This window comes from Pseudorasbora parva, chromosome 3 (assembly GCF_024679245.1).
Source record: "Pseudorasbora parva isolate DD20220531a chromosome 3, ASM2467924v1, whole genome shotgun sequence".
In the NCBI taxonomy this organism is placed as follows: Eukaryota; Metazoa; Chordata; class Actinopteri; order Cypriniformes; family Gobionidae; genus Pseudorasbora; species Pseudorasbora parva.
Genome location: NC_090174.1, coordinates 4,274,321 through 4,413,770, shown reverse-complemented (window position 1 = coordinate 4,413,770; position 139,450 = coordinate 4,274,321). Strand labels below are relative to the sequence as shown.

The 139,450-nt window shown below is 42.3% G+C and overlaps 7 protein-coding genes and 1 pseudogene across 15 annotated transcripts; 2 read left to right on the top strand and 6 right to left on the bottom strand.

Moving 5' to 3' along the window:
- Positions 1-3,394: 3,394 nt before the first annotated feature.
- LOC137070440 (UDP-glucuronosyltransferase 2A1-like) lies at positions 3,395-10,491 on the bottom strand. Its single transcript, XM_067437577.1, has 6 exons — positions 9,670-10,491; positions 8,212-8,360; positions 4,873-5,004; positions 4,621-4,708; positions 4,321-4,540; positions 3,395-3,972 (listed from the first exon to the last, which is right to left on the bottom strand). Exons 1-6 carry the CDS (start codon positions 10,370-10,372, stop codon positions 3,675-3,677), a joined length of 1,590 nt encoding a protein of 529 aa, XP_067293678.1. The 5' UTR covers positions 10,373-10,491; the 3' UTR covers positions 3,395-3,674.
- Positions 10,492-11,923: 1,432 nt separating this feature from the next.
- On the top strand, positions 11,924-19,911 carry LOC137070439 (E3 ubiquitin-protein ligase TRIM39-like). Its single transcript, XM_067437576.1, has 8 exons — positions 11,924-12,157; positions 12,541-12,630; positions 12,790-13,325; positions 14,247-14,336; positions 14,449-14,682; positions 15,867-16,005; positions 18,371-18,406; positions 19,361-19,911. The coding sequence occupies exons 2-8, from the start codon at positions 12,615-12,617 to the stop codon at positions 19,906-19,908; spliced, it is 1,599 nt and encodes a 532-aa protein (XP_067293677.1). The 5' UTR covers positions 11,924-12,157; positions 12,541-12,614; the 3' UTR covers positions 19,909-19,911.
- Positions 19,912-22,382: 2,471 nt separating this feature from the next.
- On the bottom strand, positions 22,383-40,384 carry LOC137070441 (UDP-glucuronosyltransferase 2A1-like). Of its 3 annotated transcripts, XM_067437578.1 has the most exons (7): positions 40,364-40,384; positions 38,742-40,278; positions 38,463-38,611; positions 32,474-32,605; positions 31,591-31,678; positions 23,969-24,188; positions 22,383-22,680 (listed from the first exon to the last, which is right to left on the bottom strand). In XM_067437578.1, exons 2-7 carry the CDS (start codon positions 39,427-39,429, stop codon positions 22,383-22,385), a joined length of 1,575 nt encoding a protein of 524 aa, XP_067293679.1. In that variant the 5' UTR covers positions 39,430-40,278; positions 40,364-40,384. The 3 variants fall into 3 exon arrangements, with proteins under 3 accessions (XP_067293679.1, XP_067293680.1, XP_067293681.1); XM_067437579.1 differs by lacking the exon at positions 40,364-40,384 and having other exon boundaries at positions 40,206-40,277; XM_067437580.1 differs by lacking the exon at positions 40,364-40,384 and having other exon boundaries at positions 39,113-39,224.
- Positions 40,385-56,566: 16,182 nt separating this feature from the next.
- On the bottom strand, positions 56,567-59,868 carry LOC137070437 (uncharacterized; annotated as a pseudogene).
- Positions 59,869-60,203: 335 nt separating this feature from the next.
- LOC137072172 (uncharacterized) lies at positions 60,204-62,188 on the bottom strand. Its single transcript, XM_067440388.1, has 2 exons — positions 62,182-62,188; positions 60,204-62,122 (listed from the first exon to the last, which is right to left on the bottom strand). Exons 1-2 carry the CDS (start codon positions 62,186-62,188, stop codon positions 60,285-60,287), a joined length of 1,845 nt encoding a protein of 614 aa, XP_067296489.1. The 3' UTR covers positions 60,204-60,284.
- Positions 62,189-62,476: 288 nt separating this feature from the next.
- LOC137070438 (UDP-glucuronosyltransferase 2A1-like) lies at positions 62,477-73,498 on the top strand. 3 transcript variants are annotated; one of them, XR_010904275.1, is made up of 6 exons: positions 62,477-63,203; positions 63,339-63,487; positions 71,199-71,330; positions 71,684-71,771; positions 71,852-72,189; positions 72,866-73,003. XR_010904275.1 is itself a non-coding variant. In XM_067437574.1 (6 exons), exons 1-6 carry the CDS (start codon positions 62,510-62,512, stop codon positions 73,158-73,160), a joined length of 1,578 nt encoding a protein of 525 aa, XP_067293675.1. In that variant the 5' UTR covers positions 62,477-62,509; the 3' UTR covers positions 73,161-73,498. The 3 variants fall into 3 exon arrangements, 1 of the variants encoding a protein (XP_067293675.1); XR_010904274.1 differs by having other exon boundaries at positions 71,852-72,224; positions 72,866-73,002; XM_067437574.1 differs by having other exon boundaries at positions 71,852-72,071; positions 72,866-73,498.
- A 3,951-nt stretch (positions 73,499-77,449) lies between these two features.
- LOC137070442 (UDP-glucuronosyltransferase 2A3-like) lies at positions 77,450-108,176 on the bottom strand. Of its 3 annotated transcripts, XM_067437581.1 has the most exons (6): positions 107,470-108,176; positions 107,190-107,338; positions 106,530-106,661; positions 99,633-99,720; positions 99,333-99,552; positions 77,450-78,110 (listed from the first exon to the last, which is right to left on the bottom strand). In XM_067437581.1, exons 1-6 carry the CDS (start codon positions 108,161-108,163, stop codon positions 77,858-77,860), a joined length of 1,536 nt encoding a protein of 511 aa, XP_067293682.1. In that variant the 5' UTR covers positions 108,164-108,176; the 3' UTR covers positions 77,450-77,857. The 3 variants fall into 3 exon arrangements, with proteins under 3 accessions (XP_067293682.1, XP_067293683.1, XP_067293685.1); XM_067437582.1 differs by lacking the exon at positions 106,530-106,661; XM_067437584.1 differs by lacking the exon at positions 99,333-99,552 and having other exon boundaries at positions 77,948-78,110.
- Positions 108,177-117,972: 9,796 nt separating this feature from the next.
- Positions 117,973-135,424, bottom strand: LOC137070435 (UDP-glucuronosyltransferase 2A1-like). 3 transcript variants are annotated; one of them, XM_067437572.1, is made up of 6 exons: positions 134,637-135,424; positions 123,211-123,359; positions 121,134-121,265; positions 120,588-120,675; positions 120,280-120,499; positions 117,973-118,406 (listed from the first exon to the last, which is right to left on the bottom strand). In XM_067437572.1, the coding sequence occupies exons 1-6, from the start codon at positions 135,397-135,399 to the stop codon at positions 118,109-118,111; spliced, it is 1,650 nt and encodes a 549-aa protein (XP_067293673.1). In that variant the 5' UTR covers positions 135,400-135,424; the 3' UTR covers positions 117,973-118,108. The 3 variants fall into 3 exon arrangements, with proteins under 3 accessions (XP_067293673.1, XP_067293672.1, XP_067293674.1); XM_067437571.1 differs by lacking the exon at positions 134,637-135,424 and adding an exon at positions 128,531-129,350; XM_067437573.1 differs by lacking the exon at positions 134,637-135,424 and adding an exon at positions 123,888-124,201 and having other exon boundaries at positions 117,974-118,406.
- Positions 135,425-139,450: the final 4,026 nt, after the last annotated feature.

The following is a 139,450-nucleotide window of genomic DNA, read 5'->3' as shown; positions in this document are numbered from 1 at the left end:
AATATGGATCAATGATTTTGATGACAGCACTCTGCAGCTTTCATTCGATTTTCTGTCCAATCAAAAGCGCGCTAGAATATGAAGCTCCGCCCCCTACATTATAAATAGATCCTGAAGCTGCATGCTTTTGAAATCTGTCACTTGTTCATACATTTACTATTTTCTACATGGTAAACGGCAGGAATGATCAGTGTAAATATGCTTTCCTTTGGGGTGAATGAAATCTGGTTTAACGTTAGTGTCACAAGAACCACCGCAGCTCCGGTCCAGACACAATAGCACAGAGCTGATCATGTGATCGAGGCAGTCCAGAGACACATTAGGCTTGTTTGACAGCGATGTGGAGACCTATCGGCGGCTGACTTAAAGGGGGGGTGAAATGCTGTTTCATGCATACTGATCTTTTTACACTGTTAAAGACTTGGAATCCCATACTAAACATAGACAAAGTTTCAAAAGTTAAGGTGGACGTTTGATGGAGTATTTCTTTGTTAAAAATACTACTTCCGGTTAGTCATAAGTTTCGGCAAGTTTTTTGAGATCATGCGTCCCCTTTGCCGTTAATGGGGGCGGAATTTCCTTGTATGGGCCTTACGGACAATTCTACCGGAAGCGCGTGAGAGAGAGAGAGGGAGAGAGAGAGAGCGAAAGTAACAGGCTACGCCCATCAAAGCGCTGGCTTGTAGGATGCTGGACAGGTGATGTGCACATAACAATGTCACCAAAAAAGTGCGTTTTTGGTTGCCAGACCAAGACAGTCCTGCACAGATTCCCCAAAAACCCCGCGTTAAGGCAACAGTGGATGTAATTTGCTTTTCCGGATCAGCAACTGAGTTGCGCGAATGTTTATATCTGTTCGCTGCATTTCGGTGCCGACTGTTTCATAAACAAGGCCCAGCTCGACGCCGGATTTTCCCGATCGCCTAATGCTGAAGGATGGAGCAGTCCCAACGATAAAGGTCCCAGCGTTAGAACCGCAGGCGGTGAGTAAGACTGCTTCAAATGTCTGTGTTATTGCCTATGCTCATCAAGTAGCCCAAACATGATCACGTATAGTTAATTGATCAATGGAGCATGCGATGTGTAGTGCGTGTACATTTGTTTAGCTGGCCACTATATGTGTAACTTTATGTTTGTGTATTGTAAAAGCACTCCAAACAACAATACACAAAGAGGGGGGAAATATGTTGAACTAAATAAGCGCGCTTCTTCATTCAAATGCGCTACTATTCCGTGTCTTTCTATGTAAACACTAACCTAACCTGCCGTGCAAAACCAGTCTGCTTACTGTCTACACAAACCACGCGTAAACACACAAACACACGTGCACAACTGCACTTCCCACATGTACACCTTCAAAGACAAAAATACGACGATATAATTCAAGTATAAATTTGTAAATAACACAAGCCGCTAAGCATATTATATAGTTAGTGTATAACTTGTACCACATAGAGACGTCCTGCTCTAGTCGTTTTTGCTGCTGCTCCTGTTCAACTGCAGCCTCTGGGTCTGATTCCGGATCATAGATGTATGGCTGTATCTGATTAAAAGCCATATTTTTATTTTGAATAAAGTTTTTTTCCCGCTGTTAGGGATGACACAGCTTTACGACGCACTCGACTCAACACAATAGCAGCAGCGAGCACACGTCATTATTTAGCTCCGCTCACACGACACGCCCCCACCCGCTCGGCTTTTTTCGGAAAGACTCGGAACAGCGCATCTTTCTTATATAATTATAAAAAACAGACTTTTCGGAGATATGCAGGATGCAATGCTACTCTATAGGTACTCAAGATTGACATGACACTGACTGAAACTGAGTGTTTCACCCCCCCTTTAAAGCGGTGCATGGCGGTTAGACATTTTGTCCAACTCAAGGAAGCGCCGACGCCACGTGACTGTGACGTATGTCAACAAAGTACCACGAGAGCGATTCAAGTCAAGCCGGCTGATGCATTTTGTGCAGCTTCTCCAGAGCGACTGCACAAGCGTTGATGACTGCTGTTCCAGGATTGGCCGGATTCACCACATGACAGCGATCACGTGCGTTTAATGTTTATTCTAAACCATCTCTTCCACCAATACTTACAATTTAAAAAAATAAATATAATTAAAACCTCTCTTCACGTAGTTGCATTGTTATATTGTGATGTTTATCAAAATAAAACTGATTAAAACCGTAGACCCCACTTCATTGATAGTGTGTAGGCATATGTTGAACTTTACTTTTTGTACAAACAGAAGATGTATTAAACAGTACATAAATGAAAATCTATAAATGAAAAAATCTCTGAAACATCTGTGTATTTGAAAAATATAGCATTTATTTCACTTCAGCTGTGATAAAGAATGCAAACCCAGCGCGAGGGTCACTGCGGGAAGCAGAAAGTGTCCGACTTCACGTCTCCATTTGCAGCTCCTCCCCGCCTGCACAAGGCTTATCATGCTGATCGGATTTGAAAACGTATCGGACCTGTTTGAATTCTGCATAAAATGCTGTATTTTAATAGCCTAGAAATCTAGACGCACCCTAGCGGCAGCAAATTTAATTTGCCCGCAAGTGTGGTCTAGCAACTCTCAATTCCTATCTGAGCTGTATTCCTCAGAATCTGGACGGCCCAATCACATCGTGTATAGAGTCAGCGGGCGGGGCCATAATGACGACGGCCGAGTTGCGTTTGAGTGCTTCTAGTAAACACAGAAACTGGCGAACGGCGGCGGTCTTTCGAATCAGCTCTGCCCGCGCCTCCGGAAGACTTGGAGTTAAGTTTTCCTCTGAGAAAAGAACAAAGAGCGGCACTGAAGTCTTTCTTAAAAAGGGAAGATGTGTTCGGAGTTTAGCCGACCGGATACAGCGAATGTTTAATCAGTCAGCGAGCTCCCCTTCACCGTCGTTGCTCTGGTTGGTGTAGCGCTATCCTATCGCGTGCAGAGGGAGTTTGAAAGACAACCGTTTATCCAGCCCCTCGGATTGAGCTGTCAATGGTGAGTTTCCAGACCAAACATCTTGATGTGGGTCTGGCTTGTCAGGCTAGTATTTTAAAGCAATATGGAGATTAAGTGGAGAAATGGTTAGAGAATAGGAGGAGACTGTGGCTTTACTAAGCTCAACAGCGGAGCAGCATATATTTAAAAAAAGGGGAGGAGCTGCTCAATATGTCACACGTCTTTCTGTTTCAGTGGAAATTACGTCAACACACAGAATAATGCTGTGCTTTTTAAGGCACTTCAGTGGGACTTTAATATTTATTGTATGAAATAATCTTTGTTTTATTGTAATCTGCTTTTGTTTTTAGTCTGTGATCCCGCCCACTGTTGATTGACCCAATATTTGACACACGGGTTGCCAGTTGGTGGAAAACACTATTTATATATATATATATATATATATATATATATATAGGGTCAGAAATGAACTGGGTCACAGATCAGTTTCGTACTAAATCTGGCAACCCGTGTGTGGGTGGAGTCTGAAGAGGAGGGGCGGGGGAAACAACTCTCTCCAATATTTTGACTTTAGACTGCAAAATCCAATTCAACCGCTAGCTGTCAATATTACATATCATGCACCTTTAAGAACATTTGCAATTTACACAAAATGCACACTGGCCGTCACACACACGTGAAGACACATACCGCATCTCTGTAGAGAAGTATTGAGTATGCATTCACTCTTTTTTATTCTTTTGTGCTTTGCCATCAGAACGAGTCTTTCTGAAACATTTACGGAAAAAGAAACTGCATGTTTTAATGAAGAGGAATGTGATCAGTGCAACAATTGAGAGTAAAAAGGCCAGTACGTCCAGGCAGTGGTACTGATACCAGCTCAGGTCATGTGCCTGAACTCGTAGATGTTTAGCTCCTTTATTCCGCATCACAAACTCAATCCAGAAAACTGCCTGGTCCAGAGGCTTCATCGGCTGATCATGGTGGATTCTGGACAGTCTCATGATGCTTTCTTTGTACCTGATTAGAGAAGAAAAAGAAACGCTGCTTAACATAAGACTAGCTCTAGAAAAACATGAAAGTTTCTAAATATATTGACAAGCTTTTCTTTGTACTAGTGATTTAAAGTTAATAGTGTATGCAGCCGTTGTAATCCAGTGACCAAAAGGAAAACTCATGTACGTTTATATATGTATATATTATTTTGCTCTAGTTTCTATATTTGTTCAAAACCAATATATGTGTAGTAAATACACAACCAAGCTGACTGAAGAACAGGTTGTAGCGTTAAATTGAGGGTTGTTTCTAAATTAAGGAAAATAATCGTTGGTAATGGATTATTTCAAATTTATAAAAGACTTAACTCACGAGGGATTATTTAAGACAGTCTTTAGAGCATCCACCAGGTCTTTTGACTCCATTGTGTTGATATCAAGAACAACAGCAGCTCCTTTGGTCTTCATGTGCATCATGTTATCAGGCTGGTCACCAAACAATGGCAAACCCACCATCGGGACTCCATGATAAATAGCCTCATACAGTCCATTTGTCCCGCCATGGGTAATGAAGGCCTTTGCTTTTGGATGTCCTATCAGATAAAATGAAGTCAGTATCTATCTGACACTAATTATTGTGTATCATGAGCACACATGACAACACTTTCCTTACCAAGCAAATCATTCTGTGGGATCCAGTCGTAGAGTTTTGTATTGGGGGCGAGAGTTTCTGGCGTTTTTCCACTGTAACGCCAAACAACCTGTGCAAATACACATATGAGACAGTACTGAGCATATGAACACCCAACCTTTGGATAGAGGGTCAGAAATGTCTCAGGTTTCATACAAATTTTTGTCAAAGATGAAAGAAAGACTTATGGACTCAAAACTACATGAGGGTGAGTAACTGATGACAGAATTACACCTTTTGTGGGATCTGACCAAGAGCAGAAGCAATAGTGTTCGCTCTTTCCATTGTCAGGTTGTTGATCATGGACCCCAATGAGAAAACAACAACGCCATGATCTCCTGAGCTCTGAACAAACGTCTCCAGTTCCTAAAAGACACACAAATGACCACATACTTTAACAAAAAAAAAAGAAAAGAGGACTTGAAGCACCATTTATACCATTTACATTTCATAAATATATTTATACAGGAAATAGCAATCGTGGGGGAAATAAATGTTCATTCTGGTTCTCAACCCACAAAAAACATTCTAACTGCCCTATATTTCTACGAAGAGATCAAGTTTCGGATGGCATAATTGCAGCAGCTGGTTAAAAAAAATCCCCCCAGCTGTCGTTCTAAAGAACTGTGTATTTAAATGAGATGACATTTACTGCATGCAAAATTAAAATAGCAAATGTTTCATTATATCGTTCATTATAACAATGACATGGTAAAAGTCAAGTTGTGTTCTTTGTGTTTTGTGCGCAAAAGCAATGTTGATTATTGCCTAGTCTTGCATAGCCAGAGCTTTTAAGTGACAGCAGAAGGTCTTGATTTCACCGGAGCTTTCATTGGTGAAGGACCGTTTTGTTTTGTTCTGCATTTATGTTTAGGGGCGCAAAAAATAAGTCGATGTCCATTCAATAACAATGTTAGTACAATACAGAACATTGTGCAGGTTTACTGCAACAATGGCACCGCAAAATCTACCTACTTTTTAAAATCCAACGTGTAGTTGATCCTGATAAGCACTTATTTTCACAGTTGTAAACACAAAGGCTTTTTTTCTCCATGAGGGGGTTTGGCTTCACAAAAGCTTCGTTTCTAGATGGACTGTTAAAATTCACTTTTACATGGTGTTTAAACATAAATGTGTTTCAGCAGTGTATTTACACAATTACCCTATTATGATAAAAAGTGTCTCAGAATAAGCAGCTTGCCGATTTGAGCAATGTGGCGTCCCATGACGGCTGGCAGACTCCGCCCTATAAGCATAGACCCCGCCCTCAGTGAGCTGTGCAGTCCGCTATGTTGATCACCTCGCCAGAGCATTTAACAGCAGCATTAAAGAGAGAAATATGTTCTCAATAAAGCTACTAAAGGAAGTGACACACGTCTCTCAGAAATCATGTAGAATTCAACCATAGATAACGACTTTGAAACTCCTCAAGTGTTTCCTCATAGTGCGTGCATACTGGCGCAGAGCTAGCATTTTCAGATAATTCCCATGAAAGTCGAGGTCATGAGTGAGCTGCCGCTGATCTTAAGAGAGCAGCTGCTATGTAAATGTACAGTATAAAGCAGCTTCTTTTCAATCATACATTATCGTTATTTATGTGCTAGTGTAACAAACAGGATTTGGAAGATAAGGAATACATTTTAAAGAAGATGATTTTCAAATCTTATATGTCACACATTGCTAAAATCTGTCTGAGACACTTCTTATGAAAAAAGTTCACTGCCCACTGTTAAAAAAGAGGAATGAGTGAATTTTTGACAAGCTGAGGCTGACAAAGGTTATGGCACTGACATGTATTTTTTTCCCTTTATCCAGCTTTTCATAAGACTTAAAGGGTACATAATAGTTTCTGCCAGTCTCATGTTAATCTTGAATCCCTATAGAGTAGTATTACATCCTTCATATCTCTTTAGTTTTATCATATTTATAAAAGACATACACTGTACCGATTCTTTCAGGCGTGCAGCGGGCGGGGCAAAAGTGTCACAAACACACACACACACACACACACACACACACACACACACACACACACACACACACACACACACACACACACACACACACACACACACACACAGTACATCATAGCATTATCCCTAGATAACTTTCGATTCACTATCAGCTGGTGGTTTCACTTTATCAGAGCTGCCAACTTTTCAAAAAAACTTAGAGTGAGATTTGGTGGTGCCAACCAAAATGTTGCCGTACAAAGCAGAAATTGCAAAAATAAATTGCAAAAATAAATAATATTAATAATAGCGCTCTCTATATATGCATCAGCATTTGAATGGGGTACTATTGTTTGTTTGTTTTTTGCATCTATATGACGGTTTGTATATACATCCTATAGACACACACATTTTAAAGCACTAGAGACAGTGGCGTAACTTAGTAATGACGGGCCCAGTGAGGCCAGTGAGGGTATTACAAAAATGGTAACACTTTAGTTTAGCGTCCAATTCTACATTGCGATATTGGCTGTTTATTGCTACTTATAAATCAAATATTAAGGCCTTATTCTGTATAGGACCTACATCCCTCCCACTGAGATTCCAAATGTGAGTTAGTTAGGGGGGTTCGGGGGCATGCACCCCCGAGAAAATTTTGATTTCTATGATCTACATATGTGCATTTTAATGTGTTCTGAAGACCAAAAAAAAATTGATAAAAATAGCTTAAAAACCATGTCAGGGACAATTTTCGTCAGTGAAGAAAGTAAATCTGGTTAAATGATATTTATGTTTTATGAATCATTTTCGCAGACACGTTAATTTATTGAAGGTTACTGGGAAAGGTAATTATGTTTATTAAATTAATTCACAATATGCACACATTCATTAGGCTACTAATCTTATGCCCAATACAGGTAGAAAAAAATACTGAGCTATTTAATTTAAGGCTACAAATGGAATTGATTTAGACCATTTTAGTTGGCCGCCCATGATTTAGACCAACTAAAATCAGTAGCTTAGTTTGGTATAGTTATTTTTTCGTGCATCTCTCTCCAACACACACGCTCGTATTCTTGATCATACTTTGCTTTGGGGTTAAAAAAACTGGCTAACTTCACAGCGTTATACGGTTAATGAACATCCCGACACCGTTTAGATGAATCGCCTATATGTGAATATGTGCTGTGCAATTATTATTAAAAAAAAAAAACAATAAAAAAACAACAACAAATTCGACATTTTAAAGAGAATGCGTCTGATCTGATCATATCAATATGGATACGTTTGCACCAGCTCTGCAATATAGCACTGCAGACAAGTTACATCTATTACACTTTATAAAATATAGCATAGCTGAAGCTCGTTGATGGGCGTGCTCTTGGTTGATGTGCATATGCAGGAGAGGTGCCCATACAAGGAATTCTGCCCTTTAAGACATCATGCAGAGCCATACTCGAAGAAAAAAAAACTTTCTGAAAAAGTGTATTTGGCACAGAAATACTCAGTCATAAATCTATTTTTATTTTGGCCCTGTTGATTATCCAACTCTGTAGACCCCCCAAAAACAAATCAGAAGAGCAGATATTTCAAAATAATATGACAGAGCAAAGTCATTCACCTTTGACAGAGGCTTGGCAGGTTTGCAGTGCAGTCCTCCAACAAATTTAAAATTAGGCAGGAGTGGACGTGGATACTCAAAATCCCAGTAAGTTCTAATGAACAAGATGTCAGCTTTTCCCATAGTCTCACACATTGTTGTAGGTTTGCCTGTGACATACAGAGAATTCTATTAATTTGATGCAAGGTAAAAAAGAATCTACTACACTCTAAAAAATGCTGGGTTAAAAACAACCCAAGTTGGGTTGTAAATGGACAAACCCAGAAATTGGGTTGTTTGAACCCAGTGAATGGACCCATTTAAACAACCCAATTTCTGGGTTTGACCATTTTCAACCTAACTTGGGTTGTTTTTAACCCAGCATTTTTTAGAGTGTAGGGGAGAGCGGGGTTGGTTGGCGCACTTTTCACTCTCTGTAATATTTCTCAGTCATGCTATATGTTAAAAATGTCTAACCGGTAACAACTGAAAGGTTAAGATCTCATCAACAGATACATTTGATGTTCACAAATGATTCCTTTTTTACATTATTCATCATTAAAGTCATGTTGTGCACTTGTGCCAACCAGCCCCAGTAGGGGCTAGGTTGGCACATGCAACGGGGTTGGTTGGCACAGATGCTAGTTACAAAGAATGAGGTGACGAATATAAAGAACTTGAGCATTTAATTCACACATTCAAGCAAAATATCTGCTTAGTGTGCTGAATGGTATTTTGATGTCCTTTGCTGTGCTCCTAATTCTTTTTTTTTTGACTCTTCACCTATTTGGCATAATCTGTGCTTGTGTCTTTCCTCCGTCTAATGTTCTTAAATATTTTCTGACCGTTTTGAGTTCTAAAAGAAAATTATTTAATACATAAGTTTACGTTCATGATGATTTAACATACATTCCAGATAAAAAAAAATTAAAGTATAATTATATTTGTAAACATACACCATATAATATATGGTTGGCACATGTGTCAAACATAGTGCCAACCAACCCCCAAATCAGTGTGTCAACCAACCCCACCCATGGACACACCTCTTTACTCAAATGATGTTAGCTACATAGCATAGCTCATCAGAGACTTTTAAATGTCATATTAAAATATAGATGATCCCTATCTCTATAAGCTGAACACCTTACATTTTATATCTCTCTAAATATCATAATTATATAATGTATTTAGTGGGGGGGGGGGGGGGGGCGGTTTTTTTGTTTTGACACTATAAAATAGAAAAGTTGTCCTCACCTCAATAGTTAGTGACAGTTGGATAATTTTAGTAAATGGATGTGTTCAGATCAAGATGGCAGTCATTTTAATGTTATATTTTTGTGGCAGCACCCTTTAGTTTAATGGAATTTAACTGCGTGCCAACCAACCCCCTGACCCAACCAGCCCCGCTCTTCCCTACTGTACAAGTAAAGTATGCGTAAAAGTTGCCACAGATCAAACAACAACAATTAAGTTTACCCAATATTTCAGTGTAAATCGGATCAATAAACCACGGCATAAGTAGCAATACAGTCGAACACACGATGTAGTAGAGCATGTTTTCAACTCTCTCTGTGAAGCTCATGTGGTCGGTGAGGTGACTTTGCGTCGCGACTGCAGGAACATAGGATGGCGGTGTGGGGAGCTGACCGCAAAACCTCTCTAAAACATACGCGAAAGTCGCTCGCACCGAGAGGACGTGTGGGATCTTCAGCGTCTCTGCCATCAAGTCAGGGAATGGCATCATCGGATCAGACAAAAGCACATCAAAGTGAGATTCCTGAAGCGTGTGCAAGAGATCCTTATTGTGGAACAGGCCCTTGTAAAATTCCTCAAAGTGCCACTTAAACTTGGACATCAGTCGCCAGATTTTGAGGACTCTCTCGTATGTGGTGCCTGGGTCATTCATCCAGGGATGAATCGCCTCTTGCAATATAGCATTGGCCTCTTCTTTCTTCATGTTGACTTCAAACACTTTATATTTGAACCGCTCCTTCCGTGTGTACTGTACAGTAGGCGATGAAGAACTGACCAGAACCGTCACGCTGTGGTTCTTCTCAACTAACGCGTCTACGATTGAACGCATGTTGTGCCAGTGGCTGTACTCGCCTGGCAACACCAAAACCCTTCCAGCCTCTACTCCACACAGCAGCACGAGCACAAATATAGTCCCACAAATCATGCTGTGTTTCAAGCCTTTGCATAAGTGCGATCTGAACGGCGATCAAAACAGTATACAGGCAAAGTCCGGATGCGAAGTTCAGATTGAACGCTTGATCGTCACGTGATTAATGTAAACTTCAGTTTCAGGGAGTTAGGCAGAACTGCGATTGTTTTGCTAGGTAGATGTCTGACCTCTGACGGCGATTTGATTTCAATGTTCAATCTTAAATTGAGCTTCATGATCTGGTGATAGCAAGGTCAATGGACTAGTATTTTATTCTTGTCATCTGAATAACCCTCCCTTTCTTATCTGATTATTGGTTTATGCCTTAGCCTATAGTCTCTTTTTCACTCCTTGTTTTCTCCCTATTTATTCTCCTTCTGTTTTCAGTCATGTGCCATTTTAACGTTCCCATTAGGCTATGTGTATTTTTAATAGGGGCTCATTGTAACGCAACATGCCCAGCCTACACAACTGGGATTAAACCGCAGTTTCCCAGCTAACAGGGAACGTTCTCAGAACGTTGGCTAACGTTACCTGAAAGTTCTCTCAAAGTTATCAAAAAACGTTCTTCCAGTAACGTTATTAGAATGTTGTGCCAACGTTATTTGCTATTGAGAAACGTTCTAAAAACGTTAGCTATAAAACGTTATTCTTACATTGTTAGTGGAACGTTTTAAAAACGTTACTACATTAAAAAAAGTATTAGTCATTACAAATTAGTCATACAGCTTTTTTCTCAAACTTCAGATACATAATTTGTATATCCAGAGACAACTTAATGACACTTAAATGCTATTTTCGTGTATATATTTATTTTTTTACAATCAGAAGAAAAATCTAGTAAACTAATTATGTATTAAATATAAATGTAATATAAATATAAAAGTCAATTATAAAAGTGGTTTTAGCTTTTTTTAAGAAAGAATAAGATGTCAATAAACAAAAGCAAGTACAGTAAAGGAGAAAACAGGAATATTTTATTTGATCATACTCCACACCCTTATTAGAACGTTATTTAACGTTCTTAGAACCTAATGAGAACGTTAATACAACGTTCCACAAACTGGACATTTCAACGTTCCCAGAACGTTCAAAAACGTTTTTAGAACTTAATGGGAACGTTAGGGAAACGTTCTTATAACCTAAAATTGTTAGCTGGGTTACTTCTTCTGTTAGATCAGCATTAAAGAACGATAACATCAGATATGTCTAATTTTAAATAAAAATAAAATACATTTTTAGATAAAATAAATAAATAAGTGTAATGTATAATGTAATAATAATGTATAGCCCAGTTAAACAAATGTTCAGAGATATCCAAAGACTGTTTAATTTTGGCACAATTTTTCTTTCACTAAATAATGTTGATATGGCAACTAGTAACAGGCCTATGTTTCGTCATGCTGGCATGTGTGGAAAGTTTACACCCCTGGTTGTGCCCCACTCACTCCTTCACACACACTCACACTTTCACAAATCTTTTTTTTTTTTTTTTTTTTTTGTTGAAGAAAAAAGAAGTGTATGCGATTTTTTATGGCATAATTTTACCTTCAAACATGTCTTGCTCACATCAGCGTGTCATGTTGGTAGTTGTCCAACAGTCCAGGATACTATTGGTACAGACAGACATGAACACAACACACTGCAAATGTAAATGAGCTGTGACATCACTAGTCCAGAGAGAGATTCGGAGAAAGCGAAACTAACTCAACAACATAGACGCCTGAAACGATCCACCTCCAAACAACAGAATATTTATTGAGCTGTTCAAAGAGCATTGTGGACATCTGATCCTCACAGGTAAGAATAGACATAAAGATTGTGCTGAACATGGAAGTGCTCTGCTTTAGTGGTTTAAGTTTGGATAAGTTGAACAGAACCGAGTTTAAGCGTCAAATACTCAACTACTTTATAGTTTACTGCACTGAAATGGTATCAGAATTGTACTAAAAGTGTAATTTAATTGGTTGCAAAGCAGTTTGGTGTTTTGCCATTTGTCACACAACATAACGACTAAAAAAACAGGAAGTAGCTGACTGGACACAAACCTGCAGCTAAAAATCACATTAAACAAGATTAAAACTAGACTTGGTCATACAATCTGTTAATTTTAATGGTAAAAGTTATCTCTTTCCTTTAAAATAAACAGTAGTTAGTTCAGATTGTTTTTTCTCCTTAAAAAGACATCAAGATTGGAAGAGCAGAGGTAGCATATTCCTCAACTTCGAAGAAGAGACAAAAAACCAGGAGACAGAACATGGATAATCCTCTATGTGAGTAATAAAAAATACCAATCAAATATTGTTTTCTCTTATTGACACCCATTGTCTAGGTTAACTGTAAGCTCTGCACTGTTTGTACACTGGACATTCTCTCAACAAGAGAATTATACAGCAGTGCAGGTGATTTATCTTCATAATTTCTCTTTGCAGTGATGTCTTCCTCCAGCGGTCCGCTAACTGAGGAGCTTCAGTGCTCTATATGTCTAGACGTGTTCACTGATCCAGTCAGCACTCCATGTGGACACAATTTCTGCAAGACCTGTCTGAATAAGTGCTGGGACAACAGCCAGACCTGCAACTGTCCATACTGTAAAGAAACATTCAAGCAAAGACCCGATCTCAAGATTAATACCACACTCCGAGAGCTCGTAGATCACTGTAAAAGGAAAAGCCCTGAGAAAACAACTGAAGTTCTGTGTGACATCTGTGAGGAAAGAAAGCAGAAAGCCCTGAAGTCATGTCTGGTGTGTCAGAGCTCTTACTGTGAAACTCACCTAGAGCGTCATTTGAGAGTGGCAGGTTTAAAGAAACACAAACTGATCAATCCTGTGAGTAATCTGGAGGACTATATTTGTCAGAAACATGAGAGACCTCTGGAGCTGTTCTGCAGAGATGATCAGACGACCGTGTGTCTGTTCTGCACCGAAGGAGATCACAAGAACCACAACACTGTTTCTTTAGAAGACGTGAGTACTAAGTTCAACATTAAAAAACTTTACATACACTGTAAAAAAAAAACTACATAAAATTTACAGTAAAAAAACAAGCAGCAGATGTGGTTGGCAGAACTTTAATGTAAAAAATATATAGCAACATTTTAGGTTTTATAGATTAAAGTTAAATTTACAGTACATAACGTTAGTATGTTACGTTTTTCGTCAAGTGAAATAATGTTAAAAGACCATCCTATTGAAAATCTAATTTCTGTTATGTACTTTTGATATATAACCACCAATCACAGTGTAGATGAGTCACAGGATGAATCAAAGCTTTGAGGAAGAACTGTACTCATGTACATTTGCACACTGTCATTTACACTAAACAACATCATAACACATGACATTTATGAAATGCAATAAACATTATTGAACAACATTAAATGTAACATAAAACCCTGATGTACATAACTGATTATAAAAAACTAAGAAGAAACAGTTATTTCGACGAAAAGTGTCACACTGGAAATGTCAGCTTACATTTTTTAACGACTTACAAAAACTGTAATTTAACTGTATTTTACTGTAAAATTACATTAAATGTAAGGTTAGCTCTATTACAAGTTATTCATTGTGTATAGTACAGAAACTTTTTGTTAACTAGTTTTTAACCGTAGCATATTTAAAGTGTTTTACTGTTAAAATCACAATATATTTTTTTACAGTCTATGAATAAAATTTTGGTTATTATTTAATCACCCTAATGTTATTTCATCAATAAAATGTACGGGGTGTCTTTTCACACCAAGTGCTATCTCCGTCTAACAATGCTGGCTGTGCCAAACAAGATTAAAAAAAATGCATGAAGTAACGGATCGTTGTTTTGACACGAAAAACACGGGTTTGTGCAAATAGCCGCTGCCTAAACATTTCTATAAACTCTGTTTATAGACTCAGTGGATGATCCAAGATGTGCAGCTGATGATCCAGGACAGAGTCAAGAAGATTCAAGACATCAAACACTCAGCAGAAGTCAGAAAAGTCAGTGGTTGTTGTTGGTTGCTTACTGGAGATGTAGTATATTGACATCTATAACATGAGCTGTGCAGCAGACGACACTACTAATCATTTGTTGATTGTCCTGGTTGAGCAGAGAAACACAGAGAAGGAGAAAGCAGCCCATGTTGAGCTCTTCACTGATCTCATCCGCTCTATTGAGAGAGGTCAGACTGAACTGCTGGAGATGATGGACGGGCAGCAGAAAGCAGCAGAGAAACAGGAGGAAGAGCTCATTGAAGAGCTGGAGCAAGAGATCACTGAGCTAAAGATGAGAAACACTGAGCTGGAGCAACTCTCACACACTGAAGATCACCTCCACCTCCTACAGGTCAGTCAACATCTCTCTGATCAATGATAATGCTAGCCTGGTTAAAACAAGACAATTCTCAGTAGTAACTGAGTTATGGTCTGGCAAAGCTTCATAGACAAATCATTTCCAAAGGGGTGTCACCAACGGACGATGACGCGCGTATGTGTGTATGTGTCACCGACGAACGATGACGCGCGTATGTGTGTGTGTGTGTGTGTATGTGTCACCAACGGACGATGACGCGCGTATGTGTGTGTGTGTATGTGAATGTGTCACCAACGGACGATGACGCGCGTATGTGTGTGTGTGTATGTGTCACCAACGGACGATGACGTAGGCTGAGCGATGGAGAAACATCTGTGACAGCTACTCTCGGTTTGTGATTTCGAGGAAGATGTTGCAATGGCTTCTGACGACTTTTGCTGCTGTTGTAAAAGAAATATGATAATAGCTGGTGTCCAACGCCACTCCATCAACATTTGTGCTAAATTTGGAAACCCTAAAAGTATCTCAGACCGACTGAAACATCTCAGATTGACGGTCGTACAGGAAACATCAAGCTCTGATCGCATTTGCCCCATTGTAAGGAATTTGTACTGCGATTAGAACGCGATTTGCAATATTTAGACAATAAAATAATATTGACGAGTCTGGAAAATTGTGTCTCACAAACTTTATTAAAATGTAGTCATTTCAGATGTGTTAGAACATTTTCTGACTTGAGCATAGTTACGTTAGTTATTTATTTACAATTATTTAATATTTTTACATGATTACTAGATCTAGTGTGAGGAAATAAGCACAGAAAAGCCAGATACAGAGCTGTGTGTGTGTGGTGAATGATCACACTCCCCATCCTCCTCATCAAAGTAGCCGGTGTAATCCACATCTGGGAGCCGAGTGTTGATCTTTGCTCGGGGTTTTAACGAAAAGGAAAAGTTTAAATCGCCTTAAAACAGACCAGAACTGCTTCACTGTCGCTGCGCTGTCATCATCGTGTAAAGCCCACCCCAACATTTCTGATTGGTGCCGTGATTTCGACAGATTAGAAATGGGTTTGAATGGGCTCTTTGCCAGACTACTTGAAGACCAAATCTTAATTTGCCGGAAGTTGTCTGGGTTTTCCCAGGCTATGATAATGCAGGATATATTACACCATAACACTGCCCATGCTGAAGGATTTCTTCTCTCTCCTGCTGTAGATTTACTCATCCCTGTCCAGCTCTAAAAACACCAGGGACTGGCCTGAGATCAGTATGAAGACTGATAAGAGTCTGGAGACTCTGAGGAGAGCTCTGACTGAACTTCAGTATACTCTACAGGAGAAACTAAAGCAAACTGGTACTTCAATGTCAAATCCACCATACAGATACATATATTTTTCATCTTTTAATATTAGTAATGAAGAATGAGTCTGGTCCAAGCGGAAATAAGAGAAGTGTTGATCATCAACTCACAGCTCTAATTTCAGAAAGCATCAGTAAATTCATATTGTACTAAAAGCTTTATCCCTGTAAGGTAAGGGATGAAAATGTTGATGTTTTTTCGAAAGAAAAAAAATTCTAATTGATAGACATCATAGGTGAGGGATAGGCAAATATTTTGGAAGCAATTTACAATACGGGTGCACTAATATGCATTAATTAATGCTTAACTAATGCACAGATAATCATGAGTTAATGCATGACTCATGAAGAACTAAACCATTTAACTAATTGTTAAGTAAAATGTAATTGTGGTTATAGGTTTTGAATTAATTTTAAATCAGCTAATAGTCATGTGCCCCAACAAGTAAAGTCATAACATAATGAAACCTTTGTAAATCATTAATGATTAATTAAAGCAGATAACTGGAAGTTAATGCGCTAATTTACATTATTATTAAAATGTAATATGTTATTAGGTAATTAATACAATTTGACACATTTAACTAATAACAATTTAATTATTATTACTTAATCTAATCTTCTTTAGTTGTTGATGCAGTAATCATTAGTAAATGATTTAGTTCTTCATGAGTCATTCATCAATTATCTGTGCATTAGTTAAGCATTAATTAATGCATATTAGTGCACGCGTATTGTAAAAGTTTTACCAATTTGTTCATTCCGAGGAGAGAGATGTGGGAAATTTCAGGTCATTAGCGAAACAGTCTAATTTATTTATTATAATAGTTTTTTAAGTGGATCTTTTTAAAACTTTGCATGTGCTGCTGGGTAGCCACAGCATCAATCCACTCAAAAACGGAGATAAATAACATTAACCGCATAAAGGACTTCCATAAAACATTTGACCAAACATTTAATTTTATAGCTGTTTAAAAAAAAAAGTCGTCATGAAATAAAAATGTATGTAATATTGTAGTGTTTATTATGTTATTTAATATGAAATACTTAATAATAAAAAATAGAAAAAATCATATGCCCTTATAATCTTAAATCAAAAATGTTAACCTTCCCTCCCCGCTCGAAATGACTTCTCTTCTCTTCCTTTCATGTGCTATGGTGCAAGGATGGGGCTATCGCAGTCTTGCCTCGTTTTTTTAAAGCGGTTCTTCAGCGCTGGGAAGATGAATCTGTATTTCAACTGGGTCATCAATGCAGTAGAAATGTGAAATTATTTTTGAATTTGGTGTCTTCTAGACTGAGAAAAGACAGAAAATGTATTTTTGTCCCATGGGGAAGAAAGACTACAATTGCCAGAATGCTTCGCTGCCCTGTGAGGCCATTCCCAAAGCCACCAACTTGATTACAGTGACTGAGTTAGAGAAGACCCTACAATTAAAAACTGAACGTGTCTGCTCAATATAACTTAATGAGTGAGTCACCGCGCGAGTCTCACAGCACTGAGCACTAACTGCACGAGTGATGAGAGCTGAGGTAATCGCGACTACACTTGCAGCATACATTCACAACGCGAGCTCAGTCTGGCGCGTTTCAGTTCATGCCTTTGCAAGCTTAACTTTCACAGAAATTAATTTGAGAAGTTAAAAGTTACATTGCTCACCATATCTCCGTTTAAATGAGTGCCTGTAGCTGCGAGCTGAGCTCTCCCTGCGAGCTGAGTGTGATCTCCCATCCCCCATGCGCTGGTTCAAAACATGCGGAAATGGCTCCCTCTGCTGGCTGTAGTCTTTAGCCTTTGGCCAAGCATTCCTGAATGATTGTGCTTCCCCCCCCTTATATCCCCCTGAGACAAGAGATTTATGCATTTTATTTCTAGAAAAATTCCTCCTATGATGCAAATTGGCGATATTTGCATCATAGGAGGAATTTTTCCAGAAATAAAATGCATAAATCTCTTGTCTCAGGGGGATATGAGGGGGGGAAGCACAATCATTTGAATATACTCCAGGGTTTCTACTAATACAAAACCATATGCTAATCGCTGAAGTAACCCTTTAACCACAATTTTGTTAGCAACGCCCAACTTCCAACAATCCAATCAATTCCCGAAGGATAAAATCAAGCCCCGTCTTACTTTTCTCATTTCAGAAGCCTTTTCACGTGGATATACGTCACTATAAAGAAAAACAAACAAAAGCAACTTCCGTTTTATGCCGATTTTAAAGAAGGAATATAAAGAGCTCATCAGCAAACACAAAAATATTATGTTGTACACAATTCTTTCAATATACCTTAAAGCTTGTCTATAATTTCACACATGAAAACCTCTCAAAGATCTGATGATGTTTTATTGTCATCAGTCTCTACAGAGCTGAAGAGGATGGAGCAGTATGCAGGTACAGTGTGTGTGTCTGTACTACACTAGATTACATTTATATACTCACAGCCTCAGTATAATCTGATTAATAACTGGGTTAAAGGAACACACCACTTTTTTTGACAATGGGCTCATTTTCCAAGTCCCTTAGAGGTAAACAGTTGAGCTTTACCATTTTTGAATCCATTCAGCCAATCTCTGAATCTGGCAGTAGAACTTTTAGCATAGCTTAGCATACATCATTGAATCCGATTCGACCATTAGCATCAGTGCTCAGAAATTACCAAAGACTTTAGTTTTTCAAAGATAATATTTTTCCTATTTAAAACTTGACTCTTCTGTTGTTACATCATGTACTAAGACCAACGGAAAATTAAAAGTTGCAATTTTTAGACCAATATTGATAGGACCTATTTTCTTATTCCTGTGTAATAATCACAGAGCTTTGCTGCCGTGTCATCGGTGCAGCGGTGCAATAATATTACGCAGCTCCTAAAAGTAGTCCTCAGATAGGTAACTGCCAATGTGACCAGTACTAAGTTTGTGTAGTTGCAGAGAATGCACTTTTACGTCAGTAAAACTGTGATAATTATGCAGGGATGAGAAAATAGTTCATAGTCATATCGGCCTAAAACTTTTCGTTGGTCTTAGTACACGGTATAACTATAGAAGAATCAAGTTTTAAATAGGAAAAAATTGAAAGTCTTTGGTCATTTTTCTGAGCACGATGCTAATGGTCTAATCCGATTCAATGATGTATGCTAAGCTATGCTAAAAGTGCTACGGCCAGATACAGAGATCGCCTGAATGGATTCAAAAACGGTAAAACTCAACTGTTTACCTCTAAGGGACTTGGAAAATGAGCCCATTGTCAAAAAAAGTGGAGTATTCCTTTAAGTATTGAAAACAGTTACATCATCATCACAAAAGATCTGTATTGTGAACTTGTGATTCATATGGTCTGTGTTCTCAGTGGATGTGACTCTGGATCCTGACACGGCTCATCCAAGCCTCATCCTGTCTGGTGATGGAAAACAAGTGAGAGATGGAGACATTAATCACAAGGTCCCATACAGTCCCAAAAGATTTACCTACTGTCCAAATATCCTGGGAAAGGAGGGATTCTCCTCAGGGAGAATTTATTTTGAGGTGCAGGTAAAGAAAAAGACTGAATGGGAATTAGGAGTGGCCAGAGAATCCATTAAAAGGAAGGGACAGATAACACTGAGTCCTGAGGATGGATACTGGACTGTATGGCTGAGGAATGGGAATCAATACAGTGCCTGCGCTGGCCCTTCTGTCCCTCTGTGTGTGACGGTGAAGCCGCGGCGGGTCGGTGTGTTTGTGGATTATGAGGAGGGTCTGGTCTCCTTTTATGATGTGGAGTCCAGCTCTCACCTCTATTCTTACACTGGTCAGTCTTTCACTGAGAAACTCTATCCATACTTTAGTCCATCCATAAACTTTAATGGCAGAAACTCAGCACCTCTGATCATCACACCTGTCAATTACAATAAATGAACTTACACTCGTAATATTATTTAAACATTACAATATATGTGTATACTCATATAATTAATAATTGTCTTCATTATTTGTCAGTTCATATTTTAAATGTGGAAAAACATGCAATTGCAGTGTGACTTTTTTTTGTTGTTGAATGTTCCAAAATATATTTTGTAATATTTTAGAATGAAATGTCAAGTCGAAATTGAATGTAAAATGTGCATGTTTACATTAACATAATAACTGAATGAGACATTTATTATTTGTGGTGATTTGTTGAATTTATTTTTTGTTATTTTTGTATCACAAAACAATATAATTATTATTGGGCCATGTCAAATAAGCCACAATAGCCTGTTTTCATGGTACCATATAAAAACAACAAAAATATGGTACTGCTTAATGAATTAAGTTAAAGTGATAGTTCACCCAAAAATGAATATTAGCCCATGATTTACTCACCCTTAAGCCATCCTAGTTGTATATGACATTCTTCTTTCAGACAAATACAATCCGAGTTATATTAAAAATATCCTGGCTATATCCTGGTATGGGCAATACTGTCAGAGTGATTGGATTAGCATCTAAATGACACTACTGATTGGATTAGGACTGGTAATACTCTGAGGCGAGTCCCTTTACCTGGACATGACATTTGCATGCATTGTTTAGATTGTCTCCGCCTCTGTGTGTATATAAACTACAAAGTTTACTGTCTTAGTAGATTTGCTGTATGGATACAGCGACGCAAAGTCTCAATAAAGAGTAACTTCTGCTAAAGATATCCCAACATCTCCTGATCTCATTACTTGTTGAGGGAAAAGGTTCCTAAAATGATAAACTTAACCACAGCACTTGTCAACTTAAACTGTTATCAAGCAAAGCCCCCAGTTTCTGAACACACATACTGTACGGTAACGGCGCATGATCAAAATCATGAGTATTGCGATCATTTGAACAAAACAAGATCATTTCAGTCTTACTCTCATTAATTACAAGCGATCCAGAGTTTTAATTCATCCAAACAGTCCAATTTTAAAGCATGCTTCAATGGCAGGTAAAAAACACCTTTTACTTCAGCATTAAACCCCATTAATTTCAGTGTTTTTAACACATTAGTTGACCTCTCAGGAATCTAGCCAGTATCAGCACATTTTAGCTCATATTTATTATTAGGGAACGTAGGGAATTCATATAAAGGCCCCAGGAGGAACTTTTACCTGGAACACCCCCTCAAGTATGATATCTAACCAGAAAACCCAGAGAAGCGCAACAACCCTGACTTCAGAATCCAAATATCTGCTCGGCATATCAACCATCAAAAATGACAAGGTTAAGTCTTCACATTTGTATTATTTATTTCATGTCAAGGGGAAAATACATATGGAGAACAAGGCGGACATAATAATAATAATAATAATAATAATAATAATAATAATGCGTTCGATTTATATAGCGCTTTTCTAGGCACTCAAAGCGCTTTACATTGAAGGGGGGAATCTCCTCAACCACCACCAGTGTGCAGCATCCACCTGGATGATGCGACGGCAGCCATTTTTGCGCCAGAACGCTCACCACACACCAGCTGATTGGTGGAGAGGAGACCGAGTGATGAAGCCAATCAGGATATGGGGGATTATTAGGAGGCCATGATGGACAGAGGCCAGTGGGCAAATTTGGCCAGGATGCCGGGGTTACACCCCTACTCTTTTTCCGAAAGACATCCTGGGATTTTTAATGACCACAGAGAGTCAGGACCTCGGTTTAACATCTCATCCGAAGGATGGTGCTCTTTGTCAGTACAGTGTCCCCATCACTATACTGGGGTGTTAGGACCCACACAGACCACAGGGTGAGGACATGATTTTTAATGATAAAACAAAAGCTTCTATGTTCACTGTGCAAAGTCATGGTTATACAGATGTTTTGCATTTTCATATACATACATATGATACACAGTGGGACTTTTTAAAGGAACATTTAAAAAAGATTTAGATAGAATCAATCAATTACCAAATATGTACTGCCAGTGTGTGAATAATATGCAATCCATTAATAAGTAACTGTAATCTGAATATGAACATTTCAAAATGTAGTAAGGTACTTTTAAATCAGACTACATAATCCAGATTACATGTAATTTCCAAGAACTACCCGTAACCTTTTTACATAGAACAAGCGGAATTAAAAATATATACTGTTAATATATATGATTGTTTTTTTTAAAATACTACAATACAGATAACTTTATTTTCCATTCTGCTATTCTGATTTAAGAATGTTTTTATTTACATTGAACATTCACATGTATTTGCTTCATTAAGAACATTTATTAACACAAAATGCTCTCTGGTCATCACACACACACACACACACACACACACACACACACACACACACACACACACACACACACACACACACACACACACACACACACACACACACACACACACACACACACACACACACACACACACACACAGCATTCACTCTTTTTTATTCTTTTGTGCTTTGCCATCAGGACGAGTCTTTCTGAAACATTTACGGAAAAAGAAACTGCATGTTTTAATGAAGAGGAATGTGATCAGTGCAACAATCGAGAGTAAAAAGGCCAGTACGTCCAGGCAGTGGTACTGATACCAGCTCAGGTCATGTGCCTGAACTCGTAGATGTTTAGCTCCTTTATTCCGCATCACAAATTCAATCCAGAAAACTGCCTGGTCCAGAGGCTTCATCGGCTGATCATGGTGGATTCTGGACAGTCTCATGATGCTTTCTTTGTACCTGATTAGAGAAAAAAAGAAATGCTGCTTAACACAAGAATTTTTGAATTTGGTGCCTTCTAGACTGAGAAAAGACAGAAAATATATTTTTGTCTCATGGGGATGAAAGACAACAATTCCCAGAATGCTTCGCTGCCCAGTGAGGCCATTCCCAAAGCCACCAACTTGTTTACTGTGACTGAGTTGAAGAAGACACTACCATTAAAAACTGAACGTGTCTGTTCAATATAATGAGTGAGTCGCCGCGCGAGTATCACAGCACTAACTGCAGGTGTGAGCTGATGAGCTCTTGTGATGAGAGCTGAGGTAATCGCGACTACACTCGCGGCATACATTCACAACGCGAGTTCAGTCTGGTGCGTTTCAGTTCATGCCTTTGCAAGCTTAACTTTCATAGAAATGAATTTGAGAAGTTAAAAGACTTACATTGCTCAGCATAGCTCTGTTGCTCTGTAGTGACTAGCTGCGACCTGAGCTGTGAGTGTAATCTCCCATCCCCCATGCGCGGGTTCAAAACATGCGGAAACGGCTCCCTCTGCTGGCTGTAGTCTTTAGCCTTTGGGCAAACATTCCTCCTATGATGCAAATATCGTCAATTTGCATCATAGGAGGAATTTTTCCAGAAATAAAATGCATAAATCTTTTGTCTCAGGGGGATATGAGGGGGGAAAGCACAATAATTTGAATATACTCCAGGGTTTCTACTAATACAAAGCCATATGCTAATTGCTGAAGTAACCCTTTAATAACTGGAATTCGTTGTTAATAACTGGTGATATTCATTAAAATACGGACAAATGTTGTATTTTGTGGAGTTTGAAGCTTACAATATAAATAGTTATCTCTGATGTTCAAGAATTCAGACTAAATCCAGCGGTGCAGATTCATCATTAATTGACAACTCTTGAAAATGTGACGTTAAAGGGAGCGAGGATATATCATTTCACTTGATTCAATTCCTCCGTCCTCGCATCCCTCCCTCGCATCCTGAAGGGGTGGAGCTAAGGCACGAGGAAAAAAAGCTAGGAAAGGAAACGAGAATGCACCAATAAGAATTTGGAAGCACCCTATATTAAACCCAACGGATTAAGAATGGATGTCATTAAAGTTCATGTGCATGTAAAGGCAGGCATCCCAAAATGTTTGTGAATATAGTATATATTGACAAGCTTTTATGTTTTCTATCATATGATTGAAGGCTGTTTTAAAGTTGTTTCTAAACTACGGACAATAACTGGTAGGTCCCTTTGCTAATGGATTATTTCAAGTTTATGAAAGACTCAACTCACGTTGGATTATTTAAGACAGTCTTGAGAGCATCCACCAGGTCTTTAGACTCCATTGTGTTGATATCAAGAACAACAGCAGCTCCTTTGGTTTTCATGTGCATCATGTTATCAGGCTGGTCAGCAAACAATGGCAAACCCACCATTGGGACTCCATGATAAATAGCCTCATGCAGTCCATTTGTCCCGCCATGGGTAATGAAGGCCTTTGCTTTTGGATGTCCTATCAGATAAAATGAAGTCAAGTTACCTTTATTTATATAGCACTTTTTACAATGCCGATTCACGAAGGAGCTTCACAGTGTTAACAGGAATATAATGTAACAGAATTTAATTCAGCTGTACAGCCGCTCTGGTGAAAATGATGTTATCAGCTAATTTCAATTTTCATATAATGTCAACGTGTGCAGGTCAATAATAAAGTTCAAAACAAAGGCATATTTTGATGACGCCAAGTGTGAGCGCAGCATCTTGGGACATGTGGTCTTCACCTCACTGCCGGTGAAATAGGACTCGGGCAGAAATCATGTTCATGGATGCGGTTATTAACGTTACTGTAGTGTAAAGCAGAGCAGGACCGAGTGTTGTGGAGCTGAGCACGGCCGCTGGAGCGATTGTTATACAAACACATGGCTCGTGAACACCGGGACATTTATTATGCCGGTACGGGACGAGACACAGTCGCCGGGCTCGCGCTCTATTTTCACTTTTCATGAGTATAAGGTAAAGCAGCGCTTAATCATATTAGAGTGTGTTTTAAACACACATTTAAGTGTGTTTAAAATGATGTTCTGACGTTACTCTTTGTGTTCGAGTAAAGCAGGGTAACGCAGATATGACGCAATTGACAGGTGACTCCCTCAAACGCTATGCTGAAACGTCCCGGGTCCTTGGTTAAAATAGCAATTTTCTCACAATTTACAAATAGTTGGAAACATTTGGGATATTGTAAGTACTCAATTGAACAAAATATATAATACTGGCCTAGTGGTTTTTGGATATTTTACTGAAAAAATACTACATAGTGCACCTTTAAGTGTCCCCAAATGTGCAAGCCATAAGCCAAAGGTGATGGTGGCAAGGAACCAAAACTCCTTCAGGGCATGATGGAGAAAAAAACCTTGGGAGAAACCAGGCTCAGTAGGGGTGCCAGTTTTCCTCTGGTCGACGAACAAATAGTGTATGATTATAATTCTGGAAACATTACAGGTCAGAATATGGATACAGGTCCTTCTCAAAAAATTAGCATATTGTGATAAAGTTCATTATTTTCCATAATGTAATGATAAAATGTAAACTTTCATATATTTAGGATTCATTGCACTCCAACTGAAATATTTCAGGTCTTTTATTGTTTTAATACTGATGATTTTGGCATACAGCTCATGAAAACTAAAATTCCTATCTCAAAAAATTAGCATATCATGAAAAGGTTCTCTAAACGAGCTATTACCCTAATCATCTGAATCAACTAATGAACTCTAAACACCTGCAAAAGATTCCTGAGGCTTTTAAAAACTTCCAGCCTGGTTCATTACTCAAAACCGCAATCATGGGTAAGACTGCCGACCTGACTGCTGTCCAGAAGGCCATCATTGACACCCTCAAGCGAGAGGGTAAGACACAGAAAGAAATTTCTGAATGAATAGGCTGTTCCCAGAGTGCTGTATCAAGGCACCTCAGTGGGAAGTCTGTGGGAAGGAAAAAGTGTGGCAAAAAACGCTGCACAACGAGAAGAGGTGAGCGGACCCTGAGGAAGATTGTGGAGAAGGACCGATTCCAGACCTTGGGGGACCTGCGGAAGCAGTGGACTGAGTCTGGAGTAGAAACATCCAGAGCCACCGTGCACAGGCGTGTGCAGGAAATGGGCTACAGGTGCCGCATTCCCCAGGTCAAGACACTTTTGGGCTACAGAGAAGCAGCACTGGACTGTTGCTCGGTGGTCCAAAGTACTTTTTTCGAATGAAAGCAAATTTTGCATGTCATTCGGAAATCAAGGTGCCAGAGTCTGGAGGAAGACTGGGGAGAAGGAAATGCCAAAATGCCTGAAGTCCAGTGTCAAGTACCCACAGTCAGTGATGGTCTGGGGTGCCATGTCAGCTGCTGGTGTTGGTCCACTGTGTTTTATCAAGGGCAGGGTCAATGCAGCTAGCTATCAGGAGATTTTGGAGCACTTTATGCTTCCATCTGCTGAAAAGCTTTATGGAGATGAAGATTTGGTTTTTCAGCACGACCTGGCACCTGCTCTCAGTGCCAAAACCACTGGTAAATGGTTTACTGACCATGGTATTACTGTGCTCAATTGGCCTGCCAACTCTCCTGACCTGAGCCCCATAGAGAATCTGTGGGATATTGTGAAGAGAAAGTTGAGAGACGCAAGACCCAACACTCTGGATGAGCTTAAAGGGGGGGTGAAACACTCAGTTTCAGTCAGTGTCATGTCAATCTTGAGTACCTATAGAGTAGCATTGCATCCTGCATATCTCCGAAAAGTTTTTATTTTTTTAATAATTATATAAGAAAGATGCGCTGTTCCGAGTCTTTCCGAAAAAAGCCGAGCGGGTGGGGGCGTGTCGTGTGAGCGGAGCTAAATAATGACGTGTGCAGCAGCGCGCTGTGTGTTGAGTCGAGCGTCATCCCTAACAGCGGAAAAAAACTTTATTCAAAATAAAAATATGGCTTTTAATCAGATACAGCCATACATCTATGATCCGGAATCAGACCCAGAGGCTGCATTTGAACAGGAGCAGCAGCAAAAACGACTAGAGCAGGACGTCTGTATGTGGTAAGTTACAAGTTATACACTAACTATATAATATGCTTAGCGGCTTGTGTTATTTACATATTTATACTTGAATTATATCGTCGTATTTTTGTCTTTGAAGGTGTACATGTGGGAAGTGCAGTTGTGCACGTGTGTTTGTGTGTTTACGCGTGGTTTGTGTAGACAGTAAGCGGACTAAAAGCAGTCTCACTCACCCTTCTAACGTTGGGACTGCTCCATCCTTCAGCATTAGGCGATTGGGAAAATTCGGCGTCGAGCTGGGCCTTGTTTATGAAACAGTCGGCACCGAAATGCAGCGAACAGATATAAACATTCGCGCAACTCAGTTGCTGATCCGGAAAAGCAAATTACATCCACTGTTTGGTCTGGCAACCAAAAACCCACTTTTTTGGTGACATTGTTATGTGCTATGTGTAATTGTCACCTGTCCAGCATCCTACAAGCCCCGCTTTGATGGGCAGGCTGTTGCTTTCGCTCTCTCCCTCGCTCTCTCTCACGCGCTTCCGGTAGAATTGTCCGTAAGGCCCATACAAGGAAATTCCGCCCCCACTAACGTCAATGGGGACGCATGATCTCAAAAAACTTGCCGAAACTTATGACTAACCGGAAGTAGTATTTTTGACAAAGAAATACTCCCATCAAACGTCCACCTTAACTTTTGAAACTTTGTCTATGTTTAGTATGGGATTCCAAGTCTTTAACAGTGTAAAAAGATCAGTATGCATGAAACAGCATTTCACCCCCCCTTTAAGGCCGCTATCGAAGCATCCTGGGCCTCCAGAACACCTCAGCAGCGCCACAGGCTGATCGCCTCCATGCCACGCCGCAGTGAAGCAGTCATTTCTGCAAAAGTATTCCCGACCAAGTATTGAGTGCATAACTAAACATAATGATTTGAAGGTTGACTTTTTTTGTATTAAAAACACCTTTCTTTTATTGGTCGGATGAAATATGCTAATTTTTTGACATAGGATTTTTGGGTTTTCATGAGCTCTATGCCAAAATCATCAGTATTAAAAAAAAAAAGACCTGAAATATTTCAGTTGGTGTGCAATGAATCTAAAATATATGAAAGTTTAATTTTTATCATTACATTATGGAAAATAATGAACTTTATCACAATATGCTAAGGACCTGTATTTATAAGATTATTCGAAAGATTGTAGAGTCGTAATGCCGGAGACGGGTTAAATGAGAGTGTTGTGTCGATGCAGCATTTACAGGGGGAAAATAAATTGACACGGTCTCTGCAGAATATTTTAGGGATGGATTGGTCATGTCCTGGCACTGGTCCACCATCTGATCTGGATACAGCCCGGATCCGGCTGACTGCAGTAAACCTCGGGATAAACAGTGAGACTAACATTAGCGAAGATGCCATTCTTCCTATGATGTAATGAGTACATCAGGTGTTAGGGGAAGTGTTCTCGGTTCCGGCTGATCTAGTTAATGCAGCCTTACAATCATTTAACTGATTTGAATAATAGAAATTGATAACGTTCTATGTGTATGCTATAGTAAGGAGATGTGTTTTTAGTCTAGATTTAAACTAACAGAGTGTGTCTGCTTCCCGAACAATGCTTGGAAGACTGTTTCAGAGTTTAGGTGCTAAATAGGAAAAGGGTCGACAGCCTGCAGTTGATCATTGCATTATCACTGCAATATCAACTGGCCAGAGTTTTGAAACCACAATAGACGTGATGGAGTATAATGTGTTAAGAGCTTGCTCAAGTACTGGGAGCCAAACCATTTAGTGCTTTGTAAGTAATAAGCAAGATTTTAACATTTATACAATATTTAGTAGGGAGCCAGTGCAGTGTTGACAGAACTGAGCTAATATGGTCATACTTCCTGGTTCTAGTAAGAACTCGAGCGGCTGCGTTTTGGACCAGCTGGAGTTTGTTTATTTAGCGAGCAGGGCAACCACCCAGTAGAGCATTACAATAATCTAGCCTTAAGTTCATGAATGCATTCACTAATTGCTTAGCATTTGCACTGAAAGCATGTGGGGTAATTTAGATATATTTTTAAGATGGAAGAATGCAGTTCTACAGATGCTAGAAACGTGGCTTTGTACTTTGTAGCATGTGCAGGGTAGATAGCATTGGTCATAGCACTGAGCCTTGCAGTAATCCATACTGAACTTGTGATTGGTGTGACATCTAATCATCTACTGCTACAAACTGATAACAGTCAGATAAGTATGATTTAAAGGGATCCCCTGGTGTTGAGACTTGTATGGCTTAATATAACATAAATTGTGTCTCTTACTGAATTATGTAGTAGAAAACCCATGAAAGATTTACGTTATTAAAAAAATCGATTTTATATTTGGACCATGGGCAGCGCCATTTTGTTTGCGTTCTAGGTTGATGACGTAAAATGGTTGCACTCCTCAATCAGCTGGCGTTACCCGTAGCTATTTTTAGCCCAGCCCCAACGCAACTCGAAAATTGTTACAGAGTTAAACAAAACCAATGAATTGCTTTGTAATTGTACTTAAAACACACTCAAACCAGCAGTGACGGTAGCGCCAGCTGATTGAGGAGTGCAACCATTCTACGTCATCAACCTAGAACGCAAATAAAATGGCGCCGCCCATGGTCCAAATATAAAATCGATTTTTTAAATAACGTAGATCTTTCATGGGTTTTCTACTACATATTTCAGTAAGAGACATAGTTTATGTTATATTAAAGGGGTACTTTAGCGCTGGGAAGATGAATCTGTATTTAAACTGGGTCAAAAATGCAGTAGAAATGAATTGAATTTGGTGTCTTCTAGACTGAGAAAAGACAGAAAATGTATTTTTGTCCCATGGGGATGAAAGACTACAATTCCCAGAATGCTTCGCTGCCCTGTGCCATTCCCAACGCCACCAACTTGATTACAGTGACTGAGTTAGAGGAGACACTACAATTAAAAACTGAACGTGTCTGTTCAATATAATGAGTGAGTCACCGCGCGAGTATCACAGCACTGAGCACGAACTGCACGAGTGATGAGAGCTGAGGTAATCGCGACAACACTCGCGGCATACATTCACAACGCGAGTTCAGTCTGGCGCGTTTCAGTTCATGCCTTTACAAGCTTCACTTTCATAGAAATTAATTTGAGAAGTTAAAAGACTTACATTGCGCACCATAGCTCCGTTTAAATGAGTGCCTGCAGCTGCCAGCTGAGCTCTCCCTGCAAGCTGAATGTTATCTCCCATCCCCCATGCGCGGGTTCAAAACATGTGGAAATGGCTCCCTCTGCTGGCTGTAGTCTTTAGCCTTTGGGCAAACATTCCTCCTATGATGCAAAAATCGTCAATTTGCATCATAGGAGGAATTTTTCCAGAAGTAAAATGCATAAATCGCTTGTCTCAGGGAGATATGAGGGGGAAAAGCACAATAATTTGAATATACTCCAGGGTTTCTACTGATACAAACCAATAGGCTAATCACTGAAGTAACCCTTTAAGCCATACAAGCCTCAACACCAGGGGATCCCTTTAAACCATGCCAATGCAATTCAACAAATGCCAACATAATTTTCGAGTCTATTCAAAAGAATGATGTGGTTGATAGAATTTAATACTAGCCTAGAAATCTAGACGCACCCTAGCGGCAGCAAATTTAATTTGCCCGCAAGTGTCGTCTAGGCAACTCTCAATACCTATCTGAGCTGTATTCCTCAGAATCTGGACGGCCCAATCACATCGTGTAGGCTATAGAGTCGGCGGGCGGGGCCATAATGAGGACGGCCGAGTTGCGTTTGCGTGCTTCTAGTAACACAGAAACTGGCGAACTGCGGCGGTCTTTCGAATCAGCTCTGCCCGCGCCTCCGGAAGACTTGGAGTTAAGCTTTCCTCTGAGAAAAGAACAAAGAGCGGCACAGAAGTCAGTCTTAAAAAGGGAATATGTGTTCGGAGTTTAGCCGACCGGATACGGCGAATGTTTAATCAGTCAGCGAGCTCCCCTTCACCATCGTTGCTCTGGTTGGTGTACCGCTATCCTATCGCGTGCAGAGGGAGTTTGAAAGACAACCGTTTATCCGCCCCTCGGACTGAGCCCTGTCTATGGTGAGTTTCCAGACCAAACATCTTGATGTGGGTCTGGGCTTGTCAGGCTAATTTAATACAGCACTAAGACGGAATAATACTAATAGAGAGATAAAACCACGATCAAATGATAAGAGAAAATAATTTGTAACTGATGACTAATTGACTAATTCTGTAGGATCCAGTTTAATAGCTAACTTAAAAGTTTTCGGTACATATCCTAGGGACAAGGAGGAATAAATTATATTTAAGAAGAGGATCTATGACCTTTGGAAGCATCTCTTTTATTAGATTAAGTTGGCGCATACATGTTGTTGATTTAATGAGTTTAGCCAATTCTTCCTCTACTATAGCAATGAATAAGTGGAATTTTTCCTCAGTGACACTACACTGCTTTGTCTGATATGATACTGTAGTAGACGGCTGCATAGTTTTTCTATGCTAAATTTCTTCCTAATATTATTAATCATACATGTAAAGAAGTTCATGAAGTCATTACAGCTGTGCTGTTTGCAAACCCCAGAAGCTGAAACTTTGTTTCTTGTTAATTTAGCCACTGTTTCAAATCAATTCTAGGGTTGTGTTTGTTTTCTTGAAAGAGGAGTCGAGAAATAAGCAAATCTAGCAGTTTTTACTGCCTTTCTGTACTCAATCATGATCTCTTTCCATGAAATCCGGAAAAAAAAAACCATCCAGTTTTGTTTTCTTCCAGCTGGGCTCCATTTTTCTAAAGTCAGTATCTATCTGACACCAATTATTGTGTATAATGAGCACACATGACAACACTTTCCTTACCAAGCAAATCATTCTGTGGGATCCAGTCATAGAGTTTTGTATTGGAGGCGAGAGTTTCTGGTGTTTTTCCACTGTAACGCCAAACAACCTGTGCAAATACACATATGAGACAGTACTGAGCATATAAACATCTAAGCAACAGAAAAGTTGGGTTCTGTAAAAACGATTTATTTTTCCTATAGAGAATTATATTTGTAATAATAAAAACAACAACATATTCTGGCTAACCTTTTAAGACACAACTACAGATATCTGAGGTTGTCTAGAGAGCACTCAAATGCATTCTGTGATGAACACATTTAGTGTGGGTTTATTCATTGATCAACACACATACATGGAGCACATCAAATTGTCATGATTTCAGCCTGTTTTTCCCTGTCTTGTGAGGACTCTTGTTATTTCCTGTCTTGTGCCATGTTTTGTAGTTCTTTGTAGTTTTCTTCTTGATTAGCCTTTCCCAGGTGTGTCTTTTTATCTTGTTTGCTTCTTGTGTATTTATACAACTGTGATTCCCCTTTTCAGTGTCAGTCGATATTTCACTGTAGATGCTCTTGTTCCTGGTGTGTTAATCTTTGTCTTTACCCATATTTGTTAATACACCGTATCTGCATGGGGATTTGCCTTATCTTGTTTTTGTTTTACCCAGCATTAAACAAATATGGTAAACAGAGAAGACTAAATGTAGGCCTACTTGCCTGATGTGCAAGGACCATTGAGGTTTGTTCTTGCGTGTTGCAAAATGATGGCTGAGCTTCAGTTTACCATATTTTATGTGCTCTATGCATGCGTCGATCAAAGTTTATATGTGAATAAAAGCCTAAAGTAAATCTGTTCATAAAATATTTTTTTCTATTTTCTATAAAGAGCCAAAAAAGTTGCATACCTTTTGTGGGATCTGGCCAAGAGCGGAAGCAATAGTGTTCGCTCTTTCCATTTTCAGGTTGTTAATAATGGAACCCAATGAGAAAACAACAACGCCATGATCTCCTGAGCTCTGAACAAACGTCTCCAGTTCCTAAAAAGACACACAAATGGCCACATACTTTAACACAAAAACAGAAAACAGGACTTGAATGACCATTTATACCATGCAAACCACTTAATGTGACATATAGTAAACATTTACATAGTAAATTGCAATCTCTTGAAAGTGTTTTGTTTGAGGTCAAGGTTCGGATAGTTTGCGTGACCCAGTTTGCCCCCGATGGTAGATGACATAATTGCACAACTTGTTCCTTGACTGTCATTCAAGTGTAAAATGTCATCACAGTATATTCTTTTTCATGCTGCAAAATATATTTGAGAAGCTTGGAACCATGGGTATTATTTGGGAACCGCAGGTCCAAAATAAGGAATCATACACAGTTGACAAATCAGGTGTTTAGCACAATAATGTTTTTGAGCAGTCATGTCAAGGTGTGCCATGTGCAGTTTACAAAATGGAATGACACTGCATATCCATAGTTTATTTTGAGGTCAAAAAAGCCAAATCCCCAATCCATACACATATCCACTGGCACTGTCATGATTGACAGCAGCTGGAGTGCCCTCTATATCCACCAGAGGCAACTTGCCATATCAACATGGACTACTTGGACATGGTCATGGGTGGCCTAGGCTCATTGATGCATGTGGGGATCGAAGGCTGGCCTGTGTGGTCAGATCAAACACACAAGCTACTGTAGCTTAAAGCTACACTGTGATATTTTTTCCCCATCTAGCAGTGTAAAGGTATATGTCCATCCAGTGAATAATAGTTTCTGTTCCTCTCAACTCTGATTTCGTTTTAACTCCTACGGTGGCCGATTTAGTCAACACGGTGCTATCATGGCGACCAGCATTTGAACCCCTCACCCGTATATGTATTTTGAATGGCATATTATAAACGTACGAGAATACTTTATTACTTGAAAGAAGTAAATATACATTAATAAGCACATATATTTTTGAAAAAACTAAGTGTTTTTAGCTAAGAATAAACAAAAAAAGTTACACAGTGTAGCTTTAAATTGCTCAAGAAGTTAATGCTAAAGTGCAGTGTGATCACGCTGTTTGTTGCGTATGGGGCTGCATAGCCGCTGACCAGTCAGGGTGCCCAAGCTGACCCCTGTCCACAGCCGAAAGCGCCAAAAGTGGGCACGTGAACATCAGTAAGCAACTGTGGCCTCTTTCAGCAAGATAATGCCCCTGCCACAAAGCAAAAAAGTATTAAGACCCTTTGCTCAGTATTTAGTAGAAGCACCCTTTTGATCTAATACAGCCTTGAGTCTTTTTGGGAAAGATGCAAGTTTTTTACACCTGTATTTGGGGATCCTCTGCCATTTCTCCTTGCAGATCCTCTCCAGTTCTGTCAGGTTGGATGGTAAACGTTGGTGGACACCCATTTTCAGGTCTCTCCAGAGACGCTCAATTGGGTTCAAGTAAGGGCTCTGGCTGGGCCATTCAAGAACAGTCACAGAGTTGTATTGGAGCCACTCCTTCATTATTTTAGCTGTGTGCTTAGGGTCATTGTCTTGTTGGAAGGTGAACCTTCGTCCCAGTCTGAGGTCTTGAGCACTCTGGAAAAGGTTTTTGTCCAGGTTATCCCTGTACTTGGCCGCATTCATCTTTCCCTCGATTGCAACCAGTCATCCCGTCCCTGCACCTGATAAACAACCCCACAGCATGATGCTGCCACCACCATGCTTCACTGTTGGGACTGTATTGGACAGGTGAGGAGCAGTGCCTTGTTTTCTCCACACATGCCGCTTATAATTAAATGACAACAACTGCTAATTTTTAAGTTTATATTGATCGTTATATCTTTATGAGTACAGACTATAGAAAAAAACTGAACTGGATTGGTGCTTGCAACACAGAGCTGTTACAGTTAATGCCCAGAGCCCCCACTCAGCTAAAACGGCAGTTATGGGGGCATAAAGTGAGTCATAAAGGAGTGTCTGTGTGCCTCTTAACAGACACAAAATGCAATTAAAATGTCTATCCAACAAGAAGAGGGCTCTTACATGACAACGAGATGCGTTTAGCCATTAAGCCATTGTTTAAATTCACCTGTTTTAGACGGCTAGCTGCAGTCTCGCGCTGAAGTCCCATGGGAACTCTGTTGTAGAGGTCTTCACGGGGCACCTGAGTGCCATGGACCCAGGATCCGACCCGTGACCCGTACGGGTCCGGGTCTATATTTGAAATGGTCAGCTTTTTCTGGGTCGGGTCCCAATCTATTACTTTGGGTCCCGGCCCGGGTCTTTTTAACGTTGCAGCCTATGTAATACGTCGATAGGACTCGGAGAACACCTGGCCGTGAGAGTCAGCACGGCTTGTGTGTTTTGTGTACCTTGCAAATTGCTAAATTAGGATAAGAAAAGTGTGAGTCGGGAAATGAGGTTTAGAAATATACAAAAAAAAACACAAGCTCTCTCTCTCTTGATCTCGCTCTCTCAACCGTTTAGAAAGTGGGCAGATTTAATGCATGCTTGCGGTAATAATGTACTCAAGAATATATTTCAAATCAGCAACAAGAGTCAAGACCTCAGGTGAACTGTCACATAAATGTTTTCTGTGATGCTCAAATTGCGTAGAAAAGCTAATATTTCAGGTGCTCCAGCTGACGCGCGAGTGCAGTCTCAAGCGCGTGTCATGTTTCTTTGGCAACCCGAGCTTCCGCAGAGACTGTAATGACTTTAAAAAATAATATGAATGAACTGTCTTGTTTAATCTTAAAGATCTGCTAGTCAGACTCGGCTCACAGAGATTATGGCAAATAAATAATGCTAACAAATGTTGTTAACAACTTGTTAAGAGCAGTTTATAATGGAATATGAGATTGTCGGGTCCAGTCGGTTCTGTGTCTTCCCGCGGGGTTCGGTCCCAGCTATCAAATAATAGACGGGTACATGTCGGTTCCGGGTACTATATTTTGGCATTTCTCGGATCTGCAAGGGTCCAGGTCCAGTTTTTGAAATAATAGACGGGTCCGGGTCGGTTCTGCGTAGAACATCACGGGTCTCTTCAGATTCGGGTATGAATTTTCGGACCCGTGAAGACCTCTACTCTGTTGTACCCGGAAAAAAGGCAAATAGTCCAGTTGGGAGGAGCGTTGTGTGTATGAAGAGGCTCTGCTCATCGGCTCGTCGGTTCTCAGTAACGCTTTTCGATTCTGTACTGCTGAGCCGAGGACCGCTGCACATTTAGTTACACGCGCATGCTCAGTATCAGCTGCTTGTGAGTTCATCAGTTCTCTCAGCAAAACATGTCTCAGTTCAGTGAACGGTTGGCGTTAAAACATATAATTAAAGACATTAGTTTATTTCTATTTGGAGGGACTGTCACTCATGTCAGAAAGTAAGCAACTAAAGTAACTTGTGTGTTTAGCGCTGATTTGAGACACGTATCGTTTAGAACGATTCGGTCTGATATGGTGAACTGGTTCGCCCGGTTCACTAAAAAGAACCGGCTAAAAAGAAAGATTCGGACATCCCTAGAGTGATGATGATTGGATCAGGCTCACAAGTGAAGAAGAAATGGTTCACGTTTGTGCCTTTCCGGATTGTGGCAACAGAATGTGAAAATTTGCAGTGAGCGCTTTGACAAGGATGACTAGCTTACACAGAAACAACACAGCGGGGCCGATTGAAGAAAAATGCCATTCTGGGGTTGAAGACGGGTGCAACTGTGGAGGTATGTAAACTTTATTTATCCTTCCATTTGGGCACACACAGCTTGAGGACTGGACTATTGGGAATGCGCTTCCCAACTGGACTTTTTGCCTTTGTTTCCGGCTACAACTGCGTTCCCACGGGACTTCAACGCAAGATACAGCTATCCGTCTAAAACATTATTTAGGTGAATTTAAACAACGGCTAAGTGGCAAAACGCATCTCGTTGTCATGTAAGGGACCTGTTCATGTTGGACAGACATTTTAATTGCATTTTCTGGGCATTAACTGTAATAGCTCTGTGTTGCAAGCAGCAATCCAGTTCGTTTCTTTCCCTATAAACTGTACTCACAAAGATATAATGATCAAGATAAACTTAAAAATTCCCCAGAGTTGCCCTTTAAGGCCAAACAGTTCTATCTTGGTCTCATCAGAACAGAGAATCTTATTTCTCACCATCTTGAGTCCTTCAGTGTTTTTGTTGTTGTTGTTTTAGCAAAAAAGTCCATGTGGGCTTTCATGTGTCTTGCACTGAGGAGAGGCTTCTGTCGGGCCACTCTGCCATAAAAGCCCCGACTTTTGGAAGGCTGCAGTGATGATTGACTTTCTACAACTTTCTCCCATCTCCCAACTGAATCTCTAGAGCTCAGCCACAGCGGTCTTTGTGTTCTTCTTTACCTCTCCCACCAACGTTCTTCTCCCCCGATAGCTCAGTTTGGCTGGACGGCCAGCTCTAGGAAGGGTTCCGGTCGCCCCAAATGTCTTCAATTTAAGGATTATGGGGGCTACTGTGCTCTTAAGTGCAGCAGAATTTTTTTGTAGCTTTGGCCAGATCTGTGCCGTGCCACAATTGCCACAATTCTGTCTCTGAGCTCTTCATGCAGTTCCTTTGACCTCTTGCCTCTCATTTGCTCCGACATGCACTGTGAGCTGTAAGGTCTTATATAGACAGGTGTGTGGCTTTCCTAATCAAGTCCAATCAGTATAATCCAGTGGTTCTCAAACCTCTCCTGAAGTACCTCTCCACCAATCAGCTGGTGTGTGGTGAGCGTTCTGGCGCAATATGGCTGCCGTCGCATCATCCAGGTAGATGCTGCACATTGGTAGTGGTTGAGGAGATTCCCCCCTTCAATGTAAAGCGCTTTGAGTGCCTTGAAAAGCGCTATATAAATCGAACACATTATTATTATTATTATTATTATTATTATTATTATTACCACCAGATTTTGTATGTCTCCCAATATCTGACACACCCATTTCAGGTCTTGCAGTCTCTACTAATGAGCTCATGAGTTGAATTAGGTGTTTTAGATGAGGGAGACATACAAACTGTGCAGGGCTGGTGGTCCTCCAGTACAGGTTTGAGAACCACTGGTATAATCAAATACAGCTGGACTCAAATAAAGGTGTCGAACCATCTCAAGGATGATCAGAAGAAATGGACAGCACCTGAGTTAAATATATGAGTGTCACAGCAAAAGGTCGGAATACTTAGGACCATGTGATTTTTCAGGTTGTCTTTTTAATAAATCTGCAAAAATGTCAACAATTCTGTGTTTTTCTGTCAATATGGGGTGCTATGTGTATATTAATGAGAAAAAAAAATGAACAAATGATTTTAGAAAATGGCTGCAATATAACAGAGTGAAAAATGTAAGGGGGTCTGAATACTTTCCGTACCCACTGTATATAATTTTACATCTAAATATACCACCATTGCCTAAAAGATCTTGAGGCATGCACCAAACTAAATGGCAGTGCATGAATGATTTTCATATGATCAATGCATCACAATAAGTCTCATTTTTAGCTGTCTGTTTTTACTATTATAGTATTTCAAAGGACAAAAACTTTAAATTGGCTTATTCATCAAGTCAACAGTCACATAATTTGGCGCGAGGCCCTGTGTGACCGCATACTTGGCACAACAGTCCTTGCAACAGTACTGGTTCAGAGTATTTGTGACGGTAAGTTAACCTTGCTTTATGGAATACCCTAGTATCTGTTTGGATTGTTTGCCTGTGTTTTGACTTTTTGCCTGTTTTGAATTACATTTTAGGATCTTTTCAGATTAAACTACTGCATTCCTCAGCTTTTGCATCTCTGAGCAGTTTTTAACAGGCACTAACAATGTTACTTGATCTATTAAAGTGAGAATTCCTGACTTTACAAGTGATGCATGCAAGAAATGGCAAAGCAAAGTCATCTTTAGCCTACCTTTGACAGAGTGTTTGCAGGTTTGCAGTGCAGTCCTCCAATAAATTTAAAGTTAGGGAAGAGTGGGCGTGGATACTCAAAATCCCTGTAAGTTCTAATCAACCAGATGTCAGCTTTTCCCATAGTCTCACACATTGTTGTAGGTTTGCCTGTGACATACAGAGAATTCCACTCAGCTGATGCACAGTAGATCACAAGATTAAACAATATCTAGAAGACTAGCCTACTGCACAATTAAAGCATAAAAGTTGGCCCAAATCAAACAAAAACCACAGTTACCCATTATTTCAGTGTAAAGCTGGTTAAAAGAAAAACGAAGTATGGTTGAATACATGATGTAGAGGAGCATGTTTTCAACTCTCTCTGTGAAGCTCATGTGGTCGTTGGGTTGACCCTGCACAGTGACCGCAGGAACATAAGATGACGGTGTGGGACCGCAAAACTGCTCAATATTATATGCGAATGTAAAACGTGTTGAGAGGATGTGCGGGATCTTCAGCATCTCTGCCATCAAGTCAGTGCATGGCATCATCGGATCAGACAAAAGCACATCATAATGAGATTCCCGAAGTGTGCGCAAAAGATCCTCATTGTGAAGCATTCCTTTGCATGTGTCAGCAGCAAGTTCCATGAAGTTTGACAGCACTTGCCTGATCATGGAGAATCTCTCGTATGTGGTGGCTGTGTCATTCATCCAGAGATGAATATAGTCACTCCATATAGCACTGGCCTCTTCTTTCTTCATGTTGGCTTTAAACAAATTATAGTTGAACCGCTCCTTCCGTGTGTACTGTACAGTAGGTGATGAAGAACTGACCAGCACCGTCACGCTGTGGTTCTTCTCAACTAATGCGTCTACAATTGAACGCATGTTGAGCCAGTGGCTGTACTCGCCTGGCAACACCAAAACCCTTCCAGCCTCTACTCCACACAGCAGCACGAGCACAAATATAGTCCCACAAATCATGCTGAAGTGTTTGTGCCTTGTGAACTGATAAACGATGACTTAAATACAACAGGCTATGTGCACATAGGACATTACAGATGGTTAATGTTTAAAACCAGGTTCAAATGAGTGTGCTAGTTCTGTGTGTACTCTGAGATAAAATCCTTCATGTACCTAGAGAAATAATATGAAACATGCCTAACCTAGCCTAGTCAAAGTTTAGAGGTAATATAAAATAGTCAATATAATAGAATAAAATTTAGCATGATGTGCTCTCTCAGTCCAGCAGCCAGATTCCGTCAAACACATAACACAACCAACATTGATTTCAATCGCAACATCTACAATTTTTGTGCTGTATCACAGCAACAGTATTCAACACCACAAACTCATTGACACATTTTGCTCAACATCAGCCGCCCCAGCGCCACCATGTCCACATACCCCCCCAAGCTACTCGGTCTATATACCCAGTCACACAACAGTACCCTAACGAACGGTTTTCACAACGCCAACACCAATTTCAACAGCACCAACACCAGCGAGCAAGACAATGTTTCCACTGCCAACAGAGGGGTGGCGCGGAGTTGTGCACCCATTGCTATTATTGCGGTAGCAGCTAAATTTTTGCAGCGGGTTGCAGAGTACGGGGTATGAGACCCCAGCGAGAGGTTCCGTTAAATGAGGAAGCTCCAAAGGGACAGGGAGTGACCCAAGAGACAAGCACGTCCCCACGACACACAAAACAACAGTGTACAGAAGTATTGCAACCCCCTATGCCCCATGAGCATAATAACCGCCCAATGCCGAGTTAATCAGCACTCTCCAGTAACTTCCATGGTTGGCAGGCCATGTCTGGTGCTCTGCTATCTGCAACGACATGAAACAGAGGCTTTATGGGACACAGGCTGCCAGGTGTGTATTATCGATGAGCATTGGAAAGACAGGTACATACCTGAAGTAAGACTGAAAGATAGCCACGGAAACACACAAACGTCTACACCTTGTGGCGGCCAATGATACTGACATGCCGTATGGAGGATGGGTTGAGGTGACATTCAAGCTGGTATCCCCTGCTGGAAGAGGGAAGGAATTAGTCATTTCTGTGCTTGTTCTGAAGGGTCAGCAATTTCCTAAACCTATCATTGGTTTTAATGTAATTGAGTAAGTGATGAAACAGAAAGATAGAGACAATTCTCTATCTGTGGGAGAAAGTCTGTGGGACCCAACAGTCGACTTGAGCCATTTAAATGCTCAGCAACAACAAGTGAAGCAGATGTTTAGGGGGGAGTGCCAGGCTTTCTCAAAATCCGAGGACGACATTGGTTGTGCAGAGAGGCACTGCAGATGAGTCCTTCCTTAAATGACAGTACACCTGTAGCTCGGACATACAATTCAGTTCTAAAGCCCTTGTACCATGAAATTAAAGACTATCTACATGCTCTTAATTGCTCAAGGGTGGGTAGAGAATTCCACCTCCTCCTATTCTTCACCAATTGTGTGCGTCTGTTACCGGTCTCAAACTGGGAAGGATGAGAGAAAGTAACTGTAGGAAAGCATGAGAAACACAGATTAGAGTCTGCAGCGTTCTAGCACTTTCTTTAATTACTTTTTCCCTTTCTTTTCAGGTAACAAGTAAGTATAAAAATTTTTAAATCATAACTAAAAACAATATTCTTTTATAGGTCGTGCTCACAACTAATCATGTGTCTTGTGTCTTACCATCACCATAATGTGTTCACTCAACACTTCAATTGGTCTTTAACATTTCACTTATGATATAATGAATTTCTATCCACGGAGAAATCAGAATCACTTAAATTCACCAAACATGCTAACTTTAATGAAATAACCAATTAATATTGATTAACACTCTCAATTGATGTATATGCAAGTTTAAATTACCTTATGGTTACAAATTTTTAGAGAAAATCACCATGTTACAATTTGACTTTTCTACATAAACAAAATTAAGTGAGTAAACATAATAGATTACACTATACAGCACAATCTGAGAACGCTATCAAGATTACAGAAGAAATATAGTTGATTGTTTCACATCTCTTACTTAAAAATAACGCTTTTTAAGAGCATCATGAATTTTGAACTGTTTACTCAACTGGAGATTGCATCGACTGAGTCGCAAATAATATCTTCATTTGAAAACTCGAAAATCACTTTTAAAAAGAACAAACATCCTCTTGAAACATTTATGAATCTATCAAGTCTCACTATTGATGGATATTGGTCCATATAAACTATTTTACATACCTGTCAGAAAGCATGAGAAACACAGATTAGAGTCTGCAGCGTTTTAGCGCTTTCTTTAATGACTTTGCCCTTTGCCCAGAAAGTAAACTCCTCAACACTCTAGTGCAATGCGCCACCTACAGGTATCTTACAGAAGACACTTAAATCCATGTAACATTAGAACACAATGTTTTTAGAGACTCTCTTAATTACTTAAAACTGAAGATAGAAAAAAATAACAATTTTTGGGGTACCTATTATTACCCAGCAGTTTTATCTTTATCACATTTCCTGTCCTTCACACTCACCGCTTATTTTTTTTATTGATGACTCCTGATATAAATTCTAGGTCAGTCTATCTTCTCTCAGTCAGTCATCTAACAAGTCCAAATAGGTATTTGTTGTCACCAAGGGACTGCATTAACTACCTGGTAAGTCATTGGACTTCTCGGAATCATGTAAGGCTGGACTGCACCTTGTCTGTAAGTCGGCTGACCTAATATGTCATAAGTCAGTATTTCTTTTGGCTTTGCTTGTCTGTTTGATCTTCTTAGAGTCTCTTGTTCCTCTTCATCAACACAATCACATTGTTCCTTTTGCCTTACAGATAACTCTTGACTTGATTGGAGTCATTTCTTCTGGACCAGAGATGATAACTTCCTCTTCTACCAGAACCTGTTCCCCGCCTTCTGTTCTGACTTCCTTTGTGATAATTAGTTCCAAAGGTGTTGCTTTATAAAACTCTCCCGCAATCGGTCTTAACCGAGATCGCTTTTCAGTCTGGGACTTTTGGGGTAATTCGACATGGTCATGATTCCCTGCAGTCATGGGTAAGTAAGGATAGTACCAATTTTCCTCATCCGAGCTTTCCTCCTCCTGATCCACTCCGCTCTGTGTCTTTTCTTTTATTAATTTGTCTTTTCTTTACAGGTACTTTTGGAGTGCTGTCAGGTAAATCATTCACTGGTAGTAAAAGGTTTCTGTGTAATACACGAATTGTCTTCTTACCAGTTTCAGGTTGAATCTTGTACACAGGCCCTTCTTTGATCCTTTCCACTACTTTGTGCACTGATTTCTCCTAATATGGACGAAGCTTCCCTGGACCTCCTCTCTCAGACAGATTCCTTACTAAAACCCGATCACCTGGCTGGAGAGGTACACCTTCACTTTCCTGTCATAGTACTTCTTTCCTTTCGCAGATGACTTTTGGCTATTTTCGGATGCAATCTTATAAGCTTCTTGCATTCTGGATGCCCACTTCTCAGTAAAGGTCTGGTGGCTTTGTGTCTCTTTTTCTGGTTTTAGGTTAAACATCAGGTCAATTGGCAACCTGGGGGATCTTCCATACAGTAAAAAGAACAGTGAGTATCCAGTGGCTTTGGGTCTGGTACAATTATACACATTAACCAGATGTGGAAGGTGTTCTTTCCAATCAGCCTTTTTCTCTTCTTCCAGAGTGCAAAGCATTTGCAACAAAGTACGGTTTAATCTCTCAACTGGATTACCCTGTGGGTGGTAAGGGGTAGTCCTTGACTGAGAAACCCTGCCAGTTGTTGCAGTGTCTGAAACAAATTATTTTCGAATTCCGATCCTTGATCATGGTGTAGTCTCTCTGGATAGCCAAAGCGTGGTATGAAATCCTGAAAGATCTTCCCTGCCGCAGTTTTCCCTGATTTGTTCTTTGTTGGGTATGCTTGTGCAAAGCTTGTGAAATGATCCACAAGGACAAGTATGTATTCGTGCAACGTATGTATAAGGGTGAACCGGTGGTAATCAAACCCATGGGTGCCCTTTTAGGAACATTTGGACGCTTCTGTTTGATACAGTTGCATTTTTTGATAACATATTCGTCAATTTCTTTCTGCATAAAAGGCCAATAAAATCTGTCACGTGCTAAATGGGTTACCTTGTCAGCACCAATATGACCCATGTTGTCATGGAGGTTCTTCAAGACCAATGGCTTCAGCTTTTGAGGTAGAACAAGCTGTTTCCGATTACCAGAGTGTCGGTACAGAATTCCTTCCTCCACTACTAGTTTGTTCCACTCCTGTACCAAATGCCTGGTTTCTCTGGTCATGACATTCTTTTCTTTGTTGTTTGGCATCCAGTTGCTTTCCTTAAGCTTGAGCACTTCCTTAATACTGATATCTTCCTGTTGTGAAGCTCTAATATCCTCCTGAGCTATTAGGGACACCATCTGCCCTTTCAACATTTCCACATCCCCCTCACTTGCTGAGTAAAGAGTCAGTGAAGCCACCCATGGTACCCCTTCTTCAACAACAGTTTTGCTTCCTTGCCACATGGCTGACACAACCTCAGATGGCACAGTCTCTGTGTAATCACTCAGGTGCTCTGGGAGGTGCACTGGATATCGTGAAAGTGTATCTGCATCAGAGTTCTGTTTACCTGGTCTGTACTTAATATCGAAGTGAAAATCGGACAACTCGCCGTCCCAGCGATGACCCACAGCATTTAATCTGGCAGTACTCAAGACATATGTCAAGGGATTGTTATTTGTGTATACTGTAAATGTTGGGGCATAGTACAAGTAATCTCTAAATTTGCCGCAGATCGCCCACTTAAGAGCTAGAAACTCAAGTTTATCAGAATGTAAATGGTAACTGCGCTCTGCGGGAGTCAACGTTCTTGAGCCAAATCCAATAACACAAAGTTTACCTGCTTGTCGCTGATAAAGTACAGCACCTAAGCCCTCATTTGATGCATTGGTGTGCAACACGAATTGCAAGTCAAAATCAGGGTATGCCAGGATCGGTGGATTGGTAAGCATGTCTATTAATTTTGACACAATGCCCTGCTGTTCAGATGTCCACTGAATAGGGGTTCTCGATGGCAGTTGTGCTTTAACGCCCTTCCTCACCTTCTGTTTACTCCTGGATGAAGGATCTGTAGTAATTTAAAAACCCTAACAGAGTTCTAACTTCCCCCACTGTTTTTGGTACTTTCTTTTTCAATTGCACTTTGGCCTCAAGGTCCTTTGGGTCAATCTCAATGCCTTCCCCTGACACTATCCGACCAAGGTATCTGATCTGCCTTTTGAAAAGTTTACATTTCTCTGGTCGGAGTTTGATACCATACTCACGCATTTAGCAGAGCACCTGCCTATGGTCGTCAACATGCCCATGAAAAGTTTTTGAGTAGCAAAGCACATCATCCAGGTATGGAGAACAACATTTGTCTCTGATGCCCTCTAGAACACTCTCCATACACCTCTGGAAGGCTGCTGGCGCATTAGTTAATCCAAAAGGGATATGCTTCCCCTCATAGAGTCCCCAGGGGGTGCTAAACGCAGTCATGTGCCTTGTCGACTCATCCATAAACCCTTGATGATATGCACTACCTTGGTCAAGAATTGAGAACCATGTGAATCCTCCTAGACTGTCCAGCAAATCTTGTATCCTCAGTTGTGGGTGTCTATCTTGAGTTGTCTTCCGATTCAACTCTCGAAAATCGACACATAGCCGTAAGGTACTTTCCTTCTTAAGGACACAAACAACCGGTGATGAGTACACAGAGGAAGATTTCTTTATCCAGTCACGGTCAAGGAGGTTTTGTGCGTACTCTTTAACTTCCTTGTATATGGGTTTTGTAATTGAATTGTAGCATTTCTGAACTGGAGTATCATCTTTCAGATTTATTTTCAATTTCAGATTTGGAATACACCCTATATCTCCATCGCAAGCAAAGACATCGGATTCGTCGTATAGCATTTGTCAAACAATCTCCTGCTCTTGTTTTGAAAGGTGTTCTAAATCGACAGGTGGATGCCACTTAACTGTTTTTTTAGACGGGCAACTGACTTCTGTTGTCCAGTTGGCTCAAATTATTTACACGGACCACACATTTCTTTGGGTTGTTTTCTTCTCTAGCACCACCACTTGGAGTTAGGGGTAGGACTTCAGATACCATAGTGATTGTACCCAACACTGTTGGGGCACGGAGGTAAATGTCATGTTGAGTGGAATTCAGGACAGAAATCTTCACAACTTTAGAGACACCATTAGGCACATACCACTACCACTGTATGAAATAGTTCAAGGCCATCTTGGACTGGACATTCCGGGGGTGGTTCAATGGCATAACTCCTCCTTCAGGCCAACCTCTAATTCTGCATTTAACTTCACAAAGGTCACCTCTTTTAATTGTAAGTCCTTTCTTCCCTAGTTTTACCACACAACTGTCCAACATTTCCTCTGAATCCGTTGTTTGAACGACTGCATTGACAATACTATTAGCTATACTCTGTCTTACATTCATAGCTTCACTCAGCAGAATAGTTAAATTTTCAGTGCTGTTTGGCCGGTCACTGCTTCCTCTGATCAATTCTTCAATGGCATTAAAACCAAGGAGTGGATTATCATTACAGCAGTCGCTTATTGGTACATGAATGGCAAGGGTTCCAGGTCCATTACTTTTGAGTTCAAGGAGTACTTCAATCCATCCAACAAATGGAATAACAGAACCATTGGCAGCAGTAATATGAAGCTGATTGTCAGAAAGTAAGTCTTCTATAGGCTTCATAGACACATTTGGCAGGAACCTTTCTATCCATGTCTTCCCTACAATGCTTACTTGAGCCCCTGTATCCAAAAGCATTTCAGTAAGAATTCGGGAGCGACTGCCGAGTCTCCGGCAGCTCCCAGACCGGTGCCTAGGGGAGGAGAAGTGACCAGTGACCCATTCCCCTCTACATTAGTATCGGCGCTCTCTCCATGTCAATTCTCCGACCCACTTCCAGCCACTAGGGCGGCAGGGAAGTCCGGGCTGGCTTGTTGGTATTGCGGGGACCCAGGGCATTTTATCGATTGGTGTCCGGTGATGGAGGTGGGGACACTGATCCGGGTCCCCAATGTGACATAAGCTGCTTCCTGTGTTACCTGTGAGTGATACCTGTGAGTATCAAGGGGGGCACTTATCAGGTTTTTGGTGGATTCAGGTTGTAACCAGACCTCCATCCATCAAAGCCTGATTCAGCCTAAGGCATTGGTTAACAGCCGTACGGTTAGGGTACGGTGTGTGCACGGTGAAGTGGTGAACTATCCGTTGGTGCCCGTGGACACTCACAGCGAGTTGGGGATCTCAACTATGAGGTGATCTGCTCTGATAGGGATGAGGCACATTAAATTTACCACCTCAACCTGCTTAAAAAATGGTCTGAGGTGGAGTCAGTGATGCTGGCGACGATGGTGAGTAGAGAGGAAGATCTCGAGCCAGAGGCGGTGGAAAAAGCTCAATCTCTTGCCCTGGCCTCTGGTCGAGACCACCTCTCACCCTCGCAGCTCACTGACGTGAAAGGTTAACAAGCAGAATTTGCTGATGTGTTCTCGCCCCTACCCGGTCGCACTGACTTCATTCAACACTATGTTGAGACCGAGCCAGGAGTTGTTGTATGCAGCCGGCCGTATCGCTTACCGGAGCACAAGAAAAAAAGTGGTTCAGAGGCAATGATGGATATGGGACTAATAGAAGAGCCCAGCAGTGACTGGGTGAGCCCAATACTTTTAGTTCCCAAAACTGACGGCTCTGTCCGGTTCTGCGTGGACTATCGTAAAGTAAATGCGGTGTCGAAATGTGATGCTTATCCGAGGGTGGACAAATTGCTTGATCGGCTCGGTACTGCTTATTTTTATTCAACACTGGACTTAACAAAGGGATATTGGCAGATCCCCTTGTCTCCCATGTCCAAAGAAAAAACAGCTTTCACCACGCTGTTTGGATTATACCAGTTTGTCACCCTTCCTTTTGGCTTGTTCGGGGTTCTGGCGACCTTCCAGCGATTGATGGACAGAATTCTCCGGCCGCATGCTGCATATGCCGCTGCCTACCTGATATCATCACCTACAGTGGGGTTTGGCAGCGTCATATGCAGCATTTGCGAGCTGTCCTTAAGTCGCTGAGAAGGGCGGGACTCACGGCCAACCCTAAGTAGTGTGCGATTGGGCAGGTGGAGGTAAGCATCTGGGCATCCACTTGGGTCACGGTCAGATGCGTCCACAAATTAATAAGACAGCAGCTGTTGTGACCTGTCTGAGACCCAAGACCAAAAAGGAGGTGGTTTTGCGAGGTCTATAGCGGGAGAGAGAGAGTGGAGCCGGCCGGTGAGTAAGTAGGTCAAGTGCAGATGGTTAACACCTGTGTCTGATTGCAGTAATTGGCATGGAGAGACCGAATATAAGCTGCCATGGAGCGAGAGAGAGGAGAGATACCCTGCGTCCCAATTCGCATACTATCCATCCTAAATAGTATTCGAAAATAGAATTAGTATGTAAGTATGTAAGTAGTATGTTGAAAAGAGTATTCCAAAGATTTCCGGATGGTTTACTATTTCCGGTCCGAATTCACAGTATGGATCGATGGGCACTCTAACGGCTGATATTGCCCACAACCCATTGCGAGTTGGACGAGGATTCGATTAGAACTACAAACGCGGATAAAAAGCGTTAAAAAACTACAAACATGACGGATGTGCGAGTTCGACGGTTAAGTAGAGAAGTTTAGATAAAGGGGTTTGAGTGACCAACTATCAATATTTAACCTGACAAAAATATATTTATTCAGTGTTGTCACATTATATTTCACCCGCAGCAGCATTGAGAACTTTTGAAATGACACGTTTGGCCATTAACTTTTAAATGCATCATTATATTTAAACTGTAAATACATGAGGAGAGTCTCTGCATTAAAGATCCACAAATGGCAGATCAACGAGCGGCTACATTTCTCTCCGATACGGTAGGAGATTAAACTGAATGTGAAGGATTTGAACTGTGACGAATCTGACGATGATTGACAGGGCAGATAAACGGTGACGGGATGCACGTAACTAAGCGACAGAGTCCGTTAAAGATGGCGAAGTAGTATGTCCCGAAGCTTGCATACTTTTCTGCTACACACTCAAAAGTATATACTTTTTCTTCACAAAAAGAGTTCATACTTTTAGGACGTAGTATAAGTAGGCGAATTGGGACGCAGCATTAGTTTTGGACTGGGACTGAGACTGTGTGCTGGCCGTGATTTTTTTATGTTTCCACAGTTTTCCCTGATGTTATGTTTGTTTTCAAATTCATTTTAGTTTTAATTAGTTTTTAAAGTGGGTTTAAAAAAAATCTTAGTTTTAGTTAAGTTTTTATTAGTTTTAGTGTTAGTTTTAGTCACACCTTCTATACAGAATTCACACCCTATACAAATGCCACAGCTGTACAATTTTCACACCCTATAATAAATTTACCCTATACAGTCAATAGCCTACTTGATATGGATTAAAGCAGTAAATATTCAGTGTAAAAGTAAAAAAAAAATGACATAACAGTGTTTTGACATCGACAAGGTGCATTTTACCTCAAACTTGCAACTAGTTAACTTTCTAAGGAAGGCCCAATCGCTTCTCGGGGCGACATTAACACACTCAATTTAAGTTTGTGCATGATTACATGATATAAAATTAATAAAAAATAAATAAATACATTTTAATACTGTATCCTAAATTGTGGATAATTAAGCTATATATCATATGCTGAAGTAAATTTCTGGAGTGTTAACGATTAAAAGAAAACAACAACAACTGTACAGAACCAAAAACCGTGACCCTAAAACCGTGATACGAAGCGAACAGTGGGTTTTGTGAACCGTGCCACCCCTAATATCCACCTAAAACACCATTTTAGGTTCATTCATCCATTTTATTTATTGTTTTTGGTTGTTTTGTTCATTTATTGTGGATATTTAAAATGTTTTACGTTTTCAGTATTAAAAAGATTTTCGAAATAAAAGTTTATTGATCTTTGAAAAGGTGTACCTGCATTATTATGCCATTATCATTATTTTAGATGAAAACTGTCTCAGAACAACATTATTGTTTATTGCAATAATTTCTTGGCCAACTTCTCATCCAGCAAAATTTGTTACTGTGACAGGCCTACTCCATACTGAACTTGTGATCGGTGTGACATCTCTTAATTTGCTGCTACAAACTGATAATGGTCAGATAAGTATGATTTAAACCATGCCAATGCAATTCCACAAATGCCAACATAATTTTCGAGCATATTCTAAAGAATTTTGTGGTTGATAGTATTGAATACAGCGCGAAGATCGAGTAACACTAATAGAGAGATATAACCATGATCAGATAATAAGAGTAAATCATTTGTAACTCTGATGAGAGCAGTCTAGATAAAGAGATAAAGAGACTGGCACACTGGGTTTCCACTTGTTCTGTAAACATTTGATAAAGTCACTGTTATCATAGTGGGGACCCAACACACATCACACATTTTGGTTCACCTACAGATGGAGGAGGGTGTGTGCCCTGGCACTGTGACCGAAGAAATCTCACAGGAGGAGGGGAAGGGCGAACTGGGCTCACAGGTTGTGGGGCTCGACCATTTTTGGTTGATATCTGGGAGCTTGCAGTAATTGAGTGTGATAGCCTGGTTCCAGACTATCACATGGGTAAAGGGAATAAAGATATATGTGACCCTGTCTGTGAAAACCCTCCTAAAGTCATTTTTTTTTGTGATTCACTGTTTTCTACATAAAATCATCCTACATAATGTAAAGAACATTCTGTTAAAATATAACCTTGATATCTCTAATATTAACTGAGTATGTCTATGTTAAAGATTTGCTGAATTTCAGGCTCAGAAAATCATGTTTTTGAGAAATTCCAATGTAAACAAAAGCTTATTTTAAAAATTGCAACAAATTTGATGCATAATTATCCTTAATATGAGCCATATACCACATTAAAGCTGAGATTCTCCCATTTTCAATGATATATGACACATTTATGGGAAAATTCTTAAAGTTTTGTAAAACAGGCCTATTTATTATGATGGGTATGTCTAAAAGGCACAAAAACATTCAAACGAATTGGGGGTACAAGAGCTTGATTGTAGCAACAATTATCAAGTCAATTAATTGAAATTATTTGTATAACTTTATCAATAAAATTAAATATCCATGGAAAAAGTCATTAATATATACATTAATTAATATATTACATTTCAGTAGAAAATCTCTAACTTAAATTATTTTACTGGGCTACATTAAGTACAGTACTGGAGTAAAATAAAGAGAGGGATAGTTCACCCAAAAATGAAAATTCTGTCATCATTTATTTACCCTCATGTACCCTCAACCTACACTTTCTTCAATAAACCCGGTTACATCATTATTCGGGGTAATTCCACCGAGATTAATATTGGAAAAGCTGTTTAAGCAATCAGCTATTTTCTGTTCCTGCTCGCATTTAAGTGCTGCCGTGTCAAATAGCCTAGATAACTTAATTCACTAATCCAGTGTTTCCCAACCTTTTTTCAGTCAGGTGCACTTTGAAAATGTTCTAAATTTTGAGGCACCCCCTCGCATACGTTACGGTAGGGGTGTAACAGTACAGACTGCTCACGATTCAGTTTTAGGTTTTAGGTTCACAGTTTCAGGTTCACGGTTTCTGTATGGTTCGGTATTTGCTATGTTCATGGAAAAAAGGACTACTGTCAAATAAAAATAAAGAAAAGAACAAATAACTTAAATACAAGCAGCAGCACAAATAATTACTATTGAGCAAAGATAATAAAATAATAATTCTTTTCAGGTAGGTCTAACATTAGTTTTAGGTAAATAAATTGAATAAAGTAATCAAATGAATAATTACTGCATATTTAACTGTTTAAATTAAATATTAATCCTTATTAAACTTACAAAAGCTATTCAATCAAGAGCAGTGAGTGATTCCTTATCTTCTTTGACATTAAACAGACTGCAGTAAAGGCTACTGCTCCTTTAAGATCCAGGGGTATCGCTTTCTGGACTGTATGTTAACTTAAGGCATATTCAGACTATGTCTGCTTGGATACTCATCAAGATGGACATGTTGACATCGGCTACTTCTTGTGTGAGTTTGTCCGTTCAAGTGCAAGACTTGAAAGAGAACTCAATAGTTGCATTCGGTTGACCAGAGACAAATCTTCTCACATCGCGATCGCACTTGAGTTCTCAATCGCGTCTTCTGCTCTACACCCGTATTCATATACGGCAGCACTCACATGCATTGAACAAAGTTTACTTAGAGAGACCGTTTGCCCACGTTTTTCTTTTATTATCTTCTTTTTGTCTACTTAAAGGTGGGGTAAGTGTTATTTCTAAAGCGGTTTAGAAAAAGGACTCGGGCCGAGTGGAATAACAAACTTATAGCCAATCAGCAGTAAGGGGCGTGTCTATGGTGAGAAGAGAGGCTCAGTGCGCGTCATTATTCAAAACACGAGTCACACAGGACGGACATTAGCCAAGAAAGAACTAATATATGCTGCTTTTGCTTCACTATGCTCGTGTGTCATGTTTGCTTGTTTGTCCATTTGCGATTGTATTGTGGCTCACTTCAGCGATGATAAAGACCCGTTCATTTCCACACCGTATGGAGCATCTAAATCCCCTCAGTGTTTCAAGGTTTCAAGCATCAGCTCACAAAATGTGTCCGACAGGTAAGATACTATACTCCAAATATTTGTTTGTTTCCTCTTTTCATCTATATTACCCATCCAGTCATAATTGTAATATGTCGTTAGCTGGACTATCGAGCTTGTATACTAACGTTATCGAGTTGTTCATGAGAACGGTTTGTGTTTTTGTGATGGAAGGGATGACTTTTTCATTGAATATTCAACCTTGATTAGTTACACACAGATTTTGCCATAGTCGTTGCCTGGGTTACGTATATGTGGGGTGGAGCTATCGCAATAGGACCCTTTTTGGGGGTAGGGGCGTGTTTGTTTTGGTTATTTGAAATATCAACAACAGTTACCAGATAGCCCTTACCCCACCTTTAAACCAATCAGATCACGGCCATATTGTACTGAACAATCATAGCACGTTCTCGCTCCAACCAATCACGTTTTGGCCAGTGTCGCTGAAAAACAGAGTTATGACCACTGATCTATAAAATCAGATAACGGCCGTATTGTGCTGACCAGAGCCATGTAGAGCTCTCAACAGTTCCAAACAACTCCACGCAGTCAATCTGTTTAAATAGGATTAAACAGGATAGACAGCATTTTCACTATATTTGCAGCTATTTCTGGCAAATATTAACACAATATGTGCACTTACTTCGTCAAGGCTTTACAGTAGCATTTTATTATGGAGAGAGATAAAGAAGAGACAATGTTAATTTTAATTTGGGTCATGAGAGTACAACATATGATTTTACAGCATCAGATATTTTGTTTTTCATTAAACTTTGTAATGTTTCCTACAATTAGCCTATATATTTAACATTCTAGTACAAAAAAGTAACACATTTTTTTTGTGGTATAAATTTGATTAACTATAAAAATTCATTCAAAATAGAAAAAAGGCTACTGAGCCAATAAGTGTTCCTCTACCGCCATCTACTGGCACAGTGTTTTATTTTAATTTTTAATGTTGTTAACATCCTAATGTTATTTTGATACTCGAAGAATACACAACAGGTGAATATAAAGGAATGATGCTAGAATAAATATAATTTACCCAAGAAAGGAGTTCCCTTTCGAAAGGGAAGCGTCAGCTGACGCTATGGGGAACGCCTCCAGCGTGACCGGTGTCTGAGCTACTATCAAATCACAGCAATCCTATTGACCGGCGACAGCCTATGATGTCATCAAGGTGCGACCAGGAAGTATATAAGGGCGCCTTGCAAACATGACACCAGCTTCTTCGTCTTCAGGGACTGTTTTTGTCTGAATGCTTCAAGTCAAAGGTAATCCAAATTCATTTATTTTCTGCCTGGGATTAAGAGCATGCACAATCAAGCTCTTGTGGAGTCTTTTGTTCGATTGTGTGTAATGTGAGCGAGGTTTTCAATCCGAGATGGCTCCGTTCTCGTCTAGCGCTCTTCCTGAGGGAACAGCGTTTTTGCATCTGAGAGTAGTGATGTGGTCCCCGCTCACGCCGAGGCTGAGCGTGGATGCACGTCACAGTCCCTCGGATGGGGTCGCCGATCGCCGCGAGAGGACGTTTCCCTCCGGCGATCTGGCGACTGACGAGATTAATCATGAATGCTCTTAGGGATGGCTGGTGAGAAAGGGAATAATTTCTCAGCCATCCTGACCGTGTATGCTGAGCCGATGGCTGTTATGAGCGTGCTACATGCAGGCTGCGGCTGTCATGTGGGCGCATTAAAGGAGAGATCGCTTGTTTAAACGGAACGGTCGATTTCTCCCCTGCCATAAAACCATCGGCTCAGTTGAGCTTTCCATTCCTTCCTGATCTCCTGACTGAGATCGTGAGGGTATGGAAGAACCATTTTCAGTGTATTCATCGACATCAGCGGGTGGTAAACGCTGATGTTTGGAGGATGGGTGGATATGGGATGTGTTTGCCCCGGATTGTCGTTAAGAATAATTTAGAAGATCCGGGTAGGCGGGGACACTAAGAGCTCTAACCCTGCCATCTGAGCTTTTTTCAACTATGTTTCATTTAGATGGTGGGGCATCATTTAGATGGTACTCCAGGGCCTCAGCGCTGGATGACAGGTAGTAGGCCTCATCAGGCCTCCCCGAGGGCCTGCTGAGGTACAGCAGGCCTCATCTGGCCTCCCCTGAGGGGGTGTCCCTGGGCTCCAGTCACTAGATGACAGTTAGTAGGCCTCACCAGGCCTCCCTGAGGGCCTGCTGGGTTACAGCATGCCTCATCTGGCTTCCCCTGAGGGGGCGATCCAGGGCCTCGGCCACTGGGTGACAGGAATTAGGCCTCTCTAGGCCTCCCGGAGGGTGAGCCCCTGGTTCCCAGATCCTATGACAGTGAGCATGGTTGCTAGCCAGGGCGGCTAGCATGGTCTGCTATCAGGTAGCAGGCCTAACCAGGCCTCCCTGAGGTCGTTCCCCGGCCCCAGTGCCAGCTACGAGTAGCTGGCAGGTAGTAGGCCCTGCGGGGCCTCCCTGGGGTTCTTCTGTTGGATAGCACCCTCTGTCACACTGAGCTGCCATTTGGCAATAGGCCTCTCCAGGCCACCCTAAGACTCGCTACTGTGCAGGAGGCCTCAATCAGGCCTCCCTGGAGGCAAGTTCCGGGACTGCAGTCACTTCTGATGGTTTGCACGTCCGACTAGCAGGTATCAGGCCTCTCCTGGCCTTCCTGTGGGTGAACCCCCGAGCTTGGACACTCGGTTAACCGGTATAACATGGTGTCAGGTGATAGCCGCCTTTTGGGCCTCCCTGAGAAGGGATTCCCAGATCCGGTCTCGGTGACAAGCTAGCCGCTAGCAGGTCTTGCTGCCAGGTAGTAGGCAGGCCTCATAGTGACGCCAGGTCAGACCTCCCTGGTGGCAATCGGTCAAGTTCTTCCCGAATAGTGACTGGCTGGGGCGCCCTCGGGTCCCCTAGCCACATTCCCTTAAAGGAACCCCTTCTGTCGAACGGGTTGGTTCCAGGCCTTTGAGCAGCCGGGGTAGGACTTCATGTGGTACACGAAGGTGCCCCAAGGCCATAGCCCGTCACTGACAGCCTAGTTTGACCAGAGGGGGAGTGGTTCAGGCATTTCAGTTGAATTTGCTTGTCCTGACAGTTGTCACTGCCAGTAGGCATGCACTCCCCTCGGCATGGCGGCGTGGGTATATCATTCCCTGTAGCGTCAAGCTGACGCAGCGCGAGTTCCCTTTCGAAAGGGAATGTCTCTGGTTACGACTGTAACCTTAGTTCCCTGAGAACAGGGAACGAGACGCTGCGTCACTTTGCCATGCCTCGGTGCCTGTCTGCGAACAGTCCCTTCAGACGAAGAAGCTGGTGTCATGTTTGCAAGGCGCCCTTATATACTTCCTGGTCGCAACATTGATGACATCATAGGCTGTCGCCGGTCAATAGGATTGTTGTGATTCGATAGTAGTGCAGACACCTGCCATGCTGCAGGCGTTCCCCGTAGCGTCAAGCTGACGCAGCATCTCGTTCCCTGTTCTCAGGGAACTAAGGTTACAGTCGTAACCAGAGACGTTTTTCAGCTGCACTGGCCAAAACATGATTGGTTGGAGCGAGAACGTACTACGATTGGTCAGCATGATATGGCTGTGATATGATTGATTTAAGTAGACGGTGGGTGGAGTCTACGTATTTGTGGATTTGTTTGAATCTAGACACTAGAAATGTTTCAAAAAATGTTTTAAAATCCACGTGCTGTTCTGCGATTTACAAATGTGCAAGAAGAGATCCATAAATGCAGAGGAAGCCATCAACAAATGCACAGGAAGCATTTGAAATATAACAATATATTTGTTTGGAATAAAGTTACAATAATACCCCCATGGTGAAGCCACAACACACACAACCTTGAGGCGGATGGGCTACAACAGGAATAGGAGATAAGGAGAAAAATAGGAAAAAGTGGTTACAATTTGCACAAGCTCACCAAAATTGGACAGTTGAAGACTGGAAAAAGTCAGAGTCAGAATTTGGCGTAAACAGAATGAGAACATGGATCTATCAATCCTTGTTACCACTGTGCAGGCTGGTGGTGGTGGTGTAATGTGTGGCACTCTGGATTGGTATATTAAGGGCACCAGAGTAATAAGACAACAAGTGTGCAGTGTTTCAAAAAATATAAAATAGAATTCTCTATTTTACCTTAATAACTACACAAATTGTAATATAATTAATATAAATATTAGAAGAAAAATATTTTAAGTGGTCATGGACCATAATTATTGCACAAATAGTATTTAGTACCAAAAGATCTCAAAATGACCTCAAAATATTCAATAAATATTACTAAACTAAAATAAAACTAAACTAAAAAAATAAATAATAATAACTCTAAACAGCCTAAGTGTAAATCCAAAAATGGATTTTATTGATACTGACTTCCTTTTATTGGCATTAATAGCCAGAGTTTGAATACACCTTCTGGTGCTACTTGGACACGTCATCAGTGAAAAACCCGGGGTCATGGGGTGTTTCGGGTCTTAAATCTTCATACACCCTCACCCGGGCGACCCAACCGGGGGTGATCAGTCCCCGGCTTGTGTCCAAGTGGCATGTTGCTCCACGGATCCCCCCTGCGGATCCACAGCCACCGGGAAGCCCTCTCTGCGGCCTCTAAGATGTTCGTGGTGGCTTTTTTCAATTGCAGTCCTTTCACTCCAAGGAGTTTGAGGGTTCGCAGGAGTGAGTGGCCAGCGAAGCCTCGGCACCCGACCTCGACTGGCTCACAGTGAGTTTTCCAGCCGTTGTAACGGCACTCCGAGCTGAGCCCTGCGTACTTAGCCCTCTTGCGCTCGTGGGCCTCTTCAATACGGTCTTCCCAGGGGACAGTTAGTTCCAGGATAACCACTTGCTTGGTAGATTCAGATGTTAGCACCATGTCTGGGCGGAGAGAAGTGACTGTGATGTTGCCTGGGAACTTAAGCTGTCTTCCAAGGTCAACCTGAAGCTGCCAATCACGAGCAGTGGAGAGGAGCCCCCCCGTAGAGCTATGCCGATGGAATTGTTCTTTCTGCCCAGCTCTAATGAAGGTGATTGTCTGTTTGGGGGCTGCCTGGGTCTTACTGAGCTGGATAGCTGTGCAGATGGAGTCCGCCAAGGCCTTTAGCACCTGGTCGTGGCGCCAGCGATACCGCCCTTCCCCTAGCGCTCTTGAGCAGCTGCTCAAAATGTGCTCCAGTGTGCCCCTCTTCTGGCACAGCTTGCACTCGGGAGTGTCTACCAGGCCCCAGGTGTGCAGGTTGGCTGGGCTTGGGAGGAAGTCATAGACGGATTGGACAAGAGACTTGATCCGAAATGGCTCTGCTTTCCAGAGCTCTGCCCAGGTTATTCTGCGTGGATCTGCATGTTCCCACCTGGTCCACGCTCCTTGTTTGGACATACTGGCCACTTTGGTATAGCGTTCTTCCTCCACCTCTGCTCGTATCTCGTCCTGAATCAGTCTGCGCCTCTCTTTTCCACGAGCCAGATCGTAACGTGGCTTGGGAAAACAACCAAGACCTGCTCTTCCCATTGCCACGGAGCCCAGCAGCGTTTTGTGCCTTAGTCGTGCCTCAGCTTTAGTGACGGCTTCTTGCGCCTGCCACTTTCTCCCGGTCTTCACAAGGATTCCTGCTGCTGCTACTTTTGTGTCTTTTGAGTCCCTGTACATCAATACCTCTCTGGACCGGGTGACTTTAAACTCCTCTGCTAGTCCACTCAAAGGAAGATGCAACTTGGTGGAATGGCCGTAAAGGGCAATGCTGCTCAAGGACCGAGGGAGCCCCAGCCATTTTCTGAGGAACTGGCTGATAGACTTCTCTAGAACCTCGACTGTTGATATTGGTACCTTGTAGACTAACAGGGGCCAGAGTATTCTTGGCAAGACTCCGTGCTGGTAGATCCAGGTTTTGAATTTTCCAGGGAGTCCAGATCTGTCGATTGCTATGAGCCAAGTAGTCAGGTCGCACTTGGTTTGTTTTATGGCAGCTGAGTCCTTCAGGGAGCTATCAAAGAACTTCCCCAAGCTCTTGACTGGTTTTTCAGTCACTGATGGAATCATGGTCTCTCCCAGGGTAAAGCGGAAACGGTCGGACACTTTACCCTTCTTTAGGACCAGAGACCTGGACTTCGCAGGCTTGAAGCTCATCCTTGCCCAGGAGATGAGCCGTTCAAGCCCCTGGAGGAGCCATCTGCACCCTGGAACAGATGTTGTCATCACTGTCAAGTCGTCCATGAAGGCTCTTATGGGGGGCTGACGGGTCCCAGATTTTGACTTGGGACCTCTGCATTCCACCTCGGCCGACTTGACAATCATGTTCATGGCCAATGAGAAGAGAGATACCGAGATTGTGCAGCCAGTGATTATCCCCTTTTCAAGTTGATGCCAGGAGGATGTTACTTGGCCTGAAGAGACTCGTGCACTAAAGTTGTTGTAATAGTCCATGATGAGGATGCGGATCTTGACAGGAACATGATGTTTTACCAGTGCGGTTTCAACGAGCTTGTGTGGAATAGACCCGTAGGCATTGGCCAGGTCAAGCCAGAGAGTTGCCAGATCTCCTTTGCTCTCCTTAGCCTCCCGGATCAGCTGTGTCACCACCCCTGTATGCTCCAGACATCCAGGTACTCGTGGAACTCCTCCCTTCTGGACTGAGGTGTCAATGTAGGAGTTCTTCAGGAGGAAGTCTGTCAAACGTTGGGACACGATTTTGAAAAAAATCTTGCTCTCAACACTGAGCAGCGAGATGATGCGAAACTGATCGATGTTGCAAGAGCCCTCCTCCTTCGGGATCCAGACTCCCTCAGCATACCTCCAGTGCGCAGCGACTTTCCCTCTCCGCCAGATCACCTTCAGGATCTTCCAGAGACGTCTGAGGAGCTGCGGGCACTGCTTGTAGACCTTATAGGGGATCCCGCTGGGACCGGGAGCAGAGCTGGATCTTGCCGCTCTAACGGCTTCTTTCACCTCTTTCAGCGTGGGTTCAGCACTGTCAAATTGGATCCCTGGTTCAGGTGGCGCCACCAAATCCCTGCAAGGTTCAAGGTCATGGTCCCTCAAGGTGTCACTAAAAGTGGTGTGGAGATGGTTGTCAATCTCCTCTACCGGGAGAGTGAGGTGGCCACTTCGCTTCTGACCCAGTAGTTCCTTGATAAAGCTGAAGGGATTGCCAATGAACGCACTACGTTTCCGAGCCCTTTCCTTGCCCTTCCTTCGGTGCCGTTCCGCTCTCCTCAGTGAGATGAGTCTCTTCCTTATGATGTTTGTGAGTTCTGACAAGGCAGTCCTTTCCTCTTCCTTGGCCATCTTGAACTGACGTCTCAGGGATTTTAGTTCTTGTCTCAGCTGACTGATCATGGCTTCTCGCCTGTTGAGCTTCGCTGGATTCCTATCTCCTCTTTTTTCCTGGACACCAAACCGCTCTACCCCCATGTTCATTATGATGGTACACATGGTCTGGAGTTTCTGGTCGACACTGCCCTTTGAGATGGATTCCAGACACTTGTCTACATCCTCGTCCAACTTAAGCCACTCCTTATTATTTGCGGCAGGCCACTTCACCCTGCGATGTTCCGATTTCCTGCTTGGTGGGGGGATTTGTGTAGCTTGGAGGTTCCAGGTACTGTGGGGAGATTCCGGACCCGGATCCTCCTCCGTCTCACCAGGTTCAGCCGCCGGCGCGACAGTAACTGCTGCCCCAGCTGCCGTACCTGAGCATAGCTTCACTTGATCCCTCCTGAGACAGGCCATCTTTGCCTGGTGGATCTTCAGGCCCTTCAGGTTTTTGCAGACCTTGCCGCAAATACAGACTGCGCTCGTATTCCGTTGTCCATTTGCTTGGGTCATTACCGGTAATTCCGTCCGATTGGGATGCTCATTCTCCCCCCCTCTCGGGTATCCCTGGGGGTATATTTCTGTGGGGTTCTTCGTAGCTTGTTGTGGGTGCTCCCTCTCAGGAGCTGCAGGTCGGGGGGCTAGCCCTCCCTGCCCCGGTTGCCGTCTTTCCGAGCTGTCTGCTGTCTCTCCAGCCGTCACCACTCTATTCGTGGATGTCATCCAGACTTTCCTGGAGGTCACTGGCTGTGCCAGATGGGATAGAGTTTGAATACACCTTCTGGTGCTACTTGGACACGTCATCAGTGAAAAACCCGGGGTCATGGGGTGTTTCGGGTCTTAAATCTTCATACACCCTCACCCGGGCGACCCAACCGGGGGTGATCAGTCCCCGGCTTGTGTCCAAGTGGCATGTTGCTCCACGGATCCCCCCTGCGGATCCACAGCCACCGGGAAGCCCTCTCTGCGGCCTCTAAGATGTTCGTGGTGGCTTTTTTCAATTGCAGTCCTTTCACTCCAAGGAGTTTGAGGGTTCGCAGGAGTGAGTGGCCAGCGAAGCCTCGGCACCCGACCTCGACTGGCTCACAGTGAGTTTTCCAGCCGTTGTAACGGCACTCCGAGCTGAGCCCTGCGTACTTAGCCCTCTTGCGCTCGTGGGCCTCTTCAATACGGTCTTCCCAGGGGACAGTTAGTTCCAGGATAACCACTTGCTTGGTAGATTCAGATGTTAGCACCATGTCTGGGCAGAGAGAAGTGACTGTGATGTTGCCTGGGAACTTAAGCTGTCTTCCAAGGTCAACCTGAAGCTGCCAATCACGAGCAGTGGAGAGGAGCCCCCCCGTAGAGCTATGCCGATGGAATTGTTCTTTCTGCCCAGCTCTAATGAAGGTGATTGTCTGTTTGGGGGCTGCCTGGGTCTTACTGAGCTGGATAGCTGTGCAGATGGAGTCCGCCAAGGCCTTTAGCACCTGGTCGTGGCGCCAGCGATACCGCCCTTCCCCTAGCGCTCTTGAGCAGCTGCTCAAAATGTGCTCCAGTGTGCCCCTCTTCTGGCACAGCTTGCACTCGGGAGTGTCTACCAGGCCCCAGGTGTGCAGGTTGGCTGGGCTTGGGAGGAAGTCATAGACGGATTGGACAAGAAACTTGATCCGAAATGGCTCTGCTTTCCAGAGCTCTGCCCAGGTTATTCTGCGTGGATCTGCATGTTCCCACCTGGTCCACGCTCCTTGTTTGGACATACTGGCCATTTTGGTATAGCGTTCTTCCTCCACCTCTGCTCGTATCTCGTCCTGAATCAGTCTGCGCCTCTCTTTTCCACGAGCCAGATCGTAACGTGGCTTGGGAAAACAACCAAGACCTGCTCTTCCCATTGCCACGGAGCCCAGCAGCGTTTTGTGCCTTAGTCGTGCCTCAGCTTTAGTGACGGCTTCTTGCGCCTGCCACTTTCTCCCGGTCTTCACAAGGATTCCTGCTGCTGCTACTTTTGTGTCTTTTGAGTCCCTGTACATCAATACCTCTCTGGACCGGGTGACTTTAAACTCCTCTGCTAGTCCACTCAAAGGAAGATGCAACTTGGTGGAATGGCCGTAAAGGGCAATGCTGCTCAAGGACCGAGGGAGCCCCAGCCATTTTCTGAGGAACTGGCTGATAGACTTCTCTAGAACCTCGACTGTTGATATTGGTACCTCGTAGACTAACAGGCGCCAGAGTATTCTTGGCAAGACTCCGTGCTGGTAGATCCAGGTTTTGAATTTTCCAGGGAGTCCAGATCTGTCGATTGCTATGAGCCAAGTAGTCAGGTCGCACTTGGTTTGTTTTATGGCAGCTGAGTCCTTCAGGGAGCTATCAAAGAACTTCCCCAAGCTCTTGACTGGTTTTTCAGTCACTGATGGAATCATGGTCTCTCCCAGGGTAAAGCGGAAACGGTCGGACACTTTACCCTTCTTTAGGACCAGAGACCTGGACTTCGCAGGCTTGAAGCTCATCCTTGCCCAGGAGATGAGCCGTTCAAGCCCCTGGAGGAGCCATCTGCACCCTGGAACAGATGTTGTCATCACTGTCAAGTCGTCCATGAAGGCTCTTATGGGGGGCTGACGGGTCCCAGATTTTGACTTGGGACCTCTGCATTCCACCTCGGCCGACTTGACAATCATGTTCATGGCCAATATATTGTGTCTTTTGTATTCTAATTAAATTTAAGATTTTGACACGAGGACACAGATTTGACAATACGTTTAAAAATACGATTCATCTCTGTCTTTACTGCTCAGTGTTATTTCAGAGTTTAGATCTTCTCTCAAATGAGAGAGCACATCATGCTAAATTTTATTCTATTATATTAACTATTTTGTATTACCTCTAAACTTTGACTAGGCTAGGCTAGGCCAGGCATGTTGCATATTAATTTCTCTAGGTACATGAAGGATTTAATCTCAGGGTACACACAGAACTAGCACACTCATTTGAACATGGTTTTAAACATTAACCATCTGTAATGTCCTGATGTGCCCATAGCCTGTTGTATTTAAGTCATCACTTTCGAGATCAGATCACAAGGCACAAACACTTCAGCATGATTTGTGGGACTATATTTGTGCTCGTGCTGCTGTGTGGAGTAGAGGCTGGAAGGGTTTTGGTGTTGCCAGGCGAGTACAGCCACTGGCTCAACATGCGTTCAATTGTAGACGGGTTAGTTGAGAAGAACCACAGCGTGACGGTTCTGGTCAGTTCTTCATCGCCTACTGTAAAGTACACACGGAAGGAGCGGTTCAACTATAATGTGTTTAAAGCCAACATGAAGAAAGAAGAGGCCAGTGCTATATGGAGTGACTTTATTCATCTCTGGATGAATGACACAGTCACCACATACGAGAGATTCTCCATGATCAGGCAAGTGATGTCAAACTTTATGGAGCTTGCTGCTGATACATGCAAGGGAATGCTTCACAATGAGGATCTTTTGCGCACACTTCGGGGATCTCATTATGATGTGCTTTTGTCTGATCCAATGATGCCATGCGCTGACTTGATGGCAGAGACACTGAAGATACCACACGTCCTCTCAACGCGCTCAACATTTTCATATAATTTAGAGCGTTTTTGTGGTCTGATCCCCACACCGCCATCTTATGTTCCTGCAGCCGCTGTGCAGGGTCACCTCACCGACCACATGAGCTTCACAGAGAGAGTTGAAAACATGCTCTACTACATCATGTTTTCAACCATATTTCGTTTTTCTTTGAACCAGCTTTACACAGAAATAAAAGGTAATTATGATTTTTATTTTATTTGGAAAAACTTGTATGCTTTAATTGTGCAGTAGGCTAGTCTTCCAGATATTTTTTAACCTTGTGACTTAACCTACTGTGTTTTAGCTGAGTGGAATTCTCTGTATGTCACAGGCAAACCTACAAACGTTTGTGAGACCATGGGGAAAACTGACATCTGGTTGATTAGAACTTACTGGGATTTTGAGTATCCACGTCCACTCGTACCTAATTTTAAATTTGTTGGAGGACTGCACTGCAAACCTGCCAAGCCTCTGTCAAAGGTAGGCTAATGATGACTTTGCCTTGACATATCTTATTTTGAAAAATCTACTCTTCTGAAATACTTAAAGCCTTTACAATTTTTTGCATTCTTCATTTGTAAAGTAAGGAATCTTTACTTGAATAGATCAAGTAACATTGTTAATGCCTATTAAAAACTGCTCAAAGATGCAAAGCCTGAGGATCCAAACGCAGTAGTTTTATCCCAAATTCCTAAAATGAAATCAGGGCCTCGCGCCAAATTAAGTGACAGCAGACTTGATGTAAAAGCCGATTTAAAGTTCATGTTTTTGTCCTTCGAAATACTATAATAGTTAAAAGACATAGCTAAACATAAGACTGTGTATTGTGTTCGTACACCATCTCTCACTAAATGGAACGAACAGAATTGTTGGATATCAAAGGCAGCAAAGGATACTTATGCTGCCTTCAAAACTCAATCAGATGGAGGTCTCTCAGGAGACAGGAACTGAAGCTAACATTAAATTCGGACGTGCCAGGATGCCTTCCTACCTTAAAATGTGTCCTCTGAAGACAGCATTTTCTTGATTTTGGATGCAGTCAGCGATCTATAGTATATCGCTAAAGAATGCTACAGAACATGTTGAGCACACATACATGGTCAACTTGCATGTTTTAGTGTTACAAAACACTAGAGTTGGGTATCGTTTAGGTTTTTTCCGATTCCAGTGCCAAACAGTTACTTAAAAAAAAAAGTGCTCAAAATTGCTTAAATCACCTTTCTTTCCCATTCTGACATTCAGTTTGGAGTTTAGGAGATTGTTTTGAACAAGGACCACACCCCTAAATGCATTGAAGCAACTGCCATGTGATTGGTTGATTAGATAATTGGATTGATAAAAAATTGAACAGGTGTTCATAATAATCCTTTAGGTGAGTGTATATTACTATACACCTGTAGTGAGGTTCGTGGTCTTTGTCATGGGGAGAAGGAAGAAGATGGGGTCGGCTGGACTGTGACTGGTTTTTATTCACAAAAAATAAACATAACAGGCACTCGTGGGCGCATCAAACATAAGCAGGTTTTCCAAATGTCAATCAGTCGCTCTCTGTTTTCACTGTCACTCCTCACGACCAGCACACCATTTCAGTCCCAGTCCAAAAGGAGCCATCATTATGTTAAGCCCCGCCCACCGACTCTATACACGATGTCATTGGCCCGACCAGAGTTTGGGGTTAACCACTTTTTTCTTGTGCTCCAGTAAGCGATACAACAACACCTGGCTCGGTCTCAACGTGGTGTTGAATGAGGTCATTGCGACTGGGTAGGGGCAAGAGATTGAGCTTTTTGCACTGCCTCTGGCCTGAGATCCTCATCTCAGATTGTTCTCAGGTCCAAGACATACTCAATTTCATTTTTGCTAGTGGACGGTCCGTCCTTCCAACCTTCTCTAAGGACATCCAACACCCCCCGAGGCTGGCGTCCATAGAGCAGCTTGAAGGGGGAAAACCCTGTGTAGGCTTGGGGGACCTCGCGGACAGCGAACAAGAGAGGCACTAGCCACTTATCCCAATTCTTGGCGTCTTCGTGAACTAACTTACGAATCATTGTTTTTAACGTGTGATTAAAATGTTCCACCAGGCCGTCTGTGATAGATGCTGATGCGAATCGATCTAATGCCCAACAATTCATAGAGCTCGCAGATCGTCCGTGACATAAACGCCGTGCCCAGATCGGTGAGAATCTCTTTCGGAATCCCCACCTGGGACCGGCGGACCTCTCAAAGGGGTCAATGAAAGCCTCTGGATCATCGCATGGACATATTTTGGAGAGAGGCATGGCGGCGGTCGAGTCCAGGGCAGGGGTGGGGACGGTCCGAACCTCCTGGTCCATCCAGCTCCGGAACAGCTTCATGCTGGGCCTGGAGGAGGGACTTGAAGCGCTTCTGTTGCTCCTCCCTCACGGCCAGCAGGTCTTGCTGGTGCTCTTGATGATGATTTTTATTCACACAACACTCAGAAAAAAACAAAATAGGCACACGTGGGCGCATCAAACATAAGCAGGTTCTCCAAACGTCAATCAGTCGGTCTCTCAGCTTTCACTGTCACTCCTTACGACCAGCACAACATCTCAATGCCAGTCCAAAATCTCTCCTCTCTCTCTCCCCATGGCAGCTTATATGCGGTCTCTCCACGCAAATTACTGCAATCAGACACAGGTGTTAATCATCTGCACTTGACCTACTTTCTCACTGCCCGGCTCCGCTCTCTCTCTCCCACTACAGACCTCACAAAACCACATCCCCTCCGCCACAACACCATTCTGAGTTTTATTCAGATGAATTATTGACAAAACCTCTTTTTGTCACAGCAATCGCTCAGCGTCTCTCTCAGATCAGCTGAACTTGTCAATCTCTTCTCTCGTATGTCTCCAGAACAACCACACAACACCGGCTGAGGCTGGGACTTAACTCCCATAAACCAATAAAATAAAGAAACCTAACTTGTAGGTTAAAACCATGTTTTTCTACATGTGTAGAACAATCAAACTTGACATATGATTATGTACTTAGAGGCAGGCATACATACAGGTGCTGCTCATATAATTAGAATATCATCAAAAAGTTGATTAATTTAACTAATTTCATTTAAAAAGTTAAACTTGTATATTATATTTATTCTCTACACATACTGATATATTTCAAATGTTTTTTTAGTTTTTTTTTTGTTTTGATGATTATAACTGACAACTAAGGACAATCCCAAATTTAGTATTTTAGAAAATTAGAACCCCTCTTTGAACTGTCACCTTATCGTGGTGGAGGGGTTTGAGTACCTGAATGATCCTAGGAGCTATGTTGTCCGGGGCTTTATGCCCCTGGTAGGGCCTCCCAAGGCAAACAGGTCCATGGTGACGGGTCAGACTAAGAGCAGTTCACAAGCCCACTATGATGACCATAAAATCAAGGACCGTGACGTCGCCCGGCATGGCGCAGCCGTCCCCCATGGGGCCTGGCCGGGCTCAGCCCGAAAGAGCGACGTTGGGCCGCCCTCCTGTGGGCTCACCACCTGCAGGAGGGATCATAAGGGGCCGGTGCATAGTGGATCGGGCGACAGTCGAAGGCGAGGCCCCAGACGACCCAATCTCTGGGCACGGAAACTGGCTCTAGGGACGTGGAATGTCACCTCGTTGGCGGGGAAGGAGCCTGAGCTTGTGCGGGAGGTCGAGAGATACCGACTAGAAATAGTCGGGCTCACCTCCACGCACAGCTTGGGCTCTGGAACCACACGAGAGAGAGGCTGGACTCTCTACCACTCTGGAGTTGCCAGAGTGCTCTCATGGTGAGAGGCAGTGGGCTGAAGTGGGTTTGCTTATAGCCCCCCAGCTCAGTCGCCATGTGTTGGAGTTCACCCCCGCCGAGCGAGAGGGTCGCTTCCCTGCGCCTTCCAGTCGGGGATAGGTCTCTCACTGTCATTTGTGCCTACGGGCCGAATGGCAGTGCAGAGTACCCGGACCTCTTGGGGTCTCTGGGAGGGGTGCTAGAATGTGCTCCAACTGGAGACTCCATCTTTTAACTGGGGAACTTCAAGGCACATGTGGGCAGTGACAGAGACACATGGAGGGGCGTGATTGGGAGGAACGGCCCCACTGATCTGAACCTGAGCGGTGTTCTGTTATTGGAGTTCTGTGCTAACCATGGCTTGTCCATAACGAACACCATGTTCAAGCATAAGTGTGTCCATCAGTGCACATGGCACCAGGACACCCTAGGTCAATGATCGACTTTGTGGTCATCTCATCTGACCTCCGGCCGTATGTCTTGAAAACTCGGGTGAAGAGAGCGGCGGAGCTGTCAACCGATCACTACCTGGTGGTGAGTTGGATCCGATGGCGGGGGAGGAAGCTGGACAGACTCGGCAGACCCAAACGTACTGTGAGGGTCTGTTGGAAAAGTTTGGCTGAACCCCCTGTCAGAGAGATCTTCAACTCCCACCTCCGGCAGAGCTTCGACCAGATCCCGAGGGAGTCCGGAGATATTGAGTCCGAATGGACCATGTTCTCCACCTCCATTGTCGACGCGGCTGCTCGGAGCTGTGGCCATAAGGTCTCCGGTGCCTGTCGAGGCGGTAATCCCCGAACCTGGTGGTGGACAACGGAAGTAAGGAATGCCGTCAAGCTAAAGAAGGAGTCCTATCAGGCCTGGCTGGCTTGTGGGGCTCCTGAGGCAGCGGACAAGGGACAGCAGCCCGGGTAGTTGTGGAGGCAAAAACTCGGGCCTGGGAGGAGTTTGGTGAGGCCATGGAGAAAGACTATCGTTTGGCCTCGAAGAGATTCTGGCAAACCGTTCGACGCCTCAGGAGGGGGAAGCAGTGCCCTACCAACACTGTCTACAGTGGAGATGGGCAGCTGCTGACCTCAACTGGGGATATTGTTGGACGGTGGAAGGAATACTTCGAGGATCTCCTCAATCCCACCGACACGTCTTCCTTTGAGGAAGCAGAGGCTGAGGGCTCGGAAGGGGACTCGTCCATCACCTGGGCTGAAATCATCGAGGTAGTTAATAAGCTCCTCGGTGGGAAGGCGCCGGGGGTGGATGAGATTCGCACTGAGTACCTTAAGTCTCTGGATGTTGTGGGGCTGTCTTGGCTGACGCACCTCTGCAGCATCGCGTGGCGGTTGGGGACAGTGCCTATGGACTGGCAGACCGGGGTGGTCCCTCTTTTCAAGAAGGGGGACCGGAGAGTGTGTTCCAACTACAGGGGGATCACACTACTCAGCCTCCCTGGGAAAGTTGCCAGGGTACTGGAGAGGAGAATTCGGCCTCAGATTTACTTCTCAGATTTAGGAGAAGCAGTGTGGTTTTCGTCCCGGTTGTGGAACGCTGGACCAGCTCTATATCCTTCACAGGGTGCTGGAGGGTTCATGGGAGTTTGCCCAACCAGTCAACATGTGCTTTGTGGTTTTGGAGAAGGCATTCGACTGTTTTCCTCGTGGCACCCTGTGTGGGGATGCTCTGAGAGTATGGGGTCCGGGGCACCTTGCTTAGGGCTGTACGACCAGAGCAAATTTGTTCCCGGTGCATGTTGGTCTCCGGCAGGGCTGCCCTTTGTCACCGGTTCTGTTCATAATTTTTATGGACAGAATTTCTAGACGCAGCCAAGGGTCGGAGAGTGTCCGGTTTGGGGACCACGCAATTTCATCACTGCTCTTTGCAGATGATGCTGTCGTGTTGGCAACCTCAGATCGGGACTTTCAACATGCACTGGGACGGTTTGCAGCCGAGTGTGAAGCGGCTAGGATGAGAATAAGCACCTCCAAGTCCGAGGCCATGGTTCTCAGTCAGAAAAGGGTAGCTTGCTCACTTCAGATTGGTGGAGAGTTCTTGCCTCAAGTGGAGGAGTTTAAGTATCTTGGGGTCTTGTTCACGAGTGAGGGAAGGATGGAACGAGAGATTGACAGGCGGATCGGTGCAGCATCTGCAGTAATGCGGGAGATGTACCGGTCTGTCGTGGTGAAGAAGGAGCTGAGCCGTAAGGCGAAGCTCTCGATTCACCGGTCAATCTACGTTCCTACTCTCACCTATGGGAATGAGCTGGGGGTCATGACCGAAAGGACAAGATCCCGGATACAGGCGGCTGAAATGAGCTTTCTCCGCAGGGTGGCTGGGCGCTCCCTTAGAGATAGGGTGAGAAGCTCGGTCACTCGGGAGGAGCTCAGATAAGAGCCAGCTGAGGTGGCTCGGGCATCTATTTCGGATGCCTCCTGGACGCCTTCCCAGGGAGGTGTTCCGGGCACGTCCCACCGGGAGGAGGCCCCGGGGAAGACCCAGGACACGCTGGAGGGATTATGTCTCCCGGCTGGCCTGGGAATGCCTCGGTGTACCCCCGGAGGAGCTGGAGGAAGTGGCCAAAGAGAAGGAAGTCTGGGCGTCTCTGCTTAGACTGTTGCCCCCGCGACCCGGCCCCGGATAAGCGGAAGATGATGGATGGATGGATGTAGAAAATTAGAATATTGTGAAAAGGTTCAATACTGAAGACACCTGGTGCCACACTCTAATTAGCTAATTAACTCAAAACACCTGCAAAGGCCTTTAAATTGTCTCTGAGTCTAGTTCTGTAGGCTACACAATCATGGGGAAGACTGCTAACTTGACAGTTGTCCAAAAGACGACCATTGACATCTTGTACAAGGAGGGCAAGACACAAAAGGTCATTGCAAAAGAGGCTGGCTGTTCACAGAGATCTGTGTCCAAGCACATTAATAGAGAGGTGAAGGGAAGCAAAATATGTTGTAGAAAAAAAGATAAAAGCAATAGGGATAACCACACCCTGGAAAGGATTGTGAAACAAATCCCATTTAAAAGTATGGGGGAAATTCACAAAGAGTGGACTGCAGCTGGAGTCTGTGCTTCAAGAACCACTATGCACAGACGTATGCAAGACATGGGTTTCAACTGTCACATTCCTTGTGTCAAGCCACTCTTGAACAACAGACAGCGTCAGAAGTGTCTCACCTGGGCTAAAGACAAAAAGGACTGGACTGCTGCTGAATGGTCCAAAGTTATGTTCTCTGATGAAAGTACATTTTGCAATTCCTTTGGAAATGAGGGTCCCAGAGTCTGGAGAAAGAGAGGAGAGACACACAATCCACGTTGCTTTAGCTCCAGTGTAAAGTTTCCACAGTCAGTGATGGTTTGGGTTGCCATGCCATTGCTGGTGTTGGTCCACTGTGTTCCCTGAGGTCCAAAGTCAATGCAGACATGTACCAGGAAGTTTTAGAGCACTACATGCTTCCTGCTGCCAATCAACCTTATGGAGATGAAGATTTCATTTTCCAACAGGACTTGGGACCCACACCCAGTGCCAAAGCAACCAGTACCTGACAAGACATTAAATTAACACAATATATATATATTTAATACGTTTCATGCCTGAGGTCTCCAAGACTTCAACACACACACACACACACACACACACACACACACACACACACACACACACACACACACACACACACACACACACACACACACACACACAATCCTCTCTTTGGGGATGACAATGTGGTGACTGATCTGTTAATCATCATATAGTTGCAATACAAGGGACCTTTGTATGGTCTGATTGGATCATCACAGGATGCGTGATTATCGGAGCTCTGGCCATCCGGCCATTGATCACAGATGACTAACTGCTCGTTAGCCATTTGTGCTACACTCCAGTAGCTTTGTTTGGTCGAACCACATGTGCATCAATGAGCCTTGGCTGCTCATAACCCTGTCGCCGAGACACCACTGTTCCTTTATTGGAGCACTTTTGATGGATACTGACCACCGCAGACAGGGAACACCCCACAAGAGCTGCAGTGTTGGAGATGTCATCTTTGGTTGAGGTTATCTGCTTACTCTTAAACATACACCTTTCTTACAACCTGCTTTCTGGAATACTCCCCAGGACAGGGGCAGGAAAAGGGAAACTGCCAGAAAACAGGTAACCGGGTCAAAACCATGGAACAGATAATCAATGGAGCACTCGGAAATGCCGTTGTGACACATACAAGACTTTGCTATGAATGACTGAATAAACTAGGCATATATAGGCAGCGTTAACAGGGTTAATAATATAGCTGACAGTAATAGGACATTTCTTACATACAGTTCCTTTAAGTAGTTTACACGGTGGAAATGGTGATTCAAGTCCTGTTTTCTTTTTTTTTTTGATAAAGTATGTGGTCATTTGTGTGTCTCTTAGGAACTTGAGATGTTTGTTCAGAGCTCAGGAGATCATGGCGTTGTTGTTTTCTCATTGGGTTCCATGGTCAACATCCTGACAATGGAAAAAGCAAACACTATTGCTTCTGCTCTTGGTCAGATCCCACAAAAGGTGTGTAACTTTTTTGATTCTTTATAGAAAAAAAAAAGATTAACACATTAACTTTAGGATTTTTCATAAAAAGTTTGATCAACGGACATGCATAGAGCACATCTAATATGGTAAACTGAAGCTCAGGCATTATTGTGCAACCTCATTGATTCTTGTTCATCAAGCAAGTACAGTTCATGTATGTGTGTTGAACAATAAATTGATGTAATGACTTAAAAAGGTTTACCAGTATATGTTATCATTACAAATAAAATTCTCTGTAGGAAAAATAAATACAGTTTTTACAGAACCCAACTTTTCTGTTACTTGGGTGTTCATATGCTCAGTACTGCCTCATATGTGTATTTGCACAGGTTGTTTGGCGTTACAGTGGAAAAACACCAGAAACTCTCGCCCCCAATACAAAACTCTACGACTGGATCCCACAGAATGATTTGCTTGGTAAGGAAAGTGTTGTCAAGTGTGCTCATGATACACAATAATTGGTGTCAGATAGATACTGACTTCATTTTATCTTATAGGACATCCAAAAGCAAAGGCCTTCATTACCCATGGTGGGACAAATGGACTGTATGAGGCTATTTATCATGGAGTCCCAATGGTGGGTTTGCCACAGTTTGCTGACCAGCCTGATAACATGATGCACATGAAAACCAAAGGAGCTGCTGTTGTTCTTGATATCAACACAATGGAGTCCAAAGACCTAGCAGATGCTCTAAAGACTGTCTTAAATAATCCAACGTGAGTTAAGTCTTTCATAAACTTTAAATAATCCATTACCAAAGGGAACTACCAGTTATGGCACTGATGTTGGACAAGAAGGCCTGGCTTGCAGTCTCCGCTCTAATTCATCCCAAAGGTGATCTACCCAGTTGAGGTCAGGACTCTGTGCAGGCCAGTCAAATTCCTCCACACCACACTCACTCATCTATGTCCTTATGGACCGAAGCTTTGTGCACTGGTGCGCAGTCATATTGGAACAGGAAGGGGCCATCCCCAAACTGTTACCACAGAGTTGGTTGCAGGAAATTGTCCAAAATGTTTTGGTATGCTGAAGCATTAAGATTTCCTTTCACATAAAACTAAGAGGCCAAACCCAACCCCTGAAAAAACCACCCCACACCATGATCCCCCTTCACCAAACTTTACACTTGGCACAATACAGTCTGGCAAGTCCCGTTCTCCTGGCAACTGACGAACCTAGACCTGTCCATGGGATTGCCAGACAGAGAAGCTTTATTGGTCACTCCAGAGAACACATCTCCTATAGAGCTCTATCACTGTACCACACTTGAATTGTGTGGGAATCCTGTGTTCCTGAGAGTGACCCATTATTTCACAAATGTTTGTAGAAGCGTCTGCATGCGTGCTTGATTTACACACCTGTTACACACCAAGTGATTTGACAATCTCAATTCAATGATTTGGGGTGGTGTCCCAATACTTTTACCATTAAATTGTATTTAGAAACTTTTGTACTTTTCTAGAGCTTGTCTTGTCTTAAGCAGTGCTTCTTTCTTTACTTCTCTAATCAGGTACAAAGAAAGCATCATGAGACTCTCCAGAATCCACCATGATCAGCCGATGAAGCCTCTGGACCAGGCAGTTTTCTGGATTGAATTTGTGATGCGGAATAAAGGAGCTAAACATCTACAAGTTCAGGCACATGACCTGAGCTGGTATCAGTACCACTGCCTGGACGTACTGGCCTTTTTACTCTCAATTGTTGCACTGATCACATTCCTCTTCATTAAAACATGCAGTTTCTTTTTCCGTAAATGTTTTAGAAAGACTCCTGTTGGCAAAGCACAAAAGAATAAAAAAGAGTGAATCCTTTTGTGGGAGTCCTTTTTATATATACAGTATATATTTGATTTTCCTCTTTTCCTATGTAAGAAGGGTACGGTAGTTCAGGAAAGTTACATGCAATCTGGATTATTGTATTTGATTATTTGTCTGATTTAAAAGTACCTTACTACATTTTTAAATGTTCATATTCATATTATTAATGGATTACATTTTATTCCCATAATGGCAGTGCATACTTCGTAAAATATTCTCCCAAAAAATGTTCCTTAAAAAGTCCCACTGTGTGTCAAGTGGGTATTTCCATGATTTTGTACTGTGAACAAAGATTTTTTTTGTTTTAGCATTAAAAATCATGTCTGCCTTGTATCATGTATTTTCCCCTTGACATGAAATAAATAATACAAATGTGAAGACTTTGCCTTCTCATTTTAAAACACCACTGCTATGGTTGATGCGCTGAGCAGATATTTGGATTCTGAAGTCAGGGTTGTTGCGCTTCTCTGGGTTTCCTGGTCGGATATCATACATGAGGGGGTGTTCCAGGTAAAATTTCCTTTTGGGAGAGAACTGCTAAGGTGCGTATGGAGTAGACGTGTTTCGTTGAGCTGTGATGAAGCTAATCAGCAGCCATATCACCCTGTAGCCCAAGACTGGTTTCTGTCCATGGTGCGGACCTGTTTACATTTCACTGCCGGTTGTATTCTGTATAACTGTGTATGTGACAAATAAAACTCTTGAACTTGAACTCAATGAAGCTAAGCAGGGCTGAGCCTGGTCAGTACCTGGATGGGAGACCAACTGGGAAAACCAGGTAGCCGCTGGTAGAGGTGTTAGTGAGGCCAGCAGGGGGCGCCCACCCTGTGGTCTGTGTGGGTCCTAACACCCCAGTATTGCGATGGGGACACTATTCTGACAAAGAGCACCGTCTTTCGGATGAGACGTGGATGCTGCACATTGGTGGTGGTTGAGGAGATTCCCCCCTTCAATGTAAAGCGCTTTGGGTGCCTTGAAAAGCGCTATATAAATCAAACACATTATTATTATTATTATTAATCCCGTCGCTAGTAATGCTTATACTGTTGATGATATGCCAGTGATATGGAAAAAGATATCAAACAAGATTCTTGCAACCATAAATGAAAGATTCGACAAGTTCGAGGAAGACTTTTGACCTCTGCAGACGTCAGTACGAGAATTTGTTGAGAGAGTGGAGACTGTTGAGGGTCAGACGCGGGACCATGAGGGCTATTATGCTCTCTCAAATCGGCTTTGACTGATTTGCAGAACAAAGCTCTTAGAGAAATGATCAACAAAATCATGACGTAACAATATAAAAAATAACCTGTATCCCTGACGGAAAGGAGAAAGGAAGGCAGAGTTTGTTGCAGCATTGAACCACAATACTACAGGTCCTTCTAAAAAAATTAGCATATTGTGATAAAGTTCATTATTTTCCATAATGTAATGATAAAAATTAAATTTTCATATTTTAGATTAATTGCACACCAACTGAAATATTTCAGGTCTTTTATTGTTATAATACTGATGATTTTGGCATACAGCTCATGAAAATCTCAAAAAATTAGCATATCATGAAAAGGTTCTCTAAACGAGCTATTAACCTAATCATCTGAATCAACTAATGAACTCTAAACACATGCAAAAGATTCCTGAGGCTTTTAAAAACTCCCAGCCTGGTTCATTACTCAAAACTGCAATCATGGGTAAGACTGCCGACCTGACTGCTGTCCAGAAGGCCATCATTGACACCCTCAAGTGAGAGGGTGAGACACAGACAGAAATTTCTGAATGAATAGGCTGTTCCCAGAGTGCTGTATCAAGGCACCTCAGTGGGAAGTGTGTGGGAAGGAAAAAGTGTGGCAAAAAACGCTGCACAACAAGAAGAGGTGACCGGACCCTGAGGAAGATTGTGGAGAAGGACCGATTCCAGACCTTGGGGGACCTGTGGAAGCAGTGGACTGAGTCTGGAGTAGAAACATCCAGAGCCACCGTGCACAGGCGTGTGCAGGAAATGGGCTACAGGTGCCGCATTCCCCAGGTCAATACAGTTTTGGGCTACAGAGAAGCAGCACTGGACTGTTGCTCAGTGGTCCAAAGTACTTTTGAAGCAGTTAACTCCAAGTTAACTCCAAGTCTTCCAGAGTCGCGGTCAAAGCAGATTCGAAAGACTGCCGTTCGCCAGTTTCTGTGTTTACTAGAAGCACGCAAACGCAACTCGGCCGTCGTCATTATGTTAAGCCCCGCCCACCGAATCTATACATGATGTGATTGGCCCGACAAGAGTTTCGTATTTTACAGCTCAGAAGGGTATTGAGAGTAGCTAGACGACCCTCGCGGGCAGATTGGATTTTCTGCCGCGAGGGTGCGTCTAGATTTTTCTATGAAACTCAGTTTCTGGCCCAAACAAATCTGTGTACTTCATGTAAAATTTTTGGCACCCCCTTGCATACGTTACGCTAGGGGTGTAACGGTACAGATTGCTCACGGTTCGGTTTGTATCACAGTTTTAGGTTTACAGTTTCAGTACAGATTTGCTATTTTCAGGGAAAAAAGGACTACTGTCAAATAAAAATAAAGAAAATAAGAACAAATAACTTAAATACAAGCAGCGGCACAAATAAATACTATTGAGCAAATATATTAATAAAATAAACAATGCTTTTCAGGTTTTGCAGGTCTTACATTAGTTTTTAGGTAGAGAAATTGAATAAAGTAATCAAATGTAAAATAACTGAATATTTAGCTGAATCCCTCTCCAGTCACTTTGATTGTGGCGATCCTGCTAAACTCCACTTCCAAGTTAAAAACTGATCAAGTTTAGAACTATTAACAGCTTCATACGTATAGATGCATTCAACAAACACTCCTAATAAAACAAAAACAATATAGTATCAACAGGCAGAAAAGGTATTTTAAGAGTGATATTCCAGTGTTGCGCATAATTCTCTACTCTTTCCTCAGTCTGGTCTCCACAAACCCTGCTGCCTCTGCAGCATCAGCGAAGGTCTTGAACTGACTGTTGTGCTGAACATGGAGGCGTGAAGGAAAGCGGAGACACCTTTACCTCTCTCAGCTCATGCATCACATCACTGAACGCCCTTCGCTGTTCCATCAATTCTGCAGTGTAATCTGGAAAAATATACACCTTGTGTACATTGTAGTCCAGGGTGCGATTACAGCGAAGTCAAAGGATTAATTCTTCTTGAAAGAAACGCACTCACGCCATGATGATACAGGGCTTCTCGTCATTGGCTTGAGAGCACGATGAGCACGGCCGATGACCAGGGCTTCTGGAAAGTGATTCTTGCCCTGTAGTTTTGTGGTTCAATGCTGCAACAAACTCAGTCGGTCTTCCTTTCTCCTCTCTGTCAGAGATACAGATTATTTTTTATATTGTTACGTTGTGATTGCCCCGTCTAAGTTGTTGACCTTTGCTCTAAGAGCTTTGTTCTGCAAATCAGTCAAAGCCGATTTGAGAGAGCATAGATGGCCCTCATCGTCCCGTGTCTGAACCTCGACAGTCTCCACTCTCTCCACAAATTCCCATACCGATGTCTGCAGGGATCAAAAGTCTTTCTCGAACTTGTTGAATCTTTATTTATGGTTTCTAAGAATCTTGATTGATGCCTTTTCCCATATCACTGGCATATCATCAGCAGTATAAGCATGACTAGCGGCGGGATTAGCTTCATCACAGCTACCTGACCATAAAGTGTAAAGATGTAGACAAGTGGGAAGTGTCAGCTAAGTACAAGTCCACACGAATACAAAATAAAAATAAACAATTTAAAATAAAAATACATTTTACTCATTTAAAAACTTTTCGTAAAGGAGCTCGATGAAACATGTCTACTCCATACGCACCTCAGCAGCGCCCTCCCAGGAGGAACTTTTACCTGGAACACCCCCTCAAGTATAATATCTGACCAGGAAACCCAGAGAAGCGCAACAACCCTGACTTCAGAATCCAAATATCTGCTCAGCGCATCAACCATAGCAGTGGTGTTTTAAAATGAGAAGGCAAAGTACTCACATTTTTATTATTTATTTCATGCCATGGGGAAAATACATTTCGAGAACATGGCAGACATGATTTTTAACAAGAAAAGTCTATGTTCACAGTACAAAGTCATGGAAATAATCATTTGACACACAGTGGCACTTTTTAAGGAACATTTTATATATATATATATATATTGGCAGAATCAATTACGAAATATGTACTGCCATTGTGGGAATAATATGTAATCCATTAATAAGTAACTGTAATCTGAATATGAACATTTAAAAATGTAGTAAGGTACTTTTAAATCAGCCCTAATCCAGATTACATGTACCTTCCCAGAACTACCCATACCCTTCTTGCATAGGAAAAGAGGAAAATCAAATATATACTGTATAAATATGACTTTTTTTTAATACTGCAATACATATTACTTGATTTTCCATTCTGCTTTTCCTATGTAAGATTTTTTTTTACTTTCCATGAACATTCACATGTATTTCTTTCATTAAGAACATTTGTAATATGCACAAAATGCTCACCTGCCATCTCACACACACACACACACACACACACACACACACACACACACACACACACACACACACACACACACACACCACATCTCTGTAGAGAAGTATTGAGTATGCATTAACTGTTTTTTATTCTTTTGTGCTTTGCCAACAGGAGTCTTTTAAAAACATTTACGGAAAAAGAAACTGCATGTTTTAATGAAAAGGAATGTGATCAGTGCAACAATCGAGAGTAAAAAGGCCAGTACGTCCAGGCAGTGGTACTGATACCAGCTCAGGTCATGTGCCTGAACTCGTAGATGTTTAGCTCCTTTATTCCGCATCACAAATTCAATCCAGAAAACTGCCTGGTCCAGAGGCTTCATCGGCTGATCATGGTGGATTCTGGACAGTCTCATGATGTTTTCTTTGTACCTGATTAGAGAAGAAAAAGAAAAGCTGCTAAATACAATATATTGGTACATTTATTGAGACACCCCTCCAAAAAATTTAATCAGGTGTTTAATCACTTCCATGGCCATAGGTGTATAAAACAAGCACTAGGCCTGCAGACGCTTCTACACACATTTGTGAAAGAATGGGTCGCTCTCAGGAGCTCAGTGAACTCAACTCTGCAATAAGTCCATTCGTGAAATTTCCTCACAAAATATTCACACTCAACTGTTAGTGGGATAATAAACTGGAAGCAATTGGGAACAATCGCAACTCAGCCATGAAGTCGTAGCCCAAGTCAAAATCACAGAGAGGGGTTAGTGTATGATGAGGGTCACAGTGCACAGACGTCACCAACTTTCTGCAGGGTCAATAAATACAGACCTCCGAACTTCTGTGGCCTTCCGATGAGCTCAAAAACAGTGCGTAGATAGCTTCATGGAATGGGTTTCCATGGCCCGAGCAGCTCATCCAAGCCTTTCAGGGCTTGGCCCCTTAGTTCCAGTGAAATTAAGTCTTAATGCTTCAGCATACCAAGACATTTGTTATGCTACCAACTCTGTGAGAACAGTTTAGGGATTGCCCTTTTTTCCAATATGACTATGCAGCAGTGCACAAAAAGCGTCGGTCCATAAAGACATGGCTGAGCCAGTTTGGTGTTGAGGAACTTGACTGGCCTGCACAGATTCCTGACCCGATAGAACACCTTTGGGAGGAATTAGAGCGGAGACTGTGAGCCAGTCCTTCTCATCCAACATCAGTGCCTGACCTCACAAATGGTCAAAAATTCCCATAAACACACTCCTAACGATCTCTCAGAAGTTGTTATAGGTGCAAAGGATGGGCCAACTCCATATTAAACCCAACCTAAAGTTCATATGCATGTAAAAGAAGGCATTACCAAACTTGTAGGAATATAGTTTATATTGACAAGCTTTGTTTTGACAAGTATTTTTATATCATATGATTGCGTGATTAAAGTGAGTAATGTAAGGCTGAAAAAGAGCAAATGCCGGAATGTCTAACTGAGGAACGAGGACTCTATGAGAAAACAAAGGAAATTAACATCTAAACTGTCTTTCACGCACCATTTGAGACGCACCTCGGTATCGCCTAACCTACATCTTTCTCTGTTGACCCCCTCTCCCCCAACTCCTACTTCATCTCATGCTGAGATCACTGAAAATACACCCAAAATTGATATAAAACAAATTTCAATCCTCACGGTACAGTATTATATGGACTCTAGAGCTCCTGTTTAACAGGCTGCTTACTAAAGGAACAGTGAAAGAAAGATGGCGCCAGGTTGTGTGTTGGCTTGCCGTCGCTCCACATTTAGGATGTCTATTTTTTGTTTATTTGTTTTATTTGTATGTTTTATCAATCACTTGGAATGCTCACAGTTAATCTATGACCGCCTTACGTTGTTAAGCCTTCGATCCACGGCTCTGGATATGTGCAGCCGCGATTTGAACTTGAACTTGAAATTGGGCGCTGAACAGCCTTGCACATTCCAGCCGCCGATGAAAGTCTGTCAGGTAACTGGCTGTGTGTGCTGGAAAAGGAGACGCCGTAGGAGACGAGGCATACGGGCTGGAGCTTTGCTGAAACTTAAGAAACTGAGAATCCTAAACGGTGGAGTTAAATCAACGGCAGAGTTGAGGCCTTCCTACTTAATATATCTGCCTGTCATATCATCACCATTGCATTGGACTACATGGAGAGAGACGAGACACGGCGGTGCCGTGCACTCAAATTTGCGCCCTGTAAGACGAGCTGGGTCAACGAAGCTAAGTGCTGCTTCTTCTTTAATCAGTCCGTTGAGTCGACAATGGTGACTATGGCTGTGATAAACGCTTGTTCAGTTGTCAACAAAACATTTATTCTGAATGCCTATTATGTAACTCATGGGCTGGACTTTCTTTTTATTACTGAAACATGGCTAAATGACGTGGATACGAGCCCTCTTGCTGAGCTTTTACCAAATGGATGTAACTATTTAAGCATTTCAAGGAGAAATCGTCGGGGTGGAGGCTTGACTGCGATTTTTAAAAACATGATGAGGTGCAAGTTACTGCCTGCTGAAAGTTACATGAGTTTTGAAGTGCAATTAATGAAGATTGACTTGCCCTCGCCAGTGATTTGTGCATTGATATACAGGCCTCCTGGCTATAACAAGAATTTTCTTAATGAATTTTATGAGTTTTTATCTATGATCGTTCCATCTGCGGATAGGATTTTGATTATGGGCGATTTTAATATTCATGTTTGTTGTCCTGGTAAACCCATGGCTAAGGAATTTATGAATTTATTAGATTCTAATTAACTTATCCCAATGGGTCACTCGACCAACTCATGATCATGGGCATACACTTGATTTGGTGTTCTTGTGGGGGATAACGATAGAAAATATTTGTGTTGAAGAAATGGCCATTTCTGACCATATCCCTATTAGGTTTCATTTTACTTCTGCAACAAATGGACTATGTTATCCTTCGCCATCAATCTTGTCCAGGGTTATCACTACTTCTACACCTAGTGCGTTCTCAATTGCTTTTACTTGACCTCTCATAAGGAGCCTACAGCTTCACCCGTTGTGGGACCTGATGAACTGGTAAAATCATTTAATCATGTTTGTTCTGAGATTTTGGATAATGTTGCACCTTTTAAAATGAGATGTCAAAAAGTTAAAAAAGAACCGTGGCTAAATGATGTTACGCGGCATCTGAGGCGGGTTTGTAGACAAGCAGAGCGTAAGTGGCTAAAAGATAAATTGCAAATAACTTATGATATTCTCAGAGAGTCTTTATTAAATTATCAAAACGCTGTTAAAGCTGCTAGATCTTCATACTTTGCACGAATTATATCACATAATGCGTATAACCCGAAGGTATTATTTTCAACTATAGATAAGGTACTGAGTCCGTCTTTTAATATTTTTCCTACGCCGTCTAGGGATTTGTGTGAGAGTTTTTTAAAATATTTTCTTGATACAGTTGCTCTCATTCGACTAAATATTATGCCTGTAGATAATGTTATAAATCATAAAATGAATCCACCTCATTGTTTAAGTAATTTTCTATCGATAACACTACCTCAGTTAGAAAATATAATACTGCACCTAAAACCGACTACCTCACTTAATGACGTCCTCCCGGCGCGATTGTTTAAAGAGGTTGTAGACACTATTGGTCCCAGTATATTACTGATTGTCAATAGTAGTCTATTTCATGGAATAGTAAAATCAGGGTTTAAGCATGCTGTTATTGAGCCTGTCTTAAAGAAAATGAGTTTAGATCCACAGGATTTTAACAATTTTAGACCTATTTCAAAATTGCCTTTTATGAATAAGATCTTAGAGAAAGTTGTCCATAATCAACTTACAGATTTTTTGATGGAAAATAATACATTGGATAATTTTCAGTCTGGATTTAGAACGAAACATAATACAGAATCAGCATTACTAAAGGTGACGAATGATATTTTGTTAAGTATTGATTCAGGAAAAAAGTTGCCTTAATGATGTTAGATTTAAGTGCAGCTTTCGATACTCTAGATCACACGATTTTAATAGAACGCCTCAGAGATTATGTTGGGATCAATGGCGTGGCTCTTAAGTGGTTTTCATCGTACTTGCACGAAATGACATGTTCTGTGAGAATTGGAAATCATGTCTCTGCATCCGCAACTATCTCTTGGGGGGTTCCTCAAGGATCAATTCTTGGTCCGACTCTGTTTTCACTATACATGCTACCGCTTGGTTCAATCTTTAAGCAGCACAAGTAAGGGATAATGTACACCCAGCCGGTTGTTATTGCAGAATAGACAGAGTGATCAGGACCCCGACGCGAAGCGGAGGAGATCACATAACACCTGTATTGATAACCCTTCACTGGCTACCTGTTAAATTTAGAATACAATACAAGGTGTTAATGTTTGTTTTTTAAAGCACTACATGATAGAGCCCCAGCGTACATAATGGACATGTTAATCCCACACCAGCCTCAACGTCCGTTACGTTCTTCTCAGAACATCCTCTTAACCGTCCCTCGATCTCGTCTGAGGCGTAGTGGAGATCGCGACTTCTCAGTCGCGGCCCTGGCACTTTGGAATGAGTTGCCGCTATCTCTGAAATCCTTGCAAAGTTTGGACACTTTTAAAAAGGACTTGAAGACTTATTTATTTCATCAAGCTTTTGGCGTCTGATTGGGATGGAAACTGTGAGTGATTATGTGATTATGATTATGTGTTTTAATTTTTGGTGTCATGTGTGATACCTTGGTTTTGTATTTTTTTTTTGTGTATGTGTGTGAGTGTTATTGTAACATTGTCGTATCTTTTGACGTTGTTTGATACTCATGGACAGCACTTTGGTCCATTCTAATGGTTTTGAAATTGCTTTAGAAATAAAAGTTGAGTTGAGTGTTTGATATCATTTGAAATGTCTCAGTGCAACTGGTACAAAGATCTCATCCCCACAGAAGTTAATCAATAGATAATCAATGTTTTAAGAGTTTATATATTTTGATTAATGTGTGATGGTGTGATGTGTTTTTGGCCAAATGTTCTCGTGCTATTAATACAGGTCAATAGGACTTGATTAATGCATATTCCCATTGTGAACTAATTTTTACATTTAAGAGATTTGCATTTTGGTCTGTGTATTTAAAGAAATGTTACAAAGAGGTCGGGCCGAATCTTTATATGGGTCAGCCCGCAACGTTGAGTGTTTCCAGACACTCAGCATTATGTAATTTTCTAGCCTGGTGTAACAAGTACAATTCGGTGCTGCTCCTTTAAGGCTGAAGGCATCTCTTTTTTTGACTCGCTCGCTGAGTGGTCAGTCCTTCAGATGGAGTACGAGCTGTTAGCTGCATGTATGTTTTTGTTTTCTGATGCTCTTTATCGTTTATTTTCTTCTATTACGTAACGCTGTCGTTTGTGCAAATTAACGTTACCCCATGTGTGCAAGAGCTCTGAGAAGCAAACGGACAATTTGTGCGTGGAACGTGAGATTCATTCTAGCACGTGTGATTCGTTTTGGAACGTGAGGTTCATTCTGGCACGTGTGATTCGTTTTGGAACGTGAGGTTCATTCTGGTATGTGTGATTGGTTTCGGATCGCGAGAGGACTCATTGGTTCACCAGCGATTAAACAAAGCCAGCCAATAGTTTCAACTGAATGGATTCATTCATGTTTGGACACAGACTGCAAAATACTGTGAATGTCTTGGTTGGCGGTTCACATAGTGACTGATTCATCTGAATCTGAGCAGGGATTCGAACTGGAATTACATACAGCGTCATCAGAACTATAAAGCAGGTTTGCCATGAAAGTCCACATATTTACGTGTGGTTTTTGTGAAAAAAAAAAAAAAACCTATTGTCATGGTGAAATTTTGTTTCTAAAAAAAATAATAATAATAATTTGGAGGGATGATCTGAGGTTAAAGAGTAATAGTTGTTGACTTTTGTTGAAAACTGAATTATTTACTGTTTTACCACATTTACTACATACCACACAGATTATATATTGCCTATATTGTATACAATGGCTAAATATGTGCATGGTTTGACAGATCTGACTGACCTGACTTCACCTTTTGAGTCTGAGCCTAGGGGGAGAGCACCGAGGCCGACTGTCTGCCTGGAGACACAGGTTGAGTCGCTAAGGACGGAAGTAGCAGTGCTGCGTAAATGCTTAAAGGAGTCCCTGGATCTGCAAAGAGGTATTATTGATGATTACGGTCAAAACATGTACATACCGGCTTCAAACTCCTTACCTGCATGTAATGTTCCAATGGCCTCCTCCACTCCACACAATGCCCAGGACCAAACTGTTCATGTGCCAAAACTTTCAGCGACAGCCTTTGATTGCAGTGTTGCACCTGAAAATGTAGCAGACTTTTCTCAAACTTCTTTACTGCTAAATAGCAAGTGGCTTCAGCTTGTGGATGTATATAGAACCTCGTTGGGTCTGAACGATTCACAGATTCTTCTCGAATGACCTCGCTTCCTAGCCAAAGAACCCAGGAAATGGTTTTCAGTATTGAGTGAACACATCACAGCCTGGACACAATTCCGCACCCTTTTTAAAAGTGTGTTTCTTTCATCAGACAATCAAGAACGCATCTTGAGAGGCATCCTAGACCGTGTTCAGGCACCTGATGAGCCTTTTCCAACATTTGTGGCACATCTATTGAGCGAATTCAAAAAGTTAAAGTCTCCACCAACAGAACAAGATCAAATTGAACTGATTTGTAAACATGCATTAGAGCGATACAGAGTCGCAATTTATGGTACACAGATCACGTCAGTCGTCGACCTCCTGATGCGGGCACATGAGCTCCATTCTGTTCTTGGCCCAAATAGCCGTAATGAGCCTCAGCTACCAATGAAAGATCAAGCACGTAAAATTTACTGCTTCAAATGTTCTGAACCTGGTTTCACCTCCAGAAATTATCCAAACTGCTGCTTTGCAGCACAAGCAAATGTATTCCCGGGTGTTGAAAAGCAGAACTTTCAAACAGGATATGGAACACCAGGTCGTAGTCAGAGTAGCGAGAACCAAAGCAATAACAACAGGGGTGAGCAGGAAAACAAATTTGGCCAACAGAAGGGAAACTTCTGGGGAGGGAGGGTCCAACCTTGAGCCACTCGTTCTGGGTCATGTGGAAGACCCGGCATCTTCTTCATTCTGGAACACACCGTTCATTGTTAAAGTAAACCTCTACAGCAAAGCAGTTGATGCAGCTCTCGATACAGGTGCTTCCCTCTCCGCGATTCGGACTGATATTATTTCAGGTGTACTAGGAGGCTCTGAAAAAGTGCACCCTTGGTTATCACCCCCGATTCAGTTAGCTAACAGAGCAACTTGCAGCCCAACCGGTGTCATTTGGCTGAATATTGGATTCCAAGGAAAACGTTTTTTACCATAGATTTGTTATTATCCCTGATCTCGCTTCACCCCTTATCTTAGGGATGGATTTCATGTTAAGAGCTGCAGTCAACATTCATATTCCATCCAGGACTGTAACCTTATGTGACACTATTGCACCAGAACCATGTGAGCTAGCAAGTGAATGGATGGAGATACCAGGGATAGGGTGCGTGATGTTCATGGACATCCAAAAATCTGACTTAAGAAGGAAAGTTGAAGAGGCATGTTTAGGACAGGAACAAAAAGCTCAGTTCCTTGCCCTCGTGGAAGATATTTGGTGCATGTTTGATGGCCACTTGGGCCATACGTCAATGGCGGAACACATGATCGACACCGGTGGTGCGAAACCTGTACATTTGCCACCTTACCGTACTTCCCCTGAGAAAAAGCAGGTAATTGAGAGCCAGATCAAGCAAATGCTGGAAGAGAGAATTATTGAACCCTCGTCAAGCCCGTGGGCTGCGCCAGTAGTGATCGTAAAGAAACCTTGTGGAGAACCCAGATTCTGTGTTGATTACAGGGGTTTAAATCAGCTCACACTGGAAGATTCATATCCTCTACCCCGGGTGGATGAATCATTAGACTTTCTGTCCTGTGGGAAATTTATTACAACTCTGGACCTATCTCGAGGGTATTGGCAAGTGTCCATTGAGGGAAAGTCTAGACCAAAACTGTGTTTATCTCTCACTGTGGCCTATTTCAGTTCAAAGTCCTTCCCTTCGGGCTCAGCAATGCCCCCGCTACCTTCCAAAGGGTCATGAACACTGTGCTAGCTGGCCTGATTTATAAATGCTGTGCAGTGTACTTGGACGACATTGTAATAGCTTCTCCGACCTTTGAACAACATCTTGAAGACCTTCGTGAGGTTCTGTTGAGATTACAGACAGCGGGTCTCTCTCTGAAGCTGAGCAAATGTCAGTTTTGTCTAAGTGAGCTCATATTCCTTGGCTACCGTGTCACACCAGAGGGTATATCTCCAGACCCAGCTAAAGTAAAGGCGGTTACCGAGTTCAGAACGCCAAAAGACACAAAGGATGTCAGAGGATTCCTTGGCCTTACGGGCTATTATCGACGCTTTGTACCTGGCTATGTGAGTAAAGCAGAACCACTTTTCCGTCTCACCAGGAAAGAAACGCCGTTCTGCTGGGATGAAAGTTGCCAGGCCGCTATGGACTTCTTGACAAAGTGTCTCACATCAGCACCAATTTTGTGTTTTCCGGATTTCACACGGCCATTCTTCATACACACAGATGCTTGCGACCTGGGTCTTGGGGCGGCCCTAATGCAGAAAGACGACATGGGACGGGATGTTGTCGTGGCTTTAGAGGCAGAACTCTACACAAGGCTGAGAAACCCTACTCAACACCTGAAAAATAATGTTTAGGAGTGATTTGGCCCTTGGAGTACTTTAGGCCTTATGTAGAGGGCCTCCATGTGACGGTCTACACAGACCATAACAGCCTGAGATGGCTGATGAACCGCCCAAACCCTTCTGGACGTCTGGCGAGATGGTCCTTACGCCTGCAGGACTTTGATTTTAGTATTGTTCATAAGCCAGGTGTTCAAAATAAGGTCCCAGACGCTTTGTCCCACAACCCAATTCAAGGCAAGGCTACCCCAATAGACATTCTGCCAGATTATGCAATTATTGGGGGGATGGATCTCCGTAGCCTGTCCTCAGTCGTGATGACAGATAAAGCGCAGCTGAGGCAATTACAGGAAAATGACCCAGTGGTCAGTGATCTTTTGTGTGCTCTTAGGAGTGCTGGAAAAGAGGATGTGGATGAAAGGTATGTAATTCAGGATGGTTTGCTGTATGTCAGAGACTCCAAAGTGGCTTGTGGACTACATCCAATGAAACAGCTCAAATTAAGTTAAAATACTACCATGACCACCCTACGGCTGGCCACCTCGGAATTAATAAAACATTAACCAGACTAAAGTTTAGGTTCTTCTGGCCAAAAATGGCAGAGGATGTAAAGAGATACATTACCTCATGTTCAGTGTGTCAGTTGACAAAGCCAAGTCAAAAGAAACCAGCGGGTCTGATGGTCCCAATCAAACCACAAAGGCCCTGGGAGTACACGGAGTAGACTTTGTGGGCCCTCTCCCTAGGACACAGAATGGAAATGAATACATTCTTGTATTTGTCGACTACGTCTCAAAGTGGGTGGAAATAAATGCAGTCAGAACAGCGACAGCGCAAGTTGCTGCAAGTAAATTCCTAAGCGAAATCTTTGCCAGACACGGTGCACCGTCTTACCTTATTTCAGACCGTGGAACGCCATTTGTGAGTAACCTCTTTGAGTCTGTGGTGGCCACCCTGGGTACAGAACACAGGTTGACTACGGCGTACCACCCACAGACAAACGCTACGGAAAGGGTGAACCGTACCTTGAAAACAGCCATTCGAGCATACGTGGGAGACAAACACACCTCATGGGACAGATACATACCTCAGATATGTTTCGCTCTTCGCACCGCACCACATGAGAGCACTGGCCTGTCGCCATCAATGATGTTATATGGACGTGAGCTGGAGACTCCACTTGATTTGGTCACACAACCGAATGTTGATGGAATGGATGACCCGGATGTGACCTACCCGGAGAACTTGAGAGCTTCCCTGCGAGACGCTCATGATCATGCCAGAATAGCTCTAGAGGAAGGACATAAATGTAGGAAACAATACTATGACCTAAAACGGCGTTCGGTTAATTATGTTGTGGATGATCTGGTAAGAGTGAAAACACACAACCAAAGTCTGATCCTATAGCTAACTTTACAGCCAAGCTGGCTCCAGTATACTCTGGTCCATACAGGGTCTCAAAAGTTCTATCTGATGTTAACTACAGACTGGAAAAAGTCGATACTGGAGAGAATGTTGGTGTGTTTCACGTGGTAAAACCTTCAGCCATTTCACTCTTGGAATACAGCTTTGTCCAGTATAAAACTCTCTGATAATTGTGAGGATGTACAATCATTGGATGAAGGCGCCCCTATCCAAAACTGTGTTGGAGAGTCTGACGATACTGCCTTAAGTGTTGCTGGAGACTGGTTAACTGAACTCCCTGGAGATTCTTCCTCAGAAGGCTTACCTGAACAGACACTTGACAGTGCTGATTTTGCTGACACAGAGTACTCTGACATGAGACCTGACTTTGACACTCACTGATTTGACACAAGTGACCCGTTCCGGAGTACTGACCGTTATAACTTGAGGCCGAGACAGAAACCCAGAATTACCTCTGACTGGACAGTCAATAGGTGTGTGAGGGACCGAACAGTCCAAGAGAGGCAAACCATAAAAAATAGTTTCCAAAAGAATATTTAATCAATCCAAGCTGTTACACAAAGATTCAAAACAAAAAAACTAAAGTCAAAATAATCAAATCAAATATTTCGGCCTATAAAGGAGGTCAACAGAACAAAACTAAACTCAAATAACTTAATATATTTGAAACCAACCTGAACTGACCTCCAAAGAGAACATTTGGGCCACATTTATACCAGTGGACTAATCCATATTAAACACACAGGGGGGAGGGGAGACAAAACACAAACTTAAATCTAAATACAAATCACAATTCACAGGCCAGGCCAATGATCAAAATAAACCTAAACTCCTCTTACATCAATATAGAACCAAAGGAAAGAATCAAGACATTAACTTAATAAACCTAATATCAAAACATCCCATTCCCCCCCACAGTCTATCCGTTGATTGGTAGTGGCAAGCGGAACCAAAATGGCAGACGAAGCAGCAGGCCGGTCCTTTGCCTGCACGGACAGCGTACCGGAAGTCCCCGCTCACCACCAGCAGCGCCGACTCACCGCAGCTCAATGGTAACTTAAACTCAAAGAAATCAATATTAATGCGTGTACAATCCCCAAATGATGTACTACAACCGCAAATAAATATCTAACTGAAGCATTAAGTGTCCGTGTTTTATTATCGAGCTGAAAATTATACATACTGAATCATTATTGAGAGAACAGAAATACTACCCTATAAACTAACCAAACAGTGTGAGTGTGAGTGTGAGTGCGACACATTACCGCTCATTGATGTGTGGCTGCATCGTGGGCCATCACATACTCCCTCCCTTTACCAATGTCACTGGCACAGCGGGAAAGATAATCCGCAGTCAGGTTCTTTTTGCCAGGGACATGCTGAATGGTAAAGCGAAAGGGCTGCAGGGCCAGACTCCAACGAGTTATTCGGCTGTTGGTGTCTTTCATTTCATGAAGCCACTTCAAAGCCTTGTGGTCAGTCTCCAGGACAAATTCCCGCCCCAAGAGGTAGTACTTTAAAGAGTCCAAAGCCCACTTTATCGCCAAACATTCCTTCTCCACAATGGAATAACGGGTTTCTCTGGGGAAGAGCTTGCGGCTAAGAAAGGCAATGGGTCGGCGAGCACCAGAATGACCCTGCAATAATACAGCTCCCAGTCCTCTATCTGAAGCATCTGTCTGAAGAATGAAAGTTTGATTAAAATCCGGATTATGCAATTCAGAATTCCTGCTCAAAGCCGTACGAATGTCCTGGAATGCTGCTTCTGCTTGTTTCGTCCATCGGACCTGGTTGGGACACCTTGAACCCACCATATCAGTCAAAACTGCCGCTCTGTTAGAGAAGTCAGGGATAAATTTGTTATAAAACCCGGCCATGCCCAGGAAGGATCGCAGCTCCTTGCGAGTCTGTGGCTGAGGGCACCTCTCGATAGCCTGGACCTTGTCCACCTGAGGCCTTATCACCCCCCCACCAATGACAAAGCCCAGGTATTCTGTCTCGGCCTTTGCAATGGCACATTTTTGCGGATTAACTGTCAACCCCGCCCTCTGAAGACGGTGAAGCACCTCCTGGATGTGTTGCAGATGTTGCTCCCACGTGTTGCTGTAAATCACCACGTCATCCAGATATGCAGCGGAAAAGGTCAACCCTCGTAACACATGGTCCATGAGTCTTTGGAAACTAGCAGGGGCCCCGTGCAATCCAAAAGGAAGGACCCTGAAATGGAATAACCCCCATGGGGTCTTGAAGGCAGTCAGCTCTCGGGACTGGGAAGTCAAAGGTATCTGCCAGTACCCCTTGGCAAGGTCAATGGTTGTCAACAATTGAGAATTACCCAGGCGATCAGTGAGGTCACCTATACGAGGAGTTGGGTAGGCATCAAATTTGGTCACAGAGTTAAGGTAACGGAAGTCTATACAAAACCTTATGGAGCCATCCTTTTTTGGAACAAGAACCACCGGGTGGCACCATTCACTTCTGGAGGGCTCTATGACCTTCAACCTCAACATCAAATCCACTTCCTTCCTTAGTGACTCTTGCAAACGCTCAGGAACCCGATAACTCCTCCTCCTCACAACAGCATCCGGCTTCAAAACAATGTCATGTTCTACTAGCGTGGTGTACCCCGGATATTCCGAGAAGACCCCTGGCGGACAGAGGGCCCTCACCTCAAGCTGGTGCTGTGCTGACAAATGATCCAGCCTCACATTCCCTAGAGCAGGCTGGGGTAGGTATTGATCATCGGAGTCTTCCTCTTCCTCCACTTGCCTTATCATCAAACTCTGTGACGGCATGTCAGGACGAGAAACCCATTGCTTAAGAAGGTTAATATGCAGCCTTCGCGTAGGACCATCTGAGCCGGACAGGGAAACTTCATAAGTGGTAGGGCCCAATTTCCTCCTGATCTCAAACGGGCCCTGCCATTTAGCCAGCAATTTACTTTCCTTGCTGGGCAGCATCACCAACACCTTCTGACCAGGCTCAAAACTTCGCTCACGGGCGGACTGATCATACCAGGTTCTCTGTCTGGTTTGTGCTTCAGCCAGATGAGATTGGGCCAAAGCGGTCATCCGCTCCAAGCGTTCTCGCATCTGCACCACATAGGACACCACATTCATCGGCTCATTCTTCCTCTGGCCTCCCTCCCACATTTCTCGAAGCAGAGCAAGGGGACCTCTCACCTCATGTCCATATAGAAGTTCAAATGGAGAAAACCCTGTCGATGATTGGGGCACCTCTCTATAGGCGAACAGGAGATAGGGGAGCCATTGGTCCCAATCTTTGCCGGATTCACAAACAAACTTGCGTAACATCTGTTTGAGGGTCTGGTTGAACCTCTCGGTGAGCCCATCTGTCTGGGGGTGGTAAGGAGTTGTTCTCAGACTCTTGATGCCCAGCAATGTGTACACCTGCTTCAAAAGGGTAGACATAAAGTTAGTCCCTTGATCTGTCAACATCTCACAAGGAAATCCAACTCTAGAGAACAGTTGCACCAGACAGGTTGCTACATACTTTGCTTTGATGGACCGCAAAGGAAACACCTCTGGATACCTGGTAGCATAGTCAGTTACAACAAGCATAAACCGGTTACCTGAGCTACTTTTCTCAACCGGCCCGACCACATCCATCCCCAGCCTTTCAAACGGCGTACCTATGATGGGAAGTGGTTGGAGAGGAACCCGACACGGGCCTTGTGCAGAAACCTTTTGACACACTGGGCAACTCCTACAATATTGGGTTACCTCTGCCTTCAAGCCGGGCCAGAAAAAATGCCTTCTAATCCTTGAAAGAGTTTTAGATTTCCCCAGGTGTCCAGCCCAGGGAATGGAATGGCCCAGGGCAAGGATAGCATTGCGGACACCGTGTGGTACCATCAGCTGTGTCCCAGTCCTAAATTGACGGTAAAGGATTCCATGTTCAATGAAGAAACTTCCCCTGTTGCAGTCAGTGTCAATAGTTCCTGCCTCCTCTTGCTTTGCCCTCTCCCAAAATGGGACGAGGCTGGCATCCTCCTGTTGCAACTGAACAATGTTAGTCGGCAGCTTAAATTCTAGGGGACAGTCAGAGACAGAATCAACTGGCATTTTAGAAGCATTATACTTAATTTTTTCCAACCTTTTCTGTCGACAGGTTTTCCTGGGTTTTGCAGACTTGACAGTTTCTATCTCATTGTCAAAGAAAGGTAAGGCTCTAAGCGACTGCTCCCCTTCTTCCCCTTGACTTGCTCTTGACCGAGTGATGACCATATTACAGGAGAGTACTGGCTGTAACAAGTCCCAGAGCACTGGCAAGTCATGTCCCAAAACCACCGGAAATGGTAGGTTGTCGGCCACACCCACATTTAGGAGATATGTTTGTTCTTTTACCTTTAAATACACCTCTGCCGTAGGCAGCAGCTTTTCATCACCATGAACACAGCGGATTGATTTTTCCCTACTGAAGTTGAGTAAATTAGATGGGATATGCTTGTGATGTACAAGGGTCTGATCACTTCCAGTGTCAACCAGGGCCTGCAGCTCTCTCCCATTTACCTCCACGGTGGTCGTCGGTGGCAACCAGTCGCCAGTCACTGGTGGACTCGTGCGACCCCTGGGCACATAACACAGATGAGTTGTCTTCGCAGAATTTTTAGGGCACATAGGTTTTGTATGGCCTTCCTGACCACACAAATAACAGATGGGCACTTTCCTCTGGGGTTTAAACGGAGTCGAAAAAACCAGTCCTCCTCCCGGAGGCTTACCAGCACTGGGGAAACTTCTCTGGGTTTGCTGATGGAGGCTTTGTCTATGATCATCCTTGCTCGTTTCCCACACCCATGGCTGGTTCCTCTTACGTGCGGCCACGAACACGTCAGCCAGCGTTGCCGCTTGGGCAGCAGTCTTAGGGTCATGCTCCCGGATCCACACCTGGAGCTCAGAGGAAAGCATTCTCAGAAATTGTTCAAGAATTATTATTTCACCAACCTCCTCCACTGTTTTACCCCGTGGCTGGACCCACTTCCCATAGAGTTCTTTCAATCGCACATATAATTCTTTAGGACTCTCCAGAGGTTCAACCTCCAGAGCACGGAACTGTTGTCTATAGGTTTCTTGATTTATGTCATATTTTCTTAAGATTGCTGATTTCACCTCCTCATAGTCAAGTGCCTCCTCGCTATCCATATGGACATACGCAGCTCTGGCCTTCCCCGTCAAGAGTGGAATTAAACGGAAGGCCCAATCCTCCTTTGGCCACCGACAAACGGCTGCAATCCTCTCAAAAGTAATTAGAAAGTGTTCAATATCGTCAGAATCAGCCAATTTCTCAAGTCGGGGCTCTTTAAACTGACACTGACCTGCATCACGGGTTTCCGACAGATCCTTCCGACCCGTAGTAGACTGAGACAGCGGGCGGCCAGAGACTGCGTCCTCCCCTTCCAAAGGGTCCCCATCAGTCAGCAATGCATTAGACATTGGAGTTGTGCGAGCCTGCACCTCCAGTTGTAACAAATTAAACTGATGCTGCAGAGATTTAAAACGACGCTCTTGCTGGGCATATTCTTGAATCCGGTGAGTTTCTCGGCTATCCACCTTGGCCATGTGGGCTCTAAACAGGCCAGTCAGGTCTGCTATGGTGGGCTCTCTGCTTTCAGACTCAAGCTCAGCCACGGCCCCATCTCGTGACTCTCCATCCTCCCCCAGATTCTGCCACACTTCTTCAGATGGCTCTACTGGAGCAGATCTTAGAGTGGCTTTCCTTTCGCCTCGATTCATTGCTCATGGAATACAAAGTTCAAGTTTTTTTTTTTTTTTTTTTTTTGGGAAACTATGCCTCCTACTGGATGATCCCACCGCTGCCACCACTTGTGAGGGACCGAACAGTCCAAGAGAGGCAAACCATAAAAAATAGTTTCCAAAAGAATATTTAATCAATCCAAGCTGTTACACAAAGATTCAAAACAAAAAAACTAAAGTCAAAATAATCAAATCAAATATTTCGGCCTATAAAGGAGGTCAACAGAACAAAACTAAACTCAAATAACTTAATATATTTGAAACCAACCTGAACTGACCTCCAAAGAGAACATTTGGGCCACATTTATACCAGTGGACTAATCCATATTAAACACACAGGGGGGAGGGGAGACAAAACACAAACTTAAATCTAAATACAAATCACAATTCACAGGCCAGGCCAATGATCAAAATAAACCTAAACTCCTCTTACATCAATATAGAACCAAAGGAAAGAAACAAGACATTAACTTAATAAACCTAATATCAAAACATCCCATTCCCCCCCACAGTCTATCCGTTGATTGGTAGTGGCAAGCGGAACCAAAATGGCAGACGAAGCAGCAGGCCGGTCCTTTGCCTGCACGGACAGCGTACCGGAAGTCCCCGCTCACCACCAGCAGCGCCGACTCACCGCAGCTCAATGGTAACTTAAACTCAAAGAAATCAATATTAATGCGTGTACAATCCCCAAATGATGTACTACAACCGCAAATAAATATCTAACTGAAGCATTAAGTGTCCGTGTTTTATTATCGAGCTGAAAATTATACATACTGAATCATTATTGAGAGAACAGAAATACTACCCTATAAACTAACCAAACAGTGTGAGTGTGAGTGTGAGTGCGACACATTACCGCTCATTGATGTGTGGCTGCATCGTGGGCCATCACAAGGTGGACTAACCCATATCATACACATAAGTTTGAAGTGAAGTGAGAGAATATAGGTTGGCTATCTATCAAAAAATATGGTGTTATTTGTCACATGTTGTTTATAGACAAATGTTCAAGGGTTGATTGTTTTGAAAAAAAAAAATGTATTTCATATGTGGGTGTTACACACAGCTTTTGTTTTATTGAACTTAAATGCAATGTACGGACTTGTAAGAGTGTACTGTTGTGCATTGGTTTTTGTTTTTCTCACCCTGTAACAGCTTTTCAACTGTGGCATGTATGTATCGTTGTTAAGTGAAACAGTAATGCTCCTTGGTTGTGTACGGCTGGGGTCAGCCTTTATTTGACAGGGGGGAATCTGTAACAAGTACAATTCGGTGCTGCTCCTTTAAGGCTGAAGGCACCTCTTTTTTTGACTCGCTCGCTGAGTGGGCAGTCCTTCAGATGGAGTGCGAGCTGTTAGCTGCATGTATGTTTTCTGATGCTCTTTATCGTTTATTTTCTTCTATTACGTAACGCTGTCGTTTGTGCAAATTAACGTTACCCCATGTGTGCATGGGAAAGGAGCTAATAATAAACTCCATGTGAAACGCCAGATAGCCGGCCTATGTGAGTTTGCTTGCTCTTAACTGCCTCCATTCGCTCCAGCTATCCGGTCTCTCTCTCTCCCGAAGCGTTACACTGGTTAAAACCAGACCATTTTCAATAGTAACTGAGTTATGGTCTGGCAAAGCTTCATAGAAAAATCATTTCCAAAGGGGCGTCACCAACGGACGATGCTCAGATGCCTCTGGGCGCAATTGGATAGACCTAAAACCAGTCAAAGCGATGAAGGAGATGACGTATGCAGAATGACAGAGAAACATCTGAGACTCTGACAGCAATTCTCTGTTTATGACTTCAAGGACAACAACTTTTGCAGTTTGGTTGTAAAAACCAAAATTGTTGCCAAATTTGGAAAACCTTTTACTATCTCAGACCGACTGAAACATCTCGGATTGCCGGTCAAACAGAAAAATCCACATCTGGTAGCTGAGTGTTGTTTTTTACCCAGGTTTTAAAGGTGTCATGAACTGGCTTTTTGATTTTTTATACTGTTGTCTGAGGTCAACTAATGATGTCTGTGTGGTTTTTACATTTAAAAACATCATAACTAATAATTAATAGGCTATTTTCTACACTGGTTTTGAGGCTCTCTCCAAAACACTGGGATTTGATGGGCGTGACACACTCGAGACTTTGAAGTAAACGCTCATGGCTAGGATTGGATACGATTTGCATATTTAATGAGCTTAAGCTCTCCTGTCAGTTCACATGAGAGAGATCGAGGGAGAAGTGGCAACCAGTATGATTCTCTGGACCACAGGGCTCGTAAACTTCTTTATCAAACAATGATTTATCTCTCATCGACTCGCGATTGATTGGACTATTATTTTTATATTACACATAGCCTTCAAGATCGGACGATATAAGCGCAAACCGTGTGCGCACGCCACCCTTCAGATGTCAACTCAAGAGAGAGAGAATAGCAAAACAAGAACGGAATATAAGGAGATTCATCGGCCTGCCGGGCTTTGCAAGCCCTGGCCCATACGTGTCTGAGTCCAGCGTGCTAAATGCATGCTCTGTTAGACATGTACACATAAGCAATACGATCTATAACAATGCAATACTATTTCATATAAAAACACGTTTTACTCACATACATGTGTTGCACCATTCCTGTCGGATTGATCCAGACCGGAGATTGGTTTACAAACGATCCCGCAGTGAAATGAAGTGAACATGTCTTCCCCACGTAGCTTTTCTTTAACTAACAAGGACGTTTTCAGCTCTGAAACTTAGAGGATATTCTTATATTACCATGACCTTTTATATATCAAAAGTTCAAGGGAAAGTTGATTCCTCAATTCATCCCGCCTTTAACGAAGAGGAAAAGTTTAAATAGCTTAAAACAAATGCGATAGCCGATTCAAACAAGTGATGGCATCCATCTTTGTAATGTACAAAATCTGCCATCATCATGTAAAGCCCGCCTAAACATTTCTGATTGGTGCTGCGATTTCGACGGATTAGAAATGGGCTTGAATGGGCTCTTTGCCAGACTACTTGCAGAGCATATCTAAATTTGACTCCCAGAGTAGTAATTTTCAGCAGTCAGGATTATCTTTGAATTGATTATGTGATTGGTGTTATACATTTACCTGACTGTTAATAAATTGTTACATTTTAATTTATTTTAACTTACTCTAGAATTATTAACTATCTCTAGTAGGGGTGTCCCCGACTAAGGATTTACACATTCGAATCAGAATTATCGAATCTCTCTATGGTCGACTGATAGTCGAATCATCTGTGTGTGTGTGTGAATGGGTTGGGAGGGGCACGACACTAGTCAGCAGGAGGGTAAAACTATTTTTATTTTCCTTTACACACTGCACACAGCAACAGCTTTATGTCACATCTGTTCAGTGTCTGGCACTCTGTGTTACTTTTATGTTGAAGGTATCTGTGCATTGTTCTGTGTCCTGTTTACTGTGGAGTTTGTAGTTCTTGTAGTTTTTTATGTTGATTAGTTTTCCCAGGTGTTTCCCATTTACCACTCCCCTTGTTATCTTGTTAGCCTTGTTCCCTGGTGTGTATTTATACCTCTGTGATTCAGTTATTCTCTGTCGGTCATTGTTTGCTGTTATGCAGGTATTTCTCAATTCTCTGTTCCCCGTGTTTTCTTTTCGTTTGCTCAGTGTTATTTTGTTCCAGATTTTTGATTGTTTTGGTTATTAAATTTCCCCTGCATTTGGATCCCGCTTCTCTGCCGTCTGTTTATTCCCCGCTCCTTGACAGAATGACCGATCCACTTATGGATCCAGCGGGGAGATTAGTGCGGCTCCAGCAAGGAGAGCTCAGCACCAAGGACTTTGTGTGTGAGTTCATCAGGTTGGCTCGTCTGACTCAGATGGGCGAGGCATGCCTGATGATCCTCTTTCGGAGGGGATTGTCAGAGCCCCTCCGGTCATGCATGCCTGACTGGGATTCTGATGGGTCTTTGGAAAGCTACGCGGCTCATGCTCTTAAGCTATGGGACTGGATGGCGGGATTCACCAAGTCGCAGATCCCGGTGGCCAGGGTCTCTGTGGAGGAGGTCCCAAGTCCAGTGGTCCCGAGTCCAGGGGTCCCTGTGCCGGTGGTCCCTGTGCCGGTGGTCCCAGTTCGGGTGGTCCCAGTTCGGGTGGTTCGTGGTCAGGCAGACCCTGTGCCGGTGGTCCGAGTTCCGGTGGTCTCTGTGCCAGTGGATCGTGTTCCGGTGGTCCCGAGTCTGGAGATCCCGAGTCCTGACACAGCCAGGAGGGCTGTGCTGGGAATCTTTGTGGCAGTGGTACTACGTACTTGGGAGAAACACAGGACCTCCTTTGGAGACTCAGGGCTTGTTTCTGAGCAGCCTGCGGTAGTCTTGGAGGAGTATCCTGAACTGAACAAGTGCATTCCCTTGCCGTGGCCGGCCCGAGCACAGAGTCCGGAGAGGGCTCCGGCCGGAGCACAGAGTCCGGAGAGGGCTCCGGCCCGAGCACAGAGTCCGGAGAATGCACAAGCCAACTACCAGTCTGTGCCCTAGCCCAGCGGCCTGCTGTATGCACAGACCTATGACCAGCCTGTGCCGCCCTGGCCTCCTGAACTGTTTGGGCTGCCCTGGCCTGTCCCTCCAGTCCTGCCCGATCCGCCCCAGGTCCCATCCCGCTTCCAGTGTCCTCTCCTGACCCTCCATCCCTCCCCCTCTTCCGCCACCGCTTCACCTCCCTCCGTGACTGGTTCTGGAGTGTCTGGAAGCCACTCCTTTGAAGCGGGGTAATGTCACATCTGTTCAGTGTCTGGCACTCTGTGGGACTTTTATGTTGAAGGTATCTGTGCATTGTTCTGTGTCCTGTTTCCTGTGGAGTTTGTAGTTCTTGTAGTTTTTTTATGTTGATTAGTTTTCCCAGGTGTTTCCTATTTACCACTCCCCTTGTTATCTTGTTAGCCTTGTTCCCTGGTGTGTATTTATACCTATGTGATTCAGTTGTTCTGTGTCGGCCATTGTTTGCTGTTATGCAGGTATTTCTCAGTTCTCTGTTCCCCGTGTTTTCTTTTTGTTTGCTCAGTGTTATTTTGTTCCTGATTTTTGATTGTTTTGGTTATTAAATTTCCCCTGCATTTGGATCCCGCTTCTCTGCCTACCGTCTGTTTATTCCCCGCTCCATGACACTTTATTAAAAGCGACCAAAAATGCCTGCCAACTGACAGACGACTGACAATGGTTTTCTTATTTAGGTTTAAATAAAAGGTAATGTGGTGGATAAACATTCGTAAAACGTTTTCTCATAACATTTTAAAGCTGTGATCAAAATGGTGGTCAAATCCGGCTCCGCATATCGATGCATTGAATCTTCGACTTTTCGGGGTCACCCCTAATCTCTCGTAGATAATGCACAGGTATAATTTCAACAAAGGGTTAAACAGAATAATTAAATGTGTAGTTACATTATTAAATATAAATGACCAAATAACCAATTGGCATTCTAAGATAAATTTAAGGTCATAATAAAAGGGAGTCAGATAAAGATAAATTGGAATTAAATTTCTTTGCCCAGCTGAAAAGATCAAACATGCAGCAACCTCCACCCAACAATTGTTAGCCTCCATTGGGACGATTTGGGTGGCCTTTCAATAATGTAGGTGGCTGATTTAAGGATGTTTCTAAACTACTGAAAATAATGGGTAGGTGCCTTTGGTAATGGATTATTTTATGAAAGACTTAACTCACAAGGGATTATTTAAGACAGCCTTGAGAGCATCCACTAGGTCTTTCGACTCCATTGTGTTGATATCAAGAACAACAGCAGCTCCTTTGGTTTTCATGTGATTCATGTTATCAGGCTGGTCAGCACACAATGGCAAACCCACCATTGGGACTCCATGATAAATAGCCTCATACAGTCCATTTGTCCCGCCATGGGTAATAAAGGCCTTTGTTTTTGGATGTCCTATTAGATAAAATGAAGTCAGTATTTATCTGACACTAATTATTGTGTTTAATGAGTACACATGACAACACTTTCTTTACCAAGCAAATCATTCTGTGGGATCCAGTCGTAGAGTTTTGTATTGGGGGCAAGAGTTTCTGGTGTTTTTCCACTGTAACGCCAAACAACCTGTGCAAATACACATATGAGACAGTACTGAGCATATGAACACCTAAGCAACAGAAAATATGGGTTTGGTAAAAACTATTTTTCCTACAGAGAATTATATTTGTAATAATAACATATACTGGTAAAGCTTTTAAAGACACAACTACAGATCTCTGATATACACAAGTAAACAATTGCATTCTGTGATGAACATGTTTAGTTTGGGTGTTCATCCTTTGATCAACACACATACATGGAGCACATCAAATATGGTAAACAGAGAAGTCTAAATGTACAGGGAGTGCAGAATTATTAGGCAAGTTGTATTTTTGAGGATTAATTTTATTATTGAACAACAACCATGTTCTCAATGAACACAAAAAAAACGTCTCGGTTACATATGTAACCCTAGTTCCCTGAGGGAACGAGACGCTGCGTCGAAACGCTGTGAGAACGCCTCTGCGTTAATGCGTCGTGAAGCGCGTGTAGAACCATTCCATCGGAAGATCGATCGATCGTCGGCGTGATGACGTCATCGACCAGAAGCTATAAAGCGTCCGCGAAAACAAACAGGAACTAGCTTCTGATAAAGCCTGAAGTAAGTGATTATGGGCACGCCGGGAGTATGGCAGGGCGACGCAGCGGCTCGTTCCCTCAGGGAACTAGGGTTACATACGTAACCGAGACGTTCCCTTTCGGGGAACTCGAGCTGCGTCAAAACGCTGTGAGAACGCTTATACCCACATCGCCATGGGACCAAGTGCCTCGTATGTGTGAAGCCGTAGCATACACGACTACGAGAGTACCTGCGCCCCAACTGTAGATGCCAAATCTAACTCGTAGAATCTGACGAAAGTCAGCGGCGACGACCAGCCTGCCGCATTACAGATGTCTTGGAGGGAAGCCCCCGACAAAAGTGCTTTAGAAGCAGCCATACCCCTGGTAGAGTGCGCCCGGACAGCCAGTGGAGACGGCTGTCCGACCGCCTCATAAGCAAGTGAGATGGCCTCGACCACCCACTTGCTAATTTTCTGCTTAGATACTGGAGCCCCCTTTTTCTGGGCTCCAAAACAGACGAACAGTTGATTGGTCTTTCTCCACAGGGCAGCTCTGTGGACATATGTATCTAACGCCCTGACAGGGCACAGCAGATTTAATCTTTCCTGGTCTGACGTCAAAAAAGGAGGAGGACAGAAGGCTTGTAGAGTGATGGGGCCCCGTGGGCTCGTAGGAACCTTGGGGATGTAACCTGGTCTGGGATGCAGACAGGCCTTTACCATACCAGGCGCAAACTCTAGGCATGAGGGCCCTACTGACAGGGACTGAATATCTCCTATTCTCTTTAGGGATGAAATGGCCAAAAGGAAGATGGTCTTTAGGGTGAGGAACTTCTCTGAAACCTCCTCTAAGGGTTCAAACGGAGGCTCAGATAAGCCCCGTAAAACAATGGCCAAGTCCCATGCCGGGACCCTCGAGTGCATAACCGGCCTCTACCTTAAGGTACCACGGAGGAAACGTGTAATTAGAGGGTGTCTTCCCAAAGACACTCCACCCAAAGGGACGTGGAAGGCAGCCAGGGCCGCCACGTACACCTTTATTGTGGAGGGTCAACCCTGCCAGGAACCAACCGGGCAGTTAACTGGGTCTCACTGGCATTCTCTGCACCATGCTGAGAAAAGTTTCCATTTCAAAGCATACAGCTTCCTTGTGGATGGAGCTCTGGAGTGAAGGATGGTCTCCACGACCTCGGCTGAGAGACCCTCCTCTATGAGCCTGGCCCCCTCAGAGGCCAGGCCCACAGTTTCACAACTCTGGGCGTGGGTGCAGGAATCTCCCACCCGCCTGAGAGAGCAGATCCCTCCTAGTCGGAATCTCCATCGGAGAGCCTTCCAGGAGAGATATCAGGTCCGAAAACCATACTCTGGTCGGCCAGAACGGAGCCACTAAAAGTAACTGGGCCCCTTCCCGGGGTGGAGTCTCCATTCCCCGGGCTTCGGCCCCTGCCTCGACAGGATGTCCACTTCCTGATTTAGGACCGCTGGGATATAGACTGCTCTGATGGATAGCAGTTTCCCCTGGGCCCACATGAGGATCTGACGTGCCAATTTGTACAAAGGACGGGACCTCAGACCCCCCTGATGATTTATGTAGGCGACCACCGATGTGTTTCAATGCAAGAAACACAGCGAGCATCTCTAGCCGATTTATGTGCCAGTGCCGCTGGTGTTCCTGCCATAGACCCTGGGATGAACGGCCACTCATGGTCACACCCCAGCCCCATGAGAGAGGCGTCGTTAGCGTTACGCAACGAACATGAGCCCCCAACACGGGACCCTGGGATAGAAACCCCAGGTTTTTCCACATGACCAGAGCACGTAGGCATCGCCGCGTGACTTTGCTTGTGCGGAGCGGGTTTTCCCTCGGGGAGAACCCTTTTGTTCTGAGCCACCACTGTAGCGGCCTCATGTTCAGTAGGCCAAAAGGTATCACGTTGGACGCTGCTGCCATGAGACCTAACAGTTTCTGGAACTGCTTCACAGTAACGGCCCGGTCTAGCTTCGGTTCTTTTACTGCTGCCAGGATCGATGTTATGCGTGTTGGCGATAATTGCGCCCGCATAATTACCGAATCCCAGTTCACACCTAGAAAAGTGGTTCTCTGAGCCGGCGAAAGCACACTCTTCTTGGCGTTCAGCCTCAACCCCAATTTCGACATGTGTGCGAGAACAGCATCTCGATGCTGAACCGCCATCTGTTCTGTATGCGCTGGAATTAGCCAGTCGTCGATATAATTCAGTATGCAGGTCTATGGTGACAAACCAATCCTCCGATTTCATCTGCGATACAATCTGTCTGAGTGTGAACATCTTGAACTTGAGCTTGGCCACTGAGCGATTTAATAGACCCAGATCTAATATCGGGCGTAAGCCCCCATCCTTCTTTGGCACAATGAAGTAACGGCTGTAAAACCCAGACTCCCTGCCAGGAGGAGGAACCCTCTCTATAGCCCCCTTTCGCAGGAGTGTCTCTACTTCCTGTGCCATTACCAGAGCCTGTTCCAGGCCCACCTCTGTGGGTAGGACACCGCTGAAGGGAGGTGGCCGCCTTTTGAATTGAATGGCTTACCCCCTTTCGATTATCTGCAGGACCCAACGAGATATATTTGACAGATGTTTCCACTCGTCTAGAAAATCTACTAAGGGAACCAGCCTCTCGAGGCTGGCCTCTGGTGTACTTTGAACAGCAAGCACAGCGCCCTGAAGCGGCGGACCGGCAGGGAACAACTGACCACCCTCGGGTGGTCCGCGGAGACCGACTGCGCCCCGGCATTGCGGCGAGGTTGGCAGCGCGGCCCCCAGAGGGTGCCGCAGGGAAACGGGTACCGTTGGCAGGGGTAAACACCGTTTCCCAACGCTTCTGGCGTCAGGAACGCTTAGACGAGGCCTTCTTGGCGATCAGGACTGTCCTCAGATAAGCCCTGCCCCTCGAAGGCCTCGCTTGAGAGCGCCGCCCCTTGTGCCCGCGCCCCCGCGCTGAGGGGGAGTTCGGGTGGCGACGCTCTGTTTTTGCTGTGCCCTGTGAGCGGAGCTCGTACTCCGCTTGGGCTGCTTCTCAGCAGCAGCCCCAGGGACCTGGACCCAGAGAGGGAGAAACTGCTTTAGCGCCGCAGCTTGTTTCTTTGACTCCTGGAACCTCTCGGTGACAGTGTGTACTGCGTCACCGAAGAGGCCGCCAGGAGACAGCGGCGCGTCCAGCAGGAAGCTTTTCTCCCTCTCCTTTATCTCAGTGGGGTTGAGCCATAAATGCCTCTCCGTGGCCACCAAGGCTGCCATAGAGCGGCCCACACATCTGGCCGTCTCCTTGGTGGCCCGGAGAGTGAGATCTGCTGACGTTCTCATTTCATTAATTATTTCTCCCCCCACTTCGTCACGTCCATCTAAGTCCCTGAGCAGGTCAGCCTGATACGCCTGCATAATTGCCATCGTATGCAGGCATGCGGCAGCCTGACCTGCTGCCGAGTACGCTTTGCCCACCAGTGCCGACGTTGTCTTTAAGGGTCTGGTGGGCAAAGTCGGGGCCTTCAGGGACGATGCCGAGGAAGGCGAGAGATGGCTCGCAAGCGTCTCTTCCAACTTTGGCATCGCCCCATAACCATACTGTTTCAGCCCGGCAATGTTACTATAGACCAAAGTCTACGGGCTGAATACTCTATATGATGCCGGTCTCTTCCATGATCTTGCCACCTCGGTGTGCAAATCATGGAAGAACGGCAGGCCCCAGCGCTGAGGTTCTGAAGCGCGAGAAGGCAGGAATCTCTCATCTAGCTTACTAGTACGCTTTCTTCCTGCCTCTGATCTTTCAATGGGTCAGTCGATGTTTAATCTGGCCACTGCTCGCGTCAAAACCTCAACGAGCTCCTCACTCGCAGGGGACTGAAGTGGCGAATCTTCAGTTGCGATGCTCTCAACGTCCACCTCCTCAGAGCTGGATAGTTGGAGCACCGGCGACTCTCTCGGGGGGGAAGAAACCGCAATGCGTGCTTCCAAGCCCTGAGAAGAGCCGCTGGACGGTGCAGGTGAGGGCAGAGATAAGGCAGCGCCCGTCTCTAACCCCTCTGCAACGTCCAATTGTGAACCCCATGACTGCAGCCTCCGCTCTGCCTCGGCAGCAGCGGGACCAGAGCCGCGGGGAACACGAGCCGAGGCACCCTCCTCAAAGAGTGCCCGGCGGGAGCGCAGCGTTCTCAACGGTAGCCTTTCACAGTGCTCGCAAGCAGCCCCCTCGAGGGCTGCCTGGGCATGCTGCGCTGCCAAGCAGGCAACACAAAGAGCGTGTGTATCCCCACCCGTGATGTAGCGTGGGCAGGGATGAACACACCTCTTGAACTGACTGCTATCACTCGCCATTTTCGATCTTTTTATTTTCTCTTTTTTTGTTAATATAGGATATATTTAACAAAAGGGTGGAAAAATCTTCTAAATAGACAGACAAAACACCAAATAGACAGACAGGTTCACACAGATCGCTTGCTGAAGGCACAGAAGCTAGTTCCTGTTTTTTTTCGTGGACACTTTATAACTTCCGGTCGATGACGTCATGACGCCGACGATCGATCGATCTTCCGATGGAATGGTTCTACACTCGCTTCACGAAGCATTAATGCAGAGGCGTTCTCACAGCGTTTCGACGCAGCTCGAGTTCCCCGAAAGGGAACTCATTAAAATCAAACTGAATATTTTTGGAAGTTTTATTTTAAGGGGATATCTGTGTGTGTAGGCAACTTAACAAAAAACAAATTTATACCCATTTCAATTATTTATTTTTACCATTGAAACCAATCTAACATCTCAACATTCACAAATATACATTTCTGACATTCAAAAACCAAACAAAAACAAATCAGTGACCAATATAGCCACCTTTCTTTGCAAGGACACTCAAAAGCCTGCCATCCGTGGATTCTGTCAGTGTTTTGATCTGTTCACCATCAACATTGAGTGCAGCCACAGCCTCCCAGACACTGTTCAGAGAGGTGTACTGTTTTCCCTCCTTGTAAATCGCACATTTGATGATGGACCACAGGTTCTCAACGGGGTTCAGATCAGGTGAACAAAGAGGCCATATCATTAGATTTTCTTCTTTTATACCCTTTCTTGCCAGCCACGCTGTGGAGTACTTGGACGCGTGTGATGGAGCATTGTCCTGCATGAAAATCATGTTTTTTTTGAAGGATGCAGACTTCTTCCTGTACCACTGCTTAAAGAAGGTGTTTTCCAGAAACTGGCAGTAGGACTTGGAGTTGAGCTTGACTCCATCCTCAACCCGAAAAGGCCCCACAAGCCACCTTGCTGGCGTCTGAGTTGGACTGGAGCTCTCTGCCCTTTACCAATCCAGCCACGGGCCCATCCATCTGGCCCATCAAGACTCACTCTCATTTCATCAGTCCATAAAACCTTAGAAAAATCAGTCTTGAGATATTTCTAGGCCCAGTCTTGACGTTTCAGCTTGTGTGTCTTGTTCAGTGGTGGTCGACTTTCTGCCTTTCTTACCTTGGCCATGTCTCTGAGTATTGCACACCTTGTGCTTTTGGGCACTCCAGTGATGTTGCAGCTCTGAAATATGGCCAAACTGGTGGAAAGTGGCATCTTGGCAGCTGCACGCTTGACTTTTCTCAGTTCACGGGCAGTTATTCAGTTGCCTAATAATCATGCACACCTGATATAGGGTGTTGATGTCATTAGACCACACCCCTTCTCATTACAGAGATGCACATCACCTAATATGCTTAATTGGTAGTAGGCTTTCCAGCCCATACAGCTTGGAGTAAGACAACATGCATAACGAGGATGATGTGGTCAAAATACTCATTTGCCTAATAATTCTGCACTCCCTGTACTTGCCTGGGGCCTATTGCACAAAACTAGGATAAGGGATTAAGTCGGGATATCTTGGTGATCCTGGCTCAATTTATCCGCTAATATACAGTTATCTTTCGTTATTGTTATAGTTCTTGGTGTGAGTGTGCCTTCAGGGTACATTTTCATGACAGCGGTGTACTAAATTTGACATACCGATGATAAGATCACCAAGATATCCCGGCTTAATCCCTTATTCTAGTTTTGTGCAATAGGCCCCTGATGTGCCAGAACCATTGGGGTTTGTTCTTGCGTGTTGAACAATTACAACTGATTTTCAATGTACCATATTTTATGTGCTCTATGCATGTGCATTGATCAAACTTTGTAGGCCTATGTGAATAAAAACCTGAAGTAGATCTGTCCATAGTTTCCCCCCCCCTATTTTCTATAAAGAGTCAAAAAAGTTAAACACCTTTTGTGGGATCTGGCCAAGAGCAGAAGCAATAGTGTTTGCTTTTCCCATTGTCAGGTTGTTGATCATGGACCCCAATGTGAAAACGACAACGCCATAATCTCCTGAGCTCTGAACAAACGTCTCCAGTTCCTAAAAAACATAAACGCACACATACTTTAACACAAAAAAGAAAACAGGACTTGAATTACCATTTACACTATGTAAACAGCTTAAATGACCTAAACATGACATATTTTCATTCAATATTGTCATGTAAAAGTGTGCCACGTCCACAAAATGGGAGGTTTTTCGCAAATCCATAGTTTATTTTGAGGTAAACAAAGACAAATCTCCATACATACACGTTCACTGGTATTGTCACGATTGTCAGCAGCTAGAGTGTCCTCTATATCCTCCAGAGGCCCCTTGCCATTTCAACATGGACTACATTTCCCAGAACTCACTGCCAAGATTCATATTTTCTCATTGCTGTTAGCTGTATAATTAACTCTGCCTATATAAGCCCAGTAGTTCATTGCAAAGTCTTGTATGTGTCGCAATATTTTACCCCCATCCAGAAATTTGAGATGCTGAAGGCGCAGTTACAAAACTTACTTATTTCAGAAGAGTATATATTTCAAAATAAGATATGTCAAGGCAAAGTCATTATTAGCCTACCTTTGACAGAGGCTTGGCAGGTTTGCAGTGCAGTCCTCCAACAAATTTAAAATTAGGCAGGAGTGGACGTGGATACTCAAAATCCCAGTAAGTTCTAATCAACCAGATGTCAGCTTTTCCCAGGATCTCACACATTGTTGTAGGTTTGCCTGTGAAATACGGAGAATTCCACTCAGCTGATGCATAAGTAGATCACAAGATGAAACAATATCTAGAAGCCTAGCCTACTGCACAATTAAAGCATAAAGGTTGTCCCAAATAAAAGAAATTTAATAATTACCCTTTATTTCAGTGTAAAGCTGGTTCAAAGAAAAACGAAGTATGGTTGAATACATGATATAGATGAGCATGTTTTCAACTCTCTCTGTGAAGCTCATGTGGTCGGTGAGGTGACCCTGCACAGCGGCAGCAGGAACATAAGATGGCGGTGTGGGGAGCTGACCGCAAAACCGCTCTAAATTATATGAAAATGTTGAGTACGTTAAGAGCATGTGTGGGATCTTCAGCATCTCTGCCATCAAGTCAGCACATGGCATCATCGGCTCAGATAAAAGCACATCATAATGAGATTCCTGAAGCATGTGCAAAAGATCCTTATTGTGAAGCATTCCTTTGCATGTATCAGTTACAAGCTCCATGAAGTTTGACATCAGTCGTGTGATCATGGAGACTCTCTCGTATGTGGTGACTGTGTCATTCATGCAGAGATGAATATAGTCACTCCATATAGCACTGGCCTCTTCTTTCTTCATGTTGGCTTTAAACACATTATAGTTGAACCGCTCCTTCTGTGTGTGCTGTACTGTAGGTGATGAAGAACTGACCAGAACCGTCACGCTGTGGTTCTTCTCAACTAACGCGTCTACGATTGAACGCATGTTGAGCCAGTGGCTGTACTCGCCTGGCAACACCAAAACCCTTCCCGCCTCTACTCCACACAGCAGCACGAGCACAAATATAGTCCCACAAATCATGCTGAAGTGTTTGTGCCTTGTGATCTGATCTGGAAAACGATGACTTAAATACAACAGGCTATGTGCACATCAGGACATTACAGATGGTTAATGTTTAAAACCAGGTTCAAATGAGTGTGCTAGTTCTGTGTGTACTCTGAGATAAAATCCTTCATGTACCTCGAAAAATAAATGAGCAACATGCCTAACCTAGCCTAATCAAAGTTTAGAGTCAATATAAAATAGTCATTATAACAGAATAAAATACAGGATGTTCTCTTAGCTGATTAGAAGATAACTAAACTCTGAAATGACACTGAGCAATAAAGACAGAGATGTACAAGAATCTTTAAAGGTGCTCCAGAATGATTTGTAACAATATTTTAAATTGTTCTCTGATATCTAAATAAGAGGGTATGTGGCTTATTTAAAGGGTTAGTTCACCCAAAAATGAAATTGATGTCATTAATGTCTTGTCGTTCCACACCCGCAAGACCTCCGTTCATCTTCAGAACACAGTTTAAGATATTTTATACTTTAGTCCTAGATCAATGATTCGGATCGCCAATGTCACGTGATTTCAGCAGTTTGACATGTGATCCAAACTGCTGAAATCACGTGACATTGGCGATCCGAATCATTGAACGATTCACTGGTTCATGGCCGTTTGAATCTTTATTTGAGGTTTGAAAACAAACTCGGAAGAGAAGTCTGATGCTGAATAAAACTGTAAATTTAACCGTAAACCGCAAAGATGGATAGTGACTGGAGTGAGGACAGTAGCTTTGCAACAGAGCAGCCATCTAAAGTAGAGGACTTTTCTCCACCACCTTCACCTGAAGTGGAGGAGGGTGAAATGTCTGTAGACACAGAGCCTTATCAATCGATAAGCTCAAACTGCGTTAACTACCGATGCCGACGATACTCATTCATTCATTCATTAATGCTAGCGAAGCAGCAGCGCAAGAGAGAATGAGACCACTAACTAATCTATGAACATTGAACAGCCATATCCTTATACTGAATGCCACTAAAAAAGCGCAGGATCAATAAGATCAAACCTAATAGCCTATTACAACAGATTTCCTCAAATAAAAGTTAGACTACATACGCCAGCAGTCTAGCACGTTACGGATTTGTTGTTTGTTACCACGGCAACCATTTGCGTGTCAGATTTTGTCTGAAAGCGTCTGAAGTATGAAAATTATCTGTAGACATGATGGGCGGCAAAAATATCAAAAGAAAAGCTTAACATGTACTTACAACTGCATTATTTATCTGTATTTTCTTCATTAGGATGTTGAAAGCAAGTGACGAGAAAGTTTCATTCATAATGTTTCTACTTCATGTAACATGAGCGCTCATACTGGACTGAAGCCGTTCTCATCATGTGATCATGGTAAAACATTTCTTAGGGCGTGGTGAGCTCGTGCCAGGGGCGTGGTAGTGAGCCGTTGGAAGTACCATCCTATGTCACGAAGCACCACAACATCCAATAGGAAAATTCGACTGCAGTAGCTACCGTTCAAACTTAAGAGGGCAGCACTAAGACGTTTTTACACCATATATTATAGAATTAAAACACTTTATACCCAAATGTCAAAACATTTACTCTAATCAATAAACAGCATTAATAAAGCCCCAGTCTTGCAGATCATTAACTAAAAAAAGTTAGTTCAGGGTTTAGTTACCCTTTAAACTGTGTTCTGAAGATGAACAGAGGTCTAATGGGCGTGGAACGATATTAGGGTCATTAATGATATCAATTTCATTTTTGGGTGAACTAACCCTTTAAGGTCAAAAATTGTCCAGATACAGTTTTACAGGTCCATTTACAACCCTAGAAATTGGAAGGGTCGTGAATATGAATGCAGAGTGCGGTTCTAAATGGCTGTTTCACTGCACCGCTGCTCAATGACAACTAACACATCAATACCATCCGTCATGGCAATGATTTTACAATGATAGCTTCTTAACTTTGAATCACAAACTGAACTGGGTAGCGCGTAAATATGTTGTTTACAGTAACGTTACAGTAGAGTACTGATTTAAAAGTCGATTTATTTAGCCAAACAATGTAATGTAGAAGCCCAACCCGATCACACATAAATGCGTATAAATAGTACGATTGTGCAATGTCGTGGAATGTATACGCCAAAACTCATTTTGGCGTGCATATGATACGCTGTTTTTCGCGTGCATATGATACGCACCTTATGGCGTATATATGACACGCTCTTGGGTAGGTTTAGGGTGGTGGGACGTATATATGACACGCTCTTGGGTAGGTTTAGGGTGGTGGGGTGGGGGGTTCGTATGTATAATACGCCATAAAATGCGTGTCATATGCACGCGAAAAACAGCGACATTGCATTCATACATTCCACGACATTGCACACTCATACTATTTATACGCATTTTTGTGAGAATACCCTGAGAAGCCACTCAAAATAGTCAGTGTCATGTCACCCGCAAAATAATCACACTTCCGTTCTCAAAAATGTATATTTATTTAACAAATTGACTAAGCCTTGTCAAATGACTGTGATTTCAACTTAGATGGTGAAGAAGGTGACATTAGCTACAATGATCGACTGAGCGATCTATAAGCAACTAAACAGTAGTAGTAAACAGTTAGCTTTTGAGTTATGTGTAAATGATGAAATATAGGCTAATTTAGATTTCAATTCGTCAAAAGGGATCGACATACATATCTACTGTTGTATTTTATGACAACTATGGCAGGAAATAATATTAACCTTTGTCATTTGACAAACTGTTGTTTGACAAACTAGTACTGGAAACTTGAAGTTTCCAATACTAGCATCTTGCGTTGGATCTAGACAACACAGGGGATATTATCATAATGTTATCTTACTAAGAAACTTTCAATTTTATCAGAAATGGGTTCGACAGTCAAGAAGTGGATAAAATCATTACTTACTGCTTGCAGGAATTGGAATCGGCCCTTTCTTCAGTTTTAGACACTGAGCGAATCCTGCAATATTGCCCAAGGTTAGAAAAACTCTCCGTGGTGAAATGGGCAGAGCAAACTAACAACTTTGAATTAAATTGTTGTGGTATCCGATTGTAAATAAACATCAACCATGACTGTTTACATTTTTTATCTGTGGGAAGGGTATGAAAAGTCCTCACGTCCCCTGCACAGCCTGGAACATGACATTCGTGTCCATGATCTGCCGTTTTTGCTATCCTCGCATGGCGCTTGTTTACCTGACTGTACTCCTGACGGATGCGCACTGTGCAGTTCCGCCCAGTGGTGGAATGTAGCGAAGTACAAATACTTTGTTACTTTACTTAAATACATTTTTCATGTATCTGTACTTTACTTAAGTAGAATAAATAGTGCATACTTTTTCTTCATTACATTTTGCAGCAATTATTATACTTTCTACTCCACTACATTTCTACATTTTGTTACATTTTCTGATCAGTTTCAGGGCAAAGAAACTCATTAACATACTGCAGTAAAATTCTAAATGTGAAGTTAGAAGTCAACGACCAAGAGTGTTGATTTCCTGGATTCTATCACGACAGAAAATGTGATACTGATTTCATATGACAGTTTCATAAACAATTAATTAACATCAAGTCACTTACATTTTATAGACTGCTTTATTGCTTTTGTTCTATTTCAGCAGCGAATATATTTCCAAGATCAGATCATATTTCCACATCCGAACCATAAAATATCGCACAGCAACAGTGCGTTACTAAATGATTCAGCGTTTGAATGAATCGATTGAATCAAAGATTCAATGCCCTATTCATAAACGACTGCCTCATTCATGAACGAGTCAGCCGTTTGAACGAATCGACTCAATGACTCTCTCATTAGGACTCACCTGCTACTTGTGGTTTAGTTAACTTTTTTTTTTAGTTAAAACAATCTCCTAACATCATTTAATGCAGTTGTAATTTTTCAGTCTTAATTATTTAATTTGAATGGTAACCATATAGTATCTTATTCTAATTTAATTTATTGATCAAATTTAAGAATATAAAGGGAAAGCTGAAGCATATCCTATATTCAATAAGATAAGGGTGAAATGTCCTTTATAAAAGGTAAAAATATCATAAATATGAAGATTTAAATGCATCAAAGCTGATGAGAATGTTGCTTCAGAAAAAGGACTTTAACTTTGCAGATAACCAGAATTGTAAGTCAGAATGTAAACTAGGAAACAAATGGTAAGAACAATTACATTAACCCCAAACGAAATTAATTAAAATGCCACAGCCCATACTGTTTTTTTTCTTTTTAATTATTAGAATGAGACATTAAGAGAATACATTTTTATGCAAGTACTTAATACTTAAAGTACATTTAAAATCAGGTACTTTTTACTAAAAGTTGCTGTCCATAACTTTTTTTGTGTTCAAGATTTACAAAAATTATATAATGAAAATGTACAACATGAATCCATTTTCCAAACCGTGTTTTTGTCTTACCCTGAATAATTATGGTACACTTATAATAAGTGTTTATATTGGGACTATTTCAGGTCAGACTGTTAGGTTCCGCTGCGGAGGAGCACAGTTCCTGCCAGACTCGCCATAGATATAAACAGAGAGAAGTAGCTCCGGCTAGGCTACAATGTTCTTCTGTGAGACATGCAGTTCTGTATAATTAACCAGAGTGCTTCTATAAGTCCACATATTGCACAGCTGGCAAAGACATACTTGACGATACCTCAGCCAAAAAGCGATCAGCACTCACGGCAGGTCAAGTTGACTGTTTTTTTTTTGATGAACAATATGTAGATGATTAGTGAGTGGAAGTGGATTGTTTCTGTATGTCAGTCTGCTATTTTGTATTCACATTATGTTTTGTTTTTGTTGAAGCCTGTTTTCTCAGGTTACTAATGCACTTGCAGTTTTATGCACCTAATTTTCCTTACATGCTTATTAATGAAATTATATTTTATTTAATAACAATTGTTTGAAAAGTTAATGCACTTTAAAAAGTGAATACCATTTAATTTCAATAAAAGATGTGGTGCGTGATTTGGTTTACATTTGCTTATTGCACTCACTTGCGCCCTCTTGTGGGCATTGGTGCAGGACTGTATTGCACACATTACAGTACTTTTCCCCTCTACCATCATTGCCTTTAGAATATAATGAGAATTTTGCTAATATTTAAGAAAGAATTTCGAATTTAGCTTTTCAGCTATTTTGACAAACCTACTAAGCCATTGTCGTTGGTAATAGGAGTGAGTGAGCAAGTATCTGACAAGTATGTAAAGGTGGTTTGCCTACATTGGTTCAGGTTGTAGGGTTGCCTAATGACTAAAGAAACTTTATCTGCAAGATTGTACAAAACTGTAAATTTCTTGTCTATTACCACCCACTGCAACTTATACCAATGACGGAAGGAAATAAGCGCAGTTTTTGTGTTTGTGCCTCAAAGCCCAGTTCGTTTGACAAGTGTGAGTGTTACGTTCCGTGCCCTGACACAGTTTGTTTGGCCGGCCCTGACCCGCTTGGAAGAGGTAAGCCAGAGCGCGGTTCGTTTGAGCTCGAGATCGGTTCGCATGCAGTGTGATTGCTAACCGTATCAGAGCTGTGCGCTAATGTCCGCATTACAACTATTACCACTTGGATACACTTTCTCGGTTAAATAAAGTATATTTAGGTTAATAACGGTCCTGGTTATCACCTTATAAATGAACATTAACTGTAGTTTGTGAGTAAAGCTTTAAATTCCACCATCAAAGTTAGCTGCCTCCATAATAATATTCTGATATGTGCAGTGCAGCCAAGTCAAAATCACTGTGCAGCATAAAGTTAAATCTATTAGACAGTCTTTTAGCAAAATTGCTTTTCTTCAAGTCTTTTTCAAAACAAAAAGTTGCATCGTGAATGACGTAAGTGTGCTCTGGCCCGGTTCGTTAAGTGCAATGTGAGTGTAGGCCAGAGGGGGAGTAGAGAAGGGGGGACATGTTATGAGGCAACCGTGCCTCGTGTGAGTACTCCCTTAGTCTGCTCTAATTGAGTGAGAGGTGCCTCGGTCAACAAATTTAGAAGCATGGATTGCAAATGACATTTGGTTTTGATTTTGAAATGGCCATTCTATGCTGTAAATAACAGAGATGGGACCAAGTTACACATGTGCAAGTCTCAAGTAAGTCTCAAGTCTTAACCTTCAAGTCTCAAGTAAGTCCCAAGTATTTTTTTCCTATGCAAGTCAAGTCAAATCACAGGGTATGTCAAGTCAAGTCAAGTCAAGTCCTGTAGTAGGTCAAGTCAAGTCCAAGTAAAGTCTCCTTATTTTTGTAATTTTACCTGCAGAACCTGATCTTAAAGGTCCCGTTCTTCGCGTGTTTTTGAAGCTTTGATTATGTTTAGAATGTGCAATATAACATGAGTTCATGTTTCGCGTGTAAAAAAACACAGTATTTTTCACACAATTGACTTATCTGTACATCGCTGTTTCCTCTGTCCTAAAAACGGCCTGATGATTTCCTTGTTCTATGAAGTCCCTCCTTCAGAAACACGTAACGAGTTCTGATTGGGCCAACGCTTCCCGTGTTGTGATTGGACAGCAGCTTAGCGCACTTTGCCCGGAAAGTTCCCGCCTCTTACCATAACGGGGAGATGCAAGCACGTGGGAGAGCAACGAGACCACGCCCCCTATTTTGCGTGTTCTTTTGGGCGGAGCTTTAGTCAACAAACGGTTCTAGTGACGTCATTCCTGAAGGAAGTGCAGGGCTGTAGTCCGAACCGGCCGTTCGCTGTAGGCTTTGAAAGGGAACTTCTGTTACATAAAATATATCGCTTGGCATTGAACTTTGAGCTTTATAATTTTACAGGTATTATTTATGCTCTAACAGCAACATTACACACTAACTAAAGTTTGAAAGATGGAATCGCGAAGAACAGGACCTTTAATTAAGTGAAAAGACAATATATAAGTAACTGTCAGTAAATTACAATCATTTGGATTTGCATTGTAAATACTCATGTTCAGTAAAATACATTATAGAATCAAACAAAATTGTAACTTCCTAAAATTATTTATTTTTCAATTCTGCCAACAGTTTGAAATGTTTTAAATTTTCAACATTGAGTCCATAAAGCAAATAACAGCTTAACATCCAACATTCTCTGAACACCTTCTTCTCTCTCCCTCTAAAACACAGTTTACATACAACATTAAACTTTGTTACATTTGTCCTTTCTCTCTCTCTCTCTCTCTCTCTCTCTCTCTCTCTCTCTCTCTCTCTCTCTCTCTTTCTCTCTCTCTCTCTCTCTACGCACGCACACACACACACACACACACACACACACACACACACACACTTATTGTTTCCATGTTTTATGGGGACATTCCATAGGTGTAAGTATAATGGTTTTTATACTGTACAAACTGTATTTTCTATCCCCCTACACTGCCCCTACCCCTAAACTTACCCATCACACACACACACACACACACACACACACACACACACACACACACACACACACACACACACACACACACACACACACACACACTGCCCCAACCCCTAAACCTACCCATCACAGGAAACATTCTGCATTTTTACTTTCTCAAAAAAAAAAAAAAAAATCTTTCTGTATGATTTGATGTTTTCCTTATGGGCACCAAAAAATGTCCCCACAAGGACAAGTATTTCGGATACTGCCATCTTTCTGACATTTTGTCCCCATAACGTTGTGATTACCAGCCCACACACACACACACACACACACACACACACACACACACACACACACACACACACTGTCTCTCTCTCTCACACACACACACACACACACACACACACACACACACTCGCGCGCGCCCGCACGATTTTTCCCACTCACTTAACATTACGTTAGAATCGAGTAATTTTTGTTGTGTGTGTTCAGGTGGCAAAGTCTCGTACCGCTCAGATCAGGGGAAGTATTTTATAAAAATAAATCAAATTTATTTTGACCACATTTGTCCACATGGTATGAGGATTAATGGCTAGTGGTTACTTTAGCTATACATTAGCTAACTACCAACTAACCTTTTTGGGCAAAGTGGCTCTTCAAATGACGGATGATATTGGAGGTTGTCGTCTGGCTGTCCGTCCGTGATTTTAATGTTGCATGTCTTGCAACATGCAACGTGCAACGTTCGTGTGTGTAACGTTCGTCTTTTGCCATCTTGCGAATAATTGTTGAAGCCGAAAGCGATGATGACCCCCGCGCGGTTTCCCTCCGGCTGACATGTTGATGTGATATCTGATAAGTGGGCGTGGTGTGCGTAAGGTATGAGAGGGCTTGACTGATGATGGTGTCGTCATCCAGTCATGACAGCGCTGTTCTCAGTCTGCGCTCCAGCTTAGCAAACTTTATGTTTATTAAATAATTTATATATTTTATATTCAAACTGAAAACATGTGATTAACAATCAAGTCATTCAAGTCATCGTGTCTCAAGTCAAGTCAAGTCCAGAGTCTTTAACTTCTGAGTCCGAGTCAAGTCTCAAGTATTTTCTATTTTGTCAAGTCAAGTCACAAGTCATAAAAATAGCGACTCGAGTCCAAGTCACCAAGTCTCAAGTCCCCATCTCTGGTAAATAATTTCAAAGTTAAATGGCATGACACATGATGGGATTTTTTTAAAGGGGGTGGGGGGGGGGGGGGGGGGGGTGAAATGCTGTTTCATGCATACTGAGCTTTTTACACTGTTAAAGACTTGGATTCCCATCCTAAACATAGACAAAGTTTCAAAAACTAATGTTGGACGTTTGATGGAGTATTTCTGTGTTAAAAATACTCCTTCCGGTTTCTCACAAGTTTCGGAGAGTTTTTTTCGAGTATGGGTCGACTTGACGTTAATAGACTGGAAGGTCCTTGTATGGGCCGTACGGGCTCTTCTCCCGGTAGGGTGCGCGCACGCGTGACTAGCGCGAGAGAGGAAATGCACGGCCGTAAATACCATGGTAAATACTCTCAGCTGCAGATCCAGTCGTCCGTGAACACTAATGTCGGTTATAGTCCGCGCCGCGCTCCACTTCATTCCTCCACTTTGACATTAAGCGACTTCAACGCTTCAGCACAGCATTCCGGGTAGGCAGCGCTGCATTTGAACCGTTTTGAACGCAGAAATGCTTCAGTCGCATCGCAAAGTGGATCTCCACACTCCAAGAAGTGTGTTTTTGACGGAGCCATCCCAGCGATAAAGGTTCGGTCGTGCTTTGGAAGCAGCCGGTAAGTAAACCTGCTTCAAATGTCTGTGCTGTTGCTTATCGTCGCGTATGTAAACATCAGTAAACGACACAATCGCGTGCTTCGTCATTCAAATGCACTAACGGACTTCATTGCTGTTCTATGTAAGTTATAACGTTACACTAGTCTGACGTGCAAAACCGTTCTGCTTGCTACTAAGGTTTGGTCACATACAATAGTCCATAAACCGAATCATGTCCTCATAAACTGAGAGTAAATACAGTCCATACCACAGAGACGGACGTCCTGCTGTTGCTGTTTCTATTTCAGCCTCCGAATTAGATTCTGGATCAATGGATCATATCTATTAGCTGAGATCGATAGCATGGGTTTCTCCCCGCTTGAGGATGTCACTGCTTTGCGCATTCGTCATTCTTTAGCTCCGCCCACACGATACGCCTCCAGGCGCTCGTTTTTTTCCGGAAAGACTCGGTACAGTCCATATTTCTTTTACAAATATAATAAAACTAAAGACCTTTCGGAGATGTGAAGGATGCAATACTACTCTATAGGTACTCAAGACTGACATGAGATCCCCCCTTTAAGAAGGAAAATTGAAACAAAAATGTGTTGTAAGAATTTTTTAATTCCATGAACATTCACATATTTGTTTCATTAAGAACATTTGTTATATAAAATGCAGACTGGCCGTCACACACACAAGGACACACATACCGCATCTCTGTAAAGAAGTACTGATGGCAAAGCTACTATGCATTCACTCTTTTTTATTCTTTTGTGCTTTGCCATCCGGACGAGTCTTTCTGAAACATTTACGGAAAAAGAAACTGCATGTTTTAATGAAGAGGAATGTGATCAGTGCAACAATCGAGAGTAAAAAGGCCAGTACGTCCAGGCAGTGGTACTGATACCAGCTCAGGTCATGTGCCTGAACTCGTAGATGTTTAGCTCCTTTATTCCGCATCACAAACTCAATCCAGAAAACTGCCTGGTCCAGAGGCTTCATCGGCTGATCATGGTGGATTCTGGAGAGTCTCATGATGCTTTCTTTGTACCTGATTAGAGAAGAAAAAGAAACACTGCTTACGACAAGAAAGAGTATGTTATTTTTCATACAGATATTCTTTAATATATATATATATATATATATATATATATATATATATATATATATATATATATATATATATATATATATATATATATATTACACACATACACACACACAGGTCAAAAATTTGCATATTGTGATAAAGTTCATTATTTTCCATAATGAAATGATCAAAATTAAACTTTCATATATTTTAGATTCATTGCACACCAACTGAAATATTTCAGGTCTTTTATTGTTTTAATACTGATGATTTTGGCATACAGCTCATGAAAACCCAAAATTCCTATCTCAAAAAGATAGCATATTTCATCCGACCAATAAAAGAAAAGTGATTTTAATACAAAAAAAAAAAAGTCAACCTTCAAATAATTATGTTCAGTTATGCACTCAATACTTGGTCGGGAATCCTTTAGCAGAAATGACTGCTTCACTGCGGCATGGCATGGAGGCGATCAGCCTGTGGCACTGCTGAGGTGTTATGGAGGCCCAGGATGCTTCGATAGCGGCCTTAAGCTCATCCAGAGTGTTGGGTCTTGCGTCTCTCAACTTTCTCTTCACAATATCCCACAGATTCTCTATGGGGTTCAGGTCAGGAGAGTTGGCAGGCCAATTGAGCACAGTAATACCATGGTCAGTAAACCATTTACCAGTGGTTTTGGCACTGAGAGCAGGTGCCAGGTCATGCTGAAAAACCAAATCTTCATCTCCATAAAGCTTATCAGCAGATGGAAGCATGAAGTGCTCCAAAATCTCCTGATAGCGAGCTGCATTGACCCTGCCCTTGATAAAACACAGTGGACCAACACCAGCAGCTGACATGGCACCCCAGACCATCACTGACTGTGGGTACTTGACACTGGACTTCAGGCATTTGGGCATTTCCTTCTCCCCAGTCTTCCTCCAGACTCTGGCACCTTGATTTCCGAATGACATGCCAAATTTGCTTTCATCCGAAAAAAGTACTTTGGACCCCTGAGCAACAGTCCAGTGCTGCTTCTCTGTAGCCCAAAAGTGTCTTGACCTGGGGAATGCGGCACCTGTAGCCCATTTCCTGCACACACCTGTGCACGGTGGCTCTGGATGTTTCTCCTCCAGACTCAGTCCACTGCTTCCGCAGGTCCCCCAAGGTCTGGAATCGGCCCATCTCCACAATCTTCCTCAGGGTCCGGTCACCTCTTCTCGTTGTGGAGCATTTTTTGCCACACTTTTTCCTTCCCACAGACTTCCCACTCTCTGAAGCTAAGCAGGGTTGAGCCTGGTCAGTACCTGGATGGGAGACCTCAAACCAACCAGGTAGCTACTGGAAGAGGTGTTATTGAGGCCAGTAGGGGCGCTCACCCTGTGCTGGGTCTTAATGCCCAAGTATAGTGATGGGGACACTATAATGTCAAAAAGCACTGTCCTTCGGGTGAGATGTTAAACCGAGGTCCTGACTCTCCGTGGTCATTAAAAATCCCATAGCACTTCTCGTAAAGAGTAGGGGTGTAACCCTGGTGTCCTTTGTTGTGTTCTGGTTGGCCCTTGCAAACATGGCCTCCTAATAATCTCCATCCACTGAATTGGCTTGATCACTCTCTCCACCTCACCTACAGCTGTGTATGGCTCTGTTGTACTGTGTGCTGCCCACTGGTGGTGGCTGAGGAGAGACCCCTAATATGGGGTCATATGTTTCTAAATATATTGACAAGCTTTGCTTTGAACTAGTGTTTTCTATCACATGACATCAAGTAAATAGTAAAGCGTAAACTACTGAAAATAAATGGTAGAGGCCGTTGCTAATGGATTATTTCAAGTTTATGAAAGTCTTAACTCACGAGGGATTATTTAAGACAGTCTTGAGAGCATCCACCAGGTCTTTAGACTCCATTGTGTTGATATCAAGAACAACAGCAGCTCCTTTGGTTTTCATGTGCATCATGTTATCAGGCTGGTCAGCAAACAATGGCAAACCCACCATTGGGACTCCATGATAAATAGCCTCATACAGTCCATTTGTTCCGCCATGGGTAATGAAGACCTTTGCTTTTGGATGTCCTATCAAATAAAATGAAGTCAGTCTTCTGACATCTATCTGACACCAATCATTGTGTATAATGAGCACACATGACAACACTTTCTTTACCAAGCAAATCATTCTGTGGGATCCAGTCGTAGAGTTTTGTATTGGGGGCGAGAGTTTCTGGTGTTTTTCCACTGTAACGCCAAACAACCTGTGCAAATACACATATGGAGTCAGTACTGAGCATATGAACACCCAAGCAACAGATAAAAAAAAAAAAAAGTTGGATTCTGTAAAATCTGTATTTATTTTTCCTACAGAGAATTATATTTGTAATAATAACATACACTGGTAAACCTTTTAAGACACACCTACAGATCTCTGAGGTTGTAGTACACGATTGCATTCTGTGACAAACACATTTTGTTTGGGCTTTTCTTCACATATAAACATTGATCAATGCGAGGGTGAGTGATGACAGACTTTTCATTTTTGGGTAAACGGCTCATTATTCACAATGATGAGTAGTTTATTGCCTCATAAAGGACATTAGGTAGACATTTTTGTATTGTTTGGTATTTGGGATTGAAATCCCTTTAGACAAAACGAATGGGAAAAATATTTTTTTGTATTATCTGTTGCTATAAAGAGACCCAAAAAGTTACACACCTTTTGTGGGATCTGACCAAGAGCAGAAGCAATAGTGTTCGCTCTTTCCATTGTCAGGTTGTTGATCATGGAACCCAATGAGAAAACAACAACGCCATGATCTCCTGAGCTCTGAACAAACGTCTCCAGTTCCTAAAAGACACAAATTACCCAATACTTTAACACAAATAGTGTGAACAGGGCTTATGATGACATATATGCTATGCAAGCTACTTAATGCTACACATAGTAGACATATTTCCATAGGATATAGCAATCGTGGGAAAAAGAAATGTATCTCTCTCTTGAAAGTGTTCATTGTCAGTCCAAACCCACAGAAAACAAGATGAACTCGATCTGCCCTATATTTCTACCAATGGCTAAAGGTTCTGATATGACCCAGTTTGTCCCTGATGCTAGATGGCATAATTGCACCAAATGGGTCTGAAAAGCATTTCCCCTCCACTGACTGTCATTTTGCTGTGTATTGCTGCATGCAACATTAAGATAGTAAAATATGTCATTACATCATATTCTTCCTTGTTATTTTCATGCACTGCATATGTTATTTGAGAAGCTTGCAACCATGCACTTTCTTTTAGTGCCATCAGTCTGTAATGTATAGTTTTGGTTTCATGTTTTAAATCAATCAAAATATTTTATTTAAATCAGTCATGTTTCCTGTTGCCATGTGTTTACCTGTTTGTGTCATGTTCTTGTCATGAGATCCTGCCATGTGCTCTCTTCTCTTTCATGCTCCCGTGCTCTATGTTGGTTTATTACAGGTGTCCCTGGTTTTATCATTAGTAGTCGGTGTATTTAAGCCCACATTTTTGCCATGTGTCTAATGTTTTTGCCACTATTTGGTGAGTGTATTCATGCTCATGCAAAGTCTTCTGTCAAGATATGGGTTCTGCAAGCTTGCTGCTGTGGACTGCTTTGTCATAGAATACTAGACCAGCCAACAATTAACCCAGGAATTGCCGTCCTGCATATACACTAGCAGGATCATCCAAAGTATACTCCAGCTGTGTGCAGCCAAATTTAGGAAACTGCATATAACAGCATGTGCGATGAGTAACTTAAGCAATTGAAAACAAATCCACTAGAAATCCCTTTTCGCAATCACAGCCAAAGGAGTATATGTTAAGAGGTATACCTGGGCCTTTATGTAGATGATTTTTTTTAATTTTGTGATTTCTGTGAACGCCTCCATGGCTTACATTACTGGAGCTCACTGCCCAGGCTCCCCGAGTTCCGCGAGCCACTCTGGCTTCCTTAAACTGCTGGCACCGCTTTGGTCATCTCTGGACACGGGGACAGGAGACATTGCAGGACACTGGACGGGGACCGGAAAATTCCCTGGACTCTCCAAGGGGACCATAGAGTTCTTATTAACCTCCCCATCAGAGTACCTGGTGTAGAACATGCTGGTACCTGGAGAAATAGTGGGTCATCCAAACCACTCCAGAATATAGTTTTCAACATCCCATCGCTCCATGGTACCTTGTGGAATAGCTGAAGAAACTCCAGTCAGTGGTCCTACGAGACGGATAGTATCAGCTGGGTCTGGTAGGATAAAGAGAAGGCCTGTAACGCTGCAGTCTGTATTGGTCCGGTCTATTACAGAATGCATAAGGTGCAGGGATGGATGAACATGGAGAGTCAAGGTAACACTTGGAGGTAATCACAGGAGAACAGGACACAATCACTGGAGAATCAGGTAGATAGTCCGTGTTGCATGAACGTGACCTGACCAAGAACTGAGGTGAGGTGTGTGCTTAAATAGGAGTACTGATGAAGGTGCAAATGAGGTGCAGGTGTGTTTTTAATATAACTCTTATTGTGTTCATCTGAAAGAAGAATGTCATTTACACCTAGGATGACTTGAGGGTGAGTAAATCATGTTTTTTTCAACACATTGGATTAACTGATTAATCGATTTGTCAACATACATTTTTTCCCTATATGCAACCTTTAATAGTGATTTAAACATAATTTATTTTCCATCAGAAAGCCACATGGGATGGTACAGCAAATTTTGTTGCAAGTTTGCAAACAGTTATTTCACAATAATATGGCAAAGCAAAGTCATTACCTTTGACAGAGGCTTGGCAGGTTTGCAGTGCAGTCCTCCAACAAATTTAAAGTTAGGCAGGAGTGGACGTGGATACTCAAAATCCCAGTAAGTTCTAATCAACCAGATGTCAGCTTTTCCCATAGTCTCACACATTGTTGTAGGTTTGCCTGTGACATACAGAGAATTCTACTCAGCTGATGCACAGTAGGTTAAGTCACAAGATTAAACAATATCTGGAAGACTAGCCTACTGCACAATTAAAGCATAAAAGTTGGCCCAAATCAAACAAAAAATAATCATTACCCCATATTTCAATGTAAAGTTGGTCATAAGTAAACCTCAAGTTCACTATGAGTAATATGTTTGAATACATGATGTAGAGGAGCATGTTTTCAACTCTCTCTGTGAAGCTCATGTGGTCGGTGAGGTGATCCTGCACAGCGACTGCAGGAACATAGGATGGCGGTGTGGGGAGCTGATCGCAAAACTGCTCTAAATTACATGTGAAAGATGAGCACGTTGAGAGGACGTGTGGGATCTTCAGCATCTCTGCCATTAAGTCAGCGCATGGCATCATCGGATCAGACAAAAGCACATCATAATGAGATTCCTGAAGCGTGTGCAAAAGATCCTCATTGTGAAGCATTCCTTTGCATGTATCAGCAGCAAGCTCCATGAAGTGTGACATCACTCGCCTGATCATGGAGACTCTCTCGTATGTGGTGACTGTGTCATTCATCCAGAGATGAATATAGTCACTCCATATAGCACTGGCCTCTTCTTTCTTCATGTTGGCTTTAAACACATTATAGTTGAACCGCTCCTTCCGTGTGTACTGTACAGTAGGCGATGAAGAACTGACCAGAACCGTCACGCTGTGGTTCTTCTCGACTAACGCTTCTACGATTGAACGCATGTTGTGCCAGTGGCTGTACTCGCCTGGCAACACCAAAACCCTTCCCGCCTCTACTCCACACAGCAGCACGAGCACAAATATAGTCCCACAAATCATAGTGTGCCTTTGCATAAGCGCAGTGTGATCTGGTGAAATACAAGATACTATCTTCCTTTTTTAAACAGATTTAAATAAATAAATAGTTAATAATTTCCTATTATTAAATTAAATATGATTTTATTCTTATTATTCCAAGCATATGACTTTTCACAGCAGAAAAACAGTCATGCCACTGACACGTGAGCAGGTTCACATGTGCGCAGGATCACAAAACTCGCTCCTCCACCGTGAATAAATCACCATCCGAATGCACGAGTTTTATCACAGAGGTGGCATTCACAATTATTTTTACAGACGTCAGTATGACAAACAATTACTGTCCGAATAGGGCTTATGGCAGACAGCGGTTCTATAGACTGAGCCTGATCGAGATGTTACGCAGAACATCACCAGCAATAAGGATCATTGTGTCTGGACTGCTTCCCACGTATTGACGAGGACATGAAAGGATCAGTGGACTATATGCTAAATAATCTGCCACCTCAGTGATAAAACTTGTGTATTCGGATGATGATTTATTCCCGGTGGAGGAGCGAGTTTTTTGATCCTCCGCACCTGGGAACCCGTCTGCGTTTCGCTAATACACAGTTTGACTAGAGCCTTTCTGTTTGGTAAAGCCAGTTTCCTCTAACCGTTTATCATCATAATCTCCTCCATATCGCTTTAAAATGAATTCAGAATTCAGATGAGTCTGATATCTTTTGTTATCTGTGATCCGTGCTGCGCTCGTGTCTGTAGTCTAACTTTAGACCAGAGCCGTTGGTGTGTGTGCGCGCTGTGTGAAACTAACATGAAAACAGACTTCATCCACTTCAACTGAAAGCATATTTACACTGAATCGTTTCCTATCACATATATAGTGTGCTATGTGCCTTTCACCATGTAGAAATTAGTAAATGTGTGACTAACTGACAGATTTCAGCCGCAACTTCAGCAGTGTAGGGGGCGGGCTTTAGATTCTAGAGAGCATTTGATTGGACAGAAGATTTGATGAGAAGGTGAAGTCTGCGATGATGTCATCAAAATGTGTGATTCATACGGAAGTGAGAGACTGTAAGGTTTGAATGCTTATATCTCCTTGATGCGAATTTTGTCATTGTTTTGGATCACACCAGCTTATTCATAATTAAGGCTAACATAGTCATACTAAAAGCTAAAAAACTTAGTTTGATTTCAGTGGGCCTTTAAAGAAACATGTTGTCCATTGTTAGCTATATATCATCTACATAAGCCATTGTGCTTGGACCCAGATGATCACCTCAAGTTAAACTGCATTGTTTTATTGACCTTCTGTGTTGTTGCCCATAACATTTTTTTTTTTTTTTGAATGCATTGTGAAAGGATTTTTTGTAAAGATAAAACTGAATTTAAATTAATCTAAAGGCCTATTCGGACGGGATTAGATTAACATGGGGACATGGGGGTAAAGTCATTTTACCTCAGGACGTCTGTAATATTAATGGCCAATTCGCACGGGATAAGACATCTCAGTAAAACTAGCAGAAGTGGGAGGAGTAACTCGCTTTACGCACCTCCTTGACGTCATGTGCGTATGACGTTACCGTTATAACGTGAGCAAACACACAACCTGAGCGCCAGTCTGAATATATATATGCGTGTTAATAAACAGTTAGGTCCAGTCTAGCGATTCTGATTGGATTATGTTGGTAATAGACACTTTCCTAGAGCTAAAATGTGTTGTGCCTCTAATATGTGCTTTTGATCTTCTTTTTGCTTTAAATGATATGCGGAAAATACTGGACATTTTCCACAGATTTGTCCCACCACCTACAACGCAACCGAATGCTTCAAGCGCCTCCAAGTTCGCAAAATGCTCTTTTTTTAACTCTTAAACAGGAAATGACAGAATTTTACCATACATTTTTACAGCAGGTCTATTCGAACGGGATTAGTTAGGGTTGCCACCCGTCCCTTGAAATACGGAATCGTCCCGTATTTTCAGGAAAAATGACGCGTCCCGTATCAAAGCAATACGGGACGCGATTTGTCCCGTATTTTACATAGGTCCACCCGCATTGTGTGAAGACACGTCCTATTCTGCCCCTAATTGGGTCGCTGCCGTCGTTGGTTTGTTTGATTGGTTTGTTTCAGGTTCACGGGTCGTGAATCACGGCCAATCAGAGCCAGAAGAGGTATAGGTTCTTTTCTATATGGGCAGAATCTATTTGAAACGATGGCGGAGGCAGGTCCAAATACCTCCGCATCCAGCTGTAAAAGTTTCAGAGCAGAAACGCAAGCGGATGCAGAGGTACAGACGAGAGTGGGAAGAAATAAATATTTGGCTGGAAAGTGTCCGCGGCAATGAATACCAAGCCAATTGCGCAATAATTATTTGTCGGCCAGTGTTTTCAGTGGCGCACGCTGGCCTGTCAGATGTGAGACAGCATGCATCGGGAGAGCAACATTCACTAAATGCAATAGCTCACCGAAATCAATGCACTGTCGCACAGTTCTTCATACCTCAAGCATCTCCTGAGGCAGACAGTGTTATGTTTTTTTTTTTTATCACCTCAATTTTTTGATTGATAACGTTAGATTTCATAAATGCTGCCTATTAAGATATAATGTTAATAATGTAGGCTACATTAATGATGTTATGGTATGATTTGTTTATTAAGGTTAAGTTGTAGGCTATAGTCAGACACAAGCATTACTTTAATAAGAGATATTTTGATTATATATATATATATATATATATATATATATATATATATATATATATATATATATATATACAACTATTTGTTATGCTTAACAAATTATAATTGCATCATCCAATACTATAGAATTAACAATAGACTATAAAAACGGAATAATACATAAATATATTTACTTAACTTACCAAAAATAAAAATGTTGTGTAGTGTTTTATTAAAATAAGAAATTATTGTAGATATTTTATCATTTTCAGTTATTTAGGTGTGGTTTCACTGTTTGGATGGTGTTACTGCAAACAATGACAAATATTTTAGTCAAAATCTTTGTTCACAACACTATAAAATTACTCGAGTTAATTTGCAATTTCTTATCCTACTCCCCTCTAGGTTACAGCAGCTGAGCTTGTTTTTCATTGTCATAGCTGTGTATTACACTGAGTGCATCTGTTCACACTGATTTCAATAGCAGATATCCTATTATAATGACCACTGGTATCAATCTTAAGATATATATATATATATATATATATATATATATATATATATATATATATATATATATATATATATATATATATATATATATATATGTATATAAATTAGGTTTTAAGTTATGATATACGACCACTCCACTGGCACACCATCGGGACTGTGGTCATCGTGGCCCCGAGGGGTGTGGCCACCGGCAGGCGTCCCTTATTTTTCTGTATTGAAGGTGGCAACCCTAGGATTAGTATTACCCGAGGTCATTTTTCCAGACCTTTTTACAGAAGGTAAAAGTCTCGGTAATCTTTACTGACATTGTCCGTAATGATTACCGAGATGGCACATTCGGACGGGACTAAAATCACCGAGAACCTCTGGTAATAATTACTTTACCCCCACGTCCCCATGTTAAACTAATCCAGTCCGAATAGGGCTTAAGAAGAGATATTTCACCTACTTGAAATATGAACGGTCCCACAAGGCCAACATATATATATATAAACAATATTGATTTGCTAATATAAATTTCGAGTTAGATTTCAGTTTACAGCAGTGGCTTTCAACCTTAATAGATTTGGGATTAAAATATCAGTTCTAGATGATTTACCATAGCTTAACTCTGCAGCAAGGGGTTAAAGATCACAAAAACAAGTTCACTTCTTAATCACTTCTAAGCTTAAAAATTCATTAATTCAATGATGAATAACTAAAATGAATGAAAACTGCAATTATAAGGGCCCATAACCTCTTTGCCCCCTCTAGTTTTCCATTAATTTTTTTCATATTAATATGAAAATTCACCATATATGCATTTTTTTTTTGGGTAACACTTTACAATAAGGTTCCATTAGTTAATGTTAGTGAATGTCATTAACTAACACCTAGTTGTGCAGGTGGGGCATGTTGTCACAGTGCATTACAATGAGCCCCTATTAGAATTAGGCTATTATAGTCTAAGTTTATGATAATATGAGAAAAAGCAAATAAAGACTGCAATTATTAATTATTATGTTTTTAACTATGCTGTTTAGCTGTGCTGTATGTTGTCAAGGTCCATTTATTTTATTAAAAAAGGCAATTATTTGATATGAAAAAGTTAATAATTGTATTTTATTGACAAAATATTTTAGTTTGTCTTTTACTTTTGTGAGGAACTTACCTAATATTTCACTGTATAAATTATCCAAACTCCTCGATGCCATCCGAAACGCGTAGGAATAAACAACATACATAATCATATTTTTCACTCTTTCCATGAAGCTCATGTGATCCGTCAACACCGTCGGAGGAACCGGTACATAAGAGGGCGGAGAGGGCATCTGTCCACACATCCTCTCCATGGAGAACCCCAGTGAGAACCGTAGAGAAAGGACTAATGGTAAATCCAGAATCTCCGCCAGCAAGTCACTGCATATGAACATGGGGTCATAAAAGAGCACATCAAACCTTAAATATCTTAAGCGCGCGATCAGCGTTTCATTACGCAGCATTGAGTCGCACATGACACGGTGCAATTCGTTCACTCTCCCCGCCAGCTCAATGATCTGGAGACCAATTGCGAGCGTGTTCGGTCTGGGGTATTGCATCCAAATGTTGAGCAGCTGTTCACTCACACCGTGCACCTCGTGCGCCTTCAGAGGCACATCAAACACCAGAAACGGAAACCTCTCCTGAGCTGTGAAGTTGACGGACGGCGAAGCGGAGTTCACCAGAACGGTCACGCTGTGATTGCGGTTCAGCAGCCCTTCCACGATGTTGCGCATGTTGTGCCAGTGGCTGTATTCTCCCGGCAGCACGAGCACATTGCCACCGTGCGTAAAGCTCACAGTCAATAGGAAGGCTATGAAAAGTGTGCATGACTTTCCAAAGCAGCGCATGGCAGAAACTCTCGTGTAGAGAAACAGGCAACCACCCTTTCCTCTTTGCTCTTGGATAAAGGTGATAGGCGTGTCCAGGAAAGACATTTTAGAGTAAAGGGAGGGACTGCAACTGCAAGGCTAAGGGGGAGCCTCGCGTTACGTCACATGAGTCCAGAAACATGTGCAGACTGAAGATATGCATAAACTAACAATCTGCATTCTCTTAAGAAAAAAAGTGAGCTTGAATGTACACTAGGCCTACATTTTAAATGTATTAAAATAACTGTACTTGGCCTCTTATTTAAAAGGCCTCTTAATAAGTGTAGGCTACTTACACTTACACAACTACACTGTAAAAAAATGATTGGCTTAACTTAAAAAGTAATAGAAACTCAAAATATGATTGTATCTGAACCACATAGAAATTTTGATAAATCATGAAAATAGCAAAATTTGGCATGTTTCACTGCGTCATCACAAATAAAACATTCAGAATTACCTAATATGCTTACAAAATAATATTTGAATAAAGATTGTTGATTCTCAAAAATGTTTGTTGTATTAATTCAAATATTTTATTTCAATGACTCAAAATTGTAAGGTAACCAGGTAACTTATTTTTTGAAATCATCGTTTACAGTGTAGTAGCAACACTGTAAAAATGACATGATCAATAAGTCTTGACAAAATATGTTTTTTTCTTCCATTATTTAAACTCATCAGTGTAAGTAATAATTTTAAACTTTTTTAAGGGATTTTTTTTACAGGATTCAACTCTTTTTTTCCTTCTTTTTTTAGGTAAGTTTATTGTAATGACTCACACAGCCAAGTTGATTGTATTTTTTTTTAAAAACACACACATGAAGGCAGCAAGTTGTTTTAAGTGTACTTTGTAATAAGGTAAAAAAAAAAAAAAAGTTTAACATTTTTAGTACATTTTAATCATTATGTTGTAATCTTTTGTCAGGCTTTAAAGAAGTAGGCCTACACTTATTTTGATGTGTCGACTACTAAAGCGCATGTAAAGTAATTGATTTTAATTGGAACTGTACTGTGTTATTCAGTATTAAATTTAAAGTTAATATATTTAAAATGTACTGAATTGCAACTTCATCAAACGTGTAAATACAAATAAATTTCAATACATGACATATGTTTCAATAAATATGACTTATAGGAATAATTCCATTATAATTACTCTTTTTAAAAGTGAGTAGCATTTACTTCTTTTACATAAAGATTATTATTGATAAAAAAACATTATAAAAGTTCAAGCAATTTGAGGATAGCGCCACCTACAGGTCATGAAAAAAGAAAACTATTTTTGCTAACAACTTTTGAATACTTTGACCTAAAAAAAAAAAAAAAGTACTTAATCTGGTCTCATAAGTTTTGAATTCCTTCGGTCATGAAGCCAGTAAAATGCATTAAGCATATTTGGAACAGCACAATTTAAATGTTTCTTCACAACAAAGGGTTAATTTGCATAATCTGGGATCGTTTTGCTGTGGTCACCCAAAATATATAGAAATATGCAGGAAAAATGTTAAGATGTTTGAAATAGTACTTGTCTTTCTTTAAGGTATTACTACACTGTGAATTAGTTAGACTCACACAAGAAAGCATGCAAATCGATTGCCTTAAAAAAAATCATCAAATTTTCAAAAATCAAAAATGTTGAGGGTACGATTTAAAAGCAACCTACCACTGTTCACGGTCTAAAAGCAACCTATTTATTATCCATCCTTGCTTTGAATCCAAATATCTGTGATTTCTTGTTGCATTGCTACATCAATAGGAAGAGAATTACAATAATATAAATGAAGCTCCAAGTGCCCAACCAAAGGGAACACTGATAGTGAGTTTTCAATCAATCAAATCAAAGTGTGATGTTTTCTCCAATTGTTCATTTGTATTGACGATTCAACATCCAAGATGAATTTGAGAATGCAACTAGAGAAAGATAACTTACTATAGTGGAGGAAGTGTTAGTTTGAATCACTGCTGCATTTAACAGATATCAGAGAACATGTGTTCATTTTGTATAAGTCATTTAAAAACATTAGCCTGGTAGACTTCAGAAATGATATATCATGATGTCTCATGGTGAAAAGTAATGCTCTTGATAACTTTCAAAAGTTTTCAAATTGCATAAGGCCCATATAATCTTCTCATGACTCACAAATGTTATGTAATTTGCAGTATTCACTACAGTGCACTTGAGGCTGAAATTACTGCATGGCAAAGTGCACATGATCAGAGGTTTTATGTTTCTTGTGTTTGGAAAGTTTGAGGCTATTCAGAATGACAATAAAGTTTTAGCTATAAGAATAACCTCAGGTATTCAGCGATTCTAAGTTATTTGACTAGTTTGTAGCACCTCCTAAAATATATTAAAAGTTTAATTGGTCACACATAATTTGTTAAGTTTTCATGTTTGTTCACGTTTGAGACCTTTGTGAAAAGATTTGTGAACCCTTTGTGTTATCTGGTTATCTGTTCATGTGTAACATGACACTGACTCTGTACATGGGTATTAAGAGGTGTGGCTCAACAACAAAAGAGAAAATCCTGTGTTTCATAACTTTTTATATTAAAGGGGGGGTGAAATGCTGTTTCATGCATACTGAGCTTTTTACACTGTTAAAGACTTGGATTCCCATCCTAAACATAGACAAAGTTTCAAAAACTAATGTTGGACGTTTGATGGAGTATTTCTGTGTCAAAAATACTCCTTCCGGTTTCTCACAAGTTTCAGAGGTTTTTTTTCGAGTATGGGCCGGCTTGTCGCCGATAGAGTGGAAGGTCCTTGTATGGGCCGTACGGGCTCTTCTCCTGGAAGGGTGCGCGCGCGTGACTAGAGCGAGAGAGGAAATGCACGCCCATAAACACTCGCTCAGCTGCAGATCCAGTCGTCCGTGAACACTTTATTCCTATGGGTGACGTTGAGCGACTTTAACGCTTCAGCACAGCATTCCGGGAAGGCAGCGATGCATTTGAACCGATTTGAATGCAGAAATGATGGGAAGCTTCACAACATCGCTTCAGTCGCGTCGCAAAGTGGATCTCCACGGTCACTGCTGTCAGGACTTCACCAAATCATACCAAAGAAGTGTGTTTTTGACGAAGCGGTCCCAACGATAAAGGTTCACGGTCGGTGCGTAAAACTGCTTCAAATGTCTATGCTGTTGGCTATCGTCGCGTGAGTAAACATCAGTAAATGACACGATTTAAAAAAGCCCACTAAGCCCAGTTCATTCACTATGGTAATAAAACAGATCAAGTTAGAAGCGACCAAACACCTCCACGTTTTCCACTTAGAAAAGCGCCATGTTTTATTTTATGTCACCATACTTGATCGTTCAATTATTCGTGTAACTGTATTTAAATAGGGAAAACGTGGAGGTGTTTGGTCACTTCTAACTTGATCTCTGTTTGGTATCATAGTGAATGAACTGGGCTTAGTGGGTTAAGCTAAATGCTATCAGAATTAAGTGCACGCACTGAGACGAGAGAGGGATGTATCAACTCATTTTAGTTAAGGGAATAACGTAGTTTAATATGAAAAAGCGGTGAAGTGTCCCTTTAAAATGTTGCCATTAAAGAAATTGAAACAACAAATACCGTTTTGTGGTTCTTTAATGCTGTAGTGCCTCAGTTAAAGCTGCCCATGAACAATCGTCTGTTCCTCCTAGTTCATTGATAAGCATCAAATTAACATGAATGTAGAATGTATTTGCAAATTATGGTGGAAAATAAGTATTTGGTCACCTACAAAGATTTCTGGCTCTCACAGACCTGTAACTTATTTTTTAAGAGAATCCTTTGTCCTCCACTCGTTACCTGTATTAATGGCACCTGTTTAAACTTATCACTATACAAGACAATACTGTCCACAACCTCAAACGGTCAGACTCCAAACTTCACTATGGCCAAGACCAAAGAGCTGTCAAAGGACACCAGAAACCAAATTGTAGACCTGCACCAGGCTGGGAAGACTTAATCTGCAATCGGTAAGCAGCTTGTGTGAAGAAGTCAACTGTGGGAGCAATTATTAGAAAATGGAAGACATACAAGACCACTGATAATCTCCCTCGATCTGTGGCTCCATGCAAGATCTCACCCTGTGGGGTCAAAATGATCCCAAGAACGGTACGGTACCAGAACCACACGGCGGGACCTAGTGAATGACCTGCAGAGAGCTGGGACCAAAGTAACAAAGGCTACCATCAGTAACACACTATTCAGCAAGGGGCTCAAATCCTGCAGTGCCAGACGTGTCCCCCTGCTTAAGCCAGTACAGGCCCCTCTGAAGTTTGCTAGAAAGCATTTGGATGATCCAGAAAAGGATTAGGAGATTTTGACTAAAAACCTCCTTCCATCAGCAAGGGCATTGAATTTGAAACGTGGCTGGGTCTTTCAGCATGACAATGATCCCAAACACACCACACTGGGCAATGAAAGAGATGCTTCGTAAGAAGCATTTCAAAGTCCGGTAGTGGCCTAGCCAGTATCCAGATCTCAACCTCATAGAAAATCTTTGGAGGGAGTTGAAAATCTGTGTTGCCCAGCGACAGCCCCGAAACATCACTGCTCTAGAGGAGATCTGCATAGAGGAATGGGCCAAACTACCAGCAAAAGTGTGTAAATTTTTTTTGGTGACTTAGTGAAAACGTTTGATTTCTGTCCTTGCCAACAAAGGGTATATAACAAAGTATTATGATGAACTTTTTTATTGACCAAATGCTTATTTTTCACCATAATTTGCAAATCAATTATTTTTAAAAACCAGACAATGTGATTTTCTGGATTTTTTTTCTCATTCTGTCTCTCATTGTTGAAGTATCCTATGATAAAAATTACAGGCCTTTTAAGTGGGAGAAATTGGTGGCTGCACAATTGGTGGCTGGCTAAACACTGTATTGCCCCACTGTAAATGATTTGTGCTCTAAATGTGTTATAAATTGTATTATTAACTATTTGCCTCTATTTAATTTTATTCTAATAATCCTATTTTCAAAATGCATTTATTCAAATTATTTAGAATCAGTCCAAAACAATACAATTTACCTAGTTAAAAAGTATGAACATGGTTCAAATATGGCTTAGAAACAAGCAATATTCAGTTAAAATCTATGAGATTAAAACATATTGGATTTATTGATGATAAATATATAAACCCGGTGATTGTGTATTTAAAACCCCTTTTTGTTTATAAATACTACATACAATACAGTTTCTTGTTTCATTTATGTATGGCTGGAAAATATTCATAACATTCAGTTAATGTAAAAACTGTGAAATCCAAATGGATGGAATTTTTTTACTTGTAATTCAAATACATGAATTGTACATTGACATATATAATATAGCCTATTTATAAAGTGCCGACTTGTATCTACTTACCCAGGATTTCCGTATATAAGTGATCCCACTTTGATTTAGTGACTAGATATAACAGGATGTCCTGTGTGCCATAGAAGAGGAAGTTTTTCAGTCTCTGAAGGAAATTCATTTGATCTGTGTTCTCAGAGCCGATAGCAGGGACATAGGATGGCGGTGCCGGCAGTTGGGCGCAAAGTCTCTCAATTGTGTTACCAAAGGAAAACCTGAGACTGAGAATTAAAGGCAAGTTCAATTTTTGCGCCAGCAGCTCCCCACACATGAAAAGTGGGTCGGCCAATAAGGCGTCAAACTTCTCTTTTCTCCACTTCTCAAGAAGGTCTTCTCTAGCAAAGAGTGCATTGCACACAGCCTGATTCTGCTCTGTGCCAATGTCAATCATCTCCTTGATCTTCATTGAAGCCTTGATGAAGTTGTCATTCGGTAGCTCATGAGTCCAGTACTTCAGCATCTTCTCCATGTTCTCCAGGATGTCCTGCTTTGTGTGAGGCACCTGTAGAATCTCCACATTGTAGCCCGGGGATGGGCTGGTTCTGACAGACGGTGTGGCTGTGTGAGTGACCACGGTGACATTGTGTCCTCTTTCGATCAATACATCTAGGATTACTTTTACATTGAGCCAGTGGCTGAACTCAGCAGGCCAGACGAGGATCTTCCCTCCTGATACACACAGCAGGTTTAGGTTTAACAGCACTAGCAGGAAAAGACTGGTGCTTCCTCTCGGACCCATGACAGCGGCAAACAACCTTCTGCCCACAACGAGCATGAGCAAGCATGTGTGGAGGAGGAGCGGCTGCTGCAAAGCACACAAGGAAACGGAAAGACAAAGTTGCGCAATCAAATTAAGTGGGCGGTCTTAAACAATCTTTAGTTTTAAAGAAATAGTACACCATTTCTCTCTCTCTCTCTCTCTCTCTCTCTCTCTCTCTCTCTCTCTCTCTCTCTCTCTCTCTCTCTCTCTGAGATATTTAGTCTTTTTTTCCGTTTAACCTTTGTGAGGATAGTCTGCTTCCAACACTTTTCTGAGAAGCATGATGACTCCAAACACAATGGTTTTTTAAAAATATAACTTAGTGTCATAGAGTGAAAATAGATTCTAATGCTAATGTGGAAAATGTTTGTTTGGCTTTAGGAGATGTTGTGGTTCATGAAAACCAGCTGTGTCAGCTTCACAAATAAATAATGTAATTGTGCTTTTTCTTAGCACTATTGAGAAGGCCAATAAAATAGTGCAAAATGGTGTGGTAATCAAAGGTTCACTCACGCCGGTGTTCCCTCTAAGTACTCCTGCCAAGAAAATAATATTTTAGCTCCAACTTGTCTCATCACGCCTGCCTGAAAGTGCAGCAACAACAGCAGAAGCAACAACAAGCATCAACAACAACAGCAGCCGCAGCAATGACCGTACAGATCCACCATTCCCATACGAAAGGAAAATATAATTACCAATATATTACTTGAAATATATTATAATATATTGTAAATACATGGAATACTATATTGATGGTATTATACAATATATTATATATTCATGTAATATATTGCAAAAATATACAAAATGATTGCCGCTTTCAATATATTGCAATATATTGGAAAATATAAATATTAAATCCCATATATGTGAATATATTGCCTAATGTATTACATGATATTTTCCAATATACTGCAATATATTTTTGTTTCGTAAGGGTTTTGATACAATGGAAGAATTTTGGTTTTTTTTTTCAAATGCAGCGCCGCCTTCCCAGAATGCTATGTGGGTGCGTTAAAGTCACTTGAATTCACCAAAGGGAATAAAATAGAGTGCAGTGCACCAGAAGAATTGCACGGACAAGTGGATTTGAATCGTGGATTTGAGCAGCAATAACAGCAGCAGCAACTACAGCAGCAGCAGCAGTATAAACAATAAGGGTGCAGATCCACTTGTCCATGTGATCCTTCGGTCGTGCCACACTCCACTTTATTGCTATGGGTGACGTCAAGTGAGTTTAACGAGCATGCATAGCATTCCGGGAAGGTGGTGCTGCATTTGAAAAAATGCAGCGTGTCAAAAAAGCTGGCAGATTGCCATCTTTATGCAAGTGAATCCGTTGAACGCGACACAACTATCCAATAGATGTAGAGCACATGGAGACTGAGGGAAGTCTCTCGCGGGTCATTCGTTTTTCATTCCCTGCTGGTTAAAAAGCACACACATAGCAGTAAACTTGAGGAGCGCCCATCAACGTACACATGAGGGGAAGTAGCACAACATCACACTTCAGTCGTGTCGCAAAAGTGGACCTCTCTGATAACAGCAGCATCAACAACAGCAGCAGCAACAACAGCAGCAGCAGCCACAAAAGCAGCAGAAACAACCGCAGCCACAACAACAACAACAGCAGCAGCAGCAGCAGCAATAACAGCAGCAGTAGCAATAACACCAGCAGCAACAACAGAAGCAGCAGCAATAACAGCAGCAGCAACAACATCAGCAGCAATAACAGCAGCAGCAAAAACAGCAGTAGCAATAACAGAGGCAGCAACAACAATAGCAGCAATAACAACAACAGCAGCCGCAGCGACAACAACAACAGCAAAACAGCAGCAACAACAACAGCAGCAGCAGCAGCAATATCAGCAGCAGAAATAAAATCAGCAGCAATAACAGCAGAAACAACAGCAGCAGCAACAATAGCAGCATCAACAACAACAACAATAGAAGCAGCAACAGCAGCAATAACAGCAGCAGCAACAATAGCAGCAGCAATAACGGCAACAACAGCAGCAGCAACAACAACAATATCAGCAGCAACAGCAGCAATAAGAGCAGCAGCAATATCAGCAACAACAGCAGCAGCAATGACAGCAACAACAGCAGCAGCAGCAACAATAACAGTAACAACAGCAGCAGCAATAACAGCAACAGCAGCAACAACAATAACAGCAACAACAACAAACAACAGCAGCAGCTATAACAGCAACAACAGCAGCAACAACAGCAGCAGCATTAACAGCAGCAACAACAACAGCAGCAGCAACAACATTAGCAGCAATGACAGCAACAACAACATTAGAAGCAATAACAGCAACAGCAGCCACAACAACAACCGCAGCAACAATAATAGCAACAACCGCAGTGACAGCAGCAACAACAATAACAGCAACAACAACAGCAGCAGCAACATCAACAACAACACATCAGCAACAACAGCATACAAGGTGGAGATCCACTTGTCTGTGCAACACTTCTGTCGCGCCACGCTCCACTTTATTCCTATGGGTGAATTCAAGCGACTTTAACACGCCCGCATTCCGGCAGCAACAGCAGCAGCATAAAAACAACAGCAGCAACAATAACAGCAACAGCAGCAGCATAAACAATAACAGCAGCAGTAGCAGCAATAAGAGCAGCAACAATAGTAACAGCAGCAGCAGCAATAACACCAGCAGCAGCAACATGGGTGTGGATCCACTTGTCCGTGTGATCCTTCTCGCGCCGCACTCCACTTTATTTCTATGGCTGATGTCAAGCGACTTTAACGCGCGCCCACATAACATTCCGGTAAGGCGCCAGATCTTTAGATAATTTTTAAAGATATTTTTTTTCAAATGAAGCATGTCAAAAAAGCTGGCCGATTCACATCTTTATGCAAAGGCATCCATTGAACGTGACGTGACTATCAAATAAAAGTTTTATTCTCCCTTTTATTCTCATTCCCATTCTCATTCTGGCTCAAAAGCACGCCCATAGTGGTAAACTTCAGAAACTCCAAACAACGTACAAATGAGGGAAGCATCGCAACACCACGCTTCAGTCACAAAAGTGGATCTGTACGTCTCAGCAGCAGCAAAATAAAAACACTCGGAAAGCGTTCCACCCCTAGAGGCAGCCATTGCTATCCAAGCCATCACCTGCTGTTAGCATCCCATTGACTCCCATTCATTTTTTGAGTCAATTTGACAATGAATAACTTTACATCTGAGGTGTTTAAAGACTCCATTTGTCCATTGTTTACTTATAAAGAAACACGACAATGTATAAAAGGCTCCATTACATTGTATCTTACACTATCGCCCCCGTAGAAGCTGTTTTTGTAAAAATAGGCTAACGTTTGCATCATAACCAACGCAACTCTGTCGCACATTGAGAAATTACCGTACAGACAGGAGGAGATGCTCAGAAGCAATTCTGAGAGGAAGTTGAGACATAAAGTCGGATAAAGTCAAGGGGGAAGAATGGAGAGAAGCCCATAGTGAGCCAAAAGCAACGGGACAAAACATTTAAACAACGTGAATCAGATTTCACTTTCCACAACTACTAGAAGACTTACAGCTGTCCGACAGGTTGCTTACGTCACATCTACGCCATCAAGCTCAGTCTGAGCCTACGCAGTGCGCTCAGCCATCAGGAAGTGAGTGCTTCTAATTGACTACATTTTCGGCCGTTGAAGTCTATGGGATCGCTCTGTCCATTTCTTTTACTGTCTATGGTAGTAACAGCAGCAGCAGCAGCAGCAGCAATAACCGTACAGATACACTTTTGTGACTGCACACACGAACATATTAAGTATTCAGTCCATTTTAGCATGAAATTCAAATGATAAATGCAGTTTTAATGCTCTTTAATGTGACGTGAATGATCACTGTATAGGCGCGTCAGTTCATGTGGCGGTGCAGCACACGAGTGAATGTGATCATCTCTTCCTAAAGAATAAACAGAGACATGATAGCACAGAGCAGATCATGTGATTGAGTCGGAGCAGGCCAGAAAACCCACTGGACTCCTTTAAATTCGGCACGTATGGTTTATTTCAAAGTGATATGGAGGAGATTAG

Coding starts and splice junctions, on each gene's coding strand:
- LOC137070438 (XM_067437574.1), top strand. CDS start 62,510: ATGATTTGTGGGACTATATTTGTGCTCGTGCTGCTGTGTGGAGTAGAG. Junction 63,204..63,338: donor GCTTTACACAGAAATAAAAG/GTAATTATGATT, acceptor TGTATGTCACAG/GCAAACCTACAAACGTTTGT. Junction 71,772..71,851: donor CCCACAGAATGATTTGCTTG/GTAAGGAAAGTG, acceptor TTTATCTTATAG/GACATCCAAAAGCAAAGGCC.
- LOC137070439 (XM_067437576.1), top strand. Junction 14,337..14,448: donor ACTCAGCAGAAGTCAGAAAA/GTCAGTGGTTGT, acceptor CTGGTTGAGCAG/AGAAACACAGAGAAGGAGAA. Junction 16,006..18,370: donor GGAGAAACTAAAGCAAACTG/GTACTTCAATGT, acceptor TATTGTCATCAG/TCTCTACAGAGCTGAAGAGG.
- LOC137070442 (XM_067437581.1), bottom strand. CDS start 108,163: ATGATTTGTGGGACTATATTTGTGCTCGTGCTGCTGTGTGGAGTAGAG. Junction 99,721..106,529: donor TTGGCCAGATCCCACAAAAG/GTGTTTAACTTT, acceptor GTATTTGCACAG/GTTGTTTGGCGTTACAGTGG. Junction 99,553..99,632: donor CCCACAGAATGATTTGCTTG/GTAAAGAAAGTG, acceptor TTTATCTAATAG/GACATCCAAAAACAAAGGCC.
- LOC137070440 (XM_067437577.1), bottom strand. CDS start 10,372: ATGATTTGTGGGACTATATTTGTGCTCGTGCTGCTGTGTGGAGTAGAG. Junction 5,005..8,211: donor CTGCCAAGCCTCTGTCAAAG/GTGAATGACTTT, acceptor TGTGTCTTTTAG/GAACTGGAGACGTTTGTTCA. Junction 4,541..4,620: donor CCCACAGAATGATTTGCTTG/GTAAGGAAAGTG, acceptor TTTATCTGATAG/GACATCCAAAAGCAAAGGCC.
- LOC137070435 (XM_067437571.1), bottom strand. CDS start 129,335: ATGTCTTTCCTGGACACGCCTATCACCTTTATCCAAGAGCAAAGAGGA. Junction 123,360..128,530: donor TTTATACAGTGAAATATTAG/GTAAGTTCCTCA, acceptor TGTATGTCACAG/GCAAACCTACAACAATGTGT. Junction 120,500..120,587: donor CCCACAGAATGATTTGCTTG/GTAAAGAAAGTG, acceptor TTTATTTGATAG/GACATCCAAAAGCAAAGGTC.
- LOC137070441 (XM_067437578.1), bottom strand. CDS start 39,429: ATGATTTGTGGGACTATATTTGTGCTCGTGCTGCTGTGTGGAGTAGAG. Junction 38,612..38,741: donor GCTTTACACTGAAATAATGG/GTAACTGTGGTT, acceptor TGTATGTCACAG/GCAAACCTACAACAATGTGT. Junction 24,189..31,590: donor CCCACAGAATGATTTGCTTG/GTAAGGAAAGTG, acceptor TTTATCTGATAG/GACATCCAAAAGCAAAGGCC.